This window comes from Heterocephalus glaber, unplaced genomic scaffold, assembly GCF_053883595.1.
Source record: "Heterocephalus glaber isolate CG9 unplaced genomic scaffold, H.glaber_assembly_v1.0 deba00001497, whole genome shotgun sequence".
NCBI lineage: Eukaryota > Metazoa > Chordata > Mammalia > Rodentia > Bathyergidae > Heterocephalus > Heterocephalus glaber.
The window spans coordinates 1375286-1515992 of NW_028258320.1; the positions used below are offsets into that span (position 1 = coordinate 1375286).

General features: G+C 50.7%; 2 protein-coding genes and 1 long non-coding RNA gene across 13 annotated transcripts; 2 read left to right on the plus strand and 1 right to left on the minus strand.

Annotated features, from left to right (window-relative positions):
- The first annotated feature begins 12604 nt into the window (after nucleotides 1-12604).
- On the plus strand, nucleotides 12605-59582 carry Cmtr1 (cap methyltransferase 1). Of its 4 annotated transcripts, none has more exons than XM_021259890.2 (24): nucleotides 12605-12786; nucleotides 14817-15021; nucleotides 25349-25500; nucleotides 27473-27631; nucleotides 30677-30769; nucleotides 32543-32614; nucleotides 33648-33742; nucleotides 33863-33935; nucleotides 37459-37657; nucleotides 38396-38514; nucleotides 40309-40405; nucleotides 40717-40849; nucleotides 41557-41736; nucleotides 52388-52444; nucleotides 52870-52927; nucleotides 53257-53325; nucleotides 54064-54195; nucleotides 54816-54938; nucleotides 55465-55556; nucleotides 55869-55937; nucleotides 56901-56948; nucleotides 57424-57536; nucleotides 57902-58010; nucleotides 58450-59582. In XM_021259890.2, the coding sequence occupies exons 2-24, from the start codon at nucleotides 14889-14891 to the stop codon at nucleotides 58580-58582; spliced, it is 2508 nt and encodes an 835-aa protein (XP_021115549.2). In that variant the 5' UTR covers nucleotides 12605-12786; nucleotides 14817-14888; the 3' UTR covers nucleotides 58583-59582. The 4 variants fall into 4 exon arrangements, with proteins under 4 accessions (XP_021115549.2, XP_004846712.3, XP_021115551.1 ...); XM_004846655.4 differs by having other exon boundaries at nucleotides 14883-15021; XM_021259892.2 differs by lacking the exon at nucleotides 25349-25500 and having other exon boundaries at nucleotides 12635-12786; nucleotides 14883-15021.
- Ccdc167 (coiled-coil domain containing 167) lies at nucleotides 42982-74077 on the minus strand. 8 transcript variants are annotated; one of them, XM_087184472.1, is made up of 6 exons: nucleotides 73940-74077; nucleotides 61929-62023; nucleotides 61734-61786; nucleotides 60600-60699; nucleotides 43460-43531; nucleotides 42982-43123 (listed from the first exon to the last, which is right to left on the minus strand). In XM_087184472.1, the coding sequence occupies exons 1-5, from the start codon at nucleotides 73979-73981 to the stop codon at nucleotides 43477-43479; spliced, it is 345 nt and encodes a 114-aa protein (XP_087040598.1). In that variant the 5' UTR covers nucleotides 73982-74077; the 3' UTR covers nucleotides 42982-43123; nucleotides 43460-43476. The 8 variants fall into 8 exon arrangements, with proteins under 8 accessions (XP_087040598.1, XP_087040597.1, XP_021115556.1 ...); XM_013072868.3 differs by lacking the exons at nucleotides 42982-43123; nucleotides 43460-43531 and adding exons at nucleotides 58304-59676; nucleotides 59771-59827; XM_087184471.1 differs by lacking the exon at nucleotides 43460-43531.
- A 42548-nt stretch (nucleotides 74078-116625) lies between these two features.
- LOC110349543 (uncharacterized) lies at nucleotides 116626-118298 on the plus strand. Its single transcript, XR_002395562.2, has 3 exons — nucleotides 116626-116845; nucleotides 117385-117546; nucleotides 117967-118298. It is a non-coding gene; the product is annotated as an uncharacterized LOC110349543 (long non-coding RNA).
- The last annotated feature ends 22409 nt before the right edge of the window (nucleotides 118299-140707 follow it).

The window sequence follows — 140707 nt, forward strand, 5'->3', positions numbered from 1 at the left end:
CAAGCTCTGTTTGCAGCTGTGAAAGTTTACAACTTGAATGTTCATAACTCAGATACTGTATAGGCTATAAATTTCCTTAGAAAGGTCTCACTATGTAGTTTGGCCTCGCCTTGAACTATCTATGTAGCCTAGACTGACCTCAAACTTGTAGCAGTCCTCCTGCTTCAGCCTCCCAGAGTCCTGGAATTACAAGCCTGTGCCATTGTTCCTGGTTTCCTTATGACTTTTTTGTCTTCATTTTTTGCATTATTGTACTTTAAAAGTTTTTCATAGTGAAATGTTTAAGCTCCTGTCTTATTTGTTTTCATGTATTTTTGGTTAGTTATTTTCTTTGTGGTTGCTGCATCCTGAAGTTATAATACCCTAATTTGAGTTTATGTGAGTTTTGTTTCAGTAACATGCAAAACTCCCTGCTCCATTACAACTTCATTCCCACCCCTAAACATAAACTAATAATTCTTTTCATTGCATTAGTCACTTAAATTACACAGGAAACAAAATATGGCCTTGCAAGTCCGAGTTACAATAATGTTAGTTTTTAGAATAATAATTGTTTAGTGTGTTAGTCTCTTAAGTCACATAGTGAACAAGAGAAGTTCCACTCTGCTGTTAAAATGATATTGGGTTTCATAATTTTCCGTGTGTTGGCCTTCATGGGGGTCTTCATTTCCTCACATGGTTCAGCACCTGCCTAGTAGCTTTTCGGTTCACCTGTAGCCTCCCTTGGGCAATGAAGGACAGGTCTGGCAATAATGAAGCCCTTCAGCTGTTACTCATTTGGGAACATCTTATTCATCCCTTATTTTTACACCTTAATTTATCTTTGTTGACAGTTTCCTTTTCCTTCTAGCATTGTCAATATATTGGTGCACAGCCTTCTGGCCTCCAAAGTTTTCTATCTGTTCAATTTGTCTTTCGTGTGTGATGAGTCATTTCTTTCTTGCTGTTCTCAAAATTCTCTTTTTGGAGCAGGGAGGAAGCTCAGTGGCCCAGCACTTGCCTGGCATGCACAAGGCCCTGGGTTCAATCCCTGGGACTTCAAAAAAAATGGAAAAAAGGAGCCAGATGAAGTGTTGCATATCTGTAGTTTCAGATGCTGAGGAGGCTGAGGCAGGAGGATCATTTGAGACAGGAGTAGTGAGACCCCCCCCACTCAAAAAAAATTTTTTTTCTTTGTCACCCATCAGCTGAGGGTGCATTTGCTCATTTCAGATGGAAATCACAAATCGGCAAAGGGCAGCTGTGTTAGTGGCCGGATCTGAGCTCCAGGGGGCCTTGGCCCTTGGCTACAGCTCTTACAGGTCCTTTGCCGTGCAGTCTTCTTAGCAGTGTAAGACCGAGGGCCTTACCAAACGCTCCAAGGAGCTGACTATAGTGAAGCACACCCAGGGATCCCAGCGGTGCCTCCAGAATGCAAGGCCAAGGGCCTTACCAAATGCTCCAAGGAGCTGAAGTGGAGCACACCCGAGGATCCCAGCGGTGCCTTCAGAATGTAAGACCAAGGCCTTACCAAACGCTCCAAGGAGCTAGCTACAGCGAGGACCACCCGGGAAGGAACACACCGGCCATGTTGGAAAACAGACCTTTATTAGTCTGGCCAGACGGCACTCCCGAAGCAAAATAGCTCAGAGAGGCACCTGGCTCAGAGTCCGAGGTTGTTTTATAGGGGGTTAAGGGGGGGGTTTAACATGTGGATTCACAGAAAAAAAAAAAAAAAAAGAACAAAGGTTAGTGGCTCATTGTCACATGCTGATGTTCAGCAGACATCCTGACTGACAGTTACGGCTACCCTGTTTACAGATTGTCCTATAGATACTGGGCCCCGGGACATTTGGATTTAGGGCAAACAGATGGCTGAGTAACCTCGCCGTATTACTGATTGTCCATTGTCCCGAGGCAAACACACTCCAACCATCAAATTTACAACAGAATCTAGGGGAGTAATTAACTTTTGAATCACACAGTCCCACAGCAGCTCGCGCTGCCTCCTGGGATTCCCTACGGGTCTGGCCCCTGGTGGCTGCCACAGGCTGCTGCTGGTCTCTGGAACTCAAGGCCTGCAGACCCTGTTGTTCACAGCTCTTTTTAATGCAACTTGCTGTGCCCACGCTGCCTGAGAGAATGATGAGCAGACTTCCAGGGCCGCCCAAGTGGGGCTTTCTTTGGGCCTGCGCTGCAGCACAGGGGTCAGCGCGGCAGGGATCGAGGAGTCAGTCGGGGTCCCAGGGTGGGGTCATCCATAAGGGCAGGCGAGGGCGTGGCTGTCCCGCGCGGGGCTCCGGTCAGCTCGGCCTAGCGGGTGGGGAGTAACCCCAGGGTCGTGGGGAGGCCGCTCGCCCCAGCCCACCTTTGAGCCCAGGGGAGGGGAGCGGCGCCCCCTGGCGGGCAGAGGGAAAGCCCAGGGCCAGGTCTCATTTCCAGTCTCATTTCCAGTCTCATTTCTGCCTTTGAAAAGTCTGATTGTAACTTGTCTCAGTGTGGGTCTCCAGGTGTTCACCTTACTTGAGTTTTGTAAAACTTCTTGGATGTCTATGTTCATCAAATTAGGAAACTTTTTAGCCTTTAATTCTTCAAAAACAGATATTCCTTGTTTAATGACCCACCTGTTTAATGACTTCGGATTTACCACCGAGGCCAACTGTTCAGACGACACCCGCTGCTCTGACTTATAGTTCTGTACATCTTGTTTATAGAGCCTCAGTGTCTTTTTTTGTACAGTACACCTTGTTTACACAGGACTGTAATTTTTCCTGATTGTATTATACATTACTGTAGTTTTATGTTCTGTTACACGTTTCTGTACATAAGAGTTATGGAAAAGTCACCAAATGGAATTTCCTCTGACCATTTCTTTGTTCTGAACATTGTAATGTGCATACTACGCACAATTCCTCATTCGGCAACCAATTCATTTAACGACCTGGCCACGGGACTTTCAGTCGATAAACAAAGACTGCCTGTAGCCTACAGTATTTTAGGTGCCTTCACTAAGCATGTTGTGCAAATGAACATGGCATTCAGAAAAGACAAATGTCTTTAAAATATGTACTATTTCTATAACATCTGATTCTGGGCAAAAAATAAGCTACCTGACATTTTTTGGATATTGAGGCCATTTTACTGGATATATGAGGTTGCTTTCTTTGCCTCAATATCCAAAAACTGTACGGTTTGGCTGTTTTGGTGCAGAAGGGAGTGATTTGGAGCCTGATCTTATGGAACCTGTTGGATCACATATGATACAGACAGAACATCTGGGCCAAAGGGCCTGGAAAAGTTAAAATGCTCTCTTTTTATTGGGCTCACTTCTAAAGACTATGCTTCCAACAGTTCTTCAGGTGATAATAAAGTGGATTCATATGGAATTAAATAAATCCTCAAAACCAAACTTTTTAGAAGTGATGTTACCTTTCACACTTTTTGATATGCAGAAATGCCTCATATCAATTGGGTGCACCTATTTTCTCAAGGGTTATATATACACTTCTGAACCACAGGAGACGATTGAACAACTAATTATCACTGTTATTCTTGACTCTGTGATTGTTTTATGTGCTTAATTTTTGTCTTACACTCCTGGCTAGTAAGCTCCTTTACTATATACTTTATATGTTTTTCTGTCTTCTAAGATATTTACTGCAGAGGCAGACAGAGCAGTGGCTCCATGAATGCCAGTTTCACTGTCAAGGATATTTGGGCATTTCTGATGATTTTTACAGTCATGGTTCTGTGATACCTTATTAGTAGTATTTTAGTTTCATTGGTCCCTTTGCAGTGACCTGCAGAAGCTCCTTCATTAATGAGCCAGAATTGCACACTCAAAACATAGCTTCCAGCGTTATCAACTGTGTGATCAGTGTAACCATGAAGAAGTCACGGAAACCGCGAAGATGCCAGGAGAGGGCATGTGAGGAAATACGGAAATAGACGCTCTATTGATCTGCTAAAGATCATATCTGGATTGCATCTGTTTTCCAGTCATGATTATTGGTGAGCACTTTCTATATCATTGCTGTAGCATAAGATATCCTGGGTTTTCTGAGTAATTTTTTTACACAGGGTCTTGCTATGTAGTTCAGGCTGGCCCTGAAGTCATTATGTAGCTGGCCTCAAATCCATGGCGATCCTCCTGCCTCAGCCTCCTGAGGGCTGGGATCACAGGTGTGCGCCACCATGCCTGGCCAGAGTGATTTTCATCCCTGTCTTCCCTCACACGGGAGAGATCAATATTGCTTGAGCACAGCTGATGTGATGATTTGTTGGTGGCTGCTGTATTTTATTTTAAAGGTTATTGGACAACAGGTATTCTTAAGAAAAACAAATCATTTCTATTGAACTATTTTGATATATGATGTCTAATACAGATATCCCTTGTGTAATGACTTTTGCATTTATGTCCTACCACTTGGACTTAGGACCCATCTTTTTTGTGTGTGCAGTTCTAAACATGTTGTTTATAGAGCCTCAATATCTTCCTTTGTACAGTACACCTTGTTTATACAGGACTGTAATTCTTCCTGACTGTACTGTACAGCACAGCACTGTAGTATTATGTCCTGTTATACATTACAGTGCTGCATGTAAGTTGTGCAAAGAAAACCAAGGTCATCAAGTTAGAGTTTCCTCTGACCATTCCTTTGTTCTGAACATTGTAATGTACATACTATATACAAGTCCTCATTTAGTGACTAATTCATTTAACAACCTGGCATCAGGAAGGGAACTCGGTCCTTAAACAAAGGGTGTCTGTCCTCTCCTTGTACTCCCACAGCATGCCCACTGGTCTCTGCATACTGGTGTCCCCCAGTCCCTGAGGCTCTGTCCACCGTTCTTCATTCTTTTTCTTTCTGTTCCTCAGATTCAATATTTTCTGTTGTTCTACATTCCAGTTCACTGATTCTTCCTTCTGCCTGTTCAGATTTGCCTGTGAATTCCTCTAGTGGGTTTTTCATTTCAGTTATATTCTTCAGCTCCAGAATCTCTTTTTGGTTTCTTTTTAGATTTTCAATCTCATTATTGGTATTTCCATTTTGCTCACACATCATTTTCTTGACATTTCCCACATCTCCTTTTATTTCTTTTCGTATCTTTAAGATAGTTGTTTTAAAGTCTTTGTCTAGTGTATCTGTAATCACTTCTCTCTCAGGCATACTTTGTGGTAAATTATTTGCTCCCTTTGAATGTATCATACTTTCCTGTTCCTTTGTATGAATTTTTGTTGAAAATTGGACATTTGAACTCTGGAAAACAGATTCTCCTCCTTTCCCAAGGTTTGCTGTTTTCTTGGTAATTGTTCCCCCCGCCCCAAATTATTGCAGGCTGTCTGTGTGGTAAGCACAGCAGTCTGAGATGTAAAGTGAAGGTCTTACTGGGTCTTTTCTGAGCCGCTTCATGGGTGTGTGTTATTATTTTCTAGTTTTCTCCATGATAACAATTGTTTTCTAATTGCCAAGCCTTGAAGGTCTAGGTCTCACAATATGAAAAATGGAAAAGTTAAGGAGAATTTTTCTTTAAAAAGGGCACCAGCCCTTTAAACACCCTGGAAGTCACTTCAGGTAGAGTGGGAGAAGCTTGGAATAAACAAGAAAGGCCGTGCCGCTCCTCGCCTGCACCTCTGTGACCAGGAGCAGCGTGCAGACGCCCTGTAGTAGGAGGACGAGGTTCCTTTTGTTTCCCCTCACTCGTGCAGGCTGTTTGCAAGCTGCCCAGGGACACAGGCCCACCTATCTGCCAGTGGCTGTGTGGTGGTGGTGGGGGTCAGTACAGTAGCTGCTGTGTCACTAAAAGCTAAAATTGACCCAAATAAACCCATTTACCATCCACCCCTTCTCCAGGATGTTGCAGGCCCTCAACAGACTCAATAGACTCCCGCGTCCCAGCGGGGTCACCTTGGGCCAGTTCAGTGCTGTCCAGAGGGGGGTACAAATCCCTGCCTCTCTGCCCCCTACGGAGTCTGCTCCGCCCAGTTCTAACAGTTTCTTCTCGCTTTTCTGGAGGATTGCACGAGTATTATCAGGGGTCCTTACTCTGCCACTTCAAAAATTCCGAATCCTGAACAGCTTTTAGAGAGCTTGCTCTGGGGATTACAATATACATACTTAACTTCTCACACTGTATTGAGAGTTAATATTTTTCCAGTTTCAGTGGAGTGCAGAAATCTTACCACCCTGTGTTTTGCTGTTCCCATTATGTGGTAATTTCCTCATGTGTTAGGTCTATGTGCACTGAAGCCCTCTGGATGGGGACATAACTCAGGGGTAGATTGCTTACCCAACATGCAAAAGGCCCTGGGTTCAATCCCCGGTACAAGAAAAAAAGCAAACTCAAACCATCAGACAATATTGTGTTTGCTTTCAACCATCATGTATATTTTTAAGAACATAAAAGGAGAAAAACAGTCTATTATATATTTACCTAGCTATTTACCTTTTAAAAATTAATTTTATTGGCACAATTTTTTTTTTTTTGGTACCGGGGATCAAACTTGGGACCTTGTGCTTGTGAGGCAGGCAGCAGAACCACTGAGCTAAATCCCTTGGCCTAACTGGTACACTTTTGACATACATAATGATCACATTCGTCATAGGGAATTTGGACCTCTACATAATATATCTTAATTCTTTTTTCCCATTCCCTCCCTTCCCTTCAATCCTTCTTCCCTCTCCCTTTACAAAACTTTTTTTTCTATTGTTTTCCTTCCACTCTTTTTTTAATCTTTGTTCCTTCCCTTCCCTCCCCCGCTCCTTGTTCCTTTCCCATTTGAACATTTTCTTCCTATTTCCCAGTATCTATCATCCATTTTGGTCTTTATTTACTCTTTTGGTTTCTCACACAAGAGAAACAATGCAATATTTAAACATGTGTGTCCTATTAATTTCACTTGAAATTGTGTTCTCAAAGCACATCCATTTACCTAAAAAGTCCCAAGTTTATCCTTCTTTATGACAGGGTAGTACTCCATTGTATATAAAAACCATATAGTCTTCATCCATTCATCTGTTGATGGGGATTTGGGCTGTTTCCAAGATTTAGCTATTATAAATTGTGCTGCTATAAACATAGGTGTGTGTATATCACTGTGGTATGATGCTTTTAAGTCTTTGGGGAAGATACCTAGAAGGTAAATAACTGAGTCAAATGGACCATCTAGTTTTAGTTTTTTGAGGAATCACCATACTGAGTCCCATAGTGGTTGCACCAATTTACATACCCATCAACAGTGGAGAAGGGTTCCTTTTCCCCCACATCCCCTCCAGCATTTGTAATTGATTGATTTCTTTTCTTCCTTTTTTCTTTTCTCTCAGTACCGAGGACTGAATTCAGAACCTTGCATTTGCCAGACAGGTGCGGTACCACTGAGCTACATCCCCAATAACAGCCATTCTTTCTGGAGTGAGATGGAATCTCAGTGTTGTTTTAATTTGCATCTCTCGAATGACCAGCGATATTGAATATTTTTCATATATTTATTTGCTGTTTCTACTTCTTCATCTGAGAAATGCCTATTCATTTCAGTTGCCCATTTTTGGATTGGGTCTTTAAATTGGGGGAAGTCTGATGTTTTTTGAGTTCTTTGTATGTTCTAGACATTAGTCTTTTATGTAAGAAATATCTGCTTAAACTTTTTCCCATGCTGTTGGCTGTCTCTTCACTCTGTTGGTGATTTCTCTTGCTGTGCAAAAGCTTTTTAATAAGATGAGATCCCAGTTGTTGATTCTTTGTGATAGTTCCTGTACAATTAGGGTTTTGTTCATAAAATCTTTGCCTACACCTAGGTCTTTGAAGTTCCACCTATTCTCTCTTCCAGCAGATTTAGTGTTTGTTTTAACATTCAGATCTTTGATCTGTTTCAATTTTAGTTTAGTACATGGTGAAAGATACGGGCCTAGTTTTAATCTTCGGTATGTGGAAAGCCAGTTTTCCCAGCACCATTTATTAAAGAGGCTATCTTTCTTCCAGTGAAGGTGTTTGGCTCCTTTGTCAAAGATAAGGTGGCTGAGTATGTTTGGAGTTGTTTCTGCATCTTCTATTTGGTTCCATTGATCTTCGGGTCTGTTTTTTTTGCCAGCATCATGCTGTTTTTATCACAGTAGTTTTGTAGTATAATTTTAAGACAGGGATTGTGATGCCCCCTGCCTTGCCTTTGTTGCCCAGAATTGCTTTTGGTATTCTAGGTCTTTTCTGGTTCCAAATGAATTTTAGGATTGTTTTCTCTATTTCTGTGACGTATGCTATTGGTACTTTGATCAGGATTGGATTAGCTATTTAGCCTTTTCATTGCTCTTCTTTCATTCTTGATATTTCTAATTTTCCTCTGTTATCATTTCCTTTCTGCCTGGATAACTTCCTTTAGTTTTTACAACGTGTGCCAATAATACTCTTAGCATTCCCTCCTCTATGTATGTCTTTAGCTCACTCTCATTCCTGAAGGATTTTTTTCACTGCATGTGGAATTCCAAGTTCTCTATTTTTTTCTTTCATGACTTTAAAATTTCTGTTTTGCTACCTTTCTGGCCTCCATGGTTTCTGACCTGAAACCCTCAGTTATTCTAATTGTTTTCCTCTTGTAGGTAATGCCTAGTTTTTCTCTGGCTGTTTTCAAGGTTCTTTTTCATTTAATTTTTAGTGGTTGATTATGCTGCACTGGGAGTAGATTTCTTTCTGTTTACTGTTTGGCAATTGATGAACTTCTTGATTCAGTACATGTATGTGTTTTGCCATTTTTGAACATTTTCAGGCATTATTTCCTCAGTTTTCTTTTCTGTGCCAAATATCTTCTTTTTCCTTTCCTTGTGAGATTCTAATGACATGAGTGTTAGATAATTTGGTATTGTTCCCTGGGTCCTTGATGCTCTATTAATTTTTTCCCTGTATTTCTTCCTTGTTCAGATTGGATACTGTTAAATTGAATGCAGTTTAGCCTAAACTAGTCTCTTTCACTTGGGTCACAATGTTTGGGCTAGCACTGCCTTTGAGCATCCTACACTGCAACCTATCTCAATGTGTAAAGAAACTAACCTGAGAGTATACCATGGTAACCAAGCAACTGACTATCAGCCAATCACAGCAGCCAAATCCTCGGCCAATCTCAGTGTTGATACAATCTTAGTGCTGTAGCATTAGTGCTGTATGTCACTTTCTGGGTTTTTGATTATAAACATAGCTTCCCATGTTGATTGAGGCATTCTGAGCCATCTTTGGTCTGGAACACTTCTCCTTCTAGAACTCTATTCTCACTGTTAACTTTAACTCATCTCAGGTTTTTGTTTTGTGACTCTCCCTCTGTATTCTCTATTCTGCTACTGAGCCTATCTAGAGACATTTTTGCTCCTCTTACTCTATTTTTCAACTGTAAAATCCCCATTTGATTCTTTTTTATAAACTGTACTTCTCTGCTGAAACTCTTTATTCATTTTACGTCTCCCCCTCCACCTTAAATCATGGTTATAATAGCTGTTCCTTTAATTATAAAAGAAAACCATAAAGCCAAGTGTGGTGCCACACACCTGTGATCCTAACTACTCAGGAGCTGAGGCAGTAGGATCACAAGTTCAAGGCCAAACTGGATAATTTAGTGAGACCATATCTCAAAATAAAATATAAAAGCTGTGGTTATAGCTCAGGGTTAGAGTGCTTGCTTAGCTTGCCCAAGGCACATGGCCCTGGGTTGTATCACCAGTACCACAAAAATAAAACAAAAAATACAAAATTTACTGTAGTAATTATTTAATACTCAGGGCTTTGCACTTGCTAGGAAAGTGCTCTACCACTGAGCTACATCCCCAGCCCACTTGAAGTGTGCAGCTCAGTAGTACTAACTATATTCATAGTGTTGTGCAAAATGCATAAGCTACTTTTCAGTTCAGGCTAAGAGACAATAGCGGGTGGGAAACTCATCCTTGATTTTGTAGTTCTTCAATGGCTGATTTCTTTTTCCTATAATCTTGCTGCCATTTACTTTTCAGAATCCTCAGGTGCTGGGTGTGGTGGCACATGCCTGTGATACCAGCACTTGGCAGGCTGAGGCAGGAAGACACCCATGAGTTCGAGGCCAGCCAGGGCTACATACTGACTTCAAGGCCAGTCTGAATTATAGAGCAAGACTCTTTCTCAAAAAAAAAAAAAAAAAAAAATCCCTCCAATGGCCCCTGGTGGCACTCTCAGAGCTTTCAAATTACATTCAGTGAGAGAAACGGGATACAATGTGCTTTCTCCACTTGATTGGACTTGGAAACTTCTATTTCTCTCCTTATTCATGGGTATTACATATATTTTTGGATGTAAGTCATTTGTCAGATATAGGTATTGTAAATGTGTTTATCTCAGTTTAGGGTTTGCTATTTAGTAATTTCCTTTTTTTTTTTTTTGGCAGATTCTCGCTATGTAGTTCAGGCTGCCTTGAATTCACTATGTAGCCCAGGCTGGCCTCAATACTATTTAATTTCTTATCAGTATCTTTTGATGGGCAGAAAACTCTTTTTTTCAGTACTGGGGATTGGGCCAGGATCTTCACACTGACCAACAGACATCCCCAGCCCTATTCATTTTTTATTTTGAGACATGGTCTTGCTAAGTGGTAAGTTGCCTAGGCTGGGCTTGAATTTGCGCTCCTCCTGCCTCAGCCTCCCAGAGGGATAGGATTATAGGCATAATGATTTTAATTTTGATGAAGTCCATTGTATAATTTTTTCTTCTGATTATGGATGCCCTCTAGGTCTGGTGTAAAAACAATCTTTGTCCTAAGGTCTTAAAGGTATTTTCCCATATTTCCTTTTTTTTTTTCCTCCCCCTCTTTAGTATTAGGGATCGAGCTCAGGACCTTGCCCTTGCAAAGCAGGCATGGCACCACTGAGCTAAATCCCTGGCCCATAATATTTTCTTTTATAAGCTTTATCATTTTTAGGTTTTTTTTTTCTTTTTTTTGCAGTGCTGAGGCTCAAACCCAAGACCTCATGCGTGCCAGGTAAACTAACCACTGATCTACTCCCGGCCCCATTTTAGATTTTATGTTTAGGTCTGTAATCAATCCTGCCTTAATTTTCCATATGACATAAGATAAGAATCAATGTTCATGTTTCCCCTCTCATAGTCATCTGGTTGTTTCAGCACTATTCATTGGATACACTTATTTATATTTAAAAAATAACATTTATCTTTAACTTGCTTGGATTTTATTCTCTCATTACTTAATGCTATACATCAAAATTCAAACAAATTTGTTAAGTATGTTAACTTTTTCAACGTGATTCTTCATTTCCTTTGTAATCCTGTATCTTTTATTTTATTTCTTTGCAATTACTATGTTGGGAACGGGCCCACAAATGTCACAAGATTACCAGAGGTGGGCCGGGGATTTAGCTCAGTGGTTCCGCCGCCTGCCTTGCAAGCACAAGGACCTGAGTTCGATCCCCGGTACCAACAACAACAACAAAAAATATTACCAGAGGTGTCTGTGTCACAAGGACGTCAAGAGTTCTTAGTGAGGTGTAAAGACCCCGGGCTTTAGTGTGGGACTGCATAACCTTTGTTCCTTTTCTCCAGCCCCATTGTGATTAAATGTGAGTTAATGGATAAAGATGCTTGTTAGTTTTGGGACACTAGATAAAAATCTGTAACAGACCTAAAGTCCCAAAGTAAACTACTCAACTCCTTGTTTGCCCGGAACTAATGTTCCGGACACCACAATCTATAGAACAAGCTCCAAATGTCTGCTGACCATCAATACGTGACAGTCGACCACTAACCTTTGTCCCCTTTTCTTTAATTCTATATGTTAACTTCCCCCTCAACCCCCTATAAGAACAGACTCGGACTCTGAGCCAGTTGCCTCTCTAAGCTATTTTGCTTTGGGAGTGCCCTCTGGCCAGACTAATAAAGGTCTGTTTTACTTTCCAACTTGTCCTGTGTGTTCCTTCCCGGGTGTTCTTCGCTGCAGTCAGCTCCTCGGAGCGTTTGGTAAGGCCCTCGGTCTTACATTAGAACCCTGGAGACCTGAGGTAAAGGCTGGATTGCTGCGTCCTTCTGTCCCTCTACGACCTTGGGCACTTACCTCAACCAGTGTTCAACTTCCACACTCTCACAGATTCGATAAACGTCTGTTAAACTTACCACCAGCCACTGCGTCAGCCCTGTGAATTTAATGCAGAAAGACAGACATAACCTTTCCTGTGCAGAACTGGGCAGGGACGGTGGGGAGTCAACAGCCATTCCTCATTTCTCACAGTAATGGGGATTGAACCCAGGCCTCCTCACTGAGCTACACCCCCAGCCCTTTTATTGTTTTATTTTGAGACAGGGTCTAGGTAAGTCGCTAAATTGCATAGGGTGGGCTCAAATTTGTGATTCCCCCGGCCTCAGCCTCGGAGAGCTGGGATTACAGCCTAACGCCCACTTTAACTTTGAGCCGTTTTCCCTTCCCTAGAGCCGGAAGAGCCGATGCTTGGTTACTTTCGGTTTTGCACCCCAACCCCCCCACCCCGCTTTGGGCGCAGGCGCCCTGGACTCCTCCCGAGGCGGTGGGAGGTGGCGGTGGGCGGAGCCAGAACCGGAGCGGCCTTTCCCTGGGCCCCTGGTCGGCCTGGGGGCGGGGCCGGTAGTGACATGACGTCATTAGACTGCGCGCAGAGCGCGACGGCGCGGCCGGCGAAGCGGGACTGGCTGGTGGGAAAACGAAACTGCGGGAGGAGGCGGAGGCTCTGGCAGCAGCCGGGCCGGTGGCGACGGCGACGACATTGTCGGCCTGACCCCTCCTTTCCGCTCCCGGGCAGCTCGCCCTCTCCCCTCAGCGTGAGTGTCGACCTGAGTGCCGACCGCGGCCCGGTGGGAGCGACGGGCGGGTGCGCGGGCTCGGCATCCTCCCCTTCCCCGTCGCCTCGGCCCCCACCCGAGGCCGTGACTCTTCGCCTTCTGTCCGTGTTTCCTCCAGCCCCCCCCCCCCCCCGCAGCTTCCTGGAGCCAGAGCTGTGGCTGACACACGTCTTGCACACACGTTCGCGCGTTCAGCGTTATTTTCAGCAGCAAAGAGCGGCCGGGGCACACGAGAGCACCTCTCTTGTGTGCGGAGGGGTGGCTGTGCGAAACCCAGGCCCAGGGCGAGGACCCTGCACGGAGGTCTAAGCCCTTCCGATGGGGACCCAGACCTCCCCTTCGAGGTTCTTAGCCAGCGCACGTTCTTCTGGCATGTGTTTGTCGCTTGAAGTAGGCACTAGTTAGCTACGTGGCCTTCCCTTTTTGGGCCTCCGTCTTTTCCATTGGAAAATGAGAGGTTGGGTTAGATGACTTGTTAGGCCCAAATCTAAGGTGGTGTGATTTAGGAGGGTCAGCACCTGCTTCCCTTTACACAGCGGTTTTCTCTCCTTTATTTGCGCACACCTCAGCAGTCCACATTGAGTTTCCCGTGTTTCTAGCCTCCTAGAGTGGCTTAATTATCCGAGGAGCCCTTTTACATGTGCTGTGGCTGGAAACAGGCTCTGTGATGGGCTTCAGCTCACCCTTCAGGGGTTTTGGGGGAGATCTGAGACTGTGGTATAAAATGAAGTGTGGCTGGGTTTGGGATCGCTTTCTGATTGCTGCTCTCCTGTTCTTCCCGCTTCACCAGGACGATCTTTGCCAGTGCCAGTTAAAAGATTGCTTCCTCAGGAAGGATGTGATTGTGCATTGGGTTGACTGCCTCCTCCTAGAGCTAAAGAGAAGGGAAAAGTGATCCAGGTTTTTGTAAGCCTTTGAGGATCAGGCGCACCTTTGGCATTCTTTGCTTCCTTTTTGTGGCTGCAGTGACCCATGCTGTAGGCCTGCACATATCTTTCTGGAGGGATTGCAGCCCAGCTGGTCACCCACCCGCTTTGCACCTGTTTCTTGTTCTTTTTTTTTTTTTGGTCTGAGTTCTCTATACCCAATCAGTTATGTGTAAATTGTGCTGTTTTCACTTCTTTTCCATAAGCTTTCAGGGTCTCATAATCATTTCATTCTGTTTCCACCCCTCCTATTTAAGTGTATACGTGGGCATGGATGGGGGATGACATGGTGCTTGCTTCTTTCCATTCTTTTTTGTGGAGATAGGTTCCGATTTTTTCCCCCCATTGGTCCTGGGGATTGAACCTAGGCCCTTCATACTCAGAGGCATACCCCCCCTCCCTTTTCTTTTTAAATTTTGAGATGGTCTTACTAGTTGCCCTGGCTGGGCTTGAACTTGTGATCCTCCTGCTTCAGCCTCCCGGAGTGCTGGTATTACAGAGATGTGCCACCATAGTTGGCTCTATTCTTTTTGTGTGTGTGTGTGACACCACTGAGCTAAATCCCCTGCGCTCTTGACTGTGTTCTTAAAAGTTTTGTTTCTAGGGGCCAGGGATTTAGCTCAGTGGCAGCACGCCTGCTTTGCAAGTGTAAGGTCCTGAGTTCGATCCCCATACCGCCCCCCCCAAAGAAAAAAGTGTTGTTTCTATACCTCAGTCCAATGATCTAGCTATCTCCAGTTCTAATATCTTTCCTACTTTTCTTCAGCCCTGAGCCACCTAATGCTCTCATTCCTTACGTAGGTAAAAACTTCCAGTTTGTTCATATTTTCAAACATCATGAAGTAAACCAAAACCTCATATTTGTATGTTATGTAATCTTGTACTTGTTGTAGTGGCAGTAACCCAGAGGCTTCTGGATCTGTGACTACCACCTTTTTCAGTAAAGCTAACAGCTGTTATTAAAAACCAGGGCTTGGCTAGCGTTCTTCCTAGACAGCATTCTGAGGAGGAGCTATTCAAGTGCTGGCACTGGAAGATACTTGGAATTGCCAAATCTCATCTCATTGATGATCTATACTTTAGAATCCTTGCTGTGATCACAGTGGCTGGAAGCCAAGGGCAGCTGACTGTCTGGATTTATGGTTGCAGTTAACAATGAAGAGGAGAACTGACCCAGAATGCACTGCCCCCATCAAGAAACAGAAAAAAAGAGTTGCAGAACTTGCGCTGAGCCTCAGCTCCACATCGGATGATGAGCCTCCCACCCCTGTCAGTCATCCAGCAAAAGGTATGTTCGCCTGTGTGGCCTGAGGCCACTGGCCATCTGCTTATTTGAATCCCCGGTGCTTGGAATAGAATACACTCCATTGGCCCCCGGGAGAAATTTAGGCAGATTCTACAGAAAGATGCTAGCCATAGCTTCTTCCATTCGGCTGTCCTACTAAGAGTGGGGAAACTTGTTTAAATTAAAAGATGCTATTTTTCCAGAATTGTCTTAGTTCTGTTGCTGGTCCTTCAGTAGGTGGCACTCTTGCTGCCTTAAACTAGTTAGAAGTGGAGAGCATTGAGTGTTCTGTGTTTTCATAGCTATTAATGGTTGGGGCTCTTAGAGGAGGGGCTCTTGGTGCAGCTGCCTGGCCTAATTCTCAGATTTTTGCATGCGGTTTTCTCAGTTCCTTCAGCAGAAACACACAGTGGTAGTGGAGCATCCCTGTGTTTGCTGTATGCATTAATCTCAGAGGATTTCACTGGTTTGGTTGAAAGTAGCATTTTGCTGTGCCTGTTTTTTAGGGTTATAGATACAGTTTCTGCAGATGCTTTCTGAGAAATCATGAAGTGCATAGTAGCTCGCTCCAAGTACCAAGCAAGTAGAAGTAGCTGTATTTGCACTATGATTCACCAGCTGTGTTCATTTGCAAGGGCTGCTGTAACAACTTGCCACACACTGGTTGCTTTAGCAACAAATTTATTTTCTCATGGCTCTGGAGTCTAGAAATCAGAGTGTCAACAGGGCCACAAGGTCACTTGGAAGGCCCTTAGGAAGACCTTCCTGACCTTTTGTGACTGCTAGCAGTCTTAGGGATTCCTTGGCTTGGGTGGCAGCCTAACTCCAATCTGCTGCCCCCTTCCCTCTGTGTCTGTGTCCAGATTCCACTCTTATAAGGACATTACTCATTGGATTAGGGCCCGCCCTCATCTACTACTATATTACCACTTCTTAGTTACATCTGAAAAGACCCCATTTTCAAATTAGGCCACACTCACAGGCTCTAGGTAACATGATTTTGGGAAGTGACGATGTACTCAACCCAGCATACCAGCAGGCTTGCATTTTGCATGCTCTGTGGTATCACTGGTAAACTGGAATGAAACTTGGTAACAGATTGGTGATGGAAAGGGTGTGAAGCTTCCTCTGAGTGTGGTAGGAAATACAGTTTATTCACAAGTGGGAGGCTTATTGCAGGGCAGTTACTCGTCTGTTACTGGGAAGCTGGCCAGAGAAAGGCTTGACAGGTGGTCCAGCTAATGGAGTATTTGGTGCAGCTGTGGTCCAGGCTGGACAAGAGGTGCTCTTAGAACCTTGTGTGTGCCTTTAAAGTCATGGTAGAGCCAGCTGTGGTGGCTCACACCTGCCGATCCTGCAGACAGGTGGGGGGGGGGGATGATTTAAGCCCACAAGTTTGAAACTAGCCTGGGCCACAAAGTGAGACCTTGTCCAAAAAAGAAAAAAAAGTCATGGTAGGTGAAAAAATCTATGTGGTTGGGGTTCCTAAATGGGAAAACAAAAACACACTGGGTACATTGGTTTACAGATTGTTAAGGAGAGGGAATTTGGCCTCCTGCCTGGGATTTGAGCAGCGTGGTAAAGGTCACATCTCCTTGGGTAGAGTTCAAGGTTTGGAGAGATGCCCACAGAGGAAAGGGAGAGTGAGCAGTCAGGGAGGCCTGGGGGTTGGAGGGATCCAGTTATAAGTGGATTTGGGGGCACAGTTGCTCTCAAGTAACATCTCTTGGAAGTAAGGAGAGAACAACTCCCAGGGAAAGGAAAGTCAATGCAGTGATAGCTTAGTTCACAAACTTAATTCTTTCCACGATGCTGGTAGAAGAATCCGAATTGCAAGCATAGTGGGTACCACTGAATATAAAATTTAAGTATCTTTTAAGAAAACTAGTCTGATTTCAATTTCAAGCTTTTAAAAATGTGACTGAACTGAGATTGCCCTTGCTCTTTGTACACATAGTACACATACTCCCTTTATTTTTACCAAATAGGTTTAGCCTTGTCTGGAAGTAGCACCATGAGACTTGGGACTGACAGTTGCTGTTGTGTGCCCAGAACAGAAATTCAGAGGGGGCCAATCTCTTGTATACTTCTGACATAGGTCAGCAGGTCTTTTTCATTTGCAGAAAATGAGGCAGAGGCAAACCCACGTGGCCACACTTCTCTGGGTTAACTTTTTTTAGGAAAACACTGCTCCACATAGATGCAAAACTGCTGTCTGTGCCCCCTCCCTCCCAATGGTGGGGAAAATGCTCGCCAAGTATTTACTGGAGAGAGTTGGTGAAAGGTAGCGATAGTGTCTTCCAGGAAGCTGGGGATGCTTCACACCTTTTGTTTTGCCTATGACTCCTCTAGACTTCGGGTCATTTCATTAAGTTCTTAGGCTTTGTGCGTCTGTGTTCTGTGTGGGCTTCTCCTAGGCAGGCCCTGGACAGTCTGCCTGGTTGTTTTTGCTGTTGTTCCAGAAACTTTGTGTCCTTGAGATGTAGATGCAACTCCCTACTGAAATCCTTGTGGCAAAGCAGGGGTGTTTCTGTTTGCTCCAGCGGCTTCTATCTGGACATACAAATAGGTGATTAAAAAATACTCCTTACTGAGGACAGTTAGGGAAACAAAAAAGTTACTATTTCTGTCCAGACCTTGTTTTTCTTCCTCTGCTAGATCAATGTGATGACTCATTAGTAGATCTGTTTAGTTTAATCAGTTGTTTATTTTATATTATTCACAACATAGCTTTGTTTCGGGCACAGCGGCTTGACATTTGGCCAGAGTAAAGGGAAAAAGGAATGCTTCCCTGGGCGCTCTGGCGCCATTTTCTTTTGAGTATTCTAAGGGATGTTGGAGGGCATTTCTAAGTGTAAATAAGCTCTTGAAAATCTGCTGTCATGTAACTTTTTGAAGTAATGAGAGGCAGATGAAGTTTTGGGGGCGGGGGTCCTTTCTCACAGGGAAGCTGGTCTAGACCTCCAGGAAATTTCCCTCACCCACGAGCCATGTGGGCTTCTGGTCCTCTTGTGGCAAATAACTTTGGAAGTTGCAAACCTCCTTCCCCTCCAGCAGGTTGAATTTTGTACTAAATAGGCTGTTTACCCTGAAACCATCGCTTTCCTGCCAGCTCAGATTCATGAACTTAATCAAAAACTTCCTTTATCGGTATCTGTTTAAATTGCTCTAACGAGTTACCATTTGTCTGGCATGAAGGAGAAATTGAGTTTTTAAACAGGAATGAGTGTGTTCCTAAGCAGTGGTTAGGCAGGATGTGATATTTATTAACATTCGTAATTTATTCTTTTGTGCTGCTCACCTTGGCCATTAGTGGTTGGAGCTGCCCCACCTTACGAGTTGTCACTGTCATTTTAATCTTCGTGTGTTTGCCCTGCTGTTCTGTCACCATGTGAACAATTTTGCCAACAACTGGGAAACCTTTGGTTCCCCTGTAAAGTGAACCCTTCTTCAAAGTGACTTAATGATTCCTATCAGGTAGAGAAGAAGTCTTAAATGAAAACCCTAAATATTGTTTTGGCTCTGTGGTAGATTGGAGAAGGGGAACTCCTGGGGAGTAAATGGGGCTGTCACCCAGCTTTGGCAAGTTCTTAATGAAACTAATGATTTTAATAGACTGACCTTATTACTCCTGTTAATTTATGTCCTCATTACAAAATTGTTTGCTCAGTGTTTGCTAAATTCTTACTGGTCTCGGGAAGCAAAACCTCTTCTTTAGTTCCTGCTGCGGCCATGACGCTTGTCTCTTCATCTGAAGAGAGTGGCCCCAAAGGTCCAGGGGCAAAAATAAGTAGTGGCCCTGGCATTCTGTGGTCATTAGGGTGAATCTGTGGAACTTTCTCTTAAATCATGGCAAGCTCAAAACTGGCTTCATGTGTTATGTGAATAAAAGGAAATAAGGTTTGTTTGCTTCCCTGGCACCTTTTTTGATCTCTGAAGGAATTACCTAGTAGGGAATATTGTAGCTCCTCTTACCCTCGTGCTTCGAACCTGGAAAGGGTAGCTTGTAGTGACTAAGGCCTCGGGAGGAAGAGGGGAGTGGAAAGATCTTTGTGTCACATTCTAGTGATGGAATTTTGCATCAGAGTCACCACTGATTTGCCTAGTGAGCCTTCCACCCAAATTTCATTCTGTCATTTTTGCCCAAAGGTGTTAAGAAGATCAAAGGAAATTAGATCTCCCTCTCTGAGACCAAAAGCAGCAGGAACTCTTGTGTGCCCAGGAGTGGAATTCATGCCATTTTGGTATGCACTGTTGGGTCCTGGAGTGAATCTTCACAGCCCGGCAGCTTTGAGAGCCCTAGAGCTAGAGCTGGACCAATGCACACTCTCCTTTGAGGCTCCCAGCTATAGCCTTTGTACTGAGCTACATCCCTGGCCCTCTTAATTATTTTTGTTTGCTTTTTTTTGGTTTTTTTGGTACCGGGGATCGAACTTGGGACCTTGCGCTTGCGAGGCAGGCGGTGGAACCGCTGAGCTAAATCCCTGGCCCCCTGGCCCTCTTATTTTGAGATAGGGTCTCTCTGTATTATCCTGGCTGGGCTCAAACTTGCACTCCTCCTGCCTCATCCTCCCAGAGTCCTGAGATCACAGGTGTGGCCCACCATGCCTGGCTGGATGCCGAGCTTTTAACCTTTTCATAGGTAGGCCTAGGAATGTTCAGTGGGTGAAAGGAATAGTGGTGCTTTCACATTGCAGCCTCTGGTTAGCCAGGAACCTGAGTCCCTGGGTGCCCAGCAGAATCTTAAGTGCTGTGCCGGAGCTGCCCACCTTCCTGGGACCACTCTTTCTGTACCAAGCAGTACAGGTTGAAGGCACAGAAGCAACTGAGGGCAGAGGACCCGCACTGCTGGACCTGCAGTTCTCCATCACATTCGCAGTGTCGCAGAGCACATGCACCTCTGTCCTTTAACTGGAGGTGACAGCTGAGAGGCCTGGGGACAGCCTTGAGCCGTTCAGGAGGCCTTGCCCTCAGATCTGCTCCCTGATTTCTCTGAAAGGAACCAGTCTCTTCCAAAGGCTAGAAATGCTAATTCTTCATAGTTTTATTTTTTACCCTAATTTTCAAACTGATGCATTTCTCTTTCTCACAAATGCAGAAAAGTGCAAAACAAAATGAGTATCACCTCACCTCCCGGTTTCCATGGTTACTCATTGTTAAGTCCTGGGTTTGTCCTCCTGAGTGGCAGTCTCCGGCATTCTTTGATGTGGGCTGCAGTGGTCCATGTAAGCAAGGCAGCTCCGTATTAAGGGGCTTGAACAGCACCTTCACACGCAGGGGCAGGTTTCGTGCTTCTGTGCAGAGTCGTTCTCAACCACAGCTCTTCCTCACTAACTCACTAGAAGTCAGCATTTTGATTTATTCTGATTTTTTTCCCACACATGTTCACTTGCCTTTTTCCCCCAGAATCTTACTCCTTTTTTGTTGGTACTGGGGATTGAATTCAGGACCTTGCACTTTCGAGGCAGGCGAGGTGCCACTGAGCTAAATCCCTGGCCCAAAATCTTATATTCTTAAATGCATATTTAGGACTGGAGTTGTGGCTCAGTGGTAGAGTTCTTGCTAACGTGCATGAGGCCCTGTGTTTGCTCTCTAATACTGAAATGAAAAAGCATATTTACCTTATCTATTAGATTTTTAAGCTCTGTGATAGTTGTTACTTTTGCATATTATCTTATGATATATTGCAACGACCTTTTGTAGAACAGGTCCTGAGCCAAAGTAGTTGAGCTGTTAAGCAGTATCAGCATTCTGAGGTCTGACATACCATATTTCAGCCTACCGGGGCTGAGGTGGGGTTAAATCACAGCTGATGGAGGGCCTAGTCCTCTGTTAGGATGTACAGTAGATCTTTACATGGGGGCGACCGTTGAGACAGGGTCTTGCTCAGGCTGGCCTTGAACTTGCCTTGGAGTCCAAGCTGGCCTCAAACAACAGTCCTCCTGCCTAAACTTCCCAAGTGGTGGGATCATGTGTGGGTGCCATCATGATCAGCTTGATACTTAAACTTTTGAGGCCTGAACATTTTGTACTATTTTTATGAGGAAAAATCTTTTTCTTTTTCCTTTTTTTTTTTAACAGTACTGAGGATTAGACCTGGGCCCAGGGCTTTTGCACTGGGGTACATCCCCAGCCCTTTTATGATTATTTTATTTTGAAGCTGGGCGTAGTGGCATGTGCCTGTAATCCCAGCACTTTGGAGGCTGAGCCAGGAGGATTGCTTTGAGTTTGAGGCCAGCCTGGGCTACATAGTGAGTTGAAGGCCAGCCTGAACTACAGAATCTTGTTAAGTTACTAAGTTGCCTGGGCTGGCCTTGAACTTATGATCCTCCTGTTTCAGTCTCCCAGAGCAGTGGAATTATAGGCGTGTGCCACCATGCCTGCTATATGAGGACATTTTTTTTTCCAATTTTTATTTTTTATTAGTGTATGTTATATTGCATAATGATCACATTCCTTGTGGGGAGTTGGTACACGTATGAAACACATCTCAGTTCTTTATCTCTTTGCCTCTCCACTCTATCCCCTCCTTCTATCTCTTCATCTTCTTCCCTTTCGCAAAAGATCTCCCGGGCTGGGGATATAGCTCAGTGGCGCCGCATCTGCTTGGCAAGCTCAAGGTCCTGAGTTCAATTCCCAGTATGAAAAAAAAAAAACATTTTCTCTCTATTTATTATCTTTTAGTTTGCTTTTTATTTATATTTTGGGTTTCTCAGAAAAATCATATAAGCTTGTGTGTCTGATTTATTTCGTTTAACATTATAGTCTCAAGGTACATCCATTTTCCAGAAATGACTGAAGTTTTTCATTTTTTTTTTTGGTACCGGGGATTGAACTCGGGACCTTGCACTTGTGAGGCAGGCAGCAGAACCACTGAGCTAAATCCCCGGCCCCTAGTTTATCATTCTTTTTTTTTTGGTACCAGGGATTGAACTCTGTGCTTGTGCAGTAGGCGGTGAAACCACTGAGCTAAATCCCCAGCTGTAGTTTATCATTCTCTATGACAGTAGTACTCCATTACGTGTAAATACCACATTTTCTTTATCCATTATTCTGGTGATAGACACACAGGCTGCTTCCAAGATTTAGTGATTGTGAATTGTGCTGCCATAAACATGGGTGTGCATGTGTCACTGAAATATGATGTCTTTTTAACTCTTGGGAAGATACCTAGAAGGGGACTAGCTGGATTGAATGGAATTTCTTGTTTTAGGGTTTTGAGGACTCTCCATACTGATTTCCAGAGTGGTTGTACTAGTTTCCATTCCCACCAGCAATGTAGAGGGGTTTGTAAGAGGAAATCTTGAGCTGAATACCACAGTAGGTCCTCAGGAAGGTGACACTTGGCTGACAGATCTTTAAAGTCACTCTGAAAAGCACTTGATTCCTGTTAATAGAAAGCTCAGGGTGGCTGTTGGGGCTGCAGAGTTGACTGTGACAGTGCCTGCTCTCTAGGAGCGACCTTGCGTGGGCAGAGGGTACCTGGCTGGAAGGCAGTGCGCCAAGTGCCCTGCTGATGGGGCGCCTGCTGGTCCGACCGGGCGAAGTAGGGGAGCCTCGGGCCTGGGGGGCTGGGGAGGGCTTTCTCCTACTGCAGGGTAGGGAGAGGTGGGGCTGAGAGAACCGCCTTGGTGCTGTAAGAACTGTCCCACAAGGGCCAGGGATTTAGCTCAGTGGTTTCGCCGCCTGCTGGGCAAGTGCAAAGACCGGAGTTCGATCTCCGGTACCAAAAAAAAGAACTGTCCCACAGCTGCCCTCCGCTCCTTTCTGCACTGCTTCTGTAGCGGCCCAAGTTTGAATCTATATCTTTTTCTCAGCAGCTTCCCTTCTTCCCCTAAGGAATCGCACCAGGTTGCTGAGTCACTTGTTCTTCATATTTATTTTAAATTTTAATAGGCAGTATATTTACATGGCTCATAATATAAAAATATAAAAAGATAGTCCTTGTAATAGCTTGTGATATAAAATTACAAATCAGATTTCGGTTCTTTCACTTGTTCCAAGTAATCATTTTGGTGTTCTGTCTTCATGCTCCAGCCCCTGCCTATGCAGAGAACCCTTTTAATTGGTTTTGTATCTTTCTTTTCAAAGCTCAATTATAAAGCAATTTCAAGAAATAAAAATATCTATTATTTTTCCTCTTTACTGCACAAGAGTCAGGATGCCAGGCTCATATGGTGCACATGGCTCTGCTCTTTTATGATTTTTTTTTTGATATTGGGGATCAAACTCAGGACCTCGCACTTGCCAGGGAGGCCCTATGATTTATTTATTTATTTATTTATTTATTTATTTATTTATTTATTTAATTTATTTTTTTTGAGACAGGGTTTCACTGTGTAGTTTAGGCTAGCCTTGAACTCCCTACATAGCCCAGATTGGCCTTGAACTCGAAATCATCCTCCTGCCTCAGCCTCAGAGCTGGGATTACAGGTATGTGCCGTCATGCTCAGCTTCTTTTATGATTTTTTTTTTTTTGTACCAGGTAATCGAACCCGGGACCTTGCGCTTGCAAAGCAGGAACTGGAACCACTGAGCTAAATCCCTGGACCACTTTTATGATTTTTTTTGCTTTTTTTTTTTTTTTTTTGGTACCGGGGATCGAACTCAGGTCCTTGTGGTTGCACAGCAGGTGGCGAAACCACTGAGCTAAATCCCCGGCCCACTTTTATGATTTTTTGACAGTATGTCTTGGTGCTCTGTCTGATAACATCCCTACCATTATTTCCTGTTCTGCATTCTTCCTGGTTAGCAATTTATACTATTTTTCATGTGGATGTGAGACAGTGTTGACCAAAGTTTTGAGATGGTCTGTTTCCAATTTCAGGTGGGTTTGTTCAAGGAACTCCCTGAATGAAATTGCCCTGGGTTGCAATTGCTGTCAGGTAATATAGGTTGATATATCTAATGAGGGAGAGAAAGCTGGTCACAGTGACTGTCCAGACTGAGGACCATCTCACTTTGACATTGGGACAGGTACTCTCACCCATTATGGCTGTGCCTAGATGTCCCCCCAAAGCCTCATGCTGTCACAGGTGGGGCTTTTTCAGAGGTGGCTGAATCTAGTGTGTGACTCTGGGATTGATTCACGGTGCAATCTAGGCTCAAGGGCACCGGATTAAGGGTGTGAGTGCCACCTGCCCTAAGTAGTCTGGATAAGATAAAAGGGGCAGAAAGACACCGCTAAGGTCCCTCCCCTTGTTGCTTTTGCTGTCTTTTCCCACATTGAACTGTTTCTCCTCTGTGACGCCCTTCCAACATGTGCTGTTCTGTCTTGGAGCCAGCTGATTATGGATTATGGACTGAATCCTCTACAAGACTGTGAGCTAAATAGACTTTTCCTCCCTCAACTTTGGGTGTTGGGTATTTTGTCTCAGCAAGACAAAGTAACAGACACCACCCCTTCTAGAAACTGCTCAGGTGGTCCCAGTAGGAGCCCTTTGACAGGTCGTGGACAGTGAAGGTGACAGTTTAAGTTACTCAGTCTGACCTGCTTCACACGGTGGTTGTTTTAGAGTTCTACTCACATCCTTGTTCTTTTTTTTTTTCTTTCCCATGCTTTCCCCCTCCCCTGTCCTCTTTCCTCTGTGTGTTTATTATTTTGGTTTTTCAGACAGGGCCTTGCTTTACAATTGAGGCTAGCCTTCAACTCACTATATAGCCCAGATTGGTCTTGAACTTGATGGAGATCCTCCTCCCTCAGCCACTCAAGTGCTGGGATTACAGACATGTGTTACCATGCCCAGCTTCTCTTTCCTCTTGTTCTTCTCCACTTCTTTCCTTTGAGCCTGCTTTCTCTGGGGCTGCAGTGTAGACCACTCTGTTGCCTCTAAGTTTGAAAGACTTTGAAAGGAAAGAACTAGTTAAGGGATTAAACAGTCAGAAGCAGGTACTCTGCCGATTGTATCATTGAAAATGCTTGGTGTTAATGTTTGGGAATCACTGTTAAATAATAAACAGTGGCAGAAATGACAGTGTAGCTTCTACAAGTACACTTTGTGTTTGACAATATACAGTACTTTCAAAACATGATTTCATTTAGTCTTTCAGGAGCGCTATGAAGTAGTAGGCCTTACCATCCCACTTTTGATGTGGAAGAAATTGAAAGGGCAGAGAGCTCTCATTGTGTCAAGTACTCTCTGGAACTTTCAGTGCTTGGCCCAAGATTGCAGTTAGTCGTAGGTAGAGAGTAGATTTGACCCTGAGTCATTTAATGAACTTATGTGGGCCATGCCCGTACTGGAGACTAATTGAATAAATGAAGCTTGGACTCCTAGAGGCTTTTCCGTGCCATGAACTCACCCACACATTTCCCTCTTTTCTTTTTCAGTTTCTGTGACAAGCCTTAGTGAGTCTGACAGTGAGAATGAAGGGAAGCCACGCAGCTCTGACTCTTTTGATGATACATTCAAAGCAGACTCGCTTGTGGAAGGGACGTCTTCTCGCTACTCCATGTACAACAGTGTCTCCCAGAAGCTCATGGTACGTCAGTGCTCAGACCCGATTTCCAAGGCTGCCCCCATGGAGTGAGAGAGGGCAGTTTGTTTGTTTGTTTTTGTTTTGTAGCGGGGATTGAACTCGGTCCTTGTGCTTGCGCGGCGAAACCACTGAGCTAAATCCCTGGCCAGAGAGGGCAGTTTGTATTGTGATGGAAAAAGGAAGAGCTAGGGCATGAGTGTTTCCTCTCCTTTCCAGCTGCTGAGATTTGGCAGGTCACCCTTTGGGATCCCCACTGATGAATCACTATTGTAAGCCTTGAGAATCTACTTCCCTAAACCCCTAAACATGGCCCATGTCAGCATATAAAAAGGGTTCCTGCTGTGAGTTTTGCTTTACTGAGTAATCTCAAAACAAGCAGCTGGGGCCAGCCGGCCGGGGGGATTTAGCTCAGTGGTTCCGAAGCCTGCCTCACAAGTGCAAGGTCCTGAGTTCGATCCCTGGTACCCAAAAAAAAAAAAAAAAAGCAGCTGAACTCCTTTTCACACTTAGGTGCCTAAAATAAAGGGGAGTAGCCTGGCCCGATTCCCTTTCCCAGTGTCCCTCCCCACTGCTGTGTGAGAGAAGGAGCTGGACAGGAAGCCCTCACTTGCTCGTCAGAGCTCACTGTGTGTAGAGGTCAGTGAAGCCCTCGGCGGCTGTCTCTTTGCCCTCAGAAATGTCATAGTGATGGCTTCGTTTCCTGTGGGACTTGTTTAAGAAAGAGAACTGGCACTGCCGAAGTCACAGGTCAAAATTCTAGTTTGGGGACCATTGGATTTGGGGGCTCAAGGCTTGTGACACACTCAGCCTGTTTGACCTGGAGGAAGGATTCCATCCAGCTCTGGAGCTGGCACAGCTGCTTTCAGAGGGCACTGGCTCTTACTTGGATTGGAGTTCTTGGATTGGAGTTCTTTTATGAGATCAGAATCTGTGGTTTGAGATTGGGTCTTTGATCTTTGGAGTATCTGGATGAGTCTAGTAGGGTCACTGCAGTCCAGATTGAGCTTATTGAAAGTTGTAACTTTTTTTTCCCAGTGCCAGTAATTGAACCCAGGACTTTCTCACTGAGCTACATCACTCCTGATTTTTTTGTTTGTTTGTTTGTCTTTACTCTTTTTTTTTTTTTGTACCGGGGATCGAACTTGGGACCATGTGCTTGCAAGGCAGGCAGCGGGACCACTGAATTAAATCCCTGGCCCAGTTTGTTTTTTGAGACAGGGTTTCACCAAGTCACTGAGTTTGTCCCGACTGGGCTTGAATTTGTAATCTTCCTGCCTCGGTCTTCCAGAATGCTGGGATTACAGGCAGAGTTGCTGCATGCAACATTTAACGTAGAGTTTCTGTCCTAGGATCTTTTGGGGGGCCGGGGGGGGATTGAACTTGGGACCTTGTACTTTCAAGGCAGACTCCAGAACCACTGAGCTAAATCCCTGGCCCTGTCCTAGGATATTATTGTACTTTCCATACCCACGTTTAACAGGAAGCAAAGTTTTCAGTTAGTCTCTTGATTAAGTGGGTCTTGCAAGCTGTCATTGTCCTCACATAGTGAACCTGTTTGACTAGCTGAGGATAAGGTAGAAGTTACTGCTTGAAGCTGTTCCATTTTAAATTATGGTCTATCAGCTCTCCTCTGGATCTACTTTTCAGTTAATCAGACAAATTAGCTGGAAGGGTGAGTTGTGCAAATGTCCAATGAGATTCATTAAGTACTTCTGCTTTTAATTACAGCTCCGGTATGTGGACCTTTCTCATTTATCCAGCTTCTGATTGTCCTAGACTTTGACCCCTAGCGTAGAGAGTCACTGGGCCCACGGTTACCCTGCAGTTATTTATGCGGCTGCCTTCATTAGGCGAGGAGACAAACTGAGGCCTTACTCATCTGTATTTCTCAGACTTAGCACAGAGTCTGCCATGTGACAGGGGCTAAAGAAGTGTCTGTTGCACTAAATTAATTTTTCTCTGTTGTCTTTTTCAGGCCAAGATGGGCTTCAAGGAAGGGGAAGGATTGGGTAAATTCAGCCAGGGTCGGAAGGACATCGTTGAAGCCTCTAATCAGAAGGGTCGAAGAGGCCTGGGGCTGACTCTGCAGGGCTTTGATCAGGAACTGAATGTGGACTGGCGAGATGAGCCAGAGGTAACGAACTGGTGTGGGGAGCAGGAGCCCACTTGTGCTTTTGGAGGTGTGGCTTTACAAGACCCTGTTAACACACTAGGACTTGGGGACACAGTCTGGGCAGGGCGCTGAGGTCAGTGGAGTGAGTTTCTTACAAGGAAGGTAATGGGGATGTCTGCGTGGGAAACAGAAGTCTGGGGGTATGATGGGATGTCAGTTTGTTTCCTGTTGTTTTCTAGGTCTGCCTAAGACCAGTAGTGAAAGATGTGGAAGGCAGAGTTTGGCTGTAGAGAGCATTTAATGTGTAGGTACAGTTCTGCACTAGAGTAAGAAACCCCACAAGGTGGTGCGCACCCTTGGCCCAGAGAATCTAAGCGGCCAGATGAGCTCCCACTGCCTGCTGCAGGACTGACTGGATCGGGGCCTTTTGAGGTCCTTCCACCCCTCAAGTAAAGGCCATCCCAGACTGTAAGCGGGTGTTGGCACTGGTGCTGGTGCTGTGTGGCTGCTCTGCTGTGGGTTTAGGCTGTTTATCTGTCTGCAGACCTGTTTATTGTCCAACAAAGACTATTTCTGCCCCTTTTCATGGCATAGATATGTTGAGATTTTATTTTTATTCATTTATTTATATCTTTATTTCACAAAGGAGCTGATGTAGGTAATAATAAAAGCACCTAAAAATAACGTTGAGTTATCCCCATTTCAGAGTCAAGGCTGTGGAAAATAGAACACAAATATGGAGGCCTGTGCGTGGTTGCTATAGCTGAGTTTGAGATGTGTCTCTTGAACACTGGGAAATGGCTGTTGCTTGTCTCCCTGGTGTTCCAATTCAGGAGGGAGGTGCATGTGATGGAAGCCTCGTGAGGCTTCAGAGTGGGATTGTGACAGTCCCCCCAGGGGTCTGCAGTGGGCCTTCGGTGTTCCTGCTGGCTGCCTTGGTTGTGAGGAGATGAGGCCAGCAGAGGAGCAGATGGGACTGCAGAGTAGCTGAAGACTTGGGATTGGTGGTTAGATGTAGGCTTTTGCCGAAAATACTGTACCTAGTCCTGGCCTCGGCCATCTGAAAACAAGTACGCTGCATCTGGAGGCTTTCAGTGGGGCAGAATTTGAATGAACTTTGTTAAACTTAAATCTGAAGTTTTTTTCTTTTTTTGGTTCCGGGGATCGAACTCGGATCCTTCCGCTTGCAAGACAGGCGGCAGAACCACTGAGCTAAATCCCCAGCCCAAATCTGAAGCTTTTAATGGAGATAGACTAGGGTGAGGCTGTCCCCATTACCTTTTACCATAATTCAGTTTTTCTCTTACAGATGCCTGCTAAGTAAGAGTTTGGCCCTACCATCAGTTGGTAACCACTTTTTAGGGCACTTGGGTCTGGGTGGCCTGAGGTGAGGGTGATTGTCCACTCCTGGGGTCGCTGCAGGGAGAGCCTCGCTGTCCACAGCCCAGGACTGTGGAGTTTAAGGTTTGACCCTCAATGTGTACACTACAGGCAGCCTCATCGTGCGGACTGCTGTTGGGAGGTTGAGTTATATCCACTTGATAAAGTGTATATGCACTTCTTTTTTCTATAGTTTATAATTCACATTTATGCTTAAAGGTGATGGATTTGACCAGGAGAAGCCATGATTCACTACCAGATTCATAGACAAAAGGCTTCAGTAATTTTTCTTTTCAACTTTTCTCAGTTGATGCCAGTTGGCCTGCCCTCAAGACCTTGCATTGTGGTACCATTTTATGCCTTTCAGAGCATGCAGTATTACCTTTAATCACATTGCCTCAATTTGCAATGGTGAATCTCCTCTCCACACTTGCTTGGGAGGCAATCTGTGATGCTGCCATGCAGGTCAGCCATCTGGTTAAGCTTTATAATGCACGTCTCTCTAGCCCAGGGTACTTAGTCCTGGATTCGCAGTAGAATCCCCTGGAACTTTAAAAACATGTACCCTGACCCCATCTTGGAGCAGCAGAATCGTCACTCTGGAGGTGAGGCCCAGGCATCAGGACCTTTGAAAGCTGTGCAGGAGATTGTAATGTGCAACCACAGTGAGCCCCTGCGTTTGCCTATCAGGGAAAGTAATGGAAAAATCAAGAGGAAGCAGCCATTGCAGTCCCACTTTCTGGCCTGTCTTGGAATCGATGGAGGAGGAATACTGTTTTAAGTTTCTGGGATAGGTTGTGAATAGCACTTTGAAAGGCGTCAGGAGGTGAGACTCACAGGCCTTAAGTCTTCCTGATGTCCTTGCCTTTTTGTAGACTTCCATTGTATGTGACAGCAACCTGCTTATTTCTGTGTCCTCATTGTTCTGATTTTAAACCCCTTGGGCTAGGGATCTGTCTTTTCTTATTGTTGGGATAAAATATCCAACACCTACAAGTTAAAGGAAGAAAGGTTTCTTTTAGCTCACAGTTTATAGAGGTTTCAGACTGTAGTCAGCTGGTTCCAAGACAGGCAGTGTGGCTGAGGGACATGACAGAGGAGAAACAGTCCATGGCAGGGTGGACAGAAGCAGCAAGTGCTCAAGACAGGACAGATACGTGTAGATATATACTGTATATCCAGCTTCGGACCACACCACAGTGACCCATCTCCCACCAGGCTTCACCTCCCAGCATCACACCCAGCTGTACACCCGTCAGTGGACTGATCCAGTATCACACACCCACATCCAGTCACCTCCCAAAAGTGCCCCCCCACAAGGCTCTGGGGAAGCTAGGTAGAAGCTGTGATGGGATCTGTCTTATTAAGGCTATATTCCGAGCATTGAGCACATGGTAGCCATGCATCAAATAATATTGGAACAAATGGAAGAAACCGTGAGGATTTGAAAGTTTCTAAGGACATGGAGCAGAATTGGAGCTGCCCTTTGGGAGTCGGACTTCACAGTCCTGGCTCTCACTTTTCATGGCCGGTCACTGCACTTGGCTTCAGCATCATGGACCCTCCTCAGTCTGAGTTTCTCTGGGTTGTTTTGGGGCACAACTGTTTCCCAGTTATTTTGATGAGTTGGAGCAGAGATCCAAAGATCTGACTTAACTGATTTTCTTGCCTTTCTTTGTTTTGTAGCCCAGTGCCTGTGAGCAGGTGTCATGGTTCCCAGAATGTACCACGGAAATTCCTGACACTCAAGAAATGAGTGATTGGATGGTTGTGGGAAAGGTATGATTTCAGGAAAATGTGCCCCAACCTCTTGGTTTTCTGCTGACTTTTTTTCTCCTTAATTGCAATGTGTAAATATACTTGCAATGTGAGAAAAGTGTGGCTAGGCATGGTGGTGCATGCCTGGAATCCCAGCAGCCTGGGAGGCTAAGGCAGGAGGATTGCCAGGTTCAAGCCCAGCCTGGAAAGCTTAGTGAGTTATCGAGATCCTGTCTCAAAAACGGTCTGGGAAAGTAACTTAGTGTGAAGGCCCTGGGTTCAATCCCCCATTCCTCAAAAAAAAAGTGAATTGGATCATTCCAATAGGAATGAAGCTGTGTCGACAGAATGTCAAGGGCTCTACAAATATGCCTGTTTGTCCAGCTGGGGAGCTGTGGCAGGCAAGGTTTTCCTTCCTACTCATTTAACTTGCAAGGCAGATGAAACACATATCCTCTGTCCCTTCCTTGTGGATGCTTTTTGGGGTGGCTTGTTACATGTCAGTATATATCCTGGTCCCTGCTGGGCACCGTTCCAGGTAGATGAAAAGACACTGTCCCTGTCCTCAGAAAGTAACGGGATTATTATGGAGGGAATTTAGGGAATTTGTTTAACCTCATTCTGGAAAATGTGTGACTAAGGTAGGTGGCTACTAAAATCAGGGCAGTCTGGAGAGCTGCTCTCAGAGTGGAGGGCCTCGTGGAGTGGCCACGATCCTGTCGGAGGCTCTGCAAGGATGAGGCTGTCTTCCTCATGACACTGAGAAGCTGCTTGCCATTTTCACTCCCATCGTTCCACAGGTGTCCATTGGAGTTTTCCCGAGGGTTACGACATGTGGCACCACAACTGACTGAAAGGCGAAAGCAGGGAAGAGAATCTAGCCTTACTCTGTTAAGCCAGACATTGAAGAAATTTACAAAATGGAAAATAGAACTATTCTCCTCAGTAAATTTGTTTTTTTTAAAAATAGGGTTCTTCTTGTACAAATATTTATATTAATATAGCATATTGCTTTTTTAAGCTGAAATAAATATCAAAAATATCATTTTATGGGCTGGGGATTTAGCTCAGTGGTTCCACCGCCTGCCTCTAAAGTGCAAGGTCCCAAGTTCGATCCCCGGTACCAAAAAAAAAAAAAAAATTATATATATATATTTATATATCATTTTAATTTGTTCTAATAAACGTTAGTGTCTAACTCACAGACACAAAAACTCTTTGGAGTCCTTAGTGGGTTTTTTTGCAGCACTGAGGAAGGAACCCAGGGCCTTGCACCCTCAAGGCGGGTGCTCTACCCCGAACTTCACCCCAGCCCCTGCAGTGATTTGTGAGGTGCATAAAACTTGAGAGCACAGAGCTTGGCATCATCGGTGTAGAGGTCGTTGTCTCACTCAGACTGGGGCCAACTTGACCCCCATGAGGTGCTTTTGAGCCTCGGTTTTCAATAGTGCACCTTCTTCTCTTGGGGAGTGGGACTTCCTGGTTGAAGGACAGTCCCCCACCCCAGGCACAGGCTGCTGGGGTCTCCTCCCTGTCTGCTTTTCCCAGCCTCAGCATCCTCGAGCTGGTGTCCATATGGTGCGCTCCTCCGAGCTCCCTGGGGACCCTTCGTCTTGGAGCCATCTGGAATACAGCTGGAGAGCTTAGGACTGTCTCTCTCCCAGCCCTCAGGGACTGAGACTTCTTGGGAGGGATTCAAGAGCCCTCCTGCTCTGCTTAGTCAGAACCTGAATCTCTGCAATCACCCCATTCCAGTCACTCTCGGTCATTATTTATGGTTTCTTCTTCCTTTAGAGAAAGATGACTATTGAAGATGAGACACAGTTCTGTGGGGCGGAACTGCTGCACAGCATGCTGCAGTGCAAGGTGAGGCCTGCTGGGCCTGTGCAGCCCTGTGAGTGCCTGGCTGGGCCTTTCCACTTTTCCCTGCTGTCAGTTGTGGAGGTGCACAGCTAGGCTGTGTCCTGATGATGGGGTGCATCACATCCTGCTGCCTATCTGTGAGGCATCTTTTCCCTCGTGACTGCCTTGCTGTGAAGTGTGCTGTCCCTTAGTCTCAGTGGTCAGTTTATTGCAATCCTCAGGGGGCCTGGTGTATTTTTACCATCAGATGAACCTGGACTCAAACCCTAGGCTTATCTGCAGCTGTTTTGCTGTGTGACCTTGGGCCAGGTGCCTCATCATCTCTGAGTTTTAGTTTCCTCAACTACAAAGTGGGGAGAAAATACTTTGCTGGATGCTCTAGGAGTTTAAATGAAATATAGGGTGTGAAGCCCCTGTTAAGTGTGGCCTCCCTGGGACACTTCTTGGCCTGATTGAGGGTCAGGAAGCCTGTGCCTGGGGCAGAATGAGCCAGGGAAACTGGGGAGGAAATGGATGGAGAAACAAGGCTTCATACCAGCCTTGCAGAGTTACTTTTTGGCAGATGTGGGGTTAGGAATATCTAGAAGGTGACTAGGGCTTGGGGGAAGTGAGGAAACCGGAGGGGGAAGAGGACCCTCTGATGTGTGGGAGGAGCCGCAGAAAACCCCAGCCTTGGTTTGTGTCCTGTCTCTCCGGGCGTGCCCCGTCAGGTGAGCCTGAGCATCAGAGCTTGGGTTCCTGGCCAGTTGCTGCTGTTTGGGGTGGTGATTTGCTGTGAGGATTAGCGATACCAAGAGGCAGCCTCATGTGCAGCAGCATGTGCCTCTGTTTGGTTTTTTACCACTTCACAGGTGAGGGAGGTGAAGGTCACAGTGATGAGCAGCTTGTCATGGGTCACACAGGTAATTTCAGAGTGTAGTGAAGTAGGAGCCCAGCTTCTAGAGGGCTGTGAGTCAGGCACTGCCAGTGTTGAAGACCTCTGGCCCATCCGGAGGGACTGGGATGATGTTCACCTGGGCTTCTGATCTCTGGGCAGAGCGTGTTTGATGTCCTGGATGGGGAGGAGATGCGGCGAGCTCGGACCCGGGCCAATCCCTACGAGATGATCCGAGGAGTCTTCTTCCTCAACAGGTTTGCTGACCTTTCCCTCCTCCTCCTCCTTCCGACATGCACTGCGCCACCTCTCGTGTCAGCCTCAGCTCTCTGTACATCCAGAACTGAGTCGCGCTTCTCTGTCTTGCTTTGTTGCAGGGCAGCGATGAAGATGGCAAACATGGACTTTGTGTTTGATCGCATGTTCACAAATCCCCGGGACTCCAGTGGGGTGAGGATTCATGGTGCTGAGGGGCTGAAGCTTCAGTGGCTCCGAGATGGCCATTTGTTCAGTGCTAGGAGCAAGTCCTGCCCTGCAGTCTGGATGTGTTTTGCTTTCAGCTCCCCAGAGTCCTGCAGTGCTGCCATGGTCCCAGGAGTGGCTGGCAGGGCAAAGATCGACTCCAGCTGTGAGACCTGTGATTTCCAAGGGGCTGCTTTCTCTTTCTCTGAACAATCTTTATTCGAGATTGTAATTATGAGGCTTTGGCCTTTCTGAGGAAGTGGGGAGCAAAATGATTTTGTCCTCTGCTACATCTCATTTCTCTAAACTTTGACACTCCATAATGACAGGGAAAGAAAAAAAGGGAAATTTCATTGTAAAATTCCCTTCCGGGTTTGAAAGCGTTTTTATCCAGTCCTGGAAAGTTAGTTTTCTTTGACAGTGACAGGGCCAGGAGCCAGCTGCCCCCGAACCTGTTTCTGCTTCACTCACCCTTGCGCGCCAGGCCCCTGGTTTCCCACCGGCTAAAGAAACTTCTTTCCAAGTTCTTCACTGTCTCAGCGCCCCCCCGCCCCCCATGAACCGCCTCCTCTGTGCTGGCACAACTGCGTGCCGGCCCCTCCAGCCTTTGGTCATGTTTCTTTCCCAGGACTACCTCCCCATTTTCTAGGATCAGCAGGCAGCATAAAAGGGCTCTTGGAATTAGCATCTTGAGAAAATGAGGTTGATATAATGTTGATTTAATTTTCCAAGCTCCCGATGATTTCCTTTAAACCCCTGCCTGGCAGAGGAGCCTGTTAAGCTGATGGGAAGTCACAGCATCATTTTGGGCTTTTGAACGTGAACACCTCCAGCAGCTGGTATCTGGTTATTGTCTTTTGCTGTCATGAAAATGAAGTAGGTACCAGGATTGTACCATTCAGGTCGAGGGTGGAGATGTTAGTTACAAGGGAAGAGTGGCTGTGTTTGTGGCACTCCAGGCAGCTTCTTGACCTGAATTGATTGTTAGTGGCCACGGAGAATTGCCCTTTCAGAGGCGTTTCTCTGCACTCTGCTATAAAAAGTGATTTCTCCCAAGCCCTGAGTATTTTCTTCTCTCTTTTCATCTCTGTTTTCCCCTGAGGACTGGAGTGACAGCCAAGCCCAGCAGGCCCGGTGTTTTTTTCAGGCCAGCAAAGACTCCAGAGCAGTTCCCAGCAGAGGTGGGCAGGCTCGCACTGGGCTTGCTGGGTCTTGGTGGCTGCGGGGTCAGCCAGATCAGACTGAGAAGCAGAGAATTTGAACATAGGGGCATGTGGAGAGGGTGGGCGGCGGGCCGTTGTGAGGCTTTTTAAAGGTCTCTGATGCTGCATGCAGCGGTAAAGGAGGAAGAGACCAGGGGCAGAAAAGAAAGAAATTGTGTGCAAGAATTGGAAGAAACAAGGAAAGGAATTTAGATCGTGGGGTATATGGAAGCATATTAGAATCTGTTACATTGTGGGAGGGATTTGTGTGCCTGGGGAGTTGTTGGGGTAAGAAAACATTGGGAGATACTGTAACAAGACAAACCAAATGTCCATCTTTGTCCTGTTTCAGAGGAAATTAGCACTTACAGGCATAGGAAAGAGTAAAATAGGGAAAAGAACAAGAGTTTTGACTCTAAGGAGGTTGTTCTAGTTGAATATAGTATCATCTTAAGTTTGTTGAATACTTTACAGTTGAGGATGCCTTAATCCTACAGAAGCCTTGAGCAGTAGTCATGTGAGTCCCGATCCACGCTAAGGAAGCTTGAGCTACTGAGTGAAGTTGTGTGCCTGGCAGAGACTGCACAGCCAGTGCGAGGCAGAGCTGAGCGCCCCACTTGTCCCTTCTGTCACAGACTCTTGGCCATGGCTCGTGGGCCACAGGTCTGGAACTCATAGCATGAAATCATACCTAGGTCACCTTACAGAAGGGGAGATGCCCCCATTAATTCACCTGCCTGCCTCTAGACTGCCTTTGGCCCAGAGCAGCCAGAGCCAGGCTGAGCCACCCTCATTGTGAAGATGTTGTTTCCCATCTTCACAGTGTGTGAGGGCTAAGCATGTGACTGCTGCCTCATCACCACTGTGCTGACTGGGAAGTGCCATTAGGTCTTTATAATCCAAAAATAAGAATAATTAATGGCCCAGGAACAAAGAATGCTGGGGTGGAGTATCGAGGGAGCAGGGAAAGAGCTGATATGTCCCAGCATGCCTCAGGCAGGCTCGTCACAGGATGATGAAGTTTATTTTTAGCCGAAGTCACTTTCTCAAGCAACTTTTCTGCTGTTTTGATAGAGCTGGGTAGCTATCATCAGAGTTAAGACCCCTGTAGAACATTAGTAGTCAGTCTCTGTTACAGCTTTCCCCTGAAGCTTTCTGGTCTTTGTGTAGCAGTGGCAGAACTCTGTATGCCCAGTCTGTGGAGGGAAGGCTGAGGTCCCTAGGTCCTTCCTGAGGAATGTTCGTCATGGTCCCAGGCCAACCATAGTCCTCTGTGGTTACCCACTCCTGTTGTCACCATGCACGGCCCATCCTCTCTGTAGTGGAGGGTATACAGCCAGTGCTGGTCCGGCATCAGTTTGGGATCAAGAGATAAAGCTACTTGAGGGGCCCAAAATGTAATCAAATCAAAATTGAAATGATTCTTTTGGTTGATTCATTCCTGAGGTATGTGAGGGTGCTGATGGTTGTTTTGCACCCCAGCATCTCCTCTGTGTGCCTGGCTAGCACCGGGAAGAGGCACAATCGGAAGGAAGGGAGGACAAAACAGAGACCAAATGCCACGTGGGTCTTAGGTCAGATCCTGTGGCAGAAAAAGGCTGCTGTGAAATCTGATGTCTGGAGTTCACTTTTAATAGTAATGTACTTGTGCTGGTTTCTTTGTTTTGATGAACATACCATGGTTATATAAGGTGCTAACAAAACTGGAAATGGGTGTAGAAACTCTGCACTAGCTTGGCAACTTTTCTTTAAAATTATTCCAAAATGAAAACTTAATTGAGAGGCTGGGGGAGGGTGAGGAGTCAGGGGAGAAAGGGAAAGGAAGGCAGAGGAGAGGCTGTGGTTCAGAGAGGCAGGTCCTGTGGCTGGGAGGGGCGCGGGGAGCCCCACACGGGTTTGTCGGAAGAGCTGAGTCCGAAGGCCAGGCCAGCTGTGTTGCAGACTTGCTGTCTCGGTGCCTCTTTCCCCTGTCTGAACGGGGGCAGGCAGCAGCTGTCCTGCTTGATAGGACATGCAGGAGCTGGGAGCTGGCAAGGAAAAGACCTCAAGGAATAAAATGCCCCTCTGGTTCAAGTGAAGCATTGGGAGCCTGAGCTAGGCCTGGTGGTATGGAAGGTGTTCGGGGCGTTTTGGGGTGAGCTGGGCAACTCCCGAGGGTGCAGGTCACAGAGGACCATGTTCTGGGTGTTGCGGCCCTGGCAGGAGCTCTGGACTGTGCCTTCAGAAAGGCTTTACTCTCCTGTGTTCTCCCCGTTCCTCATCGAACCATCCTCCCCCTTTTCTCCTTGTCCTCCACTTGCTCTTGACAGTTGCCCCTGGTGAAGGACCGGAACGCTGAGCTTTTGTACTTTGCTGACGTGTGCGCAGGCCCTGGTGGCTTCTCTGAGTATGTGCTGTGGAAGAAGAAGTGGCACGCGAAGGGCTTTGGGATGACTCTGAGGGGCCCCAATGACTTCAAGCTGGAGGACTTCTACTCGGCCTCCAGTGAGCTCTTCGAGCCGTACTACGGTAGGGACCTGGGCAGGGAGGGTGCTCGGGGGTGTGGCACAGCCTGTGGGGGGCCGCGGGGAAAGCTGTGCACCCTTTCCTAGGCCTCGCAGCCTGGGGTTGCGGTCCTGTTCTGAGGATCTTGGTTCCCCTGGACCAGTGATGGCAGACCTTTTAGAGCATGCAGTGATAGAAACAGCCTGCTGGGACGCATGTGCCATAGGCTGTCCACCACTGCTCTGGACTGTCCCTTTTTACCTCAGGCCTGCAGCCACAGGTTAAACACTTGGCTAGGTAAACTCTCATCAAAGCCATATTCATTCTCCTTGCTGGAGCACTCTTTCCTGTGAGAGGAGATAATGAAACTGCCCGGTCTCTGGCTGGGAACTGGCAGGGTTATTACCAGCACAAACCGTGCCCATCTGCAGCCCTGTGCACCCAGTGTGGAACACGCTGGGAGGCAGACAGCTCAGCTGCCCCATGGCGGTCCATCTGCTCCATCTCATTCTTGTGATCTGCTAGCAAACCCTGAGTCCTTTCTTCAGGGACCTCAGTAAGAAGTTGATACTGGTTTTTGAGCATAGGTGCTTGAGACACCTCTGCTTCGGTTCCGACTCTTGGCTGGTCAGCTCTGGACTCTCCTTCTGCCCCGTCTTGATAAGGCAGCCTTGCAGGGGGAGCCCTGGGTCTATAGTCACTGGCCCAGCTCCTGGGGTGTTCCAGGTGGGTGAACTCACTGTGAACCTCGTGTCCTGCCAGGTGAGGGTGGGGTTGATGGAGATGGAGATATCACCCGCCCAGACAACATCGCTGCCTTTCGGAACTTTGTCCTGGACAACACAGACCGCAAAGGTGTCCACTTTCTGATGGCCGATGGGGTAGGTGACCTTTTTTCCATAGCGTGGGGGATTAGGGATTTGTTAATTAATTACATTTTTTTAATACTGTTTTTTTGAGACCGGGTCTCACTTTGTAGCTCAGGTTGGCCTTGAACTGGGGGTGATCCTCCTGCCTCAGCCTTCCAAGTGCTGGGATTACAGAGGTGCGCTACCACACCCAGTACAATCTTTGTAATTTTGTAACAGCAGTAATCGGACCCCCCTCGTTGGAGCAGTATGGAACTGCTTAGCTCCCTTGTTAAAGGGCCTTGGTTGGTTATGAGCCCACCTGAGATATGGACTGTGACTAAAATCAGTGAGGCAAAACCGAGTGGGACTTGTATTGCCATTTGGCACCTTGGTGTTGCTCCTGGTGGAGGCTGTTGGGATGGCCCCACTGGAGCCTCTAGAGGCCTACAGATGGCCACTTAACGAAGGCAGCAGCTCTGGAACCCAGGGAGGCTGAAGTGAATATTCAGGGGCTTTGTGGGGAGCTGCTTGAGGTGGAGCAGGAGCCCAACACAGCTTTGTGCCGGTGACTGCGACCACAGGGCAGGGAGTGCTTTCTGGAGTGAGCCACCACTTAGTCTGGGAAAGGAAAGTGTAGCAGTTGCTCCAGGGACACTTGGCCAGAGATGGAAGGAGCTGAGGGAGGACTTCGGGCGATCCTCTCCAGGTGCTGTAGGGAGGCGGGCGGGGTGTTAGTGAGGTCTGAAGATGCCTGGCTCCCAGGGCATGGGCACGGCAGGGAACAGAGGGCTGGGCGCTGGGGCTGCTGTGGAGGAGGGGTGGCCCCTATAAACAGGCATGCATTTTGAGAAGTAGCTATGTCTGGAAGACATTGCTAGACATTAAAAGAAAAATTTTTATTGCTAAGCATTTTTTGATTCTGAGTTGTTTAGCTGTTAATTTTTGTAGGCCTGAATCAGGGAGACCTGACCTGAATTGGCTTAATAGAACCATCCTCCTTCTACTACTTTTTTTTAATTGTAAAAAACACCTAAAACAAAATGTATCATCTTAACCATTTCTGAGTAGTGTTTAGTATATTTACACTGTTGTGCAACGGATTTTCCAAAACTTTTTCCTTTTGCAAAACTGAAACACTGTACCTATTGAACAACTCCCCTGCTCCCCACTTCTGTGTGAGTTTGGATCTCAGCTCTCTGCTCTCTGTGGACTCCTGGGAGGGAACCACTTTCGGGGTGGGAGCACGCGCTTTGAGCGGACACCCTGGCCAGGAAGAGGCGCTGTGCTCTTGGGAGAGGACGGGGAAGGACTGTAAGTAAATCCTCGGCCAACACAAAGACTCCTGTGACTATCTGTTGGCGCTAACTTTTCTCCATCTCTAGAGAGGGCCTCTTGGTGGTCAGCACAGTGGCTTAGTGAGCCAAGTAGAGAATTCCCCCCACACTTACTCCCCGGGCCTTATTCCTGACCAGTGACTGACCTGTACCTTGCGTATGTTCGCCTTGCTCTGCCTGGATTCCCACGCCAGTTTAGACATTCTCTGGACTGGTGGCAGTCTTCCTGCCTGCCAGCCTCCCAAGTATCTTCCCTGGAAGAGCAGGCTGTCTTATCCCTCGGGGCGGTGTGCAGGAAAGTGCCCCGGTTCCACAGTCAGCGATGGTCCCAGGACTCACTCCCCCCACCAGCCAGTGACCTTGTGTCTATCAGCAGGCTGGCGGGGAGTGGTGGAAACACCCGAGGGACTCTTGGTGAACATGAGGCAGGGGTGCTATCCTCAGTCCTTACTGTTTCTCTCTTCACCCTGACCCTTTTCTCTGGTTCTAGGGCTTCTCTGTGGAGGGGCAGGAGAACCTGCAGGAGATCCTCAGCAAGCAGCTGCTGCTGTGCCAGTTCCTCATGGCACTGTCTGTTGTCCGCACAGGTGACACTTCTTTAGCTGTCTCCTCACCTCGGGATCCCTGGAGGCCCTGTCAGATAACAGCCTGCACAGGAGTTGGGTGGGGGGCTAAAAAGAGCAAAACCTAAGAAACAGCTGGTGTCAGTTGACAGGTGGCGAAAGGAGGAATCTGGGGAAGAACAGACGGTGGCCTCTCCAAGGTCCCCTCCAAAGCTGATTGTCCTGTACATTGCCTCTGGTGTTCAGCAGTCACGCGCTGCCTCCTAACCCTAGTCCTCTTTGCAGCAGGGCATGGCTTTCCCACTGACGCTGCAGCTGTTTTCTCTCCGATCCAGGAGGCCACTTCATCTGTAAAACCTTCGACCTCTTCACACCCTTCAGCGTGGGGCTCATCTACTTGCTGTACTGCTGCTTTGAACGTGTGTGTCTCTTCAAGCCCGTTACCAGCCGGCCTGCCAACTCTGAGAGGTGAGGCCGTCCTCCCTGGCGCTGCCAGGCCTGTGGTCTGCACGTCAGAGCAGGAGATCCGAGCCTTTCCCTGTCGTGGCTTCTTATTCTGCTCTGAGAACCTGGACTTTAAAGATGGGATTAGAGCAGTAGTGGCAATCCTACGGCATGTGTTAGAGCCGCTAGAGCCAGGATTCTTGGGTCTGGGTGGGCCCAAGCTGCACCAGCCTTTGCCTTTGTCTCCCTGCTTCTGTGGGGGATTTGGGGCTTGGTCCGGGAAAATGACCAATAATAGGGACACTTGCAGGGACACAAGCTGGGCAGAGTTGAGGTTGCCATCCAGAGGCACTGGTGGCATCCCAGGTGGGGGACAGTGCTCCGTGAAGGGGGAGAGGACGCAGCCCGTCAGAATTGCCAGGCAGCTTGTTAGAAACACATGCTTCTGGGCTATCTGTGGAGTCCATCCACCAGGTCTGTAACTAACAGACTCCAGGGTGTGATTTGAGGCGTGGTCTGACGCAGACCCCTGGGAAGTAGCACAGGGAGAGATGCAGCCTCACATACAAAGACAGGATTGAGGTGAGTGCAGCCGAGTCTGTGCTGTTCTTTGAGCATAAACCTAAGATTGAACAGAGACTGTCTGGCTTGTGGCTCTCCAAGGGGTTGAGGGGAAGGTAGACGCAGGGAAGAAGCCTTTGCTTCGTGCAGTGACAGGAGGTCCCCTGCAGGTACGTGGTGTGCAAGGGCTTGAAGGTGGGGACAGATGATGTTCGCGAGTACCTCTTCTCGGTGAACATGAAACTCAACCAGCTTCGGAACACCGATTCTGACGTCAACCTCGTGGTCCCCCTGAAGGTGATCAAGGATGACCCAGAGTTTACTGACTACATGGTCCGCTCCAATGAGGGGTAAGCCGCCGGGCTGTCTGCTTGGCTCCCCGGGGTGTGGAGGAACTCCAGAGTAACTGGCTCCTGCTCTCAGTTTGTCACCTAAGATTTTGGTTACTTTGGGGACCCTTGTCCTGTCCCCGTGTCCTGTCCCACAGGTGGCAGAGCCTGTGTCACAGGGAAACCTACCAGGAACAGCCTGGGTCTGTTGAGGCAGGAGTCCTTCCCTTCTCTTGCTGCTGTTTGCAGAAGTCAGTCATGGTTGTCACCTGGCAGCGTCCCCTGTGTGGAGGTGGAGGTGGGCAGAAAGCAAGTGTGCCCTGTGCTTGGAAGTCCCCAAGCTGGCCAGCTCGTGAGCCCCCCGGCTCTTCCCTTCTTCAGTTGCCCCCCGCCCTGTAAGTGCAGTCATGTAGTGATCGTTGGCTCTGCTCTCAGTGGACGGGCCCTGGAAAAAGGTTTGTTGAGGCAGTCTGGAGGCTTGTAGAGTAGCCTCGATTCATTGCAGGTACTCTCCTGGGGGCCAGATAGGTATGGAAAGACCTTATCTGGAAGTCTGAAGGTAGATGTGGCCCTGCAGAGTTACAGAGGGGCAGAAATGTTTACCCTGCTATGTCTCATTTCCCCAGCATCACATGGTATTTAACTTTCCACAGTATTGCCACAGAAACCCTCCCATCTCCATAGCAGTTCTAGGTGGCAAGTAGGGTTGTTTTTGTTTCGTTAACACTTTGGTGAGCGTGGACACAGCAGAAGGGGACTACTTTTCATTGCTTTCAACAGCTGTGTTGAAACAACCCTATAACCAACCACTTTTCTTTCTTTTTTAAAAAAAGTTTGAGGTATGATTTTTTAAGTGAAATGCAGATCTGAAGTGTACACTTCGTTCAGTTCTGATGGATCCCTACATGTAATCTGCATCCCTACTAGGGTGATTTTGCATCCCTCAGATTTCTTTGTGTCCCTATCCAGCTGATTCCAAAGTAGCTGCTCTCAGGTTTATCATCACAGATTACTTTTGCCTGTTCTAGAACTTTGAAAAAATGGGCTCAGCGCATATGCACATTGATGTCTGGCTTTTTCCTTACCATAGTTTTGAGATTCATTTGTGTTGTGTTAGTTTGTTCCTTTTATTGTGGAGTAGTAGTTGAGTATGTGGATATATACTGTAATTTATTCTTCTGTTGATGGCTACTTGAGGTATTTCCTGTTTGAGGCTTGTCTTGGTGATTTTGTCTGGTGCTGAGACAAAATACCCAACACTCAAAGTTAAAGGAGGAAAGCTTTATTTAGCTCACAGTTTGGAGAGGTTTCAGTCCACAGTCAGCTGGTTCCGAGGCAGGGTGGCATGGCAGACAGGCATCGCAGGGGAGAAACAGTCCATGGCAGGCGAAAGGCAGAAGGCACGGAGCTACAAATGACAAGCCAGGACCACAGCTCTTTCTGTCCCTTCTGTCTTACCCAGGAGGGTAGCACTCACCCTTAGTCCTAGTGTTGCACCGTGAATCAGTCCCAGCAGCACACACTCCAGACCCAGCCTCCTCTGAAAAGCCCTACCCATGACCACATGGGGCTTTGGGGGGACTTCTAGATACAAGCCATAACAAAGCTGCTATGAATACTGCTGCTACAAACATTCTTGTACGAGGCTTTTGGAGGACAGATGTTTTCGTTTCTCTTAGCTAAATACCCAAGAGTGGGAATTCTGAGTCATAGGGTAGATGCCTGTCTAACCGTTTGAAAATACCATTCAGGGCTGGGGATTTAGCTCAGTGGTTTTGCCGCCTGCTGCACAAGCACAAGGTCCCGAGTTCGATCCCTGGTACCAAAAAAAAAAGAAAAGAAAATACCATTCAGTTTTCTGACGTGGTTATAGAGAAGTTTGAAGTTCTGATTGTTCTACATTCTTGTCAGCATGTGGTACTGTCAGTCTCCCATTTTGTGGTTTTTTTTCATTCTGTTGATTGTAACCTTTGATGCCATTTTTACTACTGGTGTAGCCCAGTTTACCTGTTTTGTCTCATATTGCCAGAGCTTTTGTCGTCATACCCAGGAAATCATTGCTAAATCCAAAGTTGTGAAGCTTCCCTTCTCTGTTTCCTTCGAAGGGTTTTTAGTTACAGCCCGTATATTTAGGTTAATTTTGTATATAGTGTTGGGTGAGGGTCCAGCTTCATTCTTTTGAATGTAGATGTCGTTTTCCCAGTACCACTGGTTGACCAGATGGTCCTCTCCATTGAATGGGCCTGGCACACCTTTCAAAAGTCTTTTGCCCACATATGTAAGAGTGTATTTCAGGGCTCTCTACTCTGTTACATTGGTTTAAGTGTTTGTCTTTATGTCAGTTTCACTCTGTATTGATTATTGTAGCTCTGTCCTAAGTTTTGAAAGCAGGAAATTGAGTCCTCTAACTTCGTTTGTCATTTTCAAGGTTGTTTTAGCTACCTGGAGTATCTTGAAAGTCCTTGTGTGTGTGTGGCTCTGGGGACTGAACCCAGGGCCTTGCGCACGCACTCTGCCACTGAGCCACCTCCCCAGTCCTCTCCCCCATTTCTGTTGTGAGATGTTGCCAGATCTGTTAGCTTTTTATTACTGTGACAAGATACCTGGAAAAACAACTCAAAGAAGGAGAGATTTATTTTGGCACACACTTTCAGAGGTCTGTGTCCATGGTCAGTAGGGTCCACTGATGAGGGGCTAAGGTGACAGGGCTGTAGTGACAGAAGGACGTGGTGGGGCAGAGCCACTTGTCGAGCTAGGAAGCTGAATTGAGGGAAAGAGCCAGAGCAGAAGGGCCAGGGACAGGATACAGTCCCCAGGGTCATGCCCCCACCTCCTGAGTGTCCACTGCTTCCCAGGAACGCAGCCAAGTTCCAGTCTCATGGATGGAGCGATCGCTGATGAAGCAAGAGATTGGGGAAGCCCCGCCCGTGGGCCCATGAACTTTTGGAGGACAATTTAGAGCTGAAGTGTAGCAGACTCCCTGGCTCAGCTCAAGACTCCCTAGTGACTGGGGCTGTGGGCATGTACCACTGTCCTGGCTTTCTTCCAATTTGGAGCAGATGTTCTATTTCTGCCACAGCCGCTATTGGGATCTTGCTTGGGATTGCCTTGAATCTGTCAGTTATTGGGGGAGTGTTGTCAGCTTAATAATCTATGTACATGAGATTTTCCGCTTATTTATGTCCTTTATTTTTTACCTTTTCACTCTTCCTTATCACACAGATTAATGGTTTCAGTTTGGCATTTTGTACATGCACATATGTACTTCATTCATTTTCACTCTCTCCATTGCTCTCTGTGCCCTGTCCCCCACCCTAGTTTCACACTGAGGGAGTTCAATGTAATAATATTTTGCCTTTTTTTCTTTTTGAGACAGGGTCTTGCTGTGTAGTTTAGGCTGGCTTTAAATTCACTTTGTAGTACAGGCTGACCTCAAATTCAGCAGTCCTCTTGCCTCAGCCTCCTAAGTGCTGGGATGACAGGTGTGCATCACCATGCCTGGCAATATTTTGCTTTTATCCATTCCTCCATTACCTGTCTTACACACCCTTCCCTCATTTCCTTTCTCTTATACAATAATAATCTCCCTTCTACTTTCTTGTCATCTTTCTTTTTTAGATTCCACATACATATTAGAACATGCAATATGTGTTTTTTCTTTTTCTTTTTTTTTTTGAGACAGGGTCTCACCTTGTAGTTCAGGCTGTCCATGAACTCACAGCGATCCTCCTGCCTCAGCTTCCCAAGTGCTGGGATTACAGGGGTGCACCACCACACCCAGCTTTTATGTATCTGGGTCTGCCTTATTTTGCTCAACTTGATGGTATCCAGACCCATCCATTTTCTCGCAAATGACAGAATTTCATTTTTCCTTGTGGCTGAATCATACTCCATTGTTCATATATATCACATTTTCTGTATTCATCTTTTGATGGGCATCTAGGCTGGTTCCATACCCAGGCTATTGTGAATTGCGCTGCATAACCCTGGGTATGCAGGTGTCAATAGTACGCTGCCTTGAATTTCTTCAGGTATTACCAGGGAGTGGTACAGCTGGATCAGTAGTAGGTGTTTTTCATTTTTTGAGGAACTGCCATGCAGATTTCCGTACTGGCTGTACTAATTCACATTGCCTCCAGTAGTGGAAGGGCTTCTTTTTCCTTGCCTTTAGCCGTTGTCTCTCTATTCTTGATCAGACCTTAGTGAGATGGGATCTCAGTGTAGTTTTGATTTGCATTTCCTTTAATTTTTTATCAGTACTTCGTAGTTTTTTATGTTTTTTATGTATTCTTGGTTAGTTTATTCCTGAGTATTTTATTCTTTTTGATACTACTGTATATATTGAATTGCTTTTAAATTTTCTTTTGGGATTATTGTTAGTATGTAGAAATGTGACTGATTCTTGTGTGTTTATGTTGCATCCTGCAGGTTACCTGGATTCATTTATTGGTTATAGCAGTTTTGTTTTGTTTTTTTTGGTACCGGGGATTGAACTCGGGTCTTTGCTGCTTGCGCAGCAGGTGAAACCACTGAGCTAAATCCCCGGATCCCATAGCAGTTTTTTTATGCGTGTGTGGAATCTTTAGGGTTTTCGATTGTAAGATCGTCATCTGTGAAATGAAATTTTACTTTTTCATTTCCAACTTAGATACCTAAAAGTTTTACATTTTAGTGGTGACTCCAATTTTTCAGTTTTTAGTTTGGTTAATGATTTCTTTTTCTCTAGAGTCTTTGCCTATATGACTCATGAAACTGTAACCCTATTTTCATACCTAAGTTGTACACTTTTAGCTTTTATGTTTTGGTCTATGGCATATCTGAAATTTTTTGGTTTTGGTACCAGGGATTGAACTCAGGACCTTGGCGGGTGGCGGAACCACTGACTTAAATCCCTGGCCCTATCTGAAATTTTAATGTATTGTGTGACTTGGAGTCAAGGGTCTTTTTTTTCTTATTGATATCCATTGTCTAGTATCGTTGAAAACACTTCCTTAAATTCCCATGACACTTTTGCAATGATGTGTGTATGTGTGACTGTCCTAGGGCTCTCTGCTCTGTTCATTCACCTGTGCTTTTGCTAGTACCATATTGTCTTGGGGACTATTTCTTGACAAAAGCCTTGGAGTGAGTGTAGTATGGGGTTTTTTTTTTTGGTACTGGGGATCAAACTGGGGACCTTCCACTTGTGAGGGTAGGCAGTGTTGTATGTTTTTTAACTTTGGGGTTTTTTTTTGCGGGAGGGTACCGGGGATCAAACTCAGGACCTTGTGCTTTTGAGGCAGGTGGCAGCACCACTGAGCTAAATTCTGGCCCCTATTTTTAGTTTTTTGAGACAAGGTCTCATTGTGTAGTCCATGCTGGTCTTGAACTCACGGTGATCCTCCTGCTTCAGCCTCCCAAGTGGCTGGGATTACAGGCACACATCACCATACCCAGCCAGCTTGTCAGTTTCCCCAAAAGCCTTCTAGAATTTTGATGGAGATTACACTGAAATTAGAAATCATTTTGGGGAGAACTGACATCTTAGTAACATTGAATCTTTCCATTCATGAATAAGAAATACCTATCATTTATTTGATTGTCTTTACTGTTTCTCACCAAAGTTTTAGGTGTAGAGATTGTATACAACCTTTTGTCAAATTTATTCCTAAGAATTTTACAGATTTAGATGCAGTTATAAGTGATGTTTTAAAAATCTGCAGTTGTTGTTTGCTAGTATATGACAAAGCAGAGCTGGATTCAGTGGTGCACACCTGTAATCCCAGCACTCAAGAGGCTGAGGCATGCGGGTCAAGAGTTAGAGTCTAGCCTGGACTACAAAGTAAGATCCTGCCTCAAAAAACAAAAGAAATTATTTTTGTATATTAACTGCAACCTGTAGGGATGCTGACCTGCATCTTGTAGGAATGATAGGTACTGGTAGATTCCTTAAGATTTTTTTACAAGGGGGCTGGGGATTTAGCCCAGTGGTTCTGGCGCCTGCCTCTCAAGAGCAAGGTCCTGAGTTCGATCCCTGGTACCAAAAAAAAAAAAAAAGATAGGGCCGGGGATTTAGCTCAGTGGTGTCACCGCCTGCTGTGCACGCGCAAGGACCCGAGTTCAATCTCTGGTACCAGGAAAAAAAAAAAAAAGATTTTTATTATTTTTTTTACATACAAAATCATATCTTCAGGTAGTTTTACTTTCTTTCCAATTTGTATGCTTTTTGTCTCTTTCTCTCGCATTATTGCACTAGTTTGTCCAGGATGCTGAGTGAAACATACCTGGGCTTTGTTCACAGTGTTTAACCCTGAAGTGTGGTGGTGAGCCACATGTTTTTATAGATGTCCTTTATTAGGTTGCCACAATTTTCTTCTGTCCCTAGTTTGCTGGGAGTTTTTCATCATGGATGAATGCTTAATTTTGTTAAATACTTTTACTGTATCCTTAGCAATTACTGTCTGACTTTTCGCCTTTATTTTAATAATATAGGAATCTGCTGCCTGCCTTGCAAGCTCAAGGACCCAAGTTCGAGCCCTGGTACTAAAAAAATACATATATAGGAATTGTATTGAGTGATTTTTTTTTAAGTGGTAATCTTGCATTTCTGGGAAAACTCCAGTTGATCATGATGTAATATCTCTATATATTGGTATATTTTATGTATTAATATTTTATTGGGGATTTTTGTGTCCACTAATGAGAGAAATTAATTTCTAATTCTGTATTCTTTTGAAGTCCTTGCCTGGATTTAGTATCAGGATTATGCTAGTTTTATAAAATGACTTGGGCAATGTTTCCTCTTGTATTTTCTTTTTTGTTGTTGTTTTTGGTACCAGGGATTGAACTCTGGACCTTGCGCTTGTGAGGTAGGTGGTGGCACCACTGAGCTAAATCCCTGGCCCTCTTCTTGTATTTTCTGAAATACTTATGTAAGATTTTTTTTTTGAACTACAGATCAAACTCAGGACCTTGTGCTTGCCAGGCAGCTGTGGTGCCACTGAGCTACATCCCTGACCCGAGATTGGTTATTTTTATCTCTTAAATTTTTGATACAATTTAGAGAGCCATTTGAGTCTAGAGTTTGCTGTATGGGAAGTGTTTTTTTTTTTTTTTTTTTTTGGTACCAGGGATTGAACTCAGGACCTTGCACTTGCGAGGTAGGTGCCTGAACCACTGAGCTAAATCCCCAGCCCTGTACGGGAAGTTTTAAAATTCAGTTTCTTAATCGATGTAGGGCTTTTGAGATTATCTGTTTTTGTATCTGTTTCAGATTGTGTTTTCAATAAGTTTGTGCTTTTCAAGCTGTCTTTCATCCAAAGTGTTGAATTTATTGGTATAAAGTTATTCATAATGTCACTTTATCCTTCAGTGTCTGTAGGATGTCTAATATTACTCATATAATTCTTTATATTGATACTGTTTTCTCTTCTTGACCTCTTTGTACTACAAGTTTATCAGTTTTATTAATCTTTTCAAGAACCACCTTTTTACTTGGTTATCTGTTAAAAGTTTTAACGTATTTCATATATTAGATCTGAAATCAAAATATACAAATATATGATGTATATAAAATTATCATATGGCTCAAATATTTTAATTATTTTTTGTTTTGTTATTTGCATCAAGGATTTTATATATATGTGTGTGTGTGTGTGTGTGTGTGTGGTATCAAATATCGAGATAAACCCTCTGAAACCAGGAATGAAATTAAACTCTCCTCCTTAAAAAACAAAACAAAACCCCAGATAATTTGAGATTTTTAAGATACAGCATCTATTAGATTTAGTTTTTTTTTGTTTTGGTAGCAGGGATTGAACTTGGGACCTTGTGCACTTGTGAGGCAGGTGCCAGAACCACTGAGCTACCCAGCCCTATATGCTATACAATTTTGAGGCTTACTTTATGGTTCATCATAATCTCTTAATATTTTAACTGCTGTTGTTTCATTGTAGCGATCCTCAAGTGTTAATTTAGTCAAATTTGTTCATAATGTTTTTCAAGTCTCCTATAACTTTCTGATGTACTTTGACTACTTATTCTGTCAGTTGCTGGGAAAGGCCTGTTAACATCTTGAACTGTAGCTGGGTATGGAGGCTCATGCTTGCAATCCCAGCTAGCCAGGGGCTGGGACAGGACTACTCTTAAGTTTGAGGCCAGCCTGGGAAATTTAGCAAGATTATATCTCAAAATAAAAATTTAAAAGGGATGAGGCTGTAACTCAGAGCTCCCTGGGTTCAGTCCCCAGTATTGCACCCCTTCCCTGGAAAAGTCTTGAACTGTGATTATTGGTTGTCTGTTTCTGCTTTGGTTCTGTCAGTGTTTACTTTATTTGGTTGGGATCTTCCTAGGTACATGGGCACTGAAGATTGTTTTCTCTTCCTGATTGAGTTTTTGTCATAATGACATAGCTTACTTATCCCTAGTAACGCTGTCTTGTTGCCAGCTTAGTGTTTGGATCGTCTTTTTCGGTCCTTTTGTTTTCAACCTGTCTCTTTGATTAAATGCACTCACTCTAAACAGCCTGTGGTTGGGGCTTGGCTTGTAGTCCTGTCTGCCCTAGATAAACATCTGTGCCTTTTAGCTGGTGATACTTTTACCTTTACATTGAGTGTAATTGCTAATGTTTGAGTTTAAATCCCTGATCTTGGTGGATTTCTGTTTATCCCATCTGTTCTTTGTTTCTCTGACCTCTTTCTTCTTCGTTTTTTGGGGACAATAATTTAGTAATTTTTAGTACTCCCCTTTCTTTTAAAAATTTTAGTTTTAAAAATTTTAGTTTAGAGATTAGAATCTGTATCTTTAATTTACTATAGTCAGCCTTCTGAGAAAATGCCATGGCAGCGTCCATGCGGTTACTGTCCTGGCTGTGTTCTTGTTTTCATATAAATTCTCTATATTGTTTTTACTTGAGACAGTTTTTGCTTTTTAAGAGATTGAAAGATATACATAATTTTTAAAAAGTGTTCTTGCTATTTTCTGACATATTCTTTCTGGTGTGCTTCATTTCTTTGTGTGTGTGTGTGTGTGTGCGCGCGCGCGCGCGCGTGTGATTGCTTCATTTCTTCCTGGAGAAGCAGGTTTCTATTTGCAATCATTTTTTTCCAGCCTAAATTTTTTTCTGTCTATTGAAGTGCAAGTCCACCGGAGACTCTCTCTTTGAGCTTTCAGGTGTTTGAAAAGGTATTCATTTCCCTTAGATTTTCACAGGATATGTTCACTGGATGTGGGATTGGAGATTGGTTGTTTTCTTTTAGCACTTTAAGAGTACTATCCCATGCTTCTGCCCCCCTTGTTCCTGATGAGAATCAGGCATTCTCATTACTTCCCTGTCTGTCCTGTGTTTCCATCTGGCCACATTGAGTATTTTATCTTTTCAGTAGGTTGACCCTGATATACTTTTATGTGGTTTTCTTTGTTTTCTTCTTGGAGTTCACTGACCTTGGATCTGCAAATTGATTTTGTTCATCAGTTTTGGAAAGTTGCTCAGCCATGTCTTGTCAATATTTTTTTGTCCTATTCTTTCCTCTATTTCTGAAGCTCCAGTCATATTCATACTAGAGTTTGTTTTTGTCCCACAGACCTCAGATGACCCATTATTTTTTTGTTTTTCACTTTTCTTTTTTAAAAAAGTTTGGATTTCTGTTGACCTGTCTGTCCTCGAGTTCAGATTCTTTCCCTTACTATGTTCAGTTTGCTGATTAGCCCATCAAAACAGTTGTACCTGTCTGATTTTTTTCATGTCTAGAATTTTTATTTGCCTTTTCAAAATAGTTTCTGTATCTTTGAAATTTTCCATCTCTCTATGCATGCTGCCTACCTTTCCATTAAGTTCTTTGTGTGTGGGGAGGGCGGGGGGTTGCTGGAGATTGAACCCAAGGCCTTTGCTCTGAGCCATATCCCCAGCTCAGTTATTTTAAAAACATTTTAATTTTGAAGCAGGGTCTCACTGAGTTGCCCAGGCTGAGCTCGGACTTGTGCCCCTCCTGCCTCAGAGTTCTGGGACTACAAGAGTGTGCCACCACGCCTGGCCTCACTTGGTCATTTAACATGTTTGTCACAAAAGGCCAGGGATTGAGTTCAGTGGTGCTGCCGCCTGCCTTGCAAGCGCAAGGTCCTGAGTTCAATTCCTGGTACCAAAACACCCCCCAAAAACATGTTTGTCACAGCCATTTGAAAGGTCTTGTCTGGGAATTCAGGCCATCTCTGGGTCTTGCTGCATCACACACCTGATGCTTTGCTACTGAAATGCCAGATGTCATGTGTAAAAGAACTGTGGCAGAGGGCAGCTGGCCGGTAGAGGGGCTGTTGGTGTGGGCCCCTGGCTGGACTGGGTCTGGGGTTTGTTGTTGCTTTAACTCTTTTTGGTACCAAGAATGAAACTCAGGACTTTGCGCTTGTCAAGCAGGCGCCAGGCGCGGTACCACTGAGTTAAAATCCCCAGCCCTGTTGTTGCTTTAGTTAGAATCAGTGTACTGCTACTTCCCAATTCCTTCAGGGTGTGATGAGCACCTTCCTTTGGGCAGGACCTGGATCTGAGGTTTGACTTGGGGGTCCGTGTGGCGGCAGCTGAGGGCAGGCTCGGCCCTCGGCCCTCAGCTCTCCAGCTCTTCCCGCAGGTGGCTGTCATGATGCCCTTGCGCTCGACGCTTGGGGAACCCTTCTGAGACCCAGTACTTTCTTTTTCTCCTAGCCACTGTAGCCTGCAGATCAAAGCTTTAGCCAAAATCCACGCCTTTGTTCAGGACACGTGAGTGCAGCCCCATGTCATATGCCCCGGTGTCAGGGGAAGAGCTTGCTCAGCACCCGCCCTGCCCTGTCCCGCCCTGCCCCGCCCTGCCCTGCCCCCTGCCCTGCCCTGCCCTGCCCTTTGTGTCTGTCTCGCCTCTGCTGTGGGCTCTCAGCCGGGCTAGAGCAGCTCAGCATGGGGCCTTGTCCCCCAGGCTTGGTGTCATGGGGAGAACTAAGAGTAACTGGGGCCACGGTGCAGGGAGGTCAGAGACAGCGGCTCGGAGGCTTCAGAGAAAGGACCAGTCCTGGGCCGGCTGCCTGCAGCGGTGGCATAGGCTGTTCATGTGCTCACAGGCGCTTCCCCTCCAGCAGGGGAGGGGGGTGCAGGGCCGCACCCTCTGCCTATCAGAGGTGTGAATCACTGAGCCGGCTTTGCCTCCCCAGGACCCTGAGTGAGCCTCGGCAGGCGGAGATCCGGAAAGAGTGCCTCCGGCTCTGGGAGGTGAGCTTCCCCAGCCCTGGCTGTCCGGGCAGGCAGGGGGCTGTAAGAAGAGTGAGATGGTCCTCTCGGGCTCCTCCCATCTCCCCCTGAAGCTGGGTCGGAAAGGACAGGGATGATGGTTTCGTTCTGCTCCTGCTGGCCCTGTGTGGCCACACTGACCACACAGAGCCCAGATAGAAGGGAAGTGACCCTACCCACGGGGGTGCAGTGAAGTACCAATCTCCAGCCTCCTCTCTCCCGCCATCTCCTTCCTGTCCGAGCCTGCCCTTCCTCCACAGCTTCAGGCCACAGAGTGCCCAAAATCATGGCCCTTTGTTACCTCATTTCAGATTCCGGACCAGGCTCGAGTTGCTCCTTCTTCTTCGGACCCAAAGTCTAAGTTCTTCGAGCTGATCCAGGTAGACCTGGGGTCTGGGGTGGACAGTGTCACCAGGGCCCAGTTGCCTGGCACCCTGAAGGCTGCTGCGGGCCCCGAGGGAGTGTGGCAGCCACAGGTGGACCATGGGGTGCAGGGTGTGACGCTCTCCTAGGGCCATCAGGCTGACAGGGTTCTCGTCCTGAGATGTGGCTCCCCCACAGCCTGATGCAGGAGTCTGTCTGGGATGGCCACAGGCAGGGGAGCCAGTGGCGGGGCTGGCCTGACCCGGGCCCGCTCCTGTGTGAGAGCTGACCGCAGAGTTCTGTCGTTTCCTGCTACCTAAACTCTGGCTCTTCCTGGGCTTCATTCCAATCTGGCCTGGATCATGGGCCACTGTGCTGGTCTTGTTGGGGTCAGGGACTGGAAAATGAGGATCGAGCTCTGGAAGGAAAACGTGTATGTTTTCTGAATGGGGTGGCGAGTTTACCTGGCCGCTCACACCAGCTGGTGGAGAATCCTTTCTTGCCGTGTTGTTGAGGGGCAGCTCTTCCATTCTGGTGACATCTCATAGCTCCGGCGCATGGCTCTGTCCCGGGGAGCAGGGTTCTTTCCTTTCCCTGTGCTGATAGGTCCTGAAGGAGCACTTGAGCAGCTGGAAACTGATCCCATTTAGTGCACAGTTAAGTAGAGGAGGGCACAGAGCAGCGTGTGGGTGCAGGTGCTCCCTGTCCCCGGCGCCTCCCCAGCCCAGCAGCGTGTCCTCTCCTTGTGGCTGCAGGGCACTGAGATCGACATCTTCAGCTATAAGCCTACACTGCTCACTGCCAAAACCCTGGAGAAGATCCGGCCTGTGTTCGACTACCGCTGCATGGTGTCCGGCAGCCAGCAGAAGTTCCTCCTCGGCATGGGGGTAGGTCTGGGGGCTCCTGCGCCGGTGCCAGGGAGCTGGGGCTTTGACTCTGGGCAGGGTATTTCTTGAAACTGTTCCTTTCCTTCCTTGGACCTCCTGTGTGTGATGTAGTCATTCTTCCGTTTCTTCACATGTATTTCTTCACCCCTGCATTGCTGATTGGAATACCAGTTTTTCCTGGGTGTGGGCTGGCAGCATGGTCCGCAGGCTCATCTGGCTGGACATGCAGCGCCGCCACCAGCCCATGCCACTTCCTGTCTTGCGAAGACCCCTCCCCTCACCTGGGCCCTTGGAGGCTGACATGTGGCGCAGGAGAGCCCTGGTGGGTTCTGCTTTTTCTGCCAACTGTTTCCACATAACTTACGCTGTTGTTCTCAGTCACTTTGCTAGTGTCCTCGAGCACCTCATCTTTTCTCCTTTACTTTCTCTTCCTTCACTCTCTCCCCATCAAGCTGGAGTGTTCCTGCAGACCTGTCACACTCGGGTCATTTGAGGGGTGCCCTGAGCCCATTCCCAAGCAGCAGGCCCAAGCCCTCCTGACTTCTCCCAGCCGTCAGCCTGTAGCTGCCAGCTGCAGGCCCCTCTGAGAACCACGCCTCTCTCCTCCTCATCCCCTGTAGAAGTCCCAGATCTATACATGGGATGGCCGCCAGTCAGACCGCTGGGTCAGGCTGGACCTGAAGACGGAGCTGCCCCGGGACACTCTGCTGTCTGTGGAGATCGTGCACGAGCTAAAAGGGGAGGTCAGAGCAGCTCTCTGCACGCGTGGTCCATGGCCCCGGGCTTGAGTTCACTTGGCTATGCTGCATGTTGGTGGACAGGAGGGCCCAGGCTGGGTAGGGCTGGGCAGGGCTGGGCAATGACTACTCGAGCAGTTGCCCTGAGCCGTGAGGATCCAGGTAGGAAGGGGCGGTTCCCTGTGTGTCAGAGAGGACCCTGATTGGTGAGCCTGCCAGGTGGCTCTCAGCAGCCCATCTAGTGACCAGGCCCCCTAGGGAAGGAAGAGGCTGTCCCCTCCCTGGAGCTTGAGGGTCATGGCCGTAGAGGTGACTCTCAGAACAGCCATGGGGCCAGTAGGGCAAGGGTGGCCGCTGCCTCAGAGGACTGAGGTTTGTTGGGGCTCAGGCCCAGGGCAACTGGGCCTTCCCTGCTCAGTTGTCAGGATCACGCTGGGGCTAAGAATCGACTGTGCGAGCGCCCCTTCCCCGTGAGGAGGAACAGAGGCCACGTGCCACCATGGGCAGGGTCACAGTGTTCCTGTCCTTGCAGGGGAAGGCCCAGAGGAAGATCAGTGCCATCCACATCCTTGATGTCCTTGTGCTGAACGGCAGCGATGTCCGGGACCAGCATTTCAACCAGCGGTGGGCCTGGGACAGGGACAGTGCGGGTGATGCTGTGGGAAGACGGAGGGTCCTGAAGAACATGTCTAGTGCGGGGCAGTGGAGTCCCTAGCTGGTAGACACGTGTGACAGGGATGCTCCTTGACATTCGAGCGGAATCACACGTGTGATTGAGCACAGCTGAAGGTGCCCTTCAGGAAAAGCAGCCAAGAGCTCATGAGAGGAGAAGAAGAGAGAGTCCAGGCAGGGTCTGCGAAGGGCAGGGTGGTGTCGGGGCCACAGGTGCTGCCTCGTGGGGCAGCTCTGGCCTCTGAGGTGCCACTTGCATTACAGAATTCAGCTTGCCGAGAAGTTTGTGAAAGCCGTTTCCAAGCCCAGTCGCCCTGACATGAATCCCATCAGGTGAGCCTGTGGTTTCCCTCCAGCCCCGTCCCTGTGGGGCTCCTTTCTGGCTCCTGCCACCACTTCTGTCCCGGGAGGTGCGGGTCAGTGGAGACTGCCCTTGGTGAGTGGCGGCTTTCGCCCCACGGTGTCTCCCTGTGCTGCCTGGCAGTGGGCGAAGCTGCACAGCAGCCCTTAGGGTTAGGGGGCCTCGTTTAAGATGCCCGTGCGTCTAAGAGCACAGACACCTCGGGAGTCACCTGCACACCCTCCGGTGTTACTAGCCTGTCACTTAGCAAAGGGCACCAAGGCCTGGCGAAGTCTGAATGTGAAGCCAAGGAGGTTGAGGAAGTGGGGCCTCAGAGCTTGGGAGGTGGCCAGGGTTTATCATATTAGACAGTGGGGGAGAACAGTGGGGACCAGACTTCCAAGGCTAAAACTTGTCACCAGAGGGCTCCGCTTAACTCTGTGGTGCTGGAGTTGACTGTACCTTAGAAAAATCATTTTCATGTAAATGTACTTAGTTAAAATGAAATCCCTTGCTGAGAAAGCATTTTATAGATGCCACATGAAGCTGTCTAAAAGCACCTTGTCTGTGTGTGAAGGGTCCTGCACGCAGGCCCTGAAAAGGCCTCTGCCTCTGCTGGTCTGGTTGCTGGGTCCCTGAGCCCCTTCCCCAGTTGTGGTTCCAGAGGCCAGTTCGGCCCCAGAAGTAGAGGGCCGGCTGCCCCGTGGAGGGCCAGGAACAGTGTAGGCGGCTGGAGGGCAGGCAGAGGCCCCTTCTGCCTCACCTTTCCCCTTCCTCTCCCCTCTTTGAGGGGGGTTGGGGGCCCTGAGGGGCAGCTCAGCAGCTCTGAAACCTCGGGCATTAGTGCCACAGCTTGTGCCCTCCTCCTTGTTGGGCAGAGACAGGGCAAGGGCACGGGGAGCTCCTGCCAGCCAGGCCAGCTCCCTCCCTGATGTGTCCTCTCCTCGTCCCCGTAGAGTGAAAGAGGTGTACAGGCTGGAGGAGGTGGAAAAGATTTTTCTCAGGTGAGTGACACCAGTGCCATTCAGGAGCCGGGGAGCAGGGTGTGGGGATCACTGCCTGGGAGCTGACTTGGGCAGAAATACGGGGTTGTTGATGCTGTAACAGTCACCATTGTCCCTGTGAGGGGCGAGCAGAAAGCGGCTTGAGAGGCTGTAAATCCCTGCTGCTGGTGCCGGGAGGGAGCCCAGAGGGGCAGCGCAGCTCCCAGGCAGTTTCCTGGCAGGGTACAGCCCCTGCCACCTCACCAGTAGCTGTGATGCCAGGGTCACCTCTCACCCGTGTGGTTGGGAGTCAGAGCCTGCATCCTGACCCAACACTGCCACCAGCCCGTGCTGCGTGGCTTGGGGCACCTCGCTGTGTCTCTGCCTCCATTTCTTGTGTCAAAGTGGTTGGGGTAGCTCTGGCACAGCCCCAGGCTAACTTAGGGCACCCTCTGTGTGTCTCACTTCCTGTCCGCATGCTGCCTTGGGGAATCAGGCTGGAAATGAAGATCATCAAGGGCTCCAGCGGCACTCCGAGGCTCAGCTACACCGGGCGGGATGACCGGCACTTCGTGCCCACAGGCCTCTACATAGTCAGGACAGTGAACGGTGGGTGACAGTGACTGTTCCTGGTCCCTCCCCATGCCCAGCCAGAGGGACCAGGCTCACACCCTGCCTGAGGGAGCTGAGTGCCCCCGGTTAGGGCGGTCACCGCTGGCTGGCATTTCCCTGAGCCTTTTCTGGTCTTCGTGGGCCTGGAGTTGGGCTGGGGCAGAGAGGAGAGTGAGTGGACACACGGGGCTTTGCTGGCTGCAGGCCCTGGAGACGGCGGGGCAGCAAGGCTGTCATCATCCTAGTCACCATCCGAGAGCCCCTCAGGGATGGTGGTGGAGTGTGCACCCACACGGCCCTTCCCACTGCTGCTGTCCCCACGGGCACTGCCCTGCCTGAGTGCGGCCCTCCCCTCTCATCAGAGCCTTGGACCATGGGGTTCAGCAAAAGCGTCAAGAGGAAGTTCTTCTACAACAAGAAGACCAGGGACTCCACCTTTAACATCCCCACGGACTCCATTGCCCCGTTTCAGTGAGTAGCCTTCTCCTAAGTGTTCCTGCCCCAGAGCCCAAGACTGGTCACTGTCCCTCAGGGGCAGAGGCGTGGCTGCGTGGAGCCTGCCCAGGTAGGGTTTTGGCCTGGCCCTTGGCACTCAAGGACCCAGCGTCCATTTACCAGATTGCATCATTCTTAAAGTTAGCAGCTGTCACCGGGCGTGGTGGCGCACGCCTGTAATCCCAGCACTTAGGAGGCTGAGGCAGGAGGATCCCACAAATTTGAGGCCATTCTGTGCCTCAAAAAAAAAAGAAGAGCAGACAGGAAAACCAGGACTATCAGTGGTTTGTGACCCAGAGGGATGTGATTAGCACAGCAGCTGCTGTCAGGAAAAGTTGGTTCTGGGAGTCACAGGAGTGCCCCAAGTCCGCGGGCTGAGGGCCCTCTGACCCCTCTTCTCCCTCTCCCCCCCTAGTGTCTGCTACTTCAGCCGGCTCTTCTGGGAGTGGGGAGATGGCATCCGCGTGCACGACTCCCAGAAGCCGCAGGATGTGGACAAGCTGTCCAAGGAGGATGTCCTTTCCTTCATCCACATGCACAGCCACTGAGCCAGGCCTGGGCGCTCCTGCCGAATGCCCTGTCCCTCCCAGGGCAGGGTGCTCTGCACGGTTCCTTCTGCCTCTGTGAAGGAGCTAGGGAGCACCAAGCCTGGGGGTCGGCAGGGGCCGTCAGAGGACACGTGTTCCTGGGACAGGTTTAAGGTCAGCGCCCAGAGGACAGGGCAGAGCAGAGGTCTTTGGGCACTGCCGCTCTCCCAGGGCTCCTGCAGACGGCACCACCCCTCGGGGTGGCCAGGCCCCTGCTGTGCCCAGCTTTAATTGGGCCAACCCTGGGTGGGTAGAGCCCACTGTGGTTTCTGCCCAGGAGCAGCTGTTGTACAAGTTAAGAGTTTTGAGTTTGCTGTGTTGATGCCAAGTTGGAGACAACTCTGTCTCCTTCCCGTCTTGAGCCCTTCCCTGGAGTCCTAGCACGGCCAGCAACACTTGGGATCAGAGCTGTGTTGTCTTTGGCACTGGCTGTGACTGCGGAGCCTTCCTGGGCCACCTGCTTTTCATCCAAAAGTTGGGCAGCTCGAAGAGGGCAGGAAGTGGCCTTGGAGACCTGCCTTTCCTCTCCCCTAGCAGCAGTGGCCCTCCTGGTAGCAGAGTGCTGAGCTGGAGGTTGCTCTTTGCCACCCTTCCTCCCATTAGGAGGGACGGTCTGCTTTTGTCTGCTCATGGTCACTCCGTTTCCTCCATCTTGGCAGAGGCACAGAGAGGAAAGGAAGCGGGGCAGCAGCCCTGGACAGGGGAGGGTGCTCTGGTTGTTTTTAACAGGAAATAACTTTGAGAGGCTCCTGTGACTCCCTAGGGCCCCAGCCTGGTGCCAGTCTGGTTTCCATGGCGATAGGGCACTGAGGCTCCTGGCAGGTTGGAATTGACTCCACAGGGCCTTCAGCCAACACCCAGGCTGGCAGTGACACGGTGGGGACACCGTATTCCACCCAGCTTTGGGCTCAACGGTATGTTCTGCAAAATCTTGGTTCATTAAAGATGAACATATTTTTAATGCCTGTGTGGCTCAGTGCTTTGTGGTCCGACTTGGGCTGGAGGTGGAGAGAGGAAGCTGTGCTCAGAGAGGGTTTGTTCAGTTGGAGCTGCTGCTAGAAATCGGGGAAATCACAGCTGCTGTTGGCAGGGATGGGGAGTGAATGAACCCACAGCCCCAGGAGGGTGGGGAGGCACCTTTCCTCTTACATAAATCACAGCTCACGTGGCGGTGGCACTGTGACAATCCAGGATCAGTCTATGGGACTAAAATAACAGGCGTCAGACCAATTAGTGGCACCAGACTGGGGCCGAGGGGGAGGGAGAGGCAGACTGCTGACCCGGCTGGGCCCGCCTGCACTGTGCCAGGCTCCTGCAGAGGGCTCAGTTCCCCGAGGAGCACTCACTCTCACACTTGCTTACCCCGTGGGGCCTGCCCACCGTGTCACTGCTGGGCTGAGATGGTGCCTACACGCCTGCCCTCCGGCCCATGCCGGAAGTGGAGCCGGAGTGAGGTCTCCATCAGCCACTCCAGCCTCTGGCCACTGTCACCGTCAGTCTGGTCATTACCCAGGCTCTCGCTGCCCACGTACTCTCCAGGGCCCCCGCCTGCCTGCCACTGGAAGATGGCTGAACTCTGCACTCCCTAGGGACCTCTGCACGACCACTTCGAGTCCCTGGGTCGTCCTCACTGCACAGGCTGCATTTCTCCTGTCATAAGTACAGGCCAAGGCACGTGGCATGTTCCGCAGCAGTCCGGGAGGTGGCACAGCGGCCGCTTGCCTTCCCTGCTGAACTCCGTGGCATGAACCTGGGAATCTCCTCTCCATCCCTCAGTGCCCGCCCTCAGACCGTGACATTTACTCGGCAGACAGCAGTGGCCTGGCGTTCTTTATTGCCTGTCCCTTGGGCCAAGGGAGAAGCCAGCGCCATGTCCTTCCCACACCCAGGCCCACTCAGGCCAGGCTGGGGCAGGGGCCCAGGAGACCACCTGAGTGTCAGGTGTCCTGCGCCCAGGTCCTCTGGAGGAGTCACTCACATGGTCCAGTGGGCGTAGAGCAGGGCCAGGAGGATGAAGATGGCCACCGAGAGCAGCATGTTCTTTCTGTTCTCCTGCCGAAGCAACTTCAGCTCCTTCTCTGGGAGGCAAAAGGGCGGTGGGCACTGTCAGGCTGTCCAGGCCCCTCTACTGCCTTCTGCTATCTCCAGTGGGTCCACACATCACTGTAGGCAGAGTGGTCTTTCTAGCCACCTTAAGTAGTGACCCCAGGCTGTCCAGGTCCTTACAACCTGTTGGCTCCAGTGGGGCCCCAGGTCCCGCTGCCAAATGCTACTCAGCCATTCTCTTCAGATGCAGTTGAGGCTATGGCTGAAAGTCAAGCTAGGTGGTGACATTGCTGGGTGAGTCCCCTGGCCTGTCAAGGCGGGGGCTGGGTGCCCACCCTTCCCAGAAGCTCCTCCCTCCCCCAACAGTTGGGCCCTCTTTGCGCTAGGCAGGGCCTGTGTCCTTGCTGGGTGCCCAGCTCTCAGGAACTAGGGGTTTGAAGAGTAGCGGTTTGCTCCGTGAGGCGGTCGGTCCCAGGAGTAGAAAAGCCAGCCCTGCCACCGAAGTGAACAGTGATGCTGCGATTCTGGGTGAAAACTGATAGCCCACCCAGCCCTGCCCTTGCAAGGAGGGGGATGGGAGAGGCTGGACGGAGCCCAGGGTGCCATGCCGAGTGCTGATTCACAGCGGTCCTTCTGGGGCCCCCTGTGGGGGGTGAAGGGGAAACCCAGAGTCCCCCCAGACCCTTTTCCCTGTCCTCACTAGGTGATGCCTGGGTTCTGCTGGCTGTGCCCAGAAGGTGGCAGCATTGCTCCACGTGCAGAGGCCCTTCCCACCCAAGGGGGGCTGTCATCCAGTACCTGACCCTGCTCAGGGTGTGTGTGTCAGTGTCAGAGCCTGAAGTCTGAGTGCACGGGGCTACCGCCACACCCGGGCATCCCAGAGAGGACAGCCACCTATGGCTACCTTCTTCCTCCCCTGGGACAGAAGCACTTGGAATTCTCCCAGGCTGCTGGATCCTTCAAAGAACCACCTTGCTCCCTGGGGTTGTCGGGCTCCCCGGCTATCTGGCCCTCCCAACCCTGGGGACAGGAGGTCCCAGCTGGTCACCCAAGGGAACTTTCTTACCGTAGTTGGAAGCTTTGCGCATTAAGCTATTTTTCTCCTTCTCCAGAGACAGCCTGTGAGGGGAAGGGGTTTTATGGCTCAGGTCCATTTCCTGTGTCCCCCAGGGGAAGGGGACAAGGGCTCAGGTTTTAGGGGACAGGAGCAGGGATCTCATTTACTTGGGGACCCAGGACAGATGCTGGGCGGAGGTGCTACCTGTCCTCGGGGCTCAGCTCTGCCCTGTGGAGCCGGCAGCTCACAGCCTCCAAGTCCCGCCGGCACTGGGTCAGCTTCTCTTCCAGCCCGTCGATCTGAAACACACGGTCACGGCGCTGGCTCAGGAGTCTTCTCGGGCAGGTACCCAGTATCACCCGCCCTGGGTGCCATTCGCTGTCCTTTTCACCATGGCTGCAGCCTGAGCCCCTGGAAACAGGCCTCAGAGCTGTCTCGACCCTGTGAGCAAGCGCAGGTCGGGGTGCAGGAGCAGCCTGGGGTTGGCTGGCTGTTTCCCCAGAACAGCCCAACCACGGCAGGCGCCTGGCCCATGGGCACCCACACACAGGGTGACCACCCAGGGCCAAGAGACAGGGATTTCCCCACTGACACACTTACTAGCGCAGTCTGAGTTGTAAAACAGAGATTCAATGAGAATCAATAAAAATTTTAAAATGCAACTTAAACTCACTTTCATTCCTTTCTGACTTGATTCTTGGGCAACAACATTGCCCGTCATCAAGATAGCTGTAACTTGTGTGGTAAAATAGCTAAGCTCTCGAAAGGACGGCTGCCAAAGAGATCTTTTTCCATTTGTTTTGATCACAGTTTGAGTGGAGGGAAAGCGTTCTGCAAAGTACTGGCCGGGCTGGCCGAGCCTGAGCTTGGTGTCATGCACTGGGCACTGGGTGCCTCCTCCCCATCCGCCTGACTTGGGGCCCAGGTGTCCATGTGCCTGGCCACCCCTGGGCCTGCTGCTGGGAGCCTAGATTGGGTGTTGGGGGTGGCCAAGTTGGGCCCAGCACAGCAGCCAAATGTGCAGCGCTCTGGAGCCCTGCAACGCCCACCCTCCACCCCCACCTCGCGCTCTCGCCATCCCTGGGTGGGAGCGACCATCACCTCCGGATCACACGTGGGAGAACCAGGTGCCCAGCTGGTGACTGCTGAGGAGACCACAGCAGCGCCCTCTCCCCTCAAGCATCCTGCGCTGGGGTCTGGGTGCCAGAGGCTCCGGGCCTCTACCACTCGCTCTTCCTCACACCACCCACCTGTCCTGCAGCCCCAACTCGGCCGGGGCCCCATGGGAGGTGCAACCCCAGAGCCTGGCCTTAACTGCCTGGCTGGCTGTGCCACTTCTCTGCCAGGGGGTTCCCAGGGGGAGGGCTGTCCCTGGGGAGGCCACAGGCCTTCCTGCAACTGCACAGCAGGGAAAGGCACCCTGGGGCAGGCTTGGGGAGAAGAGAGCGACAGCCCAAGCCAGTGGTCCCCAACACGCAACCCAGCTGGTTAGGACTAAGACCTGCTCCTTCCATCCCATGGCAAAGAAACCACAAGCAGGCACCAAACTCCATAGTGGACCCAAATAAAACTTAATTCATGACATTCCACCTCCTATCCGAGGCCACCCCTGCTGCCCTTGGCTGGAGGGGCCCACACTCCTCCCCCTGGCAAAGCCACCAGTCCTCTCAGGAGGCCGAGTGGACACTGCCCTCCTGTTTGGGTCCAGACCGTATCTTTCCAAACTCTGGGAATCCCCAGTGGGGGTAACTGGCAGCCCACAGGTCATGTCTTGCTCATAGGCTGACCCATTCCACATGGGCCTGTGGCCCTGCCACTGAGGGTGTCAGAGTTTGTAGCTCCTATCTGAGATGCCACTATAGCTCCCCATCTCCTCTGTGCCCACCACAAGGCCTGGCCTGCTCAGGAATACTTAGCCCTGAGGGGCTGGGGACAAACGGCTGAAGTCTTATGTGACAAGTGGAGTCTGAAACCCTCCTCTTGTGCCCAGAGCCTGGAGACAGGCACAGAACCCAGGGACTTGACAGGCTACACACTGCAATCTTAGTCCTAGGCCAGGGTTCTTCCTGCTGTCCCTTGGGCCAGGGCCTGGTTTGCAAGTCATTCTGGGCAGGGAGCAGGTTGGGGAGTTCTACCCCTAAGACACCCCTGGGAAGGCTATCACGTGCTCAAACTCGTGGTAATTGCTCCAGACCAAGGCCAGGAACTCATGCTAAGCAAAATCTTAAAACGGAGGCTGACAAACCACAAGTGGCCACGCCAATCTGCCATCGTGCTCTGGACAGGGCCTGAGGAGCTGGTGGTCGGGGTCCTTTATATGAACAAGACCAATTTATTTGCAGTTCCACTAAATAGGCCCACTTTCATTTGCCACTTTTTAATGAGGCTTAAACAGGCAAACACAAATCAAGGTTTTAGGGACTCGAATTCTAACCTCCCTCTATGAATATTTATGTCCTGCTAACAGCTCTCCGATTCCCTTCTAAATACAAATCCCCCTTCTTTACAACCCACCTGCCTGGCTGCCGATGCAGGCCTGGTGAGGAAGGCCACAGACTCATCCCAGGGGTGGCTCTGCAGATCCCCAGCCCTGGATGTGGCTTAGGAAGCTGGCCTACACCTGGCGAGAGTAGCACTTGCGGCAGAAGTCTGCTCTCGGCAGCTATGATGCCTGGGCAGAGACTCTGGGGGACCCAGCTGCAGAGGCGGAAGGGAGGGTCAGGAGCAGAGAGTACAGAGGGGCTGACCTAGCAGGGCGGGAACAGAAAGGGGGAAGAGCACCCAGAAAACAGACCTCAGAGGAGTCCCCAGATGGCTGTTTGGCCAGCTCTCAACTCTGTGCACATGGAGTACACACTTTGTGGCTCCAGGTTAGTGTCCTCCCCGTCACCAGGGTGAAGGCAGCAGAGATGCCAGGACTGGAAGACATGGGGGTTAGGACCAGAGTAAGATGTCACAAAGGTTCTAGAAACATAAGGATCAGAGCTGCCAAGCAGTTGGGAGCCAGACTGGCCAGAAGCCTCAAGTTGCAGCTGCCTTAAGCGCAGTGGTGGGGCCCATGGGCTGGAATCGGTGCCCTGACTATCACTCACTTGTGTGTGACTGGCGAGTGCCTTGTTCTGTTCCTGAGCAGACACGTGTGAAATAAAGAAATCGCGTTTCACATCTAGAGAGTTGTTACGAGGACGATGTGACATACAGGTGCTTGGAACAGTGCCTCACACAGAAGGAGTTCAGTAAGTGTTTCCTATTGTTACTGGAGAATGGTTTTCGCTGCATCTTTGGGGAATAAAAAAGGCTGAGTAAACGGTGCCAAGAGGGAGAGAAGGTGTGGAGCAAAGACAGGAGGTGGCAGAGGCTTGCGCCTGGCCATTCCGCTGCTCTCTGGAGGACCCACAGCCAGGGCCCAAAGGACAGCAGCTGCCAGCTGTTTGGGACACAGCACACTGGGAAGGTCCTGCCCGGGGAAGGAGTGGGGTGGGCTCCGGGGCCAACGACTGAGCAGTGTCCCAGGCAGAACGGGCTCCGCTAAGGGCAGAGGAAGCACAAAATGGCAAGCAAGCCTGGCGGCCGGGGAGCCAGGCACTGCCACGGGAAGCACAGGTGCCAGGCAGACTGAGGCCAGGGAGGGGACACTGAATGCTGTGCTGCCTCCTGGGACTTCTGTCTGGCAGGCTGGACAGCGGCCCACAATGGGCTCAGATGGTGGGACTTGCCTAAAGCTGAAGGGGACAGAACAAAGCAGACACAGCCAAGGAGGGGCCCTGTTCAGGTGGTGTGAGGGCAGAGTGGAGGCCAACGGGCAGTGACGTTAAGATAGTACACTCAGGGGGCCAGGGATTTAGCCCAGTGGTGCCGCCGCCTGCCTCGAAAGCACAAGGTCCCAAGTTTCATCCCCGGCACACACAAAAAAATAGTACACGCAAAAGGCCAAGGGCAGTCATCACCAGAGAAGCAGAGCACTGCGTCCAAGTCGCCCAGCCGAGCCAGCAAAGGAAGCAGGGATGCAGTCCCCCGGGGACACGGGACCCCAGGAAACAGGTAGCAGTGGGGGTTCCCTCTGTGACCAAATAGTGCCTCTGGACCCGCACAGATGGAGGACTTTGTGGGTGTTGTGTGAACCTCCACAGGTGGGTGGATGCAAGCTTGACCCAGAGACCAGCAGGGGGCAGGCCCTGCTGTGGGGCCTACTGGGGGTTGGCGGGGCAGGGGAGGAGGGAAAGGCAGGGAAAGTGAAGCAGACTGGGGGGAGCAGGAAGGTGCATCCCTCAAGGAGGGAGGGCGCTGAGGGTGGGGAGGCTGCACTGTAACAGAGAAGCCCAGGAGCAACCCTGGTGCTGAGCCCCTGCCTCACTACTGGAATGGGAGAGACGTGAGACTGGGGAGCCTTCACCAAGGAGGGGGGGCCCTGCAGGAGGAGATGTGTAGGTGCCAGCCAAGCAGGGTCTTCACTGCTGCTGCCCGGTGCCAGGGAAGAAAGGTTTCCTGCAGTCACAGGCCTGGGACCGGGGCTTCTGTGAGCACTCCCTGCCCTGTGGCCCTGAAGCTGGAGCCACCTGCCTGGGGAACATCACCTTGCTCCCAGAGCTTTAGGAAAGCCTCCCTGGGGTCCTATACACCATAAAGCTGCTGTGTTAAGAGAAACTGTAAAATTCCTCTGAAATCCCAGAGAGGAATCTTTTCAGGAGTGTGGAGCCTCTAGGAATCAAAGCCCAAATCAAGTCTCAATGCAGAAGGAACCTCTGGCTTCGAGGCTATCAGATAACTGCAGTTAGGCACAGGGGTCAGGCGGCCCAGGCACCAGCTCTGGGGGCTCGAGTGTGGCTTCTACTCTGCCCATGAGCTCCAGCCACAGGCTGGTGTGGGCTCCACTCTCCCCTGAAGGTGGCCGAGCAATGCTCACTGGGCATTTGGACAGCTAGGAGAGGCTCTGCCTGGTCCCCAGGGAGCCATGGTGGGGCCACACGGCCCACTCTTTTCCAGTCTAGGAAAAAGTCCTTTCCTGTCACATTGGGGCCTTGCTCCCAGGGGCTTCTGGCCAGCGAGTGGCAGAGGTTGCTGGGTTTGCCCCCAGTCAGGCAGAGTCACAGACCCAACCTGCGCCTGCCTAGCCAGGGCCCTGCTGGGCACAAGGGCTAATAAAGAGCACGGTGGCTGGTACCTGAACAAGCCATGGGGCCTCATGGGTCTGAATGACACAGCAAGTCAGAGCAGCCTCAGAAACCAAGTCCACACAACACAACCACAGCACAGCCGCAGCCTCTGCACCAGGCTCTGTTCTCATGCTTCACACCTGTGAACTCGAGGAAGGCTTGAGGCAGGAGTCAGGTCCTGTCACCAGTATCACACCTTACAGACAGGAGACTCAGACCCACAGAATCAAGTAACCTGTTCAGGGCCACACGGGCTGTAAATAGGGGTGCAGGGCGGTCCGGGTCTGTGCCCCTCACCACCACCCCTTACCCAGAAAGCACAGAAACGTCGGCTTTGAACGCTCCTGGCCCCTGGGCATAGCCTGCACACCATGAACTCTGGGCTGGGCGGTGTGGACAGCTGTCCCCGCAGGAAGGGACTGTCCCCACCCTAAAGGAGCAGCTCCAGACTTCCCACCTCATGCTCCTCCCACTGTAGCAACCCCCTTCAACATCCCTCATGATAACACGTGACAAAGAAGGGATCTGGGGAACAGCTGGCTACGCCCTAGCTGAAGCCATCTAAACGTGCTTGTGTGGCGTGCTTGTGTGGCGTCAGCAGATCCTCCACCCGAATGACCTTGTGTAGGGCTTTGCTTACTCTCTCTCTACACAACAGATGCTCCGTGTGGGAAGGCCCTGCCTGGACTCTGCAGTGAGACACCTAGGGGCCAGAAGCCAGCAGCTGTCTGTCCTCACCCTGAGCTGTTCCCCGCCCACTGCTAAAGCACCCGACCGGGCAGGTGGCTGCACAGCTGGCCCTCAGAGCCCTTTTGTCCCCAAGGGCAACAAAGCTGTCTTCTCCTTGCTAGGCCACAGCCCGGAGTGGCATCAGCTGTTACCCTGCCAGGCCCAGCAACCTGGGAACTGGGTTTCTCAAAATCTGCTCATTTTCACAAGTCAGGAGGCCGCAGGGCATTTATTTATTATAATGGGCACAGGAGCCAGAGCGCCTGCCCAGATGGTCCCTGGCAGTAGCCTGGGCCTTCCATCTGTGGCCTCAGGCCACACAGCAAGACACATGGGGGTCACGGCCTGAATTTTCCAGGTAAGCAGCCTCAAACCCCACAGGGCGGAGCCCCTGCCACTGCTTCCAGGAGGAGACGCACGGGCTCTATGGGGACAGGAAACAAACCTTGGCTGAGAAGCTTCCCTCCAGACGGGGCGGCTGCAGACAGCAGGCCTCACCAGCTTCCAGTCAGTGACCAGTCTCAGGGCAGCAGAGCCAGCCGAGGGACCCATCATTTCCCTGGACCCTCACCAACCCTCACGTAGAAAGATGAGGGTCCCCTGGAGCCCACACAAGCTCCAAGGCCTGGCGGAGAGATGAGGCCATGCAGCTCTGCAGCAGCGTGCTTGCCCAAAGTCGGGCGCTGTCTGTCCCTGGGCTGAAGTGTTTGGGGTTTTTCTTTTCTTTCCCTCAATATATATTTTTGGATAAATTAGCAAAAACTTCTTCATTGCTGAAAGGCTCAAAGCACTTCTCAAGAACTGGCATCCACCCTGTGCCTTATGAATTCATTAATTAAGATGCTGGCAAACAGCCACTCCACACACTCTGCCATCCAGCCTCGTGAGGTAATGAGGTTTTAGTCTCCTGACCCCGAGAGTGGAGCGGAGCAGGCGCAGGCCGCCCGGAGAAATCACCTGCCCGGTGGTGACCTGTTGCTCTGCCCTGAAGCAAGAGAGGCTCATTTAATGGGCAGTGGGCCCTGAATGACCTCGGCTGGCTGCCGCCTGGCCCCACACAGCTGTGACCAAACGGCAGGGTGAAGTTCAGGCGCCCTCTCCCACTACTGCGGCCACTTCCGCGGCTACTGACTGCCGGCCACCATGATGCTTCCTGCCCTTGCATCAGAAAGCTGGACGGTTCCTTGAACAACTTTGTCCCATTGCGCCCTCATGGCTTTACACAGACAACAAGTGTCAAGGCACTGTTCCTCCTGGCCTAGGCCACTTTCTCCCCATAGCCCATGACCTCCCTGATTGTGCCGACTCCCAGCCCACCCTCCTCTCCTCCCTCCACTGTGGAAGCCAGAAAAGAACAGCAGGTGCTGCTTCCCAGTCTCCTTGCAGCTACATGAGTCAGTTCAGGCCAATGAGATGTTCCAGAAGTCAGCTGCCAGACTCCTGAGAGACCTTGGACAAACAGCGTTGCCTTTCTTTTCTCCTTCCTGATTTAAAAGTTGAACACGATGACTGGAGCTGTAGCAGCTGTCTTATGACTATGACAAAAGAGTTAAGAGAACGAAGAAATACTAGCTGATAGAGCTGAACTCTTGAACCAATCCCAGCAGCCACCCACCTAAAAATTTCTATGTAGGGCCGGGGATTTAGCTCAGTGGAGCCACTGCTTGCCTTGAAAGAGCAAGATCCTGGTTTGATCCCCGGCACCAAAAAAAAAGAAAAAGAAAAAAAAATTTCTATGCAGAAAAAACAGTATAATCCTATTTGCTTAAGTCACTGAGGTCAGTGTTCTGTAACTTATAGCCAAAAGCTTTCCAAACTGATACGATTTTTGTACTGGGGACCAGATCCAATCAAGTTATTCCCTCTGAGACGTCAGGTGAGACACTACGGATCTGTTAAGATGGACTAGGCAACGAGACATCTAGTGACATGACGTCAGACAGTCTAACTACCAAAGCAAGTGCAGTAGTGACCATGTTAGAGGTTACTACTATCAGAGATTTAAAAGACAATGTTTACATCCGCTCAAATCTTCCTATCGGTTTAGGCTAAAGTATAACCTTTCCTTCCTCCCACACAACATTAAAATCAGTACCAGGGCCAGTAATTTCTCATCTGAACTGCACTTTTCTCTTGTTATTCAAAATAAGCTCTCAGAAGCTAGAATTCACAGCCAGTGTTTCACAACTCTGAGCTGTCACAAGGTGGCACAGAGTCAGATGAAAAGGCCTCAAAAAGAAGGAAGATGACCGTGAGTAGGGAAGGCTGGAAGGGGCATCAGTGGGCCTTGGGCCAGGCCTGGGCGAGTGCCGCCTGATGGGGAATTGCTGCATTGCAAGTGCAGACTGCTTGCAGGTGATAGCTCACTTGTGGGGCTTTATTGCACTCGTCAGATTAACAGTTTTGATTAAATCACCACTTCATTGGCTCTGAGCGCACGACTTTTAATAAGAGGACGATATCTGCTGCTACTGAGCACCAGTGCACATTCAATACTCAGACTTCCAGGGTGACAGGAGAGCAAGGCAGGGGACACCCGGTGCCAGGGTGCTTCCCAGCAGCTCATTCTGGCTCTCAAAGCTGTGGATGTCAAGCAGGAAGTACCACAGACACCAAGATGGCAGACGGCTATGCAGCTGGGTTTATATATCTGCACACTTGTGCACATTTTAAAATATCTGCGCATATATATGTATATGGTGATATAAAGATGGGTTTTTTTAAGGGGTGAATCTGCCCCAGGATAAAATATCCCTTATCCAACTCAAAAATCTTTAACAATTGATGTCAGCCAAACAAAAGACATCTGTGCTCTTGTTAGTGAGTCTGTAACTCCTGTGCAGTTCATGTCCTTGGTGTTTTAGTTCTTTGAGACAAGGACCCACTATGTAGTTCAGGCTGGCCTCAAACTCACTATGTAGCCCAGGCTGGCCTAGAACTCCCTGCAGTCCTCCTGCCTCAGCCTCCTGAGTGCTGGGATTACCGATGTGCACTACCACCGCCCCCCAGCCAAAATCCTTTATATTGCAGATGAAGTTTATTTTAGTTCCCTCATCCCAAACAAGGCGATTGACTCAGCCATGGCACAGGATGCAAAAGGACTCCAAAGGCTGGGATTAAGAAAGGGCTGCTGTTTATCAATCACTCCCCTGCACCAGGCATGTGACGGGCACTGTACACTTATGGTTTCATTTAATCCTCACAACCACTGTGGGAAGTGAGGTGCAACAAGCAGTGGAGGCCACAAGCCATCCGCTGAAGCATGCCGGCCCCTTTTCCCTTAGTAATGGAGCTGTCACTGGCCAGACCATGCAGCCTCCTGGCTGATAAGCACATTTCTGAGCCCCTTGCAGTTAGGAGGAGCCCTGCATCTTCGTTTTTTCCAATGGAAAATGGGCAGTGTGAGCCCAGGATTCTCAAGATGGTGGGTGTTTTCCCCACTCTCCATTCCTCTAGACCAACCCTTGACAAACCTGAGGGCCAAATCTGGTCCAGTGGCTGTGTTTGTAAGTAAAGTTTAACTGAGGACAATGCCACACCCACTCATTTACACACTGCCGATGGCCAAGAACAGTATCTCGTTTTTCATGGTACTTATTTCTATAAAATTGACACCATCATTAGTTTAACAAATGTCTCTTGGGTTTTTTTTTTTTCTCAGTACCAGGAATCAAACTCAGGACCTTGCACTTGCTAGGCAGGCATGGTGCCATTGAGCTAAATCTCTGGCCCCTGATTAACAAATATGTAACAGGTTAGGTTCCTTTGAGCTGCTGGTCCCAACATTTTCATCAACTGATCCACACAAAACCTTGTTTTACGTGTGTTTCTTTAAGAGGTCTTATCTCATATAGTTGGTTCCTTAAAAATGAACTCAAAGGGCCAGGGATTTAGCTCAGTGGTTCCGCTGCCTGCCTCGAAAGTGGAAGGTCCCAAGTTCAATTACCGGTACCAAAAAGAAAAAAAAAAAATGAACTCATGGCCAACAGTATCCTATAGTCCAGAGTTATGCCATGCCTGAAAAAAAGTTTATCTAGCCAGACATAGTGGTGCACGCCTATCCTATATTCCCAAGACTCTGGAAGGCTGAGGCAGAAAGATAGCAAGTGAGAGCTCAACCTGGGAAACTTAATGACTTTGCAAGACCCTGTCTCAAAACATAAAAAGGGCTGGAGATGTAGCTCAGTGCAAAGGCCTTGGCTTCAACCCCCAGTAACACAAACACAAACACTCACACAAACACACACACACACTGATCTAAAAAAACTATTTGCTCTCTAAACCACATCAAAGCATTCTTGTACTTAGCAATACTAACACTTTAGCACTATTCTTGGGGGCCACTTGAAACAGCAGAATCATCAATAAAAAGCATTAAAAAATGCAAAAATCATAGCACTAAACAGACCATAAAATGGACACTTGTTCATAGTATAACAGCTCAAACAAGAAGGGAGAGCATTGCTTGTTCAACTTTAGCTATAAATATGGATCCTGGGTGATTCAATTTTTTCCTGTTGTTTTGTTTTAGCCCATGGATGACTACAAAAGCACTGCCGATCCCAATCTGGGGCCTCAAATACATTTTAGCCAGTAGGCATATTGGTAAATAGGCTATCTGTGCATAGGAAGGATCAACTGTAGCTGCAACAGAGACCACACAGCCCACAAAGCCTAAAATACTTATATCATCTGACCCTTTACAGACAGGTCTGCTGGACCCTGCCCCAGCTTGTCAGAGAAAATGACAAACTTTTCTGGGTTTTTTGGTTTGTTTTCAATACTGGGGATTCAACCAAGGGTGCTCACACTGAGCTACAACCGCAGCCCTTCATTTTTCATTTTGAGACAAAGTCTTGCTAAGTCACCCAGGCTGGGCTCAAACTTGCAATCCTCCTGCCTCAGCCTTCTAGAGGCTCCATGAGATTATAGGCATGTACCACCACGCCAAGCAAACTTTCATGTTCTTGTTTTGCTTTTTGAGACAATGTCTTGCTATGTAGTTCAGGCTGGCCTCGAACTTCTACCAAGTGCTGAGATTACAGGCCTGCACCACTACACTTTCAGGTTCTTGGGCCGGGGATTTAGCTCAGTGGCATCGTGCCTGCTTTGCGAGCACAAGGTCCTGAGTTTGATCCCTGGTACCAAAAATAAAAAAAAAAAAAGTCACTTTCAGGTTCTTTCACTAGCACTTTCAAGTTCTTGATGACACTTGAGTATTGGGGTTTCTCTGTTGTAGCATCTTACGGTCCCCTAACACAGGCTGTAAAGTCTGTGCCTTTCCCATCACCCAGTGATATCTCCTGTCATCATTCATTACTGTCTTTTCAGAGATTTTCAACAACTTTCACCTACCATGGGCACCAATATTTCCCCAAAGGCGCTATTAAAACCACCTGCACCAGCACACATGTGGCTTGTTTAAAATGCAGCGTCCCTGTTAAAACGTACACCCACATCTTACTGCATTACTTGGGTTGGGTCAAAGAGTTCAATTCTCCCTTTTCACAGGGTCTGCAGGTGATTCTATACATTCATAAATTTGAGAATCACTGAACTGGGGAAGAGGCAGGAGGAAGCCCATTACCCTGGAGCCCACAACTTCTGGGACGAAGCACAAAGGGAAGCAGGAGCACTTCTGGGAAGACCACTTGGGCCCTACTCCCAGCTCCATCGTCTCTACTGCTTCAACCTGGGCTCAATTTGAAACCTGTTTCTCATCTGTACAAATCTCTCGGGCTTGCAGGGAGGATTAACAGGGAACACGAGCCAAAGTCGCAGACAGTAGTTACTCAGTGTGCATCAGCTGTTTCTCTTCCATGCGCAGTGAATTATTCCTAAACCCTTCAGCATCAGGTCTAGGATTTATAGGCGCCCAAAGGTTCTCAAAGTCGCGTCCCTTCCTCAAGCTCTGGGACCACAGAGGAAAACGTCCCCATCTAGGGGGATAGTTAAGCCGCTACAAACACGCAGGGCGACATAGGCTCCGTCACCCTGGAGGTCCCCACCCCTCGGGCAGCCACCTGTCCCTATGGGTTAGGCTCCACTTACAAGTCTCTCTCAGGATCCTCCTAGTTTCTGTGTCCCTCGCAGTAGGGTCCCCTCACTTGGGGGCCACGTCTCCTCCCTCTGGGGTTCCCCCATCCCCGGGCTTCCTAACCTCGGGGCCCCGTCGTGACCCTCACTTCCGGCTCCTCCTACCTCACGTCCCTCTCCCAAGCCCGCGTCGCCCTCGCCTCCTCCCTTGACTCTTCCTCCAACCTTGCAGCCCCATTACCCTGCAGCCGGTAGAAGGCAACTAACGAAAGGTCCAACTTCCACGCCTCCCCTCACCTCTAGAGCGACGCCCAGATTCTCCCGCTTCTTTTTAGTCATGTTGCTTGCCGGGATCCCCGAGCACCACGGGACACGCCCATTGAGTCGCACTACGCACGCGCAAATCCTCGTGCTTCTCTTTCATTGGTCTCCGAGACGGCGGAAGGCGGAGCTACTTGTGGTCGCCTTGTTGTTAAAGGGAGCGGCCATGTTTATGAGGGGCAGCTTCTAATTTGAAGGCCCGGTTTAGGGGCGGAGAGAGAATAAAACCTGGGGCGGAACAGTGGCTGGCCCGCCCAGGGTGGAAGCCGATTTGTATCACCAGAGCTTTTTTTCTTTCTTTGTGGTACTGGAGATTGAACCCACAGCCCCGCCCCCCTTTAATTTTGAGACACGGCTCTCAATTTTTCCAGGGTGTGTTCGAATTTGTGGCCCTCCTGCCTCAGTCCCCTAGAGTGCTGGGATTTCACAGCGTCAAGAAACCTTTTTTTTGTTTTTTTTTTTAAACCCCACCGTCAGTTACCTTTACCCTTGAAGTCCCTGCCCAGTTTTATGCCAAGTCCCTCACCCCCCCCATTCAAATTCTGCCCATCCCTTAAGGTCCAACCCAGCACCTCTGCCCTGTGGTTTGATAAGGGCTTTCTCCTGTTAGCTCTCCTTTTTGTTTTCTATTCTTCCTCATTTTTCTTGTAAGACAAAAACAGCCGAGAATATCACAGAGAACTTAGAAATGAGAGGTAGTGGCCTTTATTCTGCCAGTCTTATCTTGGTTTCTGTGTATTCCTTCCAGGCTTGGACTCAAATGTAGTATTTTATGCTGTTGAAATTCTGTTGTACGGTACACTGTAGACCTGTGGCCTTTGGAATATTTTGACTGTGAGCCCACCATGAAAATTGTTTTTTATTATCAAAGTAACCCCAACCAAAAATTCACAATAAGAACCTTTACCGTCTGTGAAGCACGATGTTTTCTACTGCCCCTTTTTTTCTCTTTTACTTCCCTCTCCCTCCCCCTCTTCCCCACCTCCTACCATGCTGGAGATCTGACCCAGGGCCCGGTCCTAAGCAAGCACTCTCACTGAGCTACACCCCCAACCCTACTGTGGCCTAGTTGATTAAAGAAAAGGAAGTCAGTGGCAGGAGACCTAACAAGTGGATCCCCACTACTGGAGAGTCAAGCACAGTTAGGAAAAGCACGGTCATAGACATTTTTCCATGTCTTCAAAATCATCATCAGGATAGTGTCACCAGGTGAATGTATCTTTCTTGCATTGGACAGGTCAGAACCTCCAAACAGTGCTAACCCACACATCTTGTACACAGAACTCTGTCCTACTATACTCTTTTTCTCGGATAAACTTGCAGAATGGAATTGTTGAGTCAACAATTATGAGACCAGAATCAGAGCTCCTCATTTCCTGACCAGTGGTCTCTTCAGTGGAGCCTGTGTTTCTGTGGGTGAATGATGACCCCAAATCAGGGTTGGGGGAAAAAACATGTTTTCAGATCTGTGTCCTGTTCTTGATAGAGTCTTTGAGTGATGGCCCTGGAAGGGACCTGAGATAGTGTTGTGTTCAGCCGCCTGACGACGGCCCACAGGCAAGAGTGGGGTCAATCCTGTCTGAACAGGGCACAGGCTGTTGAGTGCAGTTCTCAGCTTAACACCCAAGTGCAGGAAAAAGTTACTCGAGAACACTGTCCGTCAACTGTCAATCAACAACATTTATTGTCAGAACACTTTTCCCAGCCTTGGTTCCGATCCCAGAAAAGCTAGACTCCATGCTTCCCAATTACCACAGGCACCGGCCCAGGGTAGGCGAGAAGAGGAGGGAAAACACTGTGTTCTTTTACAAATGGCTCCTTCTGTGACTGCTTGGCACCAAGAAAAAGCCACAGAGCTCTGGGCGTGCCCCAACTTAGGCTCATCTCTTTCTCCCATACCCTAGAAAAGGATTAGGCAAGCTGTCATCTTTCACCCCTTCGCTTCCCAGCCAGACGGTGTCCCCTGGGTCTGATGATAGCACAGGATGCTGATGCCGGGCTGGACTGAGGCCAGGGAGGGGGTGAGGGGTGTGCAGTGAAGGGGCCGCTTGCAGAGCGAGGCCAACTTGGAATCTGACCCAAGCTCTGCCACTTAGCGGCTGCCTCATGGCCCAAAGCACTCGGGCTTGCTCAGCCTCAGTTTCCACAGCGATTCAGCAGCTTGGCCTGCCAGGCTCGTTGTGAAAATTACCAAGAAGCCCGAGGTGCCGAGACTGGAGAGACAGCAGGATTGATGGGCCCGCTGCCAGCTTGTTGTTACAGGGTTTTGCTTAGCAATCTTTGCCATTTATATTTTGTTGTTGTTTTGATGCTGGTTCCTGTCAGTTGAACGCTGTCGCAGAGGATCTGTTGCAAGGAGTTCGGGGCGAATGCCTGGGTGGTTTGTGGTTGTCCAGGTGTGTAGCTCAGTGCACAGCCTGCTACATGTGTCCAGGCTGGACACAGTGGTGACCCCACAGTGTGTGTGTGTGTGTGTGTGTGTGTGTGTGCTGCAAGTGGCCCAGGGAGCCCAGCAAAGTCCTTTCATTACCCCCCCGCCCCCGCCCGGCCCGGCACAGGCAGAGCCCCAGCTTTGATTCCCACGGGGGCTGTCAGGCAGCGTGGCCCGGCTCCCATGGGCAGATGGGTGACTGTTTGCGGCTCTCTGTGTGTCTTTGTTCCCAAGTGAGAGGTAGTTCTGAACCATCTATTTGGGAGATTTTAGAGCTAAACGTTTAAGGGAAACAGAGCCCTCCGATGGAAGGCAGGAGACTTGGAGTCACTCCTGGCCAGGTTCTTGGGCTCTCTTTGTCCCCTTCTACTAAATGGGCACAGCAGGGAGAGCCGGACAGCCTAGACACCCCGGGATCCTGGTTTTTCATGACCTTGTTATCTGTAAGGTGCCCAGACATAAGGTACCCTTGTAAGCTGTGAGGTAGATGCATAAAATACGAGCTAATCACTACCCTCAAGATATCGTTAATCTCGTTAGGGAGACAGACTGACAACATGAAATAATGGATGCCAGGCATCATGGAATTAAATGCCAGCTGTCTGGTACTTACTGTTGATGCATTGGGAGCTCTGAGAGAAGAGAATGCTGTGGGATCTGGGTGGCTTTATGGAGGCTCTGGGTCGTGGAGCGCAAATGACACGGGGTTGAGCGGAAGTGGGGGAGAAGGCATCCCAGCTGTGGCCCCAAGGGCCTTCTCGTGCCAAGAGGGGTTGTTCTTTTCGACTTGGCACTGGATCAGGCCTGGCTTATTTGTCCCAAGAGCAGTCTTTCTGTCCTTTACCTCATCCTGGGCTTGCCCAACTGTGGAATCCACACTTGGGTCCCCGCCCCTGCCCCGAGGGAGCCTTTGGAGAGAAGGTTGAAGGAGAGCCACATCGTTCACTGTCAGAGCATTTCAGGCAGGAAATGAAGAATTTCGTAGGTGGTTAAAAATACAGTGGGAGCTGATTTATGTGTGAATTTTGTTCCAGGGCAGCAGATTATAGCCCAAGTTCTGAGGCAAAGTCAGCGGTGTCTTTATGGCCTGCTTGGATCAGTTTTATGTTCTTAGTGGTTTTTATATGTCTCAGCAAAGCCAAGATGCTAGGACTTTTTTGTCCACATATTTAACCAGGGAAAACTCATGTATACCACTCCTTGCACCCAAACTCTTAACATATAAAGAAAAGAAAGACAAAAAAATGACTGTTTTTCCTTGCTACTTAGTGGGTGTCCAGTTTTCAGTTAAATGAAATTAAATCATAAATAGACAATAAATCCAGGTGAGGCCCTGAAGTGGATGTCAGGTGACACTGTGAAACAAAAGGACAACTACCTAAATATTGCTGGAGATGCAGATCACATGATCCTACAGAATCACCCAGATGAGGGGAAATTTCTTGTAGACACTGATGCCAAGATAAGCCCTCTGACCTTTTCTGGCCCACAGACAGGCTTATATCTTTTTCTTTTTTGGTTTTTTGAGACAGGGTCTTGCTATGTAGTTCAGGCTGGCCTCGAACTCAATGATCCTTCTGCTTCAGTCCTCTGAGTTCGAGGATCTTATGACTACTATACCTTTTGTAACTGATCATGTTTCTCACTTTCCTTTTGTTCCAAGGAAGCTTAGATCCGCACTTGCGCAGGGATTTTGAACAGAGGTTTCCACGTAGCAGCTTTTGCCCTGTCTTTACTCTTCTACCCTTGTTTTCCCTGTGCTCTATCACTTTATCTATTTTTATCCCACTGTACTGTGTGCATTTTTGGTAAGCTCCCTCAAATCCTTTTTTGGAACACAAAGGAGCATAAATAAATCAATAAATACATCCTGTGTTTGCAAATATAGCACTTTGTTCTTTCTAAAGCAATTTTCATATCCATTAGCTCTGTGGGTCTCTGTGTACCTCTGTGAGGAAGGCAGTGCAGGCTCAGTCACCCCCATTTTGCAGACAAGGAGGTTGAGGTACATCACCTCATTTATTGAGTGAACTGGCTTGCCAGAAAAGGTAGGCCCAATGCTCCTCCTATATCTAAAACCACATGGACCCCTCTGTGTACGAACAAGAAAGTAACAGTCTGTTGGGTGATTTCTCATTGGTAGACGTTGATTAGGAAAGGAGGAAACAAATTAGGGTGACCCTGATTTCAGAGATTCCCCCTAAGTCTACATTTACAGTTACTTCCTGCACCATTTTTCTGGTAACAGACCCAGCCCCACTGGTCACAGGGTGGCATATGACTCAAGCTAGAGAGCCAGTCATAGAACCACATGGTGGTTCTGGCCATAGTGATTGGTTCAGAAAAGAGGTCACATGACCAGAGCTGGACCAATAAGAGTTCTTTCCTGAGATTTTTCCATCTGTGGCTGGGAAATAAAATTTCATCTCTACTTTCATTCTAGAGCCGCTGAGAAACATTGCTAGAAGTGCTGGCCATTTTGCTCCCTTTCATGACAAGAAGCTTGTAGAAGGCAGGTAGTATGCACAGGGTAGCAGCTATGACAGATGACTGGTGATGTTTGAAACTTGGGTTCCAAGTGTCTGAGCCTCTCTTCCTTTGTCCCTCTCAGCATGTAGGTGAATAAATTCCCTTTTTTGAGTAAGCTAATTTGAACTGGGCTCTCTTTTACAGCCCATAGATTTATTCATTTGTGTGGGTTTTAGACTGCATTTTTCTTTTTCCTTTTTCTTCTCAGAAGGAATAAACCCAGAAGTTATGCTTCTCTGGAGTTTAAGTTTTGGTATCCCAGCAATAATGTTGGGAGTCTTAATATTCAGCCTCTCCAAGGGGCTTGGGCTTTGGGAAGTAATGTCATTGTATATTAATGTCTCTCTCTAGAGTTGGACCATAAACAAAGGCAGAAGAGCCCAGTGGTTCAGAGTGAGGCATCTGACTCTGTTATTCATCAACTATGTGACCTTGGGCAAGTTATTTAACCACTAAGCCTCAGTTTCATCATCTGCAAAATGGAGATAATGATAGTAGTTATAGGATTCTTGTTAGGATTATATAAAAGAATCCATTTGGGCACATAGTGCTATGCCAGGCACCTAGTTAGCATACCACAACTGTAGTTAAAGTGTTTTGGATGATTTTATGTGCAGTATTCCTCAAACACACCTATGCAGGAAACGGAACAAATGTTCTTGTCTCTGGCAAACGATAACTATGATGTTCAGAGGGGCTCAATGACTGTCACATAATAAGGTCACATAATAAGTGGAAGAGTCTGGATTTAAAACATTGGAATCAGACCCAGGGGCCTCTCCTTTGGACTGCACTTCCCAAATGACAGTGCGCAGGAAGCCAATTTAACAGCTTATAAAGGGCACTGTCCCTCCAGGGGCCGAGTCCATTAGAGAAGCCAAATTCTGGCCAGAAGGCTGCTTGGTGAAGACAGAGGATGGTCACTGGAAAGATGCCCAGCAGAGACTGCTTACTCTGATATCCCTGGGCAACCCAGTCAGTGTCCTTCCATCTTCTTTCTTCTTCTCTTCTGTCAGTTCCCAGAACTCACAAATCTCCCATGTAAGAATTCTAGAAAACAGGCTGTAAGAACCAGAAGCAAATGTGGAGATCACTCTAGCCCGCTCATCCATTCAATGCACATTTATTAAGCACCTCCTATGTGCCAGGCCTAGTAACTATAATAGTGAAAGACGCAGATGAAAAACTCTCATTTTACAAATGAGACCACCAAGTCCCAGGAAGGAAAAGGACTTCCCTAAACACTACAGGTGTGTTGGTAATTTCATTAAGCACCCTCTCTGTCTCTCCCAGAATGCTCTCCCTTTCTGGAGGCTTATGTGGCCACAGCCAATTGGACCAGAGGATAGCATCTGGCTGAAGCTGGGCCAATCAAATTCTACCTCCTAGGAATCTGACACTGGAAGGAGATGCTGGTTTTAGCTTAGAAAGGAAAGGGAGAAGATGACTGCATGGTCCTCTCAGTGGTCCAATTCTTGGTTCCGATTCTAGGGTATCCCACTGGCATCAACAATTCTTTTCTTTGGTATCAGGGATCGAACTTGGGAACTTGCACCTGTGAGGCAGGCAGCAGAACCACTGAACTAAATTCCCCAGCCCTTGCCAATTCTTTGTAATTCATCTCTCTTCTTCATTCCAGGGGGCTTGAAGTTATTAAATTTTTTTCTTGCAACAAAAATAATCTTGAAAGCTGGGCATAGTGGCATGTGCTTTAATCTCAGCTGCTCTGGAGGCTGAGGCAGGAGGATTGCAAGTCTGAGGCCACTTTGGATAGCTTAGTGAGATTCTGTCTCAACGTTTAAAACAATAATAAAAATAAGAAGGGCTGGGGATGTAGCTCAGTGGTAGAACACTTGGTCAACATTCATAAGGCCCTGGGTTTAATCCCAAATGCAGGACCGGGGGGAGTCTAAATTCAAACTGCAGTTGAGCTTAGATTAAAATCCAGGCCCCCAGGAACCTGGATATGACCCTGGATATGACCCTGGATACACCAAACATACTCATGTCATCTAGAGGGGTCCTGAGCATTTCTGGGACCACATCCCTGAGAGGTGCCAGGCCCCTGATCTCTGAAGCAGTTGCTTTAAGGGTGCACGTGGTGGCTTCCAAAAGAGCAACGGAGGACAATGGCTACAAGCACAGGCCCTGATGCTAGCTGGTGGGATCCAAGTCCTTCCAGGCGTGCACCTAGGTAAGACATTTTTCTTAGTCTCCTCTCCTGATATTTACTCCATATGGTTGCTGGAAGGCTTCCTACGTATATAAAGGGCTTAGAATGGTGAGGAACAAATGCTATTTGCTATGTGACTAACCTGCCTTTTTTTTCTTTTCTTTTTTAGATGGAATTTGCCAACAAAACCTTTCCCAGACCCTTGGGGTTTAGTTTTCCCTCACATCTCTCTAGCCACTTCAATTCCCCTGAGATCCTCCTTGGTCTGATCACATTTTTAGCATAGAAACAAGCTGCATTCAAAACCTGAGTGTGACAGCCACTGCAAAAGGCAATCCGTCTCTTTCCTTTGACAAAACTCGATGCGTTTATTGTACCTTTGAAGGAGTTCTGTCCCCACTGCTACACTCCCCTAGGGCAGGAGCTGACCAGCCTGATAGAAGTTTCTCATCAAACATTCATTCAGCAGTTATTTACCAAAAGCCTACTATGTGCTGGGCTCCGTACTGGGGTGGGAGACAGAGGCTTTTTATGGTGACAGTTTAATAGATATACAATGCATAAAGAGCTATGGACGCATTGAGTTTGAGGACCTATTCAGGCTAGGGCATTAGGGAAGGAAACCATGGGTACGAGTTGGGCTGGCAATGTAATTTCACACCCACTGGAGCACAGACATCTGACAAAACCAAGTTTTGAGAAGGACAAGGAGCCACGAAAACTCTGAGACATTGCAGGTAGAGTGCAAATTGGTATAAAACTTAGGAAAACAAATCAGCATTAAAAAGTTGAAGATGTACTTGGGCCCCTGTTAATATGTAGAAATGTGTTTCTGATTCTTTGCTGGTACAACAAAGCACAACTTAAATGTCCATTGTATTGGTTAGCTACTGCTATGATAATGCTGCATAACAAACAATTCTGAAAACACCTCAGTATCTTACAACATTGACTGCTTGCTTACCAGGTTGCAAGTGAGGTGGGGTGTTTCTGGTCAGGTTTTACTGGCTTTGTGAATTGTGAAGCTCCCATTTGGGAATTCAGGTGAAGAGACAACAGCTCCTTGGGAATATGCTCTTCTTGTGGCAAATGTCAGGACCACAGGGGCCAACCTAAACCATATGAATACATTTAAAACCTATGTTTGCATCACATTCTTTGTCATTTCATCGTTTAAATTCCTTTAAGGCAAATACAAAGTTAACAGGGCAGGAATGTTTTCTCCACCCACTCTACATGTCAGGGGTGTGAATGTGTAGGTTTATACAATCACAGCATAGAGTTGAGAACAACATCACTTAACCATACCATCAGTAGAAAAATAAATCAGTAAGTTGTAGTACAGTTATACAATGAAATATTGTATAGCAAGGAAAAAGAATAGTCTGGGTCAGCAAGCTATGGCCCACGGGCCAAGTCCAGCTGCTGCCTGGTTGTGAAAGGTTATATTGGGACTCAGCTACGCTTGCTCATTTACATATTGTCTGTGTCTGCTTTTGCACTAAAATGGCAGAGTTGAGCAGTTGCAACAGATTGTTGGGCCTGCACATCTTAAAATATTGGCTATTTTTCACTTTGCAGGAGTTTGTGGTCTTGGATGGAAAGCTACACCTACCAACATGGACCCATCTTGCAAACATAATGTTGCATAAACAAACAAATGGCAGAGGATTGTAAACCAGATAACATTCTTTACCTAAAGTTTGAAAACAATCAAAAATCGAAAACATCACCATGTACTGTGGAATTGTTCCAACACATGCTGTGTGAGTGGAGCCCTTGAAAAGCAGAGGAGTGTCAGTGTCAGTCACTGGGGAGATGGACATGACCAGGGACTATTCCTTCAACTGCATTGTTATATCTTTTTTTTTTGGTACCGGGGATTGAACTCGGATCCTTGTGCTTGTGGAGCCAGGCGGCGGAATCACTGAGCTAAATCCCCGGTGCCCTTTTAAAACTTTTATTTTTAAGAGTCTCACTGAGTTGCCCAGACTGGCCTCAAACTTGCTATCCACCTGCCTTAGCCTCCTGAGTAGCAAGGATTATGGGCATGCACCACCACACACAGCTGGGCTGGGCTCTGGACTCACTTGTAACCAGTGGAATGTGACAGAGTGACACTTTGCTACTTGGCTGGAAAAGGCTATCCAGCTGCTACCTGACTCTCTTGGGACGCTCCTCCTTGCCCAAGCCTGTCCCTCTCAGAATCCAAGTGCCAGGTGCTGAGGAACCCAGGCGGGTAGAGAGGTCACCAGGGCGGGCTCAGGTGTCAGTCCCAGTGAACAGGGAGTTTGACCGTTTGGGCATCTGACCCAGGTATAAAAAAAACCTCTAGCTCATCCCAAGATCCGGTCATTGGAGTCACTTCCAGACGTCAGAGCCCTTCAGACCCGAGACCTTGTTATAGTGGAGCAGAGAAGAATTGCTCTTGCTCTAACCTGCTAAACTCTGTGAGCAAAAGAGAATGGTCATTGCTCAAGATGTGGAGTGTGGGGGGCTTGTGCTATAGTGGTAGACAGTCTCAAGGGAGGGACATCCCACGAGTGTCCCCTGATAGGTAGGCTGTGAGGGGAGAGGAGGCAGCTCTGTTTGCAGACGGAGAGGGGGAGATGCGGCTTCCTTCCGGGATCCATGGGCCCGGCCCTGAGGGAGCGCTGATTGGTGTGAGCATCCATTCTCTCTGGCAATGATTGGCTTAGGAGTAGACATGTGACCCCATTCTGGCCAATGACACATAAAGGTCTGCTGGGTCTTCTGGGAACATCTTTTCCCCATCATTAGGGTTTTGAGAAGAAATTCTTCCTGTCTTCTACTTCACACAACTTTTTCTTCCTGACTCCTTCATTTCTATTTGGGAAGCTGTCAGGAAGGGGCATTAGGCTTGGGTGGAACAGCAGCAACCATCTTATTACCGTGAGGAGGCATGTTGAAGACAGCAGAATTAAAAGATAGGAAGAGCCTGGATCCTTGTTGACGTCGGTGGACCGTTTAACCCCGGGAGCCATGGCCTTCCAACACTTGCCTACTACATAATATGTGTCCTTATGGTTTAGGCCTCTGCTAGAGTTATTCTGCTACTTGACACTAAATGTACCCTAATTGGTAAAAATCTGAAATAAAATGTAGCTTGAAGAGAGAAGCCAAGTGCTGTAGCCCAGGTGAGGGTAAGGTTCTCACAGTGGAATTTGAGGCCCTCTACAACGAGGTTCCTCCACACCTCTTAGATGTCACTTCTACCGCTCTCCTTGGCTCACTCTACCCCAGTTGCTCAGCAGGCCAGGCACATTCCCACCCCAGGACCTTTGCCTCTGTTGCTCCCATTGCCTGGAATGATCTCCCTCTGGATACCTCTATGACTCCCTCCTTCCCCTCCTTCAGGTCTTTCCTCCAAAGCTGCCTTCTAGTGAGGTCCTCTCTGGCTCCTCTCTTTATTGACCCCCTTGAACTTTCCCTTCTTTGTCCCTTTCTCTTTTCCTCTGCAGCACTTACTATATATTTTGCTTATTTGTTTGGTTTATTGTTTTGCTGCACTAGAGCAGAGCGCCCTCTCATCCGCTGATGTGTCCCCAGGGCCTAGCCTAGTGGATGATGACAGTCAATGTTTGCTGTGTTTGATGAATGAATGAATGAATGTGAAGGCACTGCAGGATGACAGCGTGGTGTTATTTTCCTCTTGTCTGAGGAGTGAGAGAGCCCAGACCAAAAGGATGGAGACTGCCTTGGGGCCTGGCTTGCTCAGCGGGGGCCAAGCAGGAGAGTTGGTGGGAGGAGCAAGGGCCAGCCAGCGCCTCTGGGGTCTGGTCTGCTCCTCAGGGAGACACACCCTGTGGTGCTGAACCCAGTTCCTACTTAGGAAAGTAAAGTGCAGCTCGCTGGCAGCATTCACTTAAGTTTACATAAACATGCTCTTTGAGGCTGGAGCATGTCTGATTGGTTTTCAATGTGAAAATAAAATACAAAAACTGTATCTTCTGTTCCAAAGACTATTGATATACTGTACTAGAGTGGTGGGAAAATAGTATGAAGAATGAGGTATTTCCTGGCAAATTCCTAAGGGGTAATCTTAGGACTGTCATCCTCGGGGTAAATGCTATAGCCATATCACCGCTCTTTCTGGCAACAGGATTGAGGAGCCCCATTCCAGGGCCCCTCCAGGCGGCCCACAGGGCGGCAACCTCCTGGGTGTCAGGGTTCCCAGCCTGGGCCCCTGCTTTGGCCTCGGTCACCTCCCCCTGGAATTCGGAGGCTCCAAGCCTGCTTGGCTGAGTCCCCACCAGCCTGGCCAGTGTCCCCTGCTGGAAACGCCCGTGCACTGTAACAGCGCTGACCCCCTCAGCCTGGGGACTCACAGTTTCGGATGTTTGTCCCATCTCCTCCGAGGGGAAGGTCCTGCCATCTCTTTAGACGGCTCCCAGACACACTTTCCCACCGCCCGAGTTTCCTGTGGAGTGCAGCATACGCTGTCACATGCTGTCACACGCCTGCCTCCAAAAGCCCCGGTGTTTATTGCATTTTCCAGATGAGGACACAGTGGTGGCCCACAGAAAGCCAGGAACCCGCCTGGAGCTGCCAGGCTGTAAGAGGAGGAGTGGCTGAGGGTCCCCTTCTGGCTGGTTCTGAGCTGTCACTCTCAGACACAGCCATGGCCACAGATGGCCTCCTTCACCACCTCAGCCCCTGGGGGTTGGGAGTGGCATCTGGCGTGGCTGGGGGCAGTCGTCTTTGTGTCTGTGGCCACCTGCTTTCCAGCCTCCTCTCTGGTTTGATAGGGAACTGGGGAGGGGGTGGGATGTCTCCCCTTCCATCTCTGGCCTGGGTCCCCTCCCAGCCCGTATGTGGTGGGCATAGCCTGGTCCAGCCTTAGCCTGATCCCTGCCTGGCTGCCCCCTCCCCCAGGCTTCTTCCTGAGTTTGGTGCAGCCTTGATCTCCCCCAGCCTCCCTCAGCCCTGCTTCTCCCCACTCTGTCCCCCTGTCCCCTGGAGGTGTTTGGGGTGAGATGTGGTTATCCCCAGGGCCTCAGTGGTCACCAGGGAGCCCTGTGGGTGGGCCAGGCCCTGGGAGCCAGGTCACTGCTGCTGTGCAGGAAGCCTTCCCTGTGTTCCCTTTGAGCCCCTCACCTTCTAACATCTGCTGCCTCACCCTCCCTGATGGGCATCCTGGTCCCTTTGTTCTCCAGCTGGTTTTGGAAGAAGGAAGAAAGGTAAAGGTGAGGAATTTATTACCTCTCTGCAGCTGAATTCCCAGGTAGGAAACAAGGCTGAGACAGCAGGCATCGCTGCCATGCCCTGGCCACTAGTGCCCTGGAAGGGCTGCCCCTTGGCGAGCCACAATGGGGGCCTCGGTAAACTCGTGGACTCAGTGCTCCTGCATCTGAGCACAGGGAGCAGAGATGCTGAAAGCTGCTCCTTTTGCTCCTCCCCGCTGATCAAGATCCCGAGGTGCTCACCAAACCCCCAGTGGGTGGCATACTGTGCGTTCATGGTGATCTCCGAATATTTTGATCACACACCCTGGGGGTAGAAGATTTGAGGGTCTGTCAGGGTCTCTGCAGGAAACAGACACCACACTGAAGTTGGGGTAATGCCAGAGAGTGTGTGTACAAGTGGCTCCATAAGGTGTGGGTGCAAGGACACCCCAGGGACAGTGCAGAAGACAGGGCTGACCATGGCAGGCTGTGACCACCCTCAGCCCCACGGGCGACAGGAAGGAGTGCTTGTCCCAATTTGGAAACAGAGCCAGCCTGTGAGGGCTTCTCAGGACAGGGGAGCCTGAGGTGGCCCCGCAGGAATGGGGACTGCACTGTCCTCTCATCCTTGGATCTCCTCCCTGTGCCAAACTCTGAGGGACACAGTGTCCAGAGGCCACTGCCCCAAAGGACCATCCAGGGGCGATGGTTGGAGTGGACACGTAGGGAAAAATGGATCAGGCCATGCCTGTGACTGTGTGTAAATCATGCACACACACGTGTGTGTGCACACACATACTTCCTACATCACCCACCCAGGAGGCTGGAGAAGCCACCTGTTCCCCCCAGGCCGCCACCCTGACCTCTCAGAAGAGGTAAGAGTCACTTCTCCAGCTCTTACCACATGCTGGGAGCAACTCTGAGCTCTGAGTTTGTATGAATTCATTTGAATCCCACCATGACTGAACCCAGGACCATCACAACAAGCTACATCCTCAGCCCTTTTTCTGTTTTTCATCTTGTGACAGGGTCTCACTAATTTGCCAAGTTGTCCAGGCTGGGCTCAAATTTGAGATCCCCCCGTCTCAGCCTCCCAGAGTGCTGGGATTACAGGTGTGCACCACCACACCCAGCTTGATATTATTTTTACCTTCATTATACAAATGAGGAAACAGAGGCACTGAGAAGGGAAGCGACTCACCTACAACCACAGTCAGTTGGGGGAGAGGTAAGGTTTGGCCCAGGCGCTGTGCTCTGAGTGTCTCTAGTCTTCTCTGAGGCCAGGAAGGAAGCTGTACTCGGACTGGTTTCCCCCAAGCCTGTCCCTCACCCATCTTTTCTCCAAGTTCCACCTCTTTTCCCCTGCTGGGGCTCTGGGCCTCTGGTCCCCCTTCGAGCTCCTGGGGCAGGAGCCGCATCCATCTTCCTCACAGTCCCCACCTGGACGCTCTCCCCACAGGTGCTTGGGATGCAGCAGGTACCGGCGTGTTCATGGGGGTTCACCTCGTATGCTGTGGCTGAAGGACCGGGTGGTACAGGGGCTCACCGAGGCATCTCACAGGTGCGCTTCAGGGCAGTAATTCAGCTAGCTCCCCTGTGTTTGGGGCTGGCGAAGTCCCTCAGGAGAGGGCTCACCAAGCGCTCTGCATCTGCCAAGATGTCTCCCCCTGAGCAGCGGAAAGGGGGCCCCGGCTCATTAGCATGGAGAGGATGCAGCCGCCAGACGGGGCAGTGCCTGCAAGGCCGCTCTGCTGGCTGCCAGGCTTCATTAGTGCCCACCCGGCAGGGGAGAGCCCGCGGATGAGGGCCTCGAGTGACAGCGACAGCCACGTGTCAGAGGCCCTGTGCGATGGAACTGCGCCGCACAAGCCGGGTCGCCTCCCTCTCGGCTTCCAGGCCTCGGAAGGAGCTGTTTTCTTGTCCCTTAACTCTGTCGGTATTGAAGTCTGGCGGCCTGACAGCCCTGGCAGACAGCCCGGAGGGCAGAGCCCCAGGCAGACACTCTCCCCTCTCGTTATTTCACCTGGCGGGCGGCGGGCGGCGGGTGGGCAGCCTCGTGTGATTGGGTGGCATTTGTGAGCACAAAGAGAAGTGGCTGCCATTCAGGAGGCCTCTTCAGAAAAGGGTGCCGTGGGCCTCCTGGCGGGAGATCCCCTGAGGCCGCCAGGAGTCTATTTTCAGCTGTCTACGTGTTTCTGTTCTCATCTGGCCTGGGCCTCACAAGCACTGTGGGGGCTCTGTGTTCCTGGGGCTGGGGGCTGGCATGGAGGCTTTTGCCTTGGGCCCTGCTGAGAGGGTGGGGGGCTAGATGCCCGGAGTGGAGCCGTGGTCTTTCCAGGCCTGCACGCCCCACCTGCCTGCTTTCTCAAAAATGGGGTGACTCATGGGGCGCCATCCGCAGGAGGTGGGCACCTGCCCTGGAGCCCCATGGGGAAGGGCACTGAAGCTGCTACCCCAGGGCTGGGCACCCGCAGCAAAGGGCTCCCCCTTAAATGACACCCCCATGATTTGGGGCTCCTTCGTCTCCTGCACCATCATCCGCGGCACCCGGATCAAAGGTCCCAGCAGCTGTGCACTGAGCGCCCCCTCTGGGCAGGAAATAGCAAACTAGAGCTGGGAAGGATAAAAGATGAGCTCAAGACACCAGGATGACAGCCTGTGACCCTCGCTGCTCCCTACCTGCCTCGCATTAAGAGACGCCCCCCACCAACTTTGTTTCTTGTCCTGGGAGAGCGTGGGGGGGGGTGGCACGGGGGGGGGGGGCTTTGAAAATTCCACCCAGGAGGGCCGGGGATTTAGCTCAGTGGTTCTGCTGCCTGCTTCGAAAGCACAAGGACCTGAGTTTGATCCCCAGTACCAAAAAAAAAAAAGAAAAGAAAATTCCACCCAGGAATGCTGCTGGGCTCCCGGCATGCCCCGTAGCCGTCTGTTGTTGACTTTAAATCTGTTCACCCAGGAGTCCCAGTCCGGCTCAGCAGACAGCAGTATTTGCTTATTAATTTGTTTATTGATTTACTGGGCTGTATTTGGGGCTTCTCTCGGGAAGGACTGCAGACATGTGGGCTGCCCAGCATCCTGCCATGGGTCAGACCTGGGCCTGCCTGGGGGGAATGGGGGCTGAGTGGTCGGCGAGGAAGGCGCAGCACCGTGTGGCACTTGGGGCCGGTGGCCTCACACTCCTGGCCTGGGCTGCTCCCTCTAGGGTGCCCAGAGCAGGGCCAGAGCAGAGAACCGGTCCAGGGTCTTTGTTGGCCGAAGGCATTTGGATCCGTGTTCCAGTCGGCTTATCCAGAAAGCCCACCCAGATTAAGTCAGGCAAGGGTGTTTCTAGCAACAATTCACTGGGCTCTTGCGTAATAATTCCACATTTTTAAAACCTCTGAGGACATCTGTGGCTTTGTCGCCTTTTTGAGGCATATGTCGACTACAGATTTCGGCAGCAGGATGGAGGAGGCGGGGCGGGAGGGGAGAAGGCAGTGGCGTCCGAAGAGAGTTCTGTCACAAACACAGGACGATCCCTGTCAGAGGGCTGGGATGAGGGGCAGCTTCGCCTGGGGCGGGGGGCCTTAGGGTCTCAAAGACTGGGCTGAGTCTCAGCTTTATCATCCGTGAGCTGAGCTGCCTTGGGTGCATTATTTACCCTCTCTGTGCCCCATCTCATCTGTAAAATGAGGACTAATGAGAAGGTAATAAATGAGAATGTGTGAGAAGAGCACTAATACCTAAATAGTCCTTGCCTTACTCACGTGTGTACGCACGTGTGTTCTATGTGTGATTAGGTGTGCAGTTTTCTGACAGAAATCTCCTGAAATGAAAGGCTTTCATCTGAATGAACCCACGGGCTCCCTTTTCAGATGTGCCCTCTTCTCTGGCTGCACCCAGATTTCCCCAGGCCTCCCTGGGACCCCTTTCCCAGGATTGTGGCCCTGCCTGTGTGGATGCAGAGTGGGGCCCCCTTCCCTAAAGACCAGGGCCCTGTGAGGATAGAAGGGTCTGGGGGAGCAGGCAGCCCTGCCATTCACTGCTGAGTGGCTTTCAGCAAGTGGTTCCAGCTCCCTGTGCCTGGTTTCTGCATCCTTGGAAGATTACATCAGCACTGAGCTTGAAGGGTGTTGCCAGTCTGAGTGAGGACATGTCACGCGTGCAGGGGCTCCCGGGGTCCCAGACTTCCCACATTGTCTACTGTTCCTGCCCTGTCCTGGGCACCCCATGCTCACTAGGAAGCTAGGGGCTGAGCTACCCCCACCCCTTAAACACAGGCTGCCGCTGTGCGTCCCCCTATAGATTCCAACTCAGGAAATCCAGGTGGGATTCACATTTCGATCAGGTTTCTTGGTGGTGCTGATACTCTTGGCCCAGAGACCATGCATTAGGAACCGCTGGGTAGGAGGCTGTCCTGGCTGTGGACTGGAGAGAGCATTTCCAGGAATCTATCTCAGCACCTGAGACAGCTCCCGGCCCCGCGATTACCGTCCAGGCCAGGGTGGGGCGGAGCCGGCTGAGGACTGCAGCTCCCCGGCCCCTGGATTCCACCCATCCCCTCTTCCCCTTCCTCCCACCCTGGGAGGCGAATCCTCAACCTCAGCCTGCAGTGAAAGGAGCAGTGTCACCCTCAGTCCCCTTCACTGATTCCTTTCAGGATGCAGAAGATCTCTGTTACCACTGTGCCCAGCTCCTGGTGTCTCTTTCCCCAAACTGCCAAGTCCCCCAGCCTCTCAGCTGAAGGCCACAGGCCTGATACACTTCACACCCAAGTGCCCACCTGCTTCTCTCCCTGTCCCTGCTTCTCTTTCTCTGAACCCTGAATGTCCCCTTCTCTCCAGGCCATATTCCCCAGCCTTTTGCCCCTCCCATCTGTGGCACTCTGGCCAACTTTGCCCACACCGCCCTAAATTACCAGGGTCCGGTAATCTTGCCCTCTGGTCCCTCAAAGACACGGGGCTGGAGTTTCCAACATCAATATAACCTGCATTTCAAAATTTGTAAAAGTCCCCCAGTTTAGCTTTCTCCTTGCAAAACCAGAACTCTTGGGCTGGGGATTTAGCTCAGTGATTCTGCCGTCTGCCCTGCAAGTGCAAGGATCCAAGTTTGATCCCCGGTACCAAAAAAAAAAAAAAATTTGTAAAAGTCCCCCAGTTTAGCTTTCTCCTTGCAAAACCAGAACTCTCCTTGGACTTTACAGTGGGCAGCTGAGCCGGAGCCCCTCACCCCCTCCAGACTGGGAACCCCCTGAGAACCAGGAGCTCAGCATGAGAGGCTGAGAACCTCTGCTCAGCACAGCCCACAGCCCATAGTAGGTGCTCAGGAAAAGGCACTTTATTGTTAACACCGTCAGGATCACTGCTGCTTCGTTCTGAGCGCCTCTCTGCTCTCATTGCCCAGTGCCCAGCATACACGGCAGTCTTCCGGGTACAGATGACAGAGCACACAGCTATCCCCACCTCACTGATCTCGCCTCCTACTGCCTCTTTCCAGTGTAACAGCTTCTCTCTCATTTGCCTTTTCCCCCTTTCCTTAACTGCTGCTGTGTTCCGAGCTGGAGTATGTGAACCATTTTTGTCCCATAACTCCCTGCCCCCATGCCCAGATCTCAGAGGCCAGAGAAAGATTAGTGTCAGAGATTGGTGTGTCATGGGTCCCGAGCAGTGGGAAACAGCCCCCTTTACATGGATGCAGTGGTGCAGGCCCCCTCCCCTGACCTGGGACACAGCTGTAGACTTCGGGAGACCAGCTGTCCACCCTGGGGGGGCACGTTCTATGCAATATTCTTCTCCCGATGTAAAGCTGCTGACAAATATATATGAAACAAGGTGGTTTTCTTTCCTTTTATTTATTTTTTCCCCATTTTGTTAGCTGAACACTGCAGGCCCTCATGAGTCACAAAAGTTGTGAGATATTACTCAGGAATAAAAGAGGAAAACTCCATATTTCCCCCTGTCAAAGGTTTGGTTTTCTTATTTATTTACTAGCATGCCACTGGGTAAATTGAACCCTGAACTACATTAAGAGGAAATAAACATATCTCTCAGCCACTCACGGGCCCAGCTCACCAGGGAGCCGTGGCATCAGCGAGCCTCCCGTCCAGGGATAAATTTGCAGCCTGCAGGCAGGGTGGGGTCTGAGTGGGGGACCTACAGCTCCCCACTCCAGGCGGCTGGTGCCACCTCCTCCTCAGCAGCCTGCCAGACCTACAGCTGACACAGGTCTGAAGGGCCGAGGATTTAGCTCAGTGGTCCCACTGCCTGCCTTGCAACTGCAAGGACCGGAGTTCGATCCCCAGTACTGCCCCCCCCCCGAAAAAAAAAAAGAAAAAAAGAGAGAGAGATCTGTGCCGCGGCTCCTGGATGGCGGAACAGCTTTCTGCTCCCCTCATCTTTGGAGTCCCTCTGCCTCTTACTGACAAAGAGACACACATGTACATCCATGTAGACACACGTGCACACACACCATGACTAATAGACCCGAACTATGGGAGAACATCATCTCAGAGCCCGAGGCATGGTAGAAATTGAGAGAATTCCTCTGGCCTGTTTACAGTCGCTGAGAATCAATGCTTATTTTGGGAAAGAAAGGAAAGGTTTTTTACAAACTATACACACACATGGATACATACGTATCCGTGGTGGATGGATGGATCCCTCTCACCCCAAACACCACGACTGATGGGTTTTGTTTGGGTTTCCATGCACTTCAGAGGTGGCTTCACACTCACCAAATTAAGATCTGGATGGCCTGCTCCGCTCTCCCTCTGCAGGGGGCAGAGGACCAGGACCTCCTTCAGGATTCAGTCAGGCTGAGGGGTCTGACCGCGCCTTCTCTGTCCCCAGTTTCTGTGATAAGGACTGCTGAGATGGGTGTGGGGGGAGGAGACCAGCTCTGTGGGTGAACAGGGTGAAGAAGCCACAGGTCCCACTGCCCCATCACCTGCAGAGGGACCTGCCCAGCACCACTGTGACTCAAGGCTGATGGGTCTATGGCAAGCAGCCCACCCAGGTGCCGGGAATATGAAATTTTTCTGATACTCTCCTGCTCAAGAATCATCAGCAGCTCCCAATTATCTACAGTAACTAAGTTTCCTCTCAATTGCAAATCATAGGCAGGTGCAGCTGGGAGTTCTGGATTAAAAAGATCCATGGAGGGCTGGGGATTTAGCTCAGTGGTGCCAATGCCTGCCTCGAAAGTGCAAGGTCCTGAGTTTGATCCCCAGTATCAACAACAAAAAAAATACCTGGAGCCTCATATGGGTTCAGCAGGAAAAGCACGGTCATCAGTGAGCCACATCTGCCACAGCTGATAAAGGGGAAGGTGCCAGGCTGAATATCAATGCAGAGCTAAGGGCAAACGCCTCTGCCACTCTGCACCGCCCCTTTCCTGTCCAGTCATTGCCTGCACTTCCCAGCAAGGCCACCCAGCTATGTCAGTCCCACACTGTAGCCACACAAGTCACCTGGGAACAGCCTCTGTGTCTTCAGTCCAGTGGTGTCCCCTCTTGGCTCTGTCCCTCCTGCAGTAGGAGGGTGACTCCTACCCTCAAGGTCCAGTTCAGCCTTCCTCTTTCATGGTGCTTGCCCTTCCTTCCTTCCTTCCTTCCTTCCTTCCTTCCTTCCTTCCTTCTTTTCTCCCTCTCTTATCAGAGCAGGGGATGGAGTCCACGGCCTCCTGCATGCTAGGCAAGTGCTGTACCATACAGCTATGTTCAGAGTTTCATTCATTCATTCATTCATTCACTCGTTTATTTATTTTGTTTTGAGATCTGTCTCTTTAAGTTGTGCAGACTGAACTTGAACTCAAGATCTTCCTGCCTCAGCTTCCCAAGTATCTGGGAATACAGCTGCGTGACAATGAGCCAGGCCCCATAGAGCCCTGTGGCCAGGAAGCCCTTAACTAAATTCCTGGACCTTCATGCGCCCGTCTGCAAAAGGGCAGCCACTGTCTGCCCAGTCCATGTGCACTCACAGAGCAGAGTCTCGTGTGCACCCTGGGGGAGGGGGTAGGAAGGGGCGGCAGAGGTATGGCCAGCATCTCCCTGGGGCTCTGCTGCCTGCTGGGCCTCCCGAGCGCCTCAGGCCCCCACCCACCGGCTGGGGAGGAAGTGGCTTCTGGGGTCAGAAGTTGGTCACAGGCTGGGCAGGGAGGCTCAGGGCCAGCGGAGCGCCAGGGCATGGGCACAGACACATGGCGGCAGGGGAGGCCAAGGGGACAGCCCTGGGGCCTCACTGGGTTTCAGTCTCAGCGCTGTCTCCTGTGAGCAGCGTGACCAGGGCCGGCGACCTGACATTTCTGTTCCTCATTTCCTCATCACAGAGCACAGATGATGATGGTGGCTGCCCACCTTAGATGTGTCCCTCCTCAGGCCACCCTGAGGACCACACTTCTCATCACCAAGGCCCCTGGGATGTAGGCCCCAGAGGGGATGACTGTCACCTCTGTTCACCGCTGAATTAGAACTATGCCTCAGACACAGGAGGCAGAGGTGCCATTGAGAGAGCCGGAGGCAGGGGCCGAAAGGGTCAATAAAGTCTAGATTCTCAGCTTCCCTCGAAGCTAGACCTAGCCCTACAGCCTAATTCTGACCCATGCCTTTGAAAGTGTCAGACGGTCAGAGACACTCTGGCTCTTGCTCTTCCCCCAGGTGATTGGAAAGGGGAAGAAATGGCTGGAATTGAAACAGCCATATTGGACTGTGAGGGGACCTTGGGCATGGAAGTCACTTGTCACCGAGCAGTGAGGTGGTAGGGCCTGGGTCCAGAGGTCTTTGTGGGACAAAACCACTATATCAGCCTGGACTGCAGATTCAAGAAAGAATGAAAATGGTATAAATCACGCCGCCTGCCTCGAAAGTGCAAGGACCTGAGTTAGATCCCCGGTACCCCCCCAAAACACCTGTATAAACCAATATTTGGGGGTTCACTGCTTACTACCTGCAGCCCAGTCCTAAGTAACCCTGACTCATCACTAGAACTCCACAGTTCCAAGTAAACAGCCCCACCCAGCGGAGCGTGGTGGCAGTGGGTATGAACACGGTATTGTGAGTTTTCCAGTTCCTCGTCCCAGGCCCGGTCACACCCTGCACTCACCCCCCCCCCCCAACACCCCGCATGCCTAAAAGCACTGGAAGTTCCTTTCTTATCAGTGCCGAGCTCCACAGGGGAGGGCAGGGCTGGCTCCACTGTGCCCAGCACACAGTAGGCATGCAGCAAATCTGCCCCCAAAGTGACGCAAGGATGGATGGATGGGTGCTAGAGAGGTGGCCCAAGCGTCTCTCAAAAACACAGATGAGCGGCTGATGTGGCTCAGGCCCAGAGTGCTCATCTAGCATGAGGAGGTCCTGGGTTTGATCCCAGCACCACAAAAACAAAAACGAAAACAAAACTCCCCTTACAACGCACACACAAAGCCCACAAGCAAAAACCCACAAATAAGATCAGGTCACTTCCTGCTCAAAACCCCCAAGGGCTTCGCCTTCAGGGCCCTTTGGTTTGGGCCTGGTGGCTTCTGTTTTCTGTTTTCATGCTGACGTTGGTTAGGCAGGCCCGCCTTCTTCATCACCAGAACAAGAGGCAGAAAAGAATGGCGCAAACCTTCCCTGAAGCCCAGCCAGCCACCCAAAAGAAAGTGTCACCAAGCCCCAGCCCCGGGCACACGGAGGGCATTTGAGAAGTGACAGTGAAAAGTCATCCGGCTGTGTGTCTGCTGCTGTCCCCAGCCCACCCTCCCCGCTGTCAGAGATACACAGTGCCAGCAGAGAAATGAACCGTGTGTTTGTCTGCGGCCCCTTTTGCAGATCCATCACCGAGCAGTGCGCGATGCAGATTTTGCAAACAGCTTGAGATTACTGAATTAATTAGAATAAAATTAATCAAAACACCCACCACAAAGGAACCTGAGCATGTGGAGTGTGACTTGGGTGAGGGAGGAGGCGCCGCGGAGAGAGGGCACCGCAGGCTGGACTGGCTTCCAGCCCAGAGCCCGCTGGGGCAGGGCAAAAGCCGAGGGCCAGGGCTCTGCTTCCTGCCCACACCCCAAAATCCCCCAGTCCCCTTGTTCTACAAGAGAGGATGCCTCCCACCCTGTCCTGGCCGGCAACTCTGTGGGGACCGAAGCTGGGGTTCTGTTGGGGTGCTGGGCTCAGTCCTCCAAGGCGAGAATGGACAGGAGGGGACAGGCAGAGACAGTGTATCAGACTGGATGTCAGAAGACCTAGGTCTTGGCTTCATTAGCCCAGCTTCCCAGGTGGCCGCTTCTGACTTTGCACACCTGTTAGGTCCCTGTAGCTTAAGCACAGTGGCCTGAAGTTTAAGAGTATGGGTCCTGGGTGGGACTCGGGTTCAGAGCTTGGCTGCACCCGTGCTAATCTGTGCTCTCAGACTAGCTTCCCTTTCAATGCTGAGCTGCAGCGCCCTGCATACACCGGCCTGGGGAGGAGCCCAGGCAGGGGCCCAGCTTGTGCCAGGCCCTGCGACCAGAACTCACACGAGCTGCCTCCTGGTTCAAGAAGCCACAGTCTGCCCGGTTATCTCACTATGGTCCGCTGCTTGGGTTCCAGGCTTCTCCCCAAATCTGCCTCCACTTACCCTGTGGTGAGCTCTGGCCTGAGCTTCCCCCTTCAGCCGGGTGCATAGAGCTGCTCTCCTCTCTTGTAAAATGGCGAGGTTCTTGTGGAACTCCGAGAGTTGTGTGTACGTAGCTGTTGCTGAATAAATTCGCCCTTCCTCCCCCCACAGCGCACACTAGGCTGCTTGGTCCTGTTGTCTTTGTTTCAGAGTGTGCAGGAGCAGCATCAGGCAGAGTTCAGGGCACAGACCCAGGGGTCTCCAGAGCCTGGCTCAGTCCTGGCTTGGCTCAGCTATTTCAGGCAGGGCCCTTCCCTCAGGGCTCTTCCCCCTATTTGCTTATCTGCAAAATGAAATGGCTCCAATAGTTCAACAGGGGGCGCTACAGGCCTTTTTGAAGGAACTACTCTTTGTGTGTGAGACCAGCACATGCAGAGGGGGACAGGTGCATATCCCAGTAGCTAGTGACCCCTGCCACAGGCAGCTAGGCAACTGGAAGTACCCCCTACTTTCTGGCCCAGGGTAGAGATGCTTTGAAAAGCGTTCACAGGCCTTTCCAGTTCTCATCTTCTGTGATCTCCTCAGTTATAGGCCTAATCCGTGGAAAGCCCTAGGCTTTGGAGAAGCACTGAGACATTTCACACCCAGCTTTGCCCCTTATCAGCTGTGTGATGCTGGGAATGCTACTTCAACTCTCTGAGGCCAGCACTTGGCTCTTCTGTGAAATAAGCTATGACGATAAGGATACTTACCTCTTAGTGTTATTATACAAGTTAAATAAGAATAAACGTGAAGCACTTAGCACAGAGCCTGGCAGGTAATGAAATGCTCAATAAAAGGTTTATTAGACCATCTTGGGCAAAACTGAATCTTCCTCAATTTTCTCATTAAATAAGGACAATAATGCCACCCTTTCTGAGATGCTGTGAGGCCGAAGTTAGCAATGCACTGTCACACCTGGCACACAATCAGCCCTCAGCACAGTACCTGATGGCCGGGGGTAGAGATGATTCCCTGTCATTTCAGCAGGCTCTTTCAAAATCACAAATGCGCTAATGCACAAATGCCCCTTGTCCTAGCCTTTCTGACTCCAGCTCCTCCGATAAACACATTTCCAAGTGTGCAAAAAACCTATGTACAAGATTTCTATTGGGCAAAGATAGGAAAGAACTCAAATAATCCATCTTTGGGGGAACTAGTTAAGTCAGTTATGAGGCTTAGGGGTGCAGACGTGCTGGAATACTACACAGCTGAATCGAGGAGTGAGGCATCCTCTAGGGACCCACATGGAGGGCTCCAAGACCTGTCATTCCAGAGAGGAGGAAAAGTACACGTGGAAGGGCAGTGTCTGCCTAGCCACGTGTCAGAGGAGGAGTGGGGGAGGGTTTCACAGTCAGCAGCAGCAGCAGCAGCAGCAGCAGGGGAGGGAAACAAAGGCCCAGGGGGGGAGAGGAAGGCTGGTGTAGCTGTGGGGTGAAATGCATAGAAAAGCCGTGTGAGCCATCAGGAACGGTAATAAGCCTGCATCTGAAGCGAGGTCTCCATGCCGGGGGTGCGCGAGGCCCCGTTCCCTTGTCTCTGGCAGATGGCCCATCGCTGTTGCCGTCAGCACACACTTCCGGGGACCTTGAAGGGGCTCTGTTGGGGCCCAGGAGGTGCTGAGCCCCCTTGGGGCAAGTAGCAGTCTAGTCCACCTCCAGCGCTGTAGGAAGTCACTTGTCCCCTGTTTCCCACATGTGTGCACTTCAACTCGAGCTGCGGTGTCAACCACCTGCCTGCTCTGCCCGGGAGTGCGCCCCCAAGGCTCCTGCTGGCTGGAGAAGGAGGGCGTTTCCCACAAGGCGCCCGCCCCTGACCCTTCTCCTTCCTGGAGCACAGGGGCTGCTGCTGGAGCCGAGGAGAGAGGCGCCCACCCTGCAGCTACGTCAAACCCTCAGAGGGAGGAAGGGCCGGCGGAGATGGTGCTGGAGCCAGACACGCGTGGGTTCGACTCCTGGCTGGGCCGCTGTCTTGCCATGTGGTCTTGGGCAAGGGAGTTAACCACCACAGTCCCCTTTTTCCACTGCGATGACTTGGGGACAGTCACGCCACGCCATGCGCTGTTGTGAAGAGCGAAGGTGAAGCTTGTAAAGTGCATTAGCACAGAGTAATAACTGCGGCAGGGGGTGGGTCAGCTCAGAGGCACAGCACTTGCCTAGCATGCAGGAAGCCGTGCTTCCATCCCCAGTACTGCAAAATAATTAGTAATAGTAATGACCGGGCAGGGATCTGGGAGGGAGCAATTCATTCGGAGGGCAACCCTGGGAAGCACTGAATAAGAAGCAGGCCCAGGATGGAAGCCAATAAAAGCAGCCGCTGTTCTGCTGCACCCCTGGGAGATGGCAGCGAGCCTCACAGGTACCTGCACAGAGGCACAGGTGGGTGTTTATATGCCAGCTCCCCGTGGTCACCAGGGTAAGGGTGCTCTGGGCCACTTCCATTTCTTGCTCCTCCAGCCTGCTTGGAGCTCAGGGCAAGCAGGACAGGGTGACAGCGGGAAGGGTACCAAAGGATTCATCAGGCAGACAGAGTCAAAGGTGCTCCACTTGAAAATGGTAAGGGTCACGAGTATACGGATGGAGCAAAGTCTCTGCCCAAGTGGGTTGTTTGCTTTGAGACAGGGTCTTGCTCTGTATCCCAGGCCAGCCTTGAACTCCCGACCCTCCACCCTCAGCTTCCCAAGGGCTGGGATTCCAGGCATGTGCCCCAAGACCCAGCTCTCATCACAAGTATTTTACCATGTTCCAGGTACTGTTCTAAGCAACTTACTGATATAAACTCATACTTATTGCAACACAGCGAGGTCAATGAAGGACCGAGGCTTAGAAAGGTTGATTAACTTGCCCAGGTTCCCCCAACTAGAAGCAGGAGCTGGGATTTTAATCAAGGAAATTTGGATTTTTAGGTCTACAGGCCCTTCGAGACCCCCTAGGTCAACCTTTTCATTTTATGGACGAGGAAACTGAAGACCAGAGAGGAAGTGCAATTTGAAGTCACACAGCTAGCTAATGACAACACTAGGACTTGAACTCTGATCTCCTGATCCTTTCTGGGGCTCCCTCTGCACCCCCACCCAAGTCTCAGCCTCTCTTCCTATGGGTTCCCAGCCTCAGGTGGGGCTGGGGCACCTGTGGTGGCTTTCTGCAGAGCGCTGGGTGCTGCAGAGCAGAAGCCGGGGGGCCATTAATCGGCTGGGAAGGCAGGCATGGCACAATCAGATTATGATCTTTAAGATGCATGCTCTGAATCTCAAAAATCAGCAAAGGAATCAGGACCCAGAGGAGGCGTGTGTCGCCTGTCCCTGCTTTTTAACCCCAGGCTGGCATCAAAGAGGGAAAGAAGAGCTGGGTTCACTAGGGTGTGAAATTTCCTTTTTGTCTCCTGGGGTGGGGAGGGAGAGATGGGAAATTGCAACGTACCCCATGTGTAATTAAAGGCTCCAGAAGTTTTTGAGGATTATGTCGCTGGAAGAGACTCGCTGGGCTCTGGGTTGTGCAGCTGGGCCCTGGCTGATGCATCTCTCAATAGACTAAGGGAGGCTAGGAGGTGTGTGCACGCACTCGTGCGTGTATGTGCGTGTGTGCTGGGACAAGGAAAAAGTACTACTGACAAGATGTAAATGAATTCTTGAAGCTTTACACTTCTCAGAAAAGCCAGAGCAGGAGCTGGTTGTCTTTGTCGTCTACCCTTGAGTAGCTACCAGGTGTCTTCGCCAAACCCTTAGTGGGTTGCTGGGGGTCTGGTGAGACAGGGTGACCAACACATCCAGTGTTAGCCCTGAACATCCCACATCCCACGAATCCTCCTGTCCTGGCCAAGGCAAGATAGCTCGTGACCCTTGGCTCGGCTCCTTTGGTAGGGTGGGGCCGGGCTAAGCCTGGACCGAGAGAAGCCAGTTGTTTCAGGACCAGTGAGGGCTGAATGATCTCAGGGCTTGGACAAGTGGGGACCATCCAGCCTGGTTTCCAAGTCTGTCTCCAACTCCTGCCTTGCGATTCCCGTCTTTGTCTGACTGCCTCCTCAAATCGGGTCACACCCTTGTCAGGAACAGGATTCCCTGCGGGCCTGGTGGCTCTGGCTGGCAGGGCTGTGTCCCTGGCATGGGGAGAGCACAGAGCAGGAGCTGAGGCTGTCAGGACTGTGCAACGTGGGCAAGTCTTTCTGTCTCTGGGCCTTCGCTGCATAAGAAAGTACTGGACTGGGAGAGGTCTTTCTTTTCTTTCTTCCATTTTTTCTTTTTGTGAGAGATTTATATTTAAATTATGAGAGTGGTGCAATTATTTGTTGAAAAAATTTAACAGTCCAAAAATTTAAGAGGTTAAAATCTGCTTTTCCTTCTCCCTTGGGACAACTATTGTTAACAATCTCCTTTTTTAATCTTTCCAGACATTTTCTATGCATATGCAAGCACGCACGTATATATAGCCTTGATTTAAAACAGAACACAAATGAGGTACTTTTCATGTTATTCTGCAACTTGCCTTTTCTGTTTAACAATATATCCTGGACATCTTTCCTTGTCTACATACATATAAATCTTTTTTCTTGTTGCTGCAGAATGTTCTGCTATAAGGATGCTCTGTTTAATGAGCATGCTGGTCTCTAGGGTCCCCTCCAGCCCTCCAGCCAAGTCCCCAGGCCAAAGCGACGCAGCCAGGGATGGGGTGGGATGGGGCTGGGGGTGTCAACCGGTTTTCAACCCAAGAGAGCTTGGGGTCTGTAGCATCTCTTCCTGGACAGGGTCAGAGTAATTCGGAGATGGATCAAAAGGAAACAAGAACTTCTGGGTCTCATAATTAGGTATAAGGGGGCTTCTAAAAATACACAAAATAGCACCCTCCCTGGCACCTGGGTAGGGCCACAGATGAGAGGCTTTCTGCAGATACAACGTGACAGGGCTGCAGGGCCAGAGAAGTTTCCCCATTTCTTTGTCTTTCCTAAGAAGCTCATGATTATCACCTTCTAGGTCACCAGGAGCAGAGCGCAGAGCGGCAACACAGCTCTTGTGCTTCCAGCTGGCTCCCATCAAGAAGTTAGAAGGGAGCCTGCAAATACATTTCCTGTTATCATCTCTCTGCTCCCTAGTGACTTTCCCCTCCAGCTGGGGTGGGGAGGGCCCAGGCAGGAATATTAATGCCCCAGCTTCCAGGTGCCAGGAGGCGAAGCCTGCAGGAGGGTCGCTGAAGGTCGCCGAGCACGACAGCCTACGGAAAACACAGATCCTAATGAAAAATCTCCTGGTTGCTGGCAGGGCGGTCCTGACTCGCAGCACCTGGGAGAGGATGGACGTGTGGACCCCCACGAGCCAGGCACACTAGCGTTGGTTTTGTCCAGGTGGCCAGAGGATCCGTGTTGCTGGGTCTAGATAGATAATACAATCTCTCTGCCATTTGCTGGGAGACAGCCTGGGCTTCTAAATTTTTTATGGCCTCACTTAGCTTGGAGAAAATCCAGAGGTCAAAGCCGGCGCAGACTTCCCGTCACCTTGCCTGTCCGGACGCGAAGCCTTTCTGAAGCGGGCTCACCCATGGGGCCCTAAATTATGGCGATTACACTGCAATTCGAGGTGCAATATTACTTTGATACACTACCTGCTGCAGCCGGCCCGGGAGGCGTGCATTATTTAGCAGGGAGGCTCTGTGCTGCCACGGAGAGCAGCCAGAGCTCCTCGGGATCCCTGCTGTCCCTGCAGCCTTGGCCCGGGGCCTGGGAGAGGGAGAGGCAGGAGCAGCCTCTGAGTGACCCCTCCCTGACCGACATAGAGAGAGGAATGCATGGAGAAAGTGGCAGGTGGCCACGAAGTCGGAGGTGGCCGGGTGGGGAGGAGCGCTGAGCCCACAGCTCCTCCTGGCCCTGAGGACACTCTCATCCTCCTTAGCTGGCCTGTGGAAGCCTTTGTCACCGGTGCACCCTGGAGCCACTGGTTCTGGACCCTGGCCGGCTGCTCCCAGCTGGTTAGCCCCTCAGCCCAGCTCAGGGGTCCGGTCAGCGGCAGAGATGAGTGGGGGTGAGAGTGCTTCCCCTCCTGCTGGGGCCCTGGAAGCCGAGCCTGTTTTGGCAGAGGCCCAGTTTCACCCTGGCTGGGGGCTGGGGGCCTCAGTTGGGCAGGCAGCCTCTCCCTGGCTCTCCTATCTTTGGCCTGACATCAGTTTCTAGATTGCAGGTTACTTCTGCTTTCATCCAAAGTGGTCCTTGAGGGAGATGGATTTCTGATTGAAATCCAGTCAATTGGCACTGAGGCTCGGAGAACCCAGCAGGAGCACACTTCTGGAGAAATTGCCCTGGGATGGAGGAGGGGCGGGGGTGGGTGGGTATGGGACAGGAGGCTGGGCCTGTGAACAGCACTGGCCCTGTTGGTTCTCCTAGAGTCCCCAGGAGGGAATGTGCTCTGCCTTTCTGGCTCTGCAGGATCCGGGTGCCCGGAGACCTTCATGGGACACCCTCAGAGGTCACCCCATCTGGTCTCAGGCCTCCAGATAGTGTGGAGCTCGAGCATCCCAGCGTTGGAGGAGGACCCCGGTTGGTGAAACAGGCTGTACATCTAGGTGGGTGAAGGAAGGTGGTCTGCAGGGACCTGGGTTGGTCTGGTCAAATGAGGATTCATTCCAGAACAGATTCCTGTTCTCCAGGACTTCCAAACACCCGAGCAGAGGTAATAGGTCCCTGCAAGGCACCCTGCAGAAGCCCTAGACTGCTCTTGACTCCTCAGCAGTGTGCAGGGTCCTTATCTGCCCCCCACCCCTGGCCTGGACAGTGTCCCCACCCCTACCCAGCCCTCTTTTCCTTTCCTCTGGGAGGTGGTGAGCTGCTCCTCTGACATACCCCTTCCACGTCCCCACTGTCCTGAAAGCCCTCCAGTAGGAGATCTAGATTCTAGATGAAGCCCTCTCTCTAGCAGAGCCTGACATCAGTGTAAATTCCCCTGGGAGAGGCCACACTGAATCTTCAACATCTGGCAGCAGAGGAGTTTATCAGCCTAGGAGGGGCAGCCTGAAGGAGGAGGGGTCTGGGGTTCAAGGTGCCCAAAGGGCACCTGGAAGGAAGCCTGTCAGCATGGGAAGGTGAAGGGTGACCTTACCAGCCCCACATGGAAACAGCATGACATTCCCTGGTAGCCCAGAAACGTCAGCAGTTCGTTCTGCCTGCCCTTCCTGGGCCAGCAAAGAACATATATATTATCTCTGTGTCCACCTGGGAACCTGCCTGGGATGAACACATGTTTTGGAAGGAACACTGTTGCCGCAGAAGCAGATGTGCTATGGGGGCAGCCAAGGACAGGGAGATTTTTTTTTTTTTTTCCGGTACCGGGGATTGAACTCAGGACCTTGCATTTGCAAGGCAGGCACTGGAACCACTGAGCTAAATCTTCAGTCCGAGGACAGGGAGAAAGGACCAGCTAGGAGCTTTGGGGCTTTGCCCTTTACTGGCCACGTGACCTTGGGCAAGTCACTGCAGCTCTGCTCTTTTCCAGTTCCCTCATGATGAATGAGTGGGTCCCCTGTGGTGTGCAGGGCAGCTGAGGCCTTGCTCCTCTGCAGTGGTGAGGACAGACACTACCCTGGTGAGCAGGGAAGATTTATTTTCCTATTTGTCTGTCCCCCTGCTAGTCAAGGGGACTGTCTTCTGGGCCATGGAGAGGGCAGGCAGAGACCCCTACCAGCCACTGCTCCTCTGCCTGTGGCTGTTGGTCTGATTAATGTGTTCAGTGCCACCCTCTGGGGTTATCAGGGGGGTGGCTTGAGGTATAGGGGTGGATGACACTGGAGAATCCAACCATCAGCATCGACTCCTGGGCTTGGAAGCAATCTTAATGGCCACCTTGGTGTCCTCCTCCGAAGCTTTACTTCCTGTAGCGGGAGGCTCACGACCTCTACCAACCTGCTCTCTAGGAAAGTTTGCCCTTTTCTGGAACCAAAATCCAGTTCCCTGTATCATCTCTCATTAATCTTAGCTTCTTCTTAAGGGCAGTGCATAGCAGGAGCGAATCCTGTGCCCACGGGACAGCTCTTTTCATAGCTAAGGGCTGCCATCTTGTCCATACCCCACCATTTTCTTGGGCTAAAGGTGCCCAGGGCTGCTCTTGAGTCCCTTCATGACCTCCACTGTGACAGGAATTAATTGAGTGGCCAGTGTGACAGTAGAGGCCCTAGTCTTTAGGGAGCTCCCCATCTGGGAGACCAAAAAGAAAAAGACACAGGCATTTGAGACTGTTAGATTTCCAAACGTGGCTACTGGTGTGGCCACCTTTTCAGAGGCTAGGGGTTTAGTCAAGTCGTCCAGGGGTCTCTGAAGCAGCTCTCAGCCCTTCCTCAGAGAGTGGGGGTTATGGGGGTCAGCTGGGGCGTCCTTCCCTGGTGTCCCCTTCCTCCTCTGAGAGGGAGACGTTGGGAGAGAACGAGCTTCCATTCTCCCTGCCCCATGCCCAACAGCCCGGGTGGGGGCCCCTGCAGGCTTTGGTGCCACAGACCTAGGGCTGAGGAGACAGCCTTCCACCTTGGGAAGCCACCTCCTGTCGCCAGGCTCCCACTCCTCTTTGACCCCAGAAGCCATTCCTAGAGGGCCCGGCTTCCCGCACAGACCGAGCCCACCACATCCAGGCCTCTCCCGCCCCCAGCTCTTAATTTATTATTAACTCTGGCACTGACTTTGAAATTATGGAAGACCATGTTGTTTCTCTCGTCGGCATCTCTTATGGTCCCCAAGGGGAGGTGAGCAGAGAGCGCCAGATACACAAATATGCTGTGCAAACCCTGCAAGGATTTTCAGTTCCAGCAAGGGGAAGAAATTAGCTGTAATAAGCCGCTGTCGCCAGGCCAGAACACCTCCAACACAGACCTCCAAGGGGCTCCATGCTGTCCCTGGTGTTGGTCACCCGGCTGGACAACCTGCCGTCTTCGGGTCCCCCTGTGGGAGGTGGGCTCCTCCCCACCGGGGCCTGTGACATCACTGGGCAGATATCAATATCTCAGGCCTAGAGGAGGAGGACCAGGAGGAGCAAAGCAGGCACACAAAGAAGCAGGCCCTGGTCTTGGCCCTCGCCCCAAGCCATTAGCTTAAATGGTGGTAGGAGAGGCGGTGGGAGTCGATTTTCATTTTCCTAGAATGACTGGAAGGGGGAGGGTTATTTGAAAGTTTCTAAGAGGTGAAAGGGATTCATCCCCCCAAACAAAAGGATCAGTAGGCGTCTGGCCTTTCCTTTTTCCTCTCCTGAGGAGAACCAGGGGCTAAAACCTTTAAGTGACTACCTCAGGGCAGCAGCTGCACTCAGGCAGAAAATAGCCCCGGGCTGTGACTGGGGTGTGGGGGAGGAGCTGGTTCTAGCCCCTCAGCTGGTTAATGAGTTGGCCCCTGGTTTTCTCTCTGGTTTCTAGCGCAAAGAATGTAACTTACCAATTTAGCAGATGCTGTATTAAACATTCATTGAACCGAATAGGTCAGGTTTCCTGATATGTAACTTGTAGTGTGGTCTCTGAGAAGTCACCCTCATTCACTGATAATGGTAGGACAAGGAAGGTTTCACCCCTGATGGGCCAGTCCTCATTTTTATCTTAATGATGGTTTTGGGGGTTTAAAACCTTAGCAAGAAAATGGATGGTTACCAATGTTGCTGAATCTTTTTAATTTAAACCGTTGTGGGATTTTTTTTCCCCAGGAAGAGACAGTAGAGGGAATGGTGGAGTGGAGCTCAGGAACCTAAGACCTGTGACTGAATCTTAGTTTGAATCCAGCCATGTGGCGCTGGGTGTGTTCTTGCACATCTCTGTGCCTCAGTCTCCTCCCCTATAAAGTGGCAGAAGGACACCACATCAGATGTTGTGTCCTGCAGGACTTTGTGCCTGGTGCGAGCTTAGTGCGAACTGAGGAGGTGTCGAATGTTTTGTAGTAAGTCGTGACTGTTATAACAACAGTTTTGGGACACTTCTCGGGAGAGTGGACTCTGTTTTTATTGTGCCAAGTTCTGAGTCTTTGCTTTCCTGATCATTCTGAGTCAGGATTTCTGAGATTCCAAGGAGCACCCTGAAGATGATCTTTAAGGTCTCCACCTAGAGTGTAGGGTGTGTGTTTCTGGTTAATAAAACATTCCTGAGGGCCAGGGAGTTAGCTCAGTGGCACCACGCCTGCCTCGACAGCACAAGGTCCTGAGTTCGATCCCTGGTACTGCAAAAACCAACACTATTCCTTTCAGTGCTGGTCCCCTTGTGGCTGAGACTGTGTGAGATGCCCGGATGTCATCCTGGCTTTGGTCAGTGGCAGGGTTTTTGGTTCCCCTCTCTGAGAGGGCAGCAGGGCCTTGTCACAGGAAGAGCCCTATGTGGGGAGGCTGCCTGCCTCCTTCCAGTTCCATGTATGAGGCGGGGAAGGGATGACCTAGAGGGAGGGTGCTTCCCTTTCTCACAAGACTATCATGCAGGATGAAGGCTCGCAGAAGATGGGGTAAAGCGCCCTAAAGTCACCCACAAGGACACGTCACCTTCACCTGTCACCTCATCCCAGGTGCCTAGAGGGGATGCCCGGATAGGCTGAGGGTGCTGAGCCTGGGGCTCCACTCCCAGATTCCTCCTCACATCCAGTCAGCCCCACACATCCGTGCATGGACACTCATTCCTTTAACAGGTGTTCCTGGAGACCCAGGCCACTGCTGCTCTAGGGGCTCCGGAGACAGCCGCAGATGAGGCCCCGCCCTGGGGAGCCCACAGGAGCCTGACAGGCCGGGAAGTTACAGCAGAAGAGAGCTGCAGCTGAGGGGAGCGCTTCGAGGAAAATAAACCAGGGAGTGCAGTTGCAGTGGGCAGTGTGGGTGCTCCCTTGGTGGTCAGGACCAATTCTGCTGAATGGGTGACTTTCTGAAACTGACTGTCAACGTGTTTTCTCTGTAATAGAAACGCCACTCCCAGCACTCGGCAGGCTGAGGCAGCAGGATCACAGTGAGTTTGAGGCCAGCCTGGGCTACATAGTGAGTTCAAGGCCAGCCTGCACTATAAAGCGAGACCCTGTCTCAAAAAAATGGGAAAGAAATACCACTACTGCTACACTAAATAACAGGAGTTAGCAACTACTAAGAACTTGCTAGTGCAACACCCTCTTCTTTGAATGATTACAAAGAATCTGATCTCTATAACAACCCTACAACAAGGGTACCACCACCACCACCACCATCATCATCATCAGTGCTACTGGAGATTGGACTCAGGGTCTTACACATACCAGGCAAGTGGTTTACCACACCCCCACCCCAAAGGTATTTTTACCCTACTTTACAAATGAGGAAAGCGAGGCATAGAAAGGCCAAATAACATCGCACAGCTAATACAGAACGCAGCTGAGATCTGAGGCTCCTGACCAATCTGTGAATCTCATTCCTTTTGGGGGCTACGGGACAAGTATTTGAACTGTGAGTTGAATAGTTACACTCCGTTAAGTGTTCTTCATTCAATTTGACCCATTTTCAACTCGCGTTTGGTAATTTGTGGGTTTTATCTCATTTCAGTGAAGAGGGCTACCCCTGGGAGTTGGGGAGCTGGTGGTTGAGGGAGGTTTGGAGCTTTCAGGGTGGTAAAAGTAGAGAAACCAGAAAGATGTGGACTACGAGAGATGCCAAGAGGTCCATCCAGCCCCGGTCGCTCGCTGTGTGGGCTGAAAAAGTGAGTCCAGAGAGAGGCGAGAGGCACCCACAGGCACACACCACACACACTCCGGCCCTCTCCCCAGCCTCCTGCGCATTTTGAAGAGTGTGTCATATTCTGTTAGAGGAACCAAGTGCCGCGTTCAGACAGGGTTTCAGCCTATTTACCCGGGGACATTACAGCTTTGGAGGCAACAAACACACCCATTTGTTACTACTTGCAAAGATGGTGTTCACCAAACAAGGGTTTTCTGTAAACAAATTAAAAAGTAATAAAGTAGCCCCATCTGCATGCCAGAGCAATGTGCTTCCGTTTTAATGAAGCCTGCTACAGCAAAATCATCTCGATGGCTTGTCAAAGACTCTCGCTGGCCGAACATGGACATGTGCAGTCACGAGAAGGCCCCATCTCGCCTGAGTAGACAGGCCGGCTGGACCAGGCCTGGCCCTAGGCCACTCACTGCTCTAGGGAGAGCCCACGTGAGTGCATAACACAGCTGGATACTGGCCAGATACCACAAGGCCCACAGGAGCAAGTGAACAGTAATAATGATATTTAATCAGCATGGAGCATATGATGGGGGGCTGGGGATCTCTTTGCTCCTCCAAATCTCTTCTCCGCCCTCTGTGCCCTGAGCTGTGCCTCCAGAGAGGCTGTTTGTGGCCCCCAGGCTCCAGGCCTACCTCTGGGTGGCATTGCTCAAAGCTAGGCACCTGTAGGGGATGGGAGGGAGGAGGACAGGGAGGTGGGGGCTCACATCTCCACGTTCACACTGCCTGTCGTGGTCCTTCTCCTGGAGAGGAGCTGACTCTGGGTCCCTGTGACCCTGCCTTGTCCTTTGAGCCCAGCAGCGGTTCCCTCCTCAGTGTGGCCAGCCTGGGGGTCTGCACCACCTGCTGCGGCCTTCCTCAGTCCTGCGCACATCTCTGCAAATCCCCCTCTGGTAAACTCTCCTCAGGGGTGTGAATGAACCATCTGCTTCCCACCAGGCCCCAGGTTAGTGCCCACAGCCCAAGCCGAGCCCATATAGACAAGTTCTACTTCCTCCAAATGGCTGTGAGGTGGCCGCTCTTAGGAGCCCCATTTACAGATGGACAAACTGAGGTTCAACTTGCTCAAGGCCCAGGAAGGCATCTTAGTTGCTTTTCTTGTTGCCAGGACGAAATACCCAACACCCACAACTTAAAGGAGGAGAGGTTTATTTTGGCTCATGAATTTTAGAGGATTCAGTCCAGTTGGCCAGCTCCAAGGTAGGAGGGCTGCCTGAAGGGTCCAGTAGAGAAAAGCTGCTTACCACATGGCTGCCGGGAGGCAGACGCACCCTCCAGGCCACACCCCCAATCACCCGCCTCCAACTGGACCCTGCATCATCACAGCAAACCAGCCGTGGAGCCCCCATTAAGCCAATCATCTTCCACAAGCCCCACCCCTGAACACAGGAGGCTTTTGGGGGCCTTTGTACAACTAAATCATAACAGAAGTGGAAGCATTTGGCCCAGTCCATCTGCCAACAGAGACAAACTTAACCACAGTTCCACCTCCCAGAGAGGAAGGCTAGCTCAGCACCCTCCAGCAGCCCAGCTGCCAGCAATCATTGACTAACAAACACTTACTGAGTACCTACTATGTGCCAGGCACTGGGGTTTCCAGGTGAAAGGTAGCCAGCTCCCCCTTGTTCTGGAGGAGCCCACAGCCCGGTCCTTGGTTGTCAAACTTGACTGCAGGTTAGTGTCACCTAACTCAGTGCCCTCCTGCCTCAGTTAAATCAGGACCTCTGGGCATGGCACCGCGGCATTTCTGTTTTAGAAAAATCCCCAAGAAGGTCTAATGAGTGTCAAGCTTAAGGGCCAGAATTGAGGCCATGGTCGGTTGCAAAAGGGGACAAAGAAGTCTAAGAGAATGCAGCTGGGCTGGTTCTCCAGATGGTGGGAGCCCTGGAGAACTTGGAAGGACGAGAGCTGGGAGCAGAGATCCTCACAGGGCCAAGACCTGTGTGTTTGCGATTATTCATCCAACAAACCTGAGTCAGGCCGAAACTCAGGCTTGGGCAATCCCGATGGTTTGCACGTGGAGATGGTCTTTCTGGCTCCACAGCATGGGAGCTTCGTGCGGGGGCTCCCAAAAGGCCTAGGCATTGGGAGCCCCCATGCTTCTCTGTCCCTATGGGCAGGCAAAGGCTTGGGAAGCTACTGGCTAGGGCTGGGACAGGACCAGGGAAAGAGGGTCTCCAACAAGGTCTCCAGCAGGCTCCTCACCCCGAATGAACTCCGTAGTCCTGAGGAGGACTTTCCATTTCCTGCTGGAACTTCAGTGCTCTAGCTTGCTGCCCACTTACTCAGTGGGGGAAAGGAAATTTTAGGTAACTAGAACTTCTGTCCTTCCCTCCTGAGAGCATGCACGAGGCAGTGTTGACCCAGGAGATAAGAGAGGCGAACTCTAGGGAGGGAACACAGGGAGCCCCAGCCTGAGGGGGACGCAGCCCCACCCCTTTTCTCCCTAGGCCCTGGCTCCTCATGCCCACGAGGATGCCCTGGGGACCAGCAGCTGCCAAGGACAATTGAGCCTTTTACCATGTGCTTGTGTGAGGAAACAGATGCACAGGCTGGCTAAGAGATTTAGCCAAGGTCGAAGAGCTGGTGATATTGAGACGGAGAACCCAGGCAGGGGGGCGCAGAGCCCTGCTCCTGCCCACTCGCCATCCTGCCTCTCCACGAAGCAGATGAGGCGTGGTCTATGCCCAGGGCTCTGACAGGTGGCGTTAAGAAAGTGGGTCTTCTCGCTGTGTCTCCAGAAGGAAGGAACTGAGCCCGGAACTCTTTGCATTGTGTTTCCTTCTGCTGAAGAGCTAAGGGTTGGGGCAGGGCTGTCCTGGAGGGAGGGGCGGACAGGCAGCCACTCTGCCCTCTCAATCAGGCAGGTGCTTCAGCTGCACAGGCAGGCGCCCAGGGCCAGGCAGATCCTCATTAGCAGGTCCCGATCAGCTGCACCCAGAGGGGAAGGCGAATTACGCCAGCTTCCGGTGGGCCAGGAGGAGTGGTCCACCCCTCCTCAGCTAGCTCCTTGGCCATGCACCCAGCCCCTGCCCAGAGAGGGGGTCCCCAGGGCTGAGTCTGCAGGAGGTGAAACCAGACCTGCCTCTGGGTGTGCTAGCACCTTGCATTACCTCACTGAAGTCTCACAACAGCCTTGTACGTGGAACACTTGTTTGGTTAGCTGCAGTTTCAGAGAGGCTGAGTCATTTGTGCAAGGTCACACAGCCCCTGGTAACTCCAGAACCAGGGCACTGGGCACTAGACACCCACTTCTACATCTTGCGGCCCTGCCGAGCTAGCCCATGCAGCTGTGCCGCCTGCTTCCATCTTGGGATTGAGTGTGGCCTCCCAGGTGCCTGTGCCCAGCTGTGCGGGTGCCTGAGATACCCTAGCAGGATGGGAGGGAGCTCCGCCCAGGAGTCACATTCCAGCTCTGCTGTGTGGTCCTGGGCAAGTTACCTTGACTCTCTGGGCCTCAGTTTCTAGCCATGCCAGGTGAGGATGGTACTCTGGTGGGGTGGCCTAGGCACTGAATCATCGTGGTGGATCTCATACACATTAAAGTCCAAACCCCTGGGTGGGGTGGGTCATAGAATCATTAGACTGTGGGTTGAAGGGTGCAGGTCTGCTACCCCCCATTCTCTGATCTCTCACCTCCACACAAGCCCCTACCACCTTGTCCTGTGTGACAAGGACCCCCAGGCACCCCTGGAACAGCACGGGTCTCTCCCTCGGAAGCAGGCACAGTGATTCCCTTTGTTGTTGTTGTTGTGATTTGTGGTGCTGGGATGGAACCCAGGGCCTTGCACGCACTAGGTGAGCACTGGGCCACCAGCTTCATCCCACCCCAGTGGTTCCTTTCCCAGGGCTCTGCAGGGCAGTGAGGGGCTTGGCCGGGAGCGTGCATGCATGTGTACGTGTGTGTGTCTGCCTCTGTGTGCTGCAGCTCTACGTGTGTCTCTATGCGTGTCTGTACTGTGTGTGCCCTGTCCACTCAGCAGCAGCATCCATCTGGTACAAAGCACTCAGCAGCTCCTTTGCCCAGCTCAGAGCCTTCAGCCTCCTGGCATCCACATCCTAGGACCCTGGCTCCTGACCTCTGTGCCCTTCATTCTTTCCTACCCGAGTCCTGGAGCGGCACCTTTACCAACACAGAACCTAGGTGGAGGCAGCAGAAGAGGTAGTCCCAGAGGTCACTTGGTGGGGGCCCCAGAGCAGAGTGGACAGGACACAGAGTCTGGCAGTGACCACTGCCTCCCGTCTAGTGCAAGCTATTGATTTTGGACAGGCAGTTGATTTATACCCTGAGCTTCAATGTGGTCATCTTTAATACAAGGACAATAATAACTAAGTCATAAGATCGTCATGAGGCTGTGAGAAGCCCAGAGTCCACTTGGGGACATCAAGCCACCAAATTATAATAATGTAGTTAGGGCTAAACCGATCCTGGCTCTCATACACAAGTTCTACTGAGGGCTTCCTTGGTGGCCTATGCAGTGCTAAGCCCTTTACAAGCCACATGAGGTGGCTTCCCTTATAATACCCATTCTATAGTTGATAACATTGAGCCAGAAACGTGAAGCACAGCTGGGACAGGAACCCAGGCAGTCACCCAAGCACTGGGGGACAGAGCAGGGCAGGAACAGTTCTGCCTGGATGGGCAGAGATGGAGGACAGCAAAGTTCAGGAAGCCCCTTCTGGCCTGAGCCCTTGGGATAAGGGGAAGCAACCTCAGCAGGGTGAGGATGAGTAAAGGCCTGGCTGGGGCCCAGCCCTGTCCCCACCGAGATGGAGGTGGTGGGGCTGCTCAGGTAGGGTCTCCTTGCGTCAGGAGAGGCTGGCTCTGCTGAGCAGCCCTCTTTGCTGAGGGTATAAACCTGTCTCCTTATTCCCCCACAAGAGGTTGTTTTATTACTCCTCGGTTCTCCCATCACCGAAGCACCAATAAGCCCCATCTTTATGGCCAACGGAAGACACATTGAGCTGGTTAGGGACGCTCCCTCGCCTAGTGTTTGCCCAGTGTCTAAGAGGAGGCCAGGGCCCTATTCTCACTGCTCCATAGCAGAGCTGATTATCTTCTTTCCTTTTTAATAGTTCCACTCCAGGAGCCGAGTCCCCTAATCTCTTCTCCAATCTTTGGTTACAACATGTTATTAATTCCACAGCCATATGGTTTGTAAAAGGTTTCCTGGTCCCTGAGATTGTTGGGTCTAATGACTCCATCTAGGGTGGCATCAGGGGATTGAATCCCTTTCAGAGACAAACCAAAGAAGTGTAGGAACTTGGCAAGTGTGTTAGTCATTTTTGCAAGGCTGACACCCTCAACATCAAAGAGAAACGGTTGATTTGGGCTCATGGTCTCTGAGGGTTCAGTCCATGGTAGGTTGGTTCCAGAAACATCATGGCGGAGGGGCATGGTAGAGGAAACTGCTCACCTCATGGCTGCCAGGAAGAAGAGATGGAAAGAGCCAGACAAAGAGGGAATGGCTGGGGACAAGAGTACACCATTCCAGGTCACATCCCTGGTGATCCACCTCCTCCAATTAGGCTCCACTCCCTAACAGCACATTCAGCCATGAACTCAGTGATTGATGAGCCCACTGTTGAGGCTTTGATCTGCTCACTTTCTAAAAGTCCTAGCTCTGAGCACATGAACCTTTTGGGGGACATTTTATTTTATTTTTTGCAGTACTGGGAACAGAACCCAGAGCTTCATGCATGCTAGGCAAGCATTGTACCACTCAGCTATACCCCCAGGCCTTAGGGGACATTTTTGATCCAAACCATGACATCAAATTGATCTCCATGGGCCTCCACTGCCATATCTGTAAAATGGGGATAATAACAAACTCACCTCCCAGGGTGGCTGTCAGGAATACATGATTTGTAGAATAGACAGCATCCTCACAGAGCCATGCCTTCAGAGGGTTAGCTGTGATGATGAGGGAGGGGGTGGCTCGGCTGCTAAAGTCACCTAGGTCACAGGGCTGAGATTGGATGCAGGCTGGTCTGGCTTCTGAACTCATACTCCTCCCTGACACAGGGCTGGCACCAGTCCAAGCCCTTCACTCTCTGGAAAGGTACAGTGACTTCCCCTAAAGGGCAGCACGCCAGGGGAGGTGTGGGACAGAGTCCAACATGGGTGACAGACAGCAGCAGCTAGGATTGGAGTCCCAGCACACACCTAACTCACAAGGTGCTCTGGGTCTCAGTTTCCTCGTCTGTAAAATAGATGAAGGCACTAGTTGGATTTCCAGGGCCCTAAGGCGCTTCTGAGTCTATATGTGAGTGGTAGAGCCAGGGCTTAAATCACAGAGATCTGTAATGGTGGTGGGGACCACAACCCCAGCCAATGGAAACTGGTGGTCTTACAGCTGCCTGTGGCCCACAGACTCATTTTGTTTGTCGTTTTAATTTTCATTTGAATGTGTTGGCACGGGCTGCTGTCTGGCTGCTCCTTGGATGCTGATCTGGGGAAGACTTGCAACTGCAACTGTAACTGCACCTCAGCCTGGTTGAGGCTGGGTCAACGGGGGTGGCCAGTGGCCATCCCTCCATTCCTGTTCAACACCTGCTCACCAAATGGGGTGGGTCCAGTCCTGCCAGGCCCAGGGCAGGCGGCATTAACTTGGAGAGCTCACTCTGGGCTGGGCCTTTGCGGGGGAGGGTGAAAGGGAAAGAGGTGCTCCCCATCCATGTTCTCTTTCCACCCGACAACGACCCCACCTGAGTCTCGGGGTGTCGGGGGGAGCACATCCTGAGGGCTGCACATGATCAAAACAGCAAATTAAAAGTGAAAACCCACAGTATTTTCCCACAATTCCCTCTGTCCCTTGAGGACGGAGGTGTGTGTGTTCGCGCAAGCTTTCAAGTTGTTGGGAATGGAAACAAGACAGTTTCACGGCTCTTCCTCTGCACTGCAGACCTCAGTGCAAAGTGCTGTTATTAGCCTTGACTTCCCTGGCCTCCCCTCCAAGAAGTCATTAAGTGTGTTATTCTATGCAAAAGAAAGCATGCATTCAATGTTTGCAGCCTCTGACACCATCCTACTCATTTTTGCAATTTTTATAGCTGGCAAGCTGCATCCTATGGAAAGCAGGGGGTCAGGGAGCCACACTGGGTGGCACTGCATGAGGTTTTCATTTATGGGTTTTAAGGCTGTACATTGGCACCATGGCAGAGACAGGGGGACTGAGGTTCCTGGGCTGGGCAGGGCTGGGCAAGGGCCCTAGGTGACCAGGTGGAAAACAGGAAATGAGGGGTCAGCGTGGGCCCCAGGTGACCCAGGCTTGTGCTCTGGGAGGAGGACCCCTTTCTGAATCATCTGTGGAGCAAGGAACTGAACTGCCTCCTGTAATCCCTTCCTCTCCTTCAGTTTCCATTTCAAATTTGTTTCTAGTCTTGGTGGGTTGCTTTGCTAAACAGCCCCAAATCCATCTGCTTTTATTCTCTAGCCGCCAGGTCCTATCATAGCAGGAGGACCGGGCCAGTGGCAAGGACCATAGCGTGGGAGTGAGGTCCCCATCTTCACTCTGCTGCTGCTGCTCTGTGACCTTGGATTGGGGTTGCCAGGTATATAGGAAATCAAAAATGCAGGATGCCTGTTGGAATTTAATACGGAACATTTGGGATATGTTCATCCTTATAAAAATTCTTTGCATATCTGAAATTCAAATTTAACTGCTCATTCTGTATTTTATCTGGCACCCTTACCTTGGATGAGTTCCTTAACTTCTCGGTCGCCGAGACTCTGAAATGGGGGTGATTAGCACTTTACCTGTGTTTACCTGTGTTTCTGAGGGCTGTGGGAGTTCAACAGGTAAAATGCTGAGAACAGGGTGAGCATATCCATCTCACTCAATTAGTGGATTAGCAAGTGCTTCATATGTTGAAAACGCCTTGCAAATGTAGTTGTCTTATTGTTGTTGTATCTTCCCTCTCCCCCAGCTTCAGCAGAGACAGCAAGCCAGCGACACAGGAATGGAGGTTAGGCCTTAAGTGGAACTTCCTGGCAGGAAGGACCAGCCACATCCCCACTGTGCAGGTGACTGGAAGTGCTAAGCTGATGCAGTCTGTGTTTTGGGGAGAAGGCTGATGGGGATGCGGTACACAGACAATGACCTGCTCTCCAGGATCCTGTGAACGGACACGCTGTGACCATGCCAACCACACGGATGAATCACACAAACACTGCCAGGTTGGCTGAAAGAAGCCAGATGGGAGAGAATACACAACACGTGATTCTGTTTATCAAGTTCAGGAAGAGGCAAAACTAAACCGTGTTGTGGAGGAAGCACACACTCGTGGAAAGAGAGGTAGGGAGGCATTGCCTGGCACCTCTGGGGGTTGGAGGAGGAGATGTGGAAGGGTCCTCATCCCTCGGGTTTGCTTGGAAATAATCCGCTACAGGCACATTGGTGCAGGCCCTTTCCTGGGTGCGAGATCGATTGCACAGTCAGACAAGGTTTCAGAGAGGGAGGAGGGGCAGGTTCAAGCCCGAGAGGTCCCCAGGCTCACCCCTTCCTGGTCAGGCCCTGCAGTTCTGCCCGCTTGAAGAAGGCCTTGGGGAGGAAGGGAAGGCCGGAAGCCGACCTCTCCTTGGCCCCTGCAGTTAGCGAACCAGGCTGGAAAGTGAGTGAGAGGGTGCTAGGGACCTGGGCCTCTGGCCTGGGTGAGACTAAGATTCCTCCTCGTTTTGCCCTTGGGGTCCACCTACCTGTGCGGGGGTGAGGGAGGGAGATGGGAGGGCGGCAGTGGGGGAGCAGATGTGGGGACAGCGGACCCAGAGCAGGACTGTGTTCTTACTCAGTCTGTTCCAACGAGGCCTCAGTAGCCCGTCCTCCTCCTCCCCCAGGAGCGGAGGTAATTGGAGCTGTGATGACTGCAGGCCCAGGGGACACTTTCCGTTCACTGGACCCTGTGTCTGAAGATCCTGACCCTAGCCCCATCCTGCAGGTGCCACTCCGCCAGCCCCTGAGTCCCTCCAGCCTGTGCCAGCCGCCACCTTAATTCCCACGTGAGTGACATTTAAGGGTGCCTCTTCATTGAGCCATAACAATTTACAAGGCGTGGCGCCGAGGGCTGTTCTGGGCGTGCGGGAGGGAGCGGTCACCCTTTATCATCTGCTGGGGTGAGGGGCCAAGTGATGCATGGCCCCTCATTAAAGCCCTGCGGAGGACTCAGGGAAGTAAAACATTTTAGCAAGCCAATCACCTCACATTTCCCCAGCCACCCGTCCTGCCCTGCCGGGAGAGCCGGGACTGACTGACTGTGGAGGCTGGGAGTGGGAGGCTTAAGTGTCTTATTTACATCCGCCCCCGGGCAGCATCGGTCCAGGCGGGAAGCCCGCACCCTGAGGGGCAGGACCACTCCCCACTGGCTGCCCCGGACCGACCCGCACCTAGGAGCACTTCACCCCACCCCTCATCTTCCCCAGGCCCTCAACCACTGGACCACTCGGCTCAGGGTCTACTGCCAGTGAGCGCAGAGGCAGTCTGAACCCAGCCCACAGCGTTTCCAGTGGGAACAGGAAAGCGGGATGAAGCCCTGTGGGGAAGCACACAGAGCTGGGCCTGGGGCAGAGGTGTGAAAGGGAAAGGGGTGGCCTTTCTGCTGGAGGAGGTGGGCAGGCTGCCTCCTCTCCCGCTCTGCTTGCCCCTCTTCCTCCTTCCTGTCTGGGTCAGCCTAGGAGCTGCCCTGGGCCCTGACATTGCCAGTTTAACTCCTGGCTTCACCTCTTTACCAGCCTGAGCTTCCACTTCCCACGTATAAAAGGGATCTGATCTTTTTCAGTTTTCAACAGTTATTGTGAAGACTAAAATAAATCACATTTGATAAGAGGTCTGGTCCAGAATAGCTATCCAATGGCTATGGGTAAATGGAGGTAGAGATGGCCAGCAGTCCGCACCCTGTCCTGTGGCATGTAGTCAGGGGCTGGGAAGCAACTGCCCAGCAGGAACCCTGTTTGTTTTTTCTTGGTTTTTTGAGACAGTGTCTTGCTATGTAGCCCACGCCGGGCTCAAACTTGCGGTGATTCTCCTGCCTCAGCCTCCCAAGTGCTGGGATCACAGGCGTGCACTGCCACCCTCAGCTCAGAAACCCTGTGTTTTAGGCATCTAGGTGAGGCTGTATTTCGAGTTCTCAGCAGTGGAAGGTGTACAGGGTGTTGGGTGCCGCTTCAGGAAGGATCAAGAACTGTGCTTTCCCTGCTTGGGAATACCCCATGCCTCCCGAGAGGATGCTGTGACATGAAGCCCCGCCTCGGTCTGGAGAGGTCACCTCCCGAGGGATGCAATTTTTCTTTGCCTCTGCCTTGGCAGCAACAAACTCCCTAGAGAGAGGATGGCAAATTGGATAAAAATCTCTCTGTGGCAGATTCACTTTCCCGAGCTTAGACAGCCCTGCCCTGAGTCATTCTGATGAACTTGAGATTTTTCATACAGTAATCTCCCAACCAGGTCCCGGGTCTCTCCCCTCCCAGCTGAGGCCTCAGCTCCAATTATGCTCAGGAGGTGCCGGGGAGTGAGGCTGGAACAACCCCTCTGCCTCCCATCAGCTACCTGGATGCAGATGAGTGATTTGCCTGGGGGTTCAGAGCCCAAGCACTCAGGAGGGAGACAGAGCAGCGGCCTATTTCCTCAAGGAGGGGCCAGGCACAATCTGGGACTCACCGAAAGGGCCAGTGGGGCTGGGGCTGCAGGATGTTGCAGAGCAGGCAGGTGGAGGAGAGAGCCATGGGGTGGGTGCCCAAACAGTGGAATAATGTGCACAAAGGCCAGAGGGGAACCCTGGGTCTGAGGCTCAGGAATGGCAGGAGGGAGGAGATGGGGTGTGTGTTAGTCAGCTTTCCATTGCTATAACAAATACCCATGGTATGCCAACTTATAAAGAAGAAAGGTTCACTGACTCATGCGCTGTGCACCTGTGGTGGCCCAGGACATCATGGTAGAAGCACATGATAGAGGAGACCTGTTCACCTCTTGGTGGCCAGGAAACAGAAAGAAGGGGAGGGCACCACCAGCACAAGCAGGTACTGCGTTCTCCCCTTGTTTGGTCCCCTCCACCCTGTCACTGTGCCCCAGCCGGAGCTGGAGCAGGCAGCAGAGGGGGTGGCATCACTGGGGAGGCATCACTGCTCAGACTCTGGAAGCCATGGCCAATGCCCCAGAGCGGACATGAGGATCTCCAAGGAAACCCTGCCTGTGCCTGAGCTTACAGCCAGGCCTCAAATCCCTGCCACTTGCCTGAAAAGGGCCACATCTCCCTGTCTTCAAAAACAGCTCAGCACCTTCTTGGAATGAGTCCATTTCAACGAAGGGTAGCTTGGCTTAAAAAGCACCACAACAGGGGCCGGGGATTTGGCTCAGTGGTTCTGGCGCCTGCCTCGCAAGCACAAGGTCCCGAGTTCGATCCCCAGTACCAAAAAAAAAAAAAAAAAAAGACCACAACACACACACACCTTGGACACCCCCCCCCGCCCCGCACCCGAGTGCTGCAGTCTTTTCTCTTTGCTCCTTTCTGCTTTCCTCCCTCTTGCCCAGCCTGTGTCTGTTTCCACTGATTTCTGTCACTCCCTGTCTCTGTCACTCTCTATCTCTGCCGATCGGCTCTTTCGTCCAACTGTCACTGGTTGTGTCTCTGCGGCTTGTGTCTCCTCCCTGACTCTGTGGGTTTGTGCCTGTCACTCCACAGCTGAGACCCTCTGTGTGTGCTGGCCTGCTGTCCCTTTTCCCCTCAGGGCTGCGGGGCCTCACCCTCATGTCTCTCCAGCTCAGGCAGGAGCAGCAGTCCTCCGGGGGGTGCTGCTGACTCACACGTGAGAACTCTCCGAGCGATTGATCCATCAGGGAAAGGAGGAAGGGAGCGGCAGGAGCGGGGAGCTTGAGGCAAGTGGTGGGGTGGCAGCGTGAAGTAGCGCTGAATAAATACACAGCTGTCCCTTTTATCTCTTCTTGGCAGGAGGGAAGCGGCAGGGGTGGGAGAGACTCAGGAGAATGGGTGCAGAAGGGAGATGGATGGTGGGGCCCACAAGGACACAGGCAGATTGGGGACATGCAGACAGAGCCTGAAACAAAACCGGACGTCAGTCTCCGTGCCCTCTGATTCCTAGCAGGGACTTCCAACCCTGATTGCTGGGGACAAGGAGTTGCTAGGAATCTGAGACACAAAGGATAGGAGAAAGCTGCAGGAAGGGTAGCGGGTGGCATCAGCGGCATCAGTGGCGCCCTCAGTCTGGGTCTCCTGGCTTCCGATCACATCTCCTGACCCCTTCTCCACGGGCGGGTCTGATGACCAGTTCCGGCCAATGAGCATTTCCGGGCAGATGTTAATAACCCGAGAGACACCTCCCGGCACTGTCTTTCCTTCGGTTTGAGGAATGGCTTCTCCATCATCTGGGTTATTGTGAGGCCTCTGGGCTGCATGCTTGGCCCGGCCGCTCTTACCTAAGCAACGCAGGCACACTGTTTAATCCCCTGCCCATGGCCCCTCTGTGCCAGCAGCTGTGTAAGTATCGCACACCCTTGTGAGGCTGGGGTGGCTTCACAGGGGGCTCAGAAAGGTGCTGATGAGTGGTGAGCAGTGGCATCAACTGTGATGGCTCCAAACTAGTGTGAGCTAGGATCTCATTCCTGGCAACTCAAATGGTCCTGATTATTAATATAATTCCCTCTTCCCTGGCTCATACAGCCAAAAAGGATCTGATTTCACGGATTCTTTTTCTCCTGTCTCAGAAACACAAACAGAAATCTCTTTCAGATTTCTGACAAGTCTTCCGCTTTTTCACCTTTCACTACTACGGAGGGCAACAAAAGATCACAAGGGGGGGCCCTCCTGCAGGACCAACTGCAGGAGCTGGGGTGTTCCTGGCCTTCTGCTGGGCCAGAAGAGCCCAGGCCAGCCCAGGCCAGCCCTCACCAGCCCTCCCCAGCCCTCCGCCTGTTCTGACCAGCGGCAGGCTTACACAGCCTCAGTTTTCTAACTCACAAAATGGAATGAATCACACTGCTTGCTCTGTGAGATTCCTCTAAGATCTGAGTTACTCTGTAGAAAGCATTGGTCGCTGGGCGCACACACCCTCTTCCTGGTTGCTGTGCTTGCTGACTTTAGAAAGCAGCTCTTCCAACCCCTGCCAGGGCTGGCTGGGAGCTGTGCTCCCTCAAACTCTGGCTCAGGGAGATGTGCACAGGGGTGAGGATTCCAGTCCTTTCCAGAAACTACTTCTGAATCTCCAGGCCTGGGCTGAGCTCCGTTTCTATCTCTGTCCCTGGCAGAATTATGTTCCCCTTTCTGGCCCTAAAGATCCATCATCCTCATGGGGCCTTTGTGGTGGTAGGGGGTTGGGCCCTCCTCCTTCTGTCTGCTCTCTCCTGTCCTCTCCCCAGGTCCAGGGAGGGAACTTAGGTCTCCACATTCTGCTTCCCCTTCTCACTTCTGTGAGCTCCAAGTCCTGAATGTACTCCTGATAAATCTCCCACAGTGATCTTTGTGACCCCCCTAAATCCTCTCTGCCCTGCACTGTGCCCTGGGACTGATCTCGGTGGCCTGACCTTGGGCCTCAACTTCCCCAGTGGCCAGTGCCACAAGAGACAGAGGAGAGGAAGGAGGGCTGACAGAAGTGGTTGTTCGGAGATGGGAGTTTCCCGTGGAGCTGCCGTGTCTTCTACAGTCTCATCTAGCAGCTCTGCATCCTCTCTGTCCCTTTGAGTTCAGCCTCCCTAGCCTGACTGCCCACTCCCTGCCCACACCTGTGCAGGCTGCCCATGCCGTCATTAAACTCCCAAATGACTCAGTTGGAAGACACCTGAATCTCCTGCCATCTACGACTGTTCATAAGATGCCCGGTGCCAAATCCTTCAGTGCTCCCCCACACCCGCCTTCCTTCAAGAGCCCCTCTGTCTTGCTCCCCAACGCAGCCCTACCGGCTGCTTGCCCTCTCTGTCCCCTTCCCACGGAGGCCACTGCTCTTCTCTTTTCCTCGTTAGGCACTTTGACATGTCCCTTGGGATTGCAACTCCCATGAACGTTGTTTGTTCCAATTTTCACCCCTGGGGCTCAGGCCAGAATATGCAGGATCCCTGGAGGTTGGTCTGGGGACCCTCAGGGGTTTGAAGTTTCCTACTGGACATCCTGCCCTAAGCCTCCCCTTCTTCCCACCTGACCTTCAGCAGGTCCCATGCCAGGAATCAGCCTTGAATTGCCTTTTGCCTGCATCCTCTTGGTTCAGTGGCTTAGATTATTTCCTGCTGCTGCCTTCCCTGCCAATCCAATCCTCATTATCCTGACACACTTCCCCCTCTCTGGACGGACACAGATCCACCCTCACCAACCCTGCAGTCTCCAGTGCCCATCCAACCTACCCTCCACATTATCAATCTGGACTTGCTGCTCCCGGCCCTACATCCTTCCATGGCTCCCAGTGCAAGTGTCAGGTGACAAGCAGAAGCCCTGTGCTCTGAGCCCTGCTGCTTTCTCCTGTCAGCACCCCCGGAATACAGAGCTGCCACTCCCGGCCTCACTGCGCCCTCTGCCTGGAATTCCCTCTCTGGTGTCACTTCCTCTCGCAGAGGCAAAGCAGACAGATTTTTCTTCTTTTTTTTAATCTCAAGGGAATAAACTGGAGGGAGGGGGCGAAGCAGAGGTGGGCACTGGGGCATCGCTTGCACTGGACGCCAGCACCTGCCAAATGGCCCACCCACACTTCTGACCTCCTCTGCACGCCCACCTGTCTGGCCTTCTTCCTTCCTTGCTGCTTTTTCTACTCTCCGAGACTGAGAATTTGAATGTGGCTGAACCTTGCAGCTTCCAGGCTGTACTGCGCTGAGTCAGTCACTCAACCTCCCTGGGCCTCCCTGGCTGGCCTACCTGGTTGGGGGACTGGGCTGCCTAGGGGACTCGGGCAGGGCGGGGCCGAAGCCAGCAGGGCGGGGCAGCTGGGCCCCTCCATCGCTGCAGGTCCCCGCCCCGCCCCGCCCCGCCCCGCCCCGCCCTCAAGGACTTGGCTTTCCGAACAATCGAACAATGGCTGTCCTCCACGGGGTCTCCCCACGCCCTTCCAGCCCTTCCATCGGGCTCTGGAGAGCAGCCGGGGTTGAAAGACCCGGAGGAGCAGGGGGAGGAGAAGGCGGGGCTACGACAGGGAAAGGATTTAAAATAGGAGCAAGGACAGCAGGGGGAGTGGCAGGAGTATGCAGTGAACTCGGCGCTCTGGAAGACAGACGGGCTTCAAAGCTTAGCTCGGAGCGAGGCTGGGCCAAGCAAAGCAGCCCAGGAAGCAGTCTTTCTCTTGCCCTTCTTTGGGGAGCAGTTTTCAACCAGGGACATAATTTATGAACCCGAGAAGCGGGAGGGAGGGGGGCGGCGTCACGTTCCCCGGCCCGGCCGCCATGGAAACAAACTCGCACCTCCCCGTCCTCCGCGCCCGGCTGGCCGTGGGCGCCCCCGCACGGCCACCCGCAGCACCGCACCCGGGGGTGCCCTGCACCCAGGGCTGGACTGCAAAAGGCGCCCAGGGCAGAGGGAGGCCGGGGCAGGAGCTGATCCGGCGGCCAGCCCAGCCATTCGTCAGCGCAGGGCACATTCATCATCGGTCCATGTGCCAGGTTCTTTCTTGCCGCCTACCCTGGGCAGCGCGGCCGCTCTCAGCCGAAGGCCCTGGGTGTCCGTCACTTGGCTGTATCTTTCCTCTATCGCCGTGCCCAGGAACCCTGTCTGTCTGTCCCTCTGTCTTGTCTCCAAAGGTACCTGTCCTGCCTCTTATCTCCCTGCCAATCTAGTATCACTGCATCTGTCAGCACCCCAATCAGTCTGTTGTTTGCAAAGCTGTCTCCTGCCTTCCATCCGTATGTATCTACACATCTATTAATGCCGGCAGCCTATACATCACGCGGGGCCCATTATCCATCATTTATCTGCATATGTATCATTCATGCTCCAGCCATCTATTATCCATCACCTCTCCTGCAGCCCCTTTGATGTCCTGCACTTTGCCATCAGGGCCTAACGCTGTCAGGGCCGCTTTCTCCTTGGCCCAGAGAACAAAGAGAGGAAGGGATACAGAGAAGACAGGCCACTGGGAAGAGAGCTGGGGGCTGGAGTTCAGAGGGGAGTGGAGAGACCCGGAGAGCAGGCTGTGTGCAGGCACTGTCTCACTCAGGGCCCTCCTGTCCCATCTCGCCACAGATCAAGAGGACCCGGGGTTGGTTTGCAGCAGGAGATCCCAGCTGGACCATGGTGGGACTTGCTGTCCAGCGGGGTGGTGCTCTCTGCAGCCCCTGCCTCTGCAAGGAGATGGGTGAGGCTTAGCGAGTCGCAGGGCCAGGAGGAGATGCACACGCGCACGTGCACACATGTACACGCATATATACACACATTTCTGGGATCACGGAATTCGCACTCAGACGCTGTCCTTTGGCTGAGGAATTCTTGGCCACAAGGCACAAATCTTTGCGGGGCCAGCCACTCTCGCTGGTTTCATGAGTGCTGCCCCTCATGTTGTCAGTGCTGCTCCACGCTCTCCATGGAGCATGGTCTCTTGCAGGAGCCCTTGGGCTGTGGCACCTTGGTGCCTCTCTTCTCCACTTCCCCTTCCACAGTGGGAGCTTCTCTCCATCGCCAGGCCACCCCAATGCCACCCTGTGCCCCTGGCACACACAGGGTGCAGAGGGTCTGGGCCCCGGGACAATGGTCTTGTTGTGGCCATTTCTGTAACCCCAGTTCATGCAACAGTGGCATGAGGTCTTGTGTAGGGCCAGCCATAAGAGCAAACCAGCTGGGCATGGCAGTGCACACCTGTAATCTCAGCCTTCTGGGAGGCTGAGGCAGGAGGATTGGAAGGAAACCTAGCTTGGGCAATTTGGCGACTTAGTGAGATCCCATCTCAAAATTTAAAAATTGAAAGGCCTGAGGATGTAGCTCAGTGAAAGGCCCTGGGCTTAACCCCTGGAAACACACACACACAAGCAAGCAAAAAAGTAAAGGAAAAGGAAGAACCACCTGTAGCTCCGCCATATCCGAAGAGGTTGGATGGGGGTTGGATGTGTCCAGCAGTGCCACCTCCCTCTCTAGACAGATGCTGCTCTCCACTTTGGATTCCTGTAGTGAGTCTGTGAGTGACACTTGTGCCATCTTCCACAGGGAAGTACCGAACAAAGGGGGAACCTCAGAGAGAAACCCCTGCCAAGGGGCTGGGTCTGCAGGGGACGCCAGGACAGCTCCTCAGCCCCTCAACTCCAGATATGGAGAATTCACCTGTTCTTTCCACTGAGCAGGAATTCGAGCAGCCCTGCTTGCTAGGATGCTTGGGTTTACGGGGCGCTTGGCATCTGGGTTTGCCAGCGGTGGCAGCCTGGGGGTAGAGGCAGGGACGTCCTCCCGCAGACTTGCCTCCTCACAGCTCTAAGGCTTAAAAAGCACTTAGAAGCAAAACATAATAAAAGCAAATGTAAGAGAAAGAATATCCTAAGGATTTAATAAACTGCAAACAAAATTATCACGATTCTTTTCCTAGCCAGTTGAGTTTTCAGTGATTAAGAAAATACAATTTCCTGTAATTAAATCTTAACAAGAAATGTTATTAAAAACACTCTGTCCCAGCTCCTGTAATAATTGCATGATCCCCTAGAACAGTAAACAGAATTAGACTTTGCAGCGTACATGCTAATCCATGTGTCATTTTGATCAAATTTGTACTAATAACCTATCTTCTTATTCTGAGACAGGGGAGGCAGGTAAGAGGCAGGCAGACCCGAGGACTAAGTGGAACCCTGCTTGGGAAGTGCTGTCTTTGTCCTCATGAGAAGTGCTAAAACTTACTGAGCACATACTATGTCCTAGGTTCTGTGCATAGCATGTTACATGAGCAATTGCACTGACTCCTCACACAACCTGAAACTGTGGTGACAGTCACTTTACAGACAAGGAGACAGGCTCTGAGAGGTTTGGTTACTGCGGGCTTGGTAAGAATCCTTGGAGCCTGACACAGATCTGCTCCTAACATGTAATCCGGCCCAGGTGTGGCTGCGGGCTCTCCAGGGACCTTGGACCTGCCCCATCCTGTGACAAATTCTCTGTCTTTGAGAACTGGATTGGGCTGATTCTTCAAAGGCTGATGGATGGTAGCCACAAGACCTTTCTTACACTGGGCCACGCCGGCCACGGTAGCAGCGGGGACAGGGCACGTGTGCTCGGAGAAGGTTCTTTTGTGTTGAAAAGTTGCTGTGAATTCGTGCATACATGTACATGTAAGTGCATGAACGAGGTGGGGGCAGCAGTGTATGCACATGCATGTGAGCGTGTCTCTGGCGTGTGAGTGGGTGTGTGGCGCCATCCCTGTGGCAGACAAGCAGAAGTGGTATCGGCTCCCTCCTCCTGCTCCTCCACGCACCAGTCTCTCACTCTGTCCACTAATTAACTCTGCTAATGAAATCCCCGCCGGATGCAGGGGGAGGGCTTGCTCTCTTCCTAATCCTCTGGGGACCAGGTCTCCTCAGCCCCCATTCCCACTTTGTAGCTCTTGCTCCTGCCTCGGGAGGGTAGGGAGGTGGCCCCTACCTATAGAACTCCTGATACACAACACCTGCAGAACACCTACTGTGTGCAGGGCAGGTGCTAGGCCTCTGCAGGGAGGAAATGGGGTGGGGAAAGGACCAGACTTCCCCACTCTGCACTTCCTTCCCCATCACTCCGCCTCCCACCCTCAGCCTCATCTTCTATTCGTGCCCCTCCTGCTGCCCCTGGTGCCACCTGCCTCCCAGCCTCCCTCTGCCCTGCTCCTGCTGGCAGCTCCTCTTGGCTGCGGCCTGGGCTCTGCACCCCGCTGAGCTCCTTGCTCCTGAGGATTCCAAGGCCCTGGCTCAGCTAGCAGCTTTTCTCCAAGCTCTTCCTGTCTGGCTGCTCCCTAGTGTAACCACTGGGCCTTGGCATTTACTGCTTACTCTGTTTTCCTTTTTCTGGCACTAGGGACTGAACCCAGGGTCTTCACACTGAGCTACATCTCTATCTCTTTCTTTATTTTTTAATTTTGAGACAGGGTCTCATCAAGTCGCTAAGTTGCCCAGGATGGGCTTGACCAACCTCAACCCTCCTGCCTCAGCCTCCAGAACGTTAAGATGACAGGCATGCACCACCACACCAGACTCTGTTTCCTTTTTTCACAGGCACATCCTGCCTCATTGATTAGAATTTCAACCCTTTGAAACAAGAGGCCAGGACTTGTGCTTCTTATCTCTACTGAGCCCAGCACCCAGGCACAGGGAGTGTCCTAGGCAGGTCTGGGGGTGACCTGGAGTGAGGAAGAGAGCAGTTGCTCTGGGGAGCTCCAGAGAGATGCAGAGAAGCCCAGGCCCCGCTCCTGGATCTGAGTGGCCAGGCCTTAGGTGTCATTTTGTCTCCCTTCTCCCTCTGAGTGGAGCCCGCCCTGGGAATTCCTTGCTGGGGACTCCATGCGCTGACCGCTGACTGAGAGGCTGAGGTCTGGGCCCAATTGGCTGGGAGCAGCCTGAGCAGGAGGGGGCATGGAAACTGCCAGGCCTCAGTGCAAGGTGCCAAGAGCAGAGCTCTGGCACAGGGGCAGCTTCGAGCTGTTAGCTGCCAGGCAGAGCTCACAGGCCTGGTACCAGGGACAAGGCTCGGCCCCACAGTGCCCACCCCAGCGGTGGCCCCAGAATGCCCGTTGTATTAGGCATAGTTTCCTAGTTCCAGGGATGCGGAGAAGGGACAACAGAAGGGAACCTGCTGCAGTGCACCTATGGGGACCACAAAGATGCCAGTCGGGAATGTTTTCAACTCAATGCTGCACCGAGTTGGCACCTTCCAAATACGAGGACACCCCGGGTTTAGTCCATCTGGGTCGCTAGAAGAAAATGTCCCAGAAACTTGGTAGCACATAAACAACAGAAACTTCTTTCTCATGGTTCTGCACACTGGAAAGGGCAAGACCAAGCTACTGGTACACCTGGCACCTGATGAAGCCCCTCTTCCTCACGGATGGCACCTTCCTGCCATGTCCCCACACGGCTGGGCCACACTCTGGAGTCTCTCTTGCAAGGATATGAATCCCTTTCATGAAGAGAAGCTCTGCCCTCGTGGCCTAATCACCTCCCAAAGATGCCATCTTTTTTTTTTTTTTTGTACCGGAGATTGAACTCAGGACCTTGAGATTTGCAGGCCGGTAATGGCACTACTGAGTCAAATCCCTGGCCCTAGACTCCCTCTTTTAATACTGCCACCCTGGGGATTAGGTTTCAGTATGTGAATTTAGGGGGACATAACATCCAAACCACTGCAACCTGGTTTCCTGATGTATTTGTTCCCATCGGGCAACTGCCATCCCATCACACTGCCTGGCTTCATCTGCCCTCCCAGACCTCTGCACTGGCCCTTCTAGGGGACACCCTCACCCTCATCCAGCCCTTGCACCCTGGGCACCCACTGCCCACTTCCCTCCTCAGCCTGCAGGAAGAGCAAGACAACCCCAAGACAGCCAACTCACAGGCTGGCCAGGGACCTTCCTGGGGAGATGAAGAGCTGTGATTCCTGATTCCCCACCTAGTGCCATCCCCTTCTTAGGTGATGGAGAGGGGGCAACAAGCCCAGGGAAGTAGACCCAATCTTGGCCCCAGGAGAGAAAACATGAGCCAATCAGGGGAATCCTGTCTACTTTTACTAATGATTGGTTGAAGGGTGGGCATGTGACCCTGTTCTGGCCAATGAGGTACAGGGGGAGGATACTGGGGACAGGGAGGCATCGGTGGATGATTTCCTCCTTGATCAAGGGAAATATGGAAGGAAGCCTGCTCCTTCTTCCTGTCTTGAATGTAGTGACCAAGCATGAAATGCCTGGAGCTGTGGGAGTTACTTTGTGGCCATAAGGCAGCAAGCCTAAGGCTAAAGAGCCAACCATCCTGAGGACAGTGAGATGAAAAGATGTCGAGCGCCTGGGTCCTCAGTGAATGATGCTGGGATCACATAGGTGTCTATCACTAAGCCTCTATTGCACATGTGTGTGTGGGGGCACATGTGTGTGCATGCGTGTTGTTGTCCTGCCTATAAAGAGCCACTCACGGGTCTCCTCCCCCACCTCCTCTTTGTGTCAGGAGGCTTCTGGTTGTGTTTGGCCAATAGGGAGCCCTGGCAAAAGACCAGGAAGAGAGAGGGTGGCTTTGAGAGTATTTGTGGCCCTGGAGTATTTGTGGACCTTCAGCATTGCCTTGGGCTGTTCGCAAGGTAGCTGGCTCTGCATGACTCCCTTTTTTCTGGGTCCTGGCGACTTCTCCCTCCTTTGTCTCTCTGAGCTCCAGGGTCCCAGCCTTGATTCTCTGCACTGGCCCTTGTGCTACCCCTGAGCCTCCAAACCACTGTAACAAATCCCTTCGTAAGTAAGCCTTCCCTGAGTATCCCGAGCATGTGCATATGTCCCCGAAAAGGCATGGCTTGGAAATGTAAGGCCTGCACTCAGCTGCAGGTGTTATTTAGAGGTGGGTCCTTTGGCAGTAAGGAAGATGAGATGAGGTCCTACGAGCAGGGCCTCCTGACACCACAAGTGACTTTCTAGCAAGAAAGCCCTCACCAGGGCTGGGCCCTTGACGCTGGACTTACCCTCCAGAACCATGAGCCAAATCACCCTTTATTCTTTATGAATTATCTAACCTGTGGTATTCAGCAGTAGCCACAGAAAACAAACTGAGACAGTACATTCCCATGGAGACTGTGACCAATACAATGTTCTCAATCACAAGAGATCTTAACCGACATGGCTTGGGAGAATCATGCTAACTTGGGGGAAGTCTCAAACCCCAGCCTGGAGCTCTGTCACAGTTGGCTCCAGACTGCCGGTGGGCGCCCCCAGGATGGATGTTCACGGGGTGTGGAGGTGCACCCACTGTGCAGATAGACTTGGACACAAATCTCATGCTTACAGAATTCTAGTTGTGAGACTCTCCAGGCGAGTCATTTATTCTCTCTGGATTCTATACTCATTTTTGGTAAAATGGCACGTTGCAGAATTGCTGTATGATCTGGAGATATTGCTTATAAAATGCCTACCTGGAGATAAAAGGAATTTTTCAATACACAGATATTTTAATATATCAATGGAAAGATCTTTAGTACATACTGTGAAGTTTGAATTTAAAATGTCTAGCATTCAGCAAAAAAAATTCCGAGGCGTGTCAAGAACCAGGACCAGATGACCTAAGTCATGAGGCAAAAGTAGACAATAAAATAGATCCACAAGTGATTCAGATACTATGGATTTTAAAATAGCTATGATTAATATCTTTAAGAAACCAGAAAAAGGGCAAAGAAATTAAAAATAGAATATTTTATTAGAAAATTAGAATCTATAAAAAGAATCAAATGGAAATTGGAAGACTGAAAAAATTAAGTAAGTAAAATTAAAAACTCAATAAATGAGTTTAAGCTGGGCATAGTAGCACATGCCTGTAATCTTAGCACTCTGGGAGCCTGAGGCAGGAGGGTGGCAAGTTAGACCCCAGCCTGGACAACATAGCAACTTAGTGAGACACTATCTCAAAATAAGAATTTTTTTTGTTGTTGTTTTGCTTTTTTGAGACAAGATCTTGCTATGCAGTTCAGGCTGGTCTTGGACTTGAGGCCATCCTGCTGCTTCAGCCTCCCGAGTGCTGGGATTACAGGTGCACCACCACACCTTGCAAAAAACATTTTAAAAGGGTTAAGGATTAGGGCTGGGGATTTAGCTCAGTGGTTCTGGTGCCTGCCTCACAAGCGGAAGGACCTGAGTTTGATCCCCGGTACCAAAAAAAAAAAAAAAGGAGTAAAAACTTCTGCACACAGAAGGCAGAACATGGGGAGGACACATGGGGATGGGAACTGGCTTCTTGCTGTAAGGCTTTCCTCACTGTTTTGCTTTCTAAGCGATAAGAATGTATCACTGATTCAAAATAAGCAAATAAATATAAGCGCCTTTCATTTAGCAAGTGTAATTCCTCTTTGCGGCAGTGCGTTTTGCTAACAGTCAGCTATGGTTTCCTTCCTTATGTGAAAGCCAAGCCTCCCTCTCTGTGAGGCAGATGCCTACCCCTTGCCTCTCCCTCAGCAGCCGCAGAGGACAAGTACTCAGTCTCCTACACGACATGACAACGGTGCCTGGCGACATCTTCCACATGTGTTCTGATTACATACTCTCATCTGACACGGTCTCCAGGTGCATATATTTCTGACCACTTTCTTCTGCACTGGTTAATGTCCTCTCTCTTTCCCTCATCTCTCTCTCTAATTTTTTATTTTGAGACAGACTCTCACTAAATCACTAACTTGTTCAGGCTGGGCTAGAACATGTAATCCTTCTGCCTCAGCCTCCCAGAAGGCTGGGATTACAGGCGCGCACTACCATGTAAATTCTGCATAAAATAAAAAAGGTAGTTAATGATATGAATGAGAAAAACAATCCGAGCTTCTAAAATGATGGTCAGGCAATGAGATAAAGCGACTCCACAGGAAACTTCAGGTTTAACGTGTGGATGTCTGCATGGTACCAATAATGATTTCTTTTCTTCCCTGAGTTCTTCCAGCCACAGCTAAACACAGAAGCAGGGGCCAGGGATTTAGCTCAGTGGTGCTGCCACCTGCCTCGAAAGCACAAGGTCCTGAGTTCGATCCCTGGTACCAAAACCCCCCCCACAAAAGCAGGACAGAGGGAGATGGCGCACAGCAAAGGACAGGACGGGCAAGCATCTGCAAGGGCACCAGGACTGTCTTCTGTCCCTGCCACTAACCACTGAGGGACCCTGAGGAAGCCGCTGTCTCCTCTGTGCTGTCCGATTTACAAAATGCCAGGAGAGGGTTGGATGTGTTGAGCAATGTGGTTTTACTTCTAAAATAGAATCTGTGGCACTGGCACTGCAAAAGAAATGAAGATAAACTTGATCCTGGTTTCTAGAGAGTGACTGGCCTCAAAGAAGAAGGCCTGGACACAGACACAGGGCTGGCGGGGCCAGGGCCAGGTGAGGCGAGCTTGGGGTAGGAGGACGGATACCCACGGGGGGCCCTGCCATTGGTGTCCTTCAATCGCTCAGGACCTCAGCAGTGAGGAGGTGGAACGGTGCCCACTCCCTTCCCTGTGGCCTGTTTCCCGGGTCTCAGCTAGGCCGTGGTGAGTGTGTGGGGAGCAGGAGAGCGGAGGGTGCCCAGCTGGGCTGGCAGGGCCTCTGGCTCCACACAGACAAATTCCCTCCCAGGAACTCACAGCCCCACCAGGCACAGGCAGGCTGCCCGCCTAGCAGAGGCCCAGGTCTTGAGAGCTGAACCGGTTCTCAAGGTTCTCTTGCCTGGTGGCACCACTCAGGGGCTGGTAAGGTCTGGGCACACGTGTGCCTGAGTGTGTGAGTGTGTGTGGTTTCTGCTCTGCCTCTCAGGCAGCCTTATTCATCTCAGACCTCATGCTGTTACTTCGGGCAAGGTCCCAGTGACCTCAGGTGTCCCTACAGAAGTGACAGATTTCTGATTCATCACGCTAAGATGACCTCAGCTATGCGACCTGCCCAACTGCTAGGGAGGAGCCCGGGGACCCAAGCTGCTCCCAGACAGGAAAGTAGACCAGACGGGAGACTCCAAAGGAACTAGTGTTTAGTGTGCAGCTACTATGTGCTGGCCGACGCACAAGGTGCTTCTCATAGTTTATCTCATTTAATCCTCACAGCAATTCCACAGCAGGATGTAATCCAAATCATTGCTCCAGCAGGGGAAACTGGACCAAGAGCTGAAGGTTTTCCCGAGTTGCATACTGGGTCAGTGGCTGAGCTCAGTTGAGGGGTCTCCAAAACTCCGGGCCTGTCTCCGATGCCCCATTGGTGCACAAGTCTGCCCCAGGTGAGCACAGAAGCCTGTCTCCTAAGCCGGGCTTTTCTAGAAGGATTCACAGGCAGGGACGGGGACTGCCACTTGGGAATCTGATGAGAATGAAGAAGGAAGCCAGGCCAGGCTGGGGATTTCAGGCAAGTTCCTAACCTCAGCCGGACCCCTTCACAGCCTGAGTAGAAATCACGCCCTGGGGTGGTCCTGGGCTGGGAAGGTGTGGCGGGAAGGGGTGCAGGGCTCAGTCAGCTCAGCTCTCCTTACCGCCCAAGGGAGACTAGGAAGAGGCCACGGTCAGCAGCAAAGCACGGGAAGCTGAGGACAAACATTAAAGGAACAGAGGCAGGTACAATGCGACCCCTGGACTAGTCTGTTCATTGACTCAACCAACATCCCCTATGCCAGGAATCATCCTGAGTCCTAGCGAGACATCAGAGAACAAATTAGACAAATGTCTCTGCCTCATAGAGCTCACGTTTTAGTGGAGAAAAGCTGACAGAGGCTAAAAAAATTCAGTGATAAATAATATATTAAAGGGTATGAGTGCTATAAAAAATAAAACAGGTTGGGGGGGAGCAGAAAGACCGGGTTAGGTTGAAGTTACAATTTAATAGATTATAAAAGTGACATGAAGCAAAGACCCGAAGGAAATAAGTGACCTCTGCAGATGGATGGGGAAAGAGCTTTCTAGGCAGTGGGAGCAGCCAGTGCAAAGGTCCTGTGGTCAGACAGCACAGGTAGCTGGAATGAAGTGAAACCAGACAGACTAGCAGGACATAAAGTCAGAGAGGTCATTAATGGCAGGCCAGGAGCACAGCACTTGAAGCTGACTGGGAGTGCTCCCATTTTACCTAGAGTGACATAGCAGCCCTTTTGAGCAGAGAAGGGACATGGCCTAACTTCCATTTCCAGAGATTTTCTAGCTGCGGTGTTGAGGATAGATCATGGGAACATCAGGAAACCCGTCCTCCTGGGAGGAGTTAGGGAAGATCAACAGGGGCTGGGAAGGACCCTCCAATAACAGGTCCGTGGGGCTTCCCTGCTGGGCTCCACGCTCTCCCCAGCACTTCCTGGGAAGCAGCCTCAGGCCCCCCAACCTCCCTGGGGTGAGAGTAAGAGTGACCGGGCGGGCCCTTTGCTTCGTCCTCATTTGCAGACTTGTGCACATTTACTCAGGTTCTCCTCAAGATAAACAGTGACAGCAGGGTGCATGCGTGCACTGCACACGCACACACCACACCACGCACACACCACGCACATACCACACACACCACACACACCCCCTCCCTCCAGCCCGCCTCTTCTGAGCCCCATAATCACCGCTCCATGGCTCCAGGAATCCTCTCCACCCTCCTTCCCTGACTTAGTCACTTTTCTCATTGCTGGGACAAAATACCCGACAGCCACAACTTAAAGAAGAAGTTTGTTTAGCTCACGTTTCCGTCCATAATCTGCTGGCTCCCAGGCAGGACGCCTCGACAGAGGGGCCCGGCGGAGGAGAGCTGCTCAGGACATGGCGCACAGGAAGCAGGGAGAGGAGGGAGGAGCCGGGAGGGAGAGGAGCCCTTCAGGCCACGCCCCCAGGGACCGCCTCTTCCGGCCTGACCCTGCCTCTTAAGAGCGAGTCAGCTGTAACCCCTAAAATCTAGTCGTCCTCCAAAAGGCCTATCTAGGAGCATCTGAGGCCCTTGGGGGACATTTAGATAGAAACCATTACACTCCACTAACCCGAAGCTGCCCCAGGATTTATTACTATACTTTCCACGGAGAGCTGGGAGGAGCCTTAGAGGGCTTCAGCTCTATCTCAGCTATTCTATATAGGGGAAGCTGAGGCCTAGAAAAAGCTACAGCTGCACAGAGCTGAAGAGTCTAAGCAGAGAGCACCTTGTCTAGGGAGCCCCATAATTTCCCATTTGGTGGTTTCCCCACGGTGCCAGTTGTGTTCTGGCTTTTTCTTTTTTTTCGGTACAGGGGATCAAACTCAGGACCTTGTGCTTGCGAGGCAGGCGGCGGACCCACTGAGCTAAATCCCTGGCCCTGGCTTTCTTTTTCTTTTTCTGTTTCTTTGGTGCCAGGGATTGAACTCAGATCCTTCCACTTCCATAGCAGGTGGTGAAACCACTGAGCCAAATCCCCTGGCCCCCCTTGCCTTTATTTTTCAAACAGGCCCTGTCTATAGGAGCACAGGGCTAGGAGTCAGAGCAGGGCTCCAGTGTCGGCTCTGTCATGACTGGCCTGTGACTTGACGGTCAAGGCCTTAATTAACTTCGCTCTAACATGGGCTTTTAAAATTCCCTCCTTCTGGGAAACAAAAATGGTTAATATTTGAGAAAATACAGATGATCAGATAGCTGAGGCCCAAATCTCCATTGTCTGCCAAAAAATGATATAAGAACTAAAAAGCCTTAATCAACACACCTAATAAATTGGTAAAATGAAATGAGGACAGCACAGGCCAGTGCTGGCCCACCGGAGATGACAGGAACATCGGCTCGTCAGTTCTCCATGGCTTTGTTGTTTGGGCCACTGCTCAGCAGCCCAGCCCAACAAGATGTAACAGCAGCTACTGCCTGAGAAGACAAGTCACACCCTTCACCCTGGCAGGTGATCACACATTTGGAAATAAATCTCAATGAAACAGCACAAATGGAGAAAAGCAATTTGCACTAATATAATTATCTGGAATTTGGGGAAAAGTTGGAGAAGGTCCAACCTGGTCATTAAGCCACGGCACTTGTACATGGAGGAATAGCACTCCATGCTCCAGTAATGGCTACTAGCTGCCTGCCTGGATCTAGTTTCCTTCTATCTTAGCAAAAGCATCAACGGCTACATGGTTGCCCCAAATAAACATCCCATTTCCCAATCTCCCTTGCAACAAAGTATGGCCTTGTGGTCAAGGTCTATGAACACAACAGTCGTATGTGACAGAACAGTTCATATATGATATATGTCAGTATGACAGGGAGCATACCCATCCTGGTGCACTTCTCCCTCCAGCTGGCTGAAATGCAGATATGATAGACTGAGTTTCAGCAGCTGTCTTGAGCCATTGGGAAGAAGCCATACATATTGAAAAGAAACAGTAACTAAGGAGCCTGGATTCCTTGTTGTTATGGGAGCACTGTACTAGCCCCAGATCATCCAGTTCTGAACCTTTCACTGAAGATACTGACGGATGACCCTGAGTGTTAAGTCATTGTTAATTGGGGTTTTCTTCCATCAACAACCATGCCAAGTTCTAATTGAGTGCTCCTCCTGGGGAGGACCTTGGGGGGTTCCCCTGTGACATGCTACCATTTATTGCATTCCGCTGGGGTCCCAGACATAGGGAGGGCTTTTCCAGACACAGCACAAGCCAGGCTTCCATGGTGCCAGTTCCATTCGTTCTACGGCCGCCTTGCTCAACATGCCAGAGCTGGACAGCCCTGCCCAGAAGTCCTGTGTCCCACAGAGGGGACAACTTGGCCCAGAGAGAAGAGGGACTTATTCAAGGTCCTGCAGCAAGTTAGGATGAAGTAAAGACAAAACCCCAGGTCTCCTGATGACAGAACCGTGATGGGGGGAGGGCGTGGTTTGAGCATGCGCACTCGTCCTGCATTGTGTGAAGCCTGCGCAGGCTTATTCAAAGGGCAGGTGGGCCTGAAGTCCACCCGAATCTGCTCAGAAGCTCCTAAGCGCCCAAATCTCCTAGGAATTTGACTCCTGGTTGCCTGCCCCATATCCAAACTGTGGGGATAGGAGCCATCTTGACTAGTAATGTTTTTGCCCAGGATTTTTTTTTTTTAGATAACATACAGTCAAATTGATGACATTTTCAGTGGTACAGTTTTATGAAGTTTAACAGGCACAGATGTATGTCGCGTGTGGAGATGCGAGGACGCTTACAAACTATGCACCAGGAGTAGGTGTCTGGGCCCAGCGTCCCAAGGTGGCAGTGTCGCCCCGTCTGCCTCTGTCCGTGTGTCTTGCTGCCTCTCCTTTTACCAGGCTTTCTTGCTTCCAGCCAGTCTGTCTGGCCTGCTTCTTCAGCCAGCCCATAAATTCGAGGAGGAGCTACTTTATGTGTCCTCCTAATACATTCCTTTATTGGAGGTCAACAGAGTCTTTGGGTTGGATTTGGTTATTTTTTTGTGATTTTATTGTTGTTTTGCTGTCGTGTGCATTTTGAAGCCCAGCTCTCTGATGAGTGGGGGTGGGATGGGTTAGGAGTAGGGAAGGGAACTCCCCGGAGTTGGGTGGAGATTTGGGGGCTTTCCTGGGAAGGAAAGACCCTGGCCGGAGCCCATTCCCGGGCGATGGGCCGCTGATGGAAGCTAGAGCCTGTCCCAGCCCCCTCTCGGAACCCTCTTTTCCTCCTGCCTGGGCCTTAGTGGTCCTATCTAGGACTGGGGCCAGAGACAAATCCAGCTGCCTTTCCCTCTGCAGGCAAAGTGGAGCCCCTGCTGGGAAAATCTGGAGGAGGGGGGTTATTTCCAACTTGGGGCCCCCTGCAGGCTGAAGCTGGGGGCTGCGTGGGGGTGGCTGCCCAGCTCCTCCTTCTGTAAGGTTGGTGGGGAAGGTTTCCATGGAAACAGCATCTCCAGCATCTCCAGAGATTTGGGGGAAAACTGGCTGTAAAAACATCACCATCTTCATTTCTGGGGGGTGGGGGAGGGACAGCGCAGCTTGGAGGAGAGGGTGGAGGGGAGCGCGCGGGCCAGAGGGTCGCACCCGGAAGATGGGGGCCCTCCCGGCCCACATCCGCCCCCCACCGTTCCCCAAGCCCCCTCCGGTGCTGCCGTCCTTCTCTGCCCTTGCACTCCGTGTTCCCGTGTTCCCGTTACCTCTCCGTCCCCACCTCCTCCTGACAGGGGCAGAAGCCCTTTCCCTACCCTCCCCCTCCCGCCGCCATCCCAGCCTCGGCTCCCCTCCCCCACCCCAGCCCGCAGCCTTGGGGACAGAGGGAGACACAGGCGTGGGGACTCTTGCTGGGGAGTTAATCAAAGTGTCTGCAACTTCTCGTGTTCCTGTCCCCTCCCTGGGGAGAGTCGAGAGGGGGTGACGACCGGTCTGCCTGTGACGGAGGGAGGGACAGCATCCAATGTGCCAGCCTGCAGGCGTGCGCAGACACGAAATCGGCGAGAACGCTGGCTTTTAAAATGACTTTTCCAGCAGCTTTCCTCCCGGCCCGGGGTCCCCTGTCTCTGCCAAGAATCTCCCCAAGTTCCGGGTACCGCAGTGGCCCTTGCTGGCCTGTTCTGGGAAAAAGAACTCACTCCACTTTTTTCCTCCTGCAGGCCCCCTTCCATACAAATAGTCATTTGTCACTGGACAGTGATTAACTGTGTTTATTTTGTGCCAGGTACAGGTCTCAGCACTAGAAACAAAGATTGGAGGGGTGGGTGGAGTTTTTGGCAAGAGAGGTAGGGACAAGAAATAAACAAATAAATAAGTAAAATACATCTTTTCAAACGTGATGAAATGTTCTGGAGAAAAATACAGCAGAAAATGAGGCCCTATAGGGATAGGGATTACAATTTTAAACCGTGCTGAGGAAGCTTCTCTATGAAAGGCCATGCCGGATAATGATGTGTAGGAGGGGACAGAGTAAGCCATGCATATTTTTGAGGAAAGAGCATCCTATGTAGACAGAGCACACGTGCAAAGGCCCTGGGGCCAGGGTGTGTCTGGCATGTTGCAAGGGCCAGCAAGGAGACTGGTGTGACTGGACTGGAATGGCTAAAAGGTAGAGCAACAGAGGACAGAGGTGAGGTGGGAGGTAATAAGGTGGGTGGGACAATATTCTGGGCTTTGCAGGCCATGGTTCGGGCTTTTTGCTGGAATCTCAAAGATTCTCTACCACACAAACATATTTTGTGCATGCTGTGGGGCCCCTATGCTCAGTTAAGGACTACAAAGCCATCTTCCGCCTCCCCACAGTCTGTGCGCCCCAGATGAAGAAGCTGGGGCCTGCAGACACCTAGGGCCCTGCCTGGTTCTCGGTATCCCCCTCCCCATTTGCAGTTGGACTCTGAAGACGCCACAGGAGCCAGCGTCTGTTGATCGACACTGGGGGCCCAGGCGCTGTCCTACGGCCACACGGTCAGGTGCCATCCAGGGACGGCCTTGGCCTTTCTCCCTCTCCCGACCCCACGGCACCTGCGGCAGCCTGAGGCGGGGTTGCGAGGGCAGTGTCTATAATTATGGTGATGATTTCACAACAGGCAGCTTTCCCTTCCCTTATCACCTCCCGGTGTGAAATAAACCGTTTAATAATTAATTGACGAAGATGAACTTGTTGTCCTCCGCCAGGGCGGGTTGGGGGGGGGGGCGGCCACAGGCTCCTCAGACAAATAATGTGAGAAGTAATTGCTCCAGGAGAGGAGGCGAGAGGTATTAAGATCAGATTTGCAAGGTCCCTTCCAAGAACCCACGGGCACTGGGGGACAGCAGCTGCTGGGATTCACGTTGCTAATTCATCACTAATTGATGCTCCAATTCCGGCCTGACAGGAGAAGAAATGAATGCCAAGGGATCCTCAGAATGGGAGAGGCCAGGCTGGGAACCCAGAGGGACAAGAAGGGGCAGAGACAACGCAGGGCAGGGAGAGGAGGATAATGTTGGGACAAGAGCCCAGCAGCAGAGGGGCTGGGACGGACTCCAGGTTGGGGCCCCCAACTTTGTGTGTGGCCCGGATGGGTCCTTCTCTCCATCTGGGCTTCAGTTTTGGTGCCTATAAAATGGAGTTAGGCAATGTACTCTGGACTTCCTTTGAGATCTGATAATGCCATCAGTCCTAACTTCCCGATAGTTCCAAGACGATTGAGTGTGTGTGTGTGTGTGTGTGTGTGTGTGTGTGTGTGTGAGCGCATTGTCCATAGTCCAGGCTACCACTGCCTCTGCCTAGAATATGGCTTCTGTTTCTCCCCTTGTCCCCACCATAACCTATTCTCACAGCAGTCAGAGGCGAACTTTTCAAACAAGCCAGTCCATGCCCCACATCTGTGTACATTGTTCCATCACATCCAGGATGAAAGCCAAAACCTCAAGGCAGCCCTGCACCAGGTGCCACTATTGCCCCAACCATTCCTCTTGGCTGTTGCTGGAGCATGCCCACCTCTCTTGCCACAGGACCTTTGCACTTGTTGGTGTCTTGGCTGGAAAGTTCTTCCTGCACATGTCTGCAGGTTCTCCCCAGAGAGGTCTTCTAGGACCTCACTAGTGAAATCACCTGACCTCCTCCCCAGTTATCATGGCCCTCAGCACCCCCTGCTGGACAGAGGGGGACAGTCCCCCTCTCTGCTCTGGATGTCAGCTCCATGGACACTGTCTGCTTTGTGGCTGGATCCACAGCATCTAGTTCG

Excerpts from the sequence above, each read along its gene's own strand:
- Cmtr1 (XM_021259890.2), top strand. The coding sequence starts at position 14,889 with ATGAAGAGGAGAACTGACCCAGAATGCACTGCCCCCATCAAGAAACAG. Across the intron at positions 37,658-38,395 it reads GCTCTTCGAGCCGTACTACG|GTGAGGGTGGGGTTGATGGA; the intron begins GTAGGGACCTGG and ends GTGTCCTGCCAG. Across the intron at positions 53,326-54,063 it reads AGTTCTTCGAGCTGATCCAG|GGCACTGAGATCGACATCTT; the intron begins GTAGACCTGGGG and ends TTGTGGCTGCAG.
- Ccdc167 (XM_087184471.1), bottom strand. The coding sequence starts at position 73,981 with ATGACTAAAAAGAAGCGGGAGAATCTGGGCGTCGCTCTAGAG. Across the intron at positions 61,787-61,928 it reads GAGCTGAGCCCCGAGGACAG|GCTGTCTCTGGAGAAGGAGA; the intron begins GTAGCACCTCCG and ends TTCCCCTCACAG. Across the intron at positions 43,124-60,599 it reads CTCTACGCCCACTGGACCAT|CTCCGTGCCTTCTGCCTTTC; the intron begins GTGAGTGACTCC and ends TGTCATTTGTAG.